The 111,162-nt window shown below is 34.3% G+C and overlaps 6 protein-coding genes across 8 annotated transcripts; 2 read left to right on the top strand and 4 right to left on the bottom strand.

The window, feature by feature from the left end:
• Positions 1–291: 291 nt before the first annotated feature.
• On the top strand, positions 292–3,551 carry LOC130935559 (S-formylglutathione hydrolase). The gene is made up of 7 exons (XM_057865356.1): positions 292–502; positions 600–717; positions 1,154–1,201; positions 1,621–1,817; positions 2,731–2,829; positions 2,917–2,982; positions 3,110–3,551. The coding sequence occupies exons 1-7, from the start codon at positions 353–355 to the stop codon at positions 3,290–3,292; spliced, it is 861 nt and encodes a 286-aa protein (XP_057721339.1). The 5' UTR covers positions 292–352; the 3' UTR covers positions 3,293–3,551.
• A 100-nt stretch (positions 3,552–3,651) lies between these two features.
• On the bottom strand, positions 3,652–14,275 carry LOC130935558 (chromatin-remodeling ATPase INO80-like). Of its 2 annotated transcripts, none has more exons than XM_057865353.1 (23): positions 13,976–14,275; positions 13,614–13,701; positions 13,006–13,402; positions 12,479–12,905; positions 12,184–12,384; positions 11,958–12,068; positions 10,963–11,381; positions 10,707–10,815; positions 10,539–10,619; positions 10,287–10,459; positions 9,845–9,970; positions 9,454–9,615; positions 9,306–9,363; positions 8,447–8,677; positions 8,129–8,275; positions 7,097–7,645; positions 6,757–7,011; positions 6,544–6,651; positions 6,025–6,119; positions 5,760–5,916; positions 4,953–5,150; positions 4,656–4,814; positions 3,652–4,214 (listed from the first exon to the last, which is right to left on the bottom strand). In XM_057865353.1, the coding sequence occupies exons 1-23, from the start codon at positions 14,033–14,035 to the stop codon at positions 3,936–3,938; spliced, it is 4,590 nt and encodes a 1,529-aa protein (XP_057721336.1). In that variant the 5' UTR covers positions 14,036–14,275; the 3' UTR covers positions 3,652–3,935. The 2 variants fall into 2 exon arrangements, with proteins under 2 accessions (XP_057721336.1, XP_057721337.1); XM_057865354.1 differs by having other exon boundaries at positions 13,006–13,399.
• A 1,847-nt stretch (positions 14,276–16,122) lies between these two features.
• Positions 16,123–23,127, bottom strand: LOC130935357 (uncharacterized). The gene is made up of 12 exons (XM_057865062.1): positions 20,633–23,127; positions 20,287–20,523; positions 20,060–20,189; positions 19,739–19,891; positions 19,347–19,585; positions 19,172–19,241; positions 18,420–18,626; positions 18,026–18,258; positions 17,425–17,503; positions 17,161–17,301; positions 16,566–16,881; positions 16,123–16,480 (listed from the first exon to the last, which is right to left on the bottom strand). The coding sequence occupies exons 1-11, from the start codon at positions 23,032–23,034 to the stop codon at positions 16,681–16,683; spliced, it is 4,092 nt and encodes a 1,363-aa protein (XP_057721045.1). The 5' UTR covers positions 23,035–23,127; the 3' UTR covers positions 16,123–16,480; positions 16,566–16,680.
• A 19,272-nt stretch (positions 23,128–42,399) lies between these two features.
• On the bottom strand, positions 42,400–47,262 carry LOC130933717 (uncharacterized). Its single transcript, XM_057863336.1, has 2 exons — positions 44,848–47,262; positions 42,400–44,748 (listed from the first exon to the last, which is right to left on the bottom strand). Exons 1-2 carry the CDS (start codon positions 47,260–47,262, stop codon positions 42,400–42,402), a joined length of 4,764 nt encoding a protein of 1,587 aa, XP_057719319.1.
• Positions 47,263–49,285: 2,023 nt separating this feature from the next.
• LOC130932450 (uncharacterized) lies at positions 49,286–52,156 on the top strand. 2 transcript variants are annotated; one of them, XM_057861775.1, is made up of 3 exons: positions 49,286–49,468; positions 49,687–49,817; positions 51,463–52,156. In XM_057861775.1, exons 2-3 carry the CDS (start codon positions 49,787–49,789, stop codon positions 51,867–51,869), a joined length of 438 nt encoding a protein of 145 aa, XP_057717758.1. In that variant the 5' UTR covers positions 49,286–49,468; positions 49,687–49,786; the 3' UTR covers positions 51,870–52,156. The 2 variants fall into 2 exon arrangements, with proteins under 2 accessions (XP_057717758.1, XP_057717759.1); XM_057861776.1 differs by lacking the exon at positions 49,286–49,468 and having other exon boundaries at positions 49,478–49,817.
• An 8,026-nt stretch (positions 52,157–60,182) lies between these two features.
• On the bottom strand, positions 60,183–62,792 carry LOC130933715 (cytokinin dehydrogenase 1). Its single transcript, XM_057863335.1, has 4 exons — positions 62,114–62,792; positions 61,179–61,567; positions 60,783–61,045; positions 60,183–60,544 (listed from the first exon to the last, which is right to left on the bottom strand). The coding sequence occupies exons 1-4, from the start codon at positions 62,790–62,792 to the stop codon at positions 60,220–60,222; spliced, it is 1,656 nt and encodes a 551-aa protein (XP_057719318.1). The 3' UTR covers positions 60,183–60,219.
• Between the last annotated feature and the right edge of the window lie 48,370 nt (positions 62,793–111,162).

Below are 111,162 nucleotides of genomic sequence, written 5' to 3'. Positions count from 1 at the left end.
AATCATTCGTACACTAATAAAATAAACATCCAATATATTTATTGTTTACATTTTTTAATATTTTCATCGTTACTTATATTTTTCCTTATAAAATTGACTTGTATTGTAACACCATATGTTTTTAGTTTTTTTTTTCCTTCATTATTGGGCTTCCCAAACCTTTTTATATAAATTGTAAGATACTGGATCTTATTTTCCTTTGGGCTGTTTTGTAGGCCCAATGCGGCCCAGAAAATAGAAGGTACGGAAAACGACAACGTTTTGCAGATATTTGAGGAGAGAAGAAAGCAAGTTCAATTATTAACGCTTACAGAGAGTAGAGAGTGAGGTGAAGAGAAAGAGTGAATCGGAAATGGAAACGGCACCAAGCGAAATCAGCAGCTCGAAGATGTTCGGCGGTTACAACAAGAGGTACAAGCACTTCAGTCCAACACTTGGATGCTCCATGACCTTCCACGTGTACTTCCCTCCTTCTTCTTCTTCTTCCTCCGCCAAATTCCCTGTAAGTCTTACTATTCTTCTTTCGATTTCACTTCGGAATTGGAATAGCGATTGCGATTGCGATTGCATGATTTATTGATCGTTATGGTTTCGAGAAGGTTCTGTACTGGTTGTCGGGGCTGACATGCACTGACGAGAACTTCATCGCTAAATCGGGCGCTCAGCGTGCTGCTTCCGCTCACGGCCTCGCTCTCGTTGCTCCAGATACTTCTCCTAGTAATGCTTCTTTTCGATCAACTCTCAAATGCACTTCTGTGTGTCTTCTTCGATCAATATTGTTGACTTACATTCACTGCATTTGCGGAATCCATCCTTGCGTTTATGTATTTATTTTTTGTATATGTGATCTTAAAAATTGTAGTAGATGGTTTGAGTAAGATTGCTAAGAAAAAGAAAAAAGAAAGTTGAATCTGAAAACTGTTTGTTATTTATTATTATTATTATTTTTGTAACATCAGCTGAGTATTGTCTTTGAAGTTCTTTTTGAAAACTTATTTAAATGCAGCACTAGCTTAGGGTTCTTTTCTGCGCATTTTTATTTCCGGTATATGATGATGATATGATTGTTTCTTGTGGAGATGAGAGCTGTGTTCTGTGTTCCGAGTTATTTAAGTTGTTGTTGTTGTTGATGATGATCATGATGATGATGCAGGAGGCTTAAATGTAGAAGGAGAAGCAGATAGCTGGGACTTTGGTGTAGGTATGTTCATATGTTTCCCCTAGAGACTCTTTATTTTCGGTTATTCAGCATAAGCTTCAAGCCGAGTCTATTTAAAAAAGTTGCAGCTGTGCCTGCCTTTAAGATTCTTCTTGGTATGAGGTTATTAAATTTCATAAAAACTATTATTTCTATCTTTTTTTAATGCCCTTGGAGGAGTACAATACCGGTGATTGTTCAGATTTACTGATTTACACGTTATATTTATTGTATTGGGCAATGTATATTCTTCTTCTTATGTTTTTTAAGGAAAAATTGAAGGATAACTCATTTTTATTGTACGACTGTAGTGTTATGTGGAAAATTTCTGATATAGTCTATAGATAGGAACTACCTTTAGTTGTGCAGCACCTACATTTCTTTATAGCAGTTCTCCTAGTTTGGTTTGCATTCCATACTAGGTGCTGGGTTTTATCTCAATGCTACACAAGAGAAGTGGAAGAATTGGCGGATGTATGACTATGTTGTCAAAGAATTGCCGAAGCTTCTGAGTGATCATTTTCCGCAGCTTGAAACATCAAATGCTTCTATATCTGGTCACTCTATGGGTGGACATGGTGCTTTAACAATCTACCTGAAGAATCTGGATAAATATAAGGTATTGCATCTATATGACAATAAACTTGTAATTATAATGTAGTAGTAGGAGATACTTCTAACTTTCTCAGAAATCTCCATGATAATTGTGGATCATCTTACTGTTGAAAGTTTTGATGTGCTCTAGATTCTTCTTCTTCTTCTTTTCTGGCCTGTCATTGTATTCAGTTGTAATTTAATTGCTAATTTAGAGGCTGGGCGTTATTCTCTTATGTATTGCACAATCAAGTTCTTATCATATTTCTTCTTCTTCTTTTCTGGCCTGTCATTGTATTCAGTTGTAATTTAATTGCTAATTTAGAGGCTGGGCGTTATTCTCTTATGTATTGCACAATCAAGTTCTTATCATATTTCACAATTGAAGTAATCATTGTCATGTCGAATAAGTGCCAAGGAGCTTAAAACACCATAGTAGTGTAAAATATTATCACTCTATCGGTTGTGTGAGAATATGAATTTCCTCCAAGGCTACTGGACATGAACTTCCGTACCTTTTCATTAGGGTATTTATTTTGTTGGATTTATTTGTACATACATAATTTTATGTTGCCTAGCTATTATTGTATTGTAAATTTGTAACTAGTGTATCATTTTCAAAGTCAATGCACTTTATGGTGCAATGCCATACTGTTCAATTTGGAGGCTTGCTAATTATGCTTAGTGTAGGAGTTCATGTATAGTCGTATCAAATTGGTTCATATAGAGAGAGACAAGGATTCTACATTTGATAATACTAGTTAAAAACGTTTAAATGTGTATATTTGCTGGGTTTTGGTACTTTTAAGTTTGTAGATCCCCGTAGTTCATCCATTTGGGCAAAGACAAGATTTATCTTGTCATTTCTAGCATCACATCAATTACTATGATTCTTAATTCCTTCTCTTCTGTGTTTATTTCTTTCATGCTTGTTCCAGTCAGTCTCTGCTTTTGCACCAATTGTAAATCCTATAAATTGCCCTTGGGGGCAGAAGGCATTCACAAATTATCTCGGAGACAATAAATCTGATTGGGAGGTATGTTAAGAGTGGAAATTGACTTTTGTTTAATTGACATATTGGTCTTGATTTTTCATTAGAATAACGCTGAGTGGAAAACTGCAGGAGTATGATGCCACCTGTCTGATAAAGAAATTTAATGCTGTACCCGGCCACATTTTGATTGATCAGGTAAAGAGACTTCCTTCCGGAATGAAGCGTTGCCAAGGGGCAGGGTTTTTTCCTTGCATAAATTATCTGCATTATTTTGTTGAATTCATTTTGGTTTTTTCTCACTTCTAGTTGCTGCACTTTCCAGGGGGAAGATGACAAATTTTTGAAGGATCAACTGCTACCTGGCAAGTTTGAGGAGGCATGCAAGAATGCTAATGTTCAACTCAAGTTGCGGCTTCAAGCTGGCTATGATCACTCATATTTTTTCATTTCGACCTTCATAGATGATCACATCCAGCATCATGCCAAAGCTCTTAGTGCACTGTAATGATCAAGAACTATTTCTGCTGTACTGGATTTACTTTATTTGCTTGTGATCCCTTTTATTAAAATGTGGATCGAGATTCATTTCTCTCGAGTTCAAAACTAGTTCTACGGTCGTCAATGTAATATATAGTCTTCGGCTTTGTTGTTCTACTGTTATCAAGATTTGATAGTATTGAGGATCTTCTATCCCACTATCCCGTAGAGTTGCAACTTGCAAGAATAATAATCCAATGTGAAATTTATAAGCGGTGTTATTCAAAGCTGTAGTCAGTGTTACATTTGCATCTTTCTTGCAAAAAATTCTAGCGAATTTGACGTCTTTCCTTCCATCAAATACCAAAGCAAGCTGACTATATTACATGAAATGAACTACCGTATATATTCATTATAATTGAAGTAAATATTGGCCGTGGCTCAAAAATTTGGTTAATATTACAATCTGTACAAAGCCCTGTGAGTGATAAAATAGGGGCATATCTATTACCAACAAATATTTAACACTAGCGTATACAAACCTAGGTTATAAAACTTCCTCAACTTGGTTGCAACTGCTTGCAGTCGCATAAGAGCCAGTGTCCCCTGAATATATCAATCCACGAGGGCAATAGAATAGTAACTCCCAGCTTTTGGTCAAGACCACATATTTAGGGGTCTAGGCTCGTTTCTGCTCTAGGAACGATGGATGTGAAATCCTGTGGAGGTGGATATTGGGTCTGCTCTGTGACGGCAGTGGCCGTGCCAATAGAAGCCTCTTCGAACCTCTCATTAACACTCTTCTTTAACCTTTTTGGTCTCTTGGGCTTCTGGCCAACTGGATCAGTGTTCAGGTCATCCAATTCGTCGTCCATGGCTGTAATACCGACATCACTTATCTTCTGAGAACTCTTCAGCCTTGAAGTCTGCTTATCCGAGGCAGCTTTTCTCTGCACATGGGCATTATTGTTAACTTAATTCAAACTAGAAAAGTTGCCATGTTGTTTAGTTTTATTAAATGATTTCCCTCAATTTTGTGGGGAAAGGACAGAAATTCTCTTCAACGTGAAGTAAATACGAGTACAACCTAATTGAAATTTCACAAGATCTTTCTCCTCTTCACATTCTGGAAGCAACAGTGCAGATATACTTAATCGATGGAATTATCCACAGAACAGAGTATCGCAGAGGACATTTGAATATCCTTGTCTGGAGAAACAGTTAATTAAAATGTATGCAGATGTGCATTCAACCACATTCAGATACATTGTGCAACAGATTGTTCCATTGCCAAAAACACACACTTGAAACATACACTAAACATTTATGCAGCTTTTAATGATGCAACCAGTTGAAACGAGATTCATGCACTTGCAGAAGTATCACGATACCTTTTTATTAGCAGACTTTGAACCCTCTGTGTCCACAGTAAGATCATTATCCACAGTACCCTGGGGTACAGCGTTGGTTAAATCTTGAAGAGATGCATCACCTTCTTCATTTAAGAAAATGCCCCTTGCAGGTTGTTTTTTCTTTTGCTTATCCTTTGCCTGGCAGGAAAAGAAAAAGGTTTATATGCTTTCGGGAACTAGTTTTTTTCCTTATTGTTCAACACAGTTACCTAGAGGATATTCAGTATTCAAAATATCATAAATACATGAATTTCGTTTAGCAGATTCACAACCAACCTGGAGGGGAATTTCCTTTAATTTCTGCTCCAACTGGGGATCATCTAGAAGCAAAGAAACAACATCCTCAGGAGCTAAAAGATCACCACCAACAGAACCCCCAGTCATTACAAGGTTTTGTACAGTACTTTTCTGGCTTGCTCTATGAAGAATTTTTTCTTCAACTGTCTCTTTGCATATAAGTCGGTAAACAGTAACCTACAAATTTTAAAAGTACATCTGAAGTTATTTTTGTACAAAATAATTTAAATACTGAGAAAAGAAGGGGCAATCTTTTGTCTGTCAAAGCAAGAAATGTGCAGGATTTAGGCGCTAACACTTAAATTCCAAAAGTTTAAGCTGTTACATGAGGGAATATTAATAACATTATATCTTGAACGTGCCCCCTAATTCAAGAATACTTTTGGTTGCAGCACGGATATTGCAAAAGCCCATCTTTATCCCATGCGGCGATAAAAAAATTAGCTATTAAAACAGAGGTGAACGCTAATGTTGAATTCAGGATCACTTGATCATAGACAACTTTGATATCATATCTAAACCATTCCTCCCAAAAAAATTAATCTGATAGATAAAAGCATATTGGCTTGTCTCCTCTAAAACAGAGCCTGCTAGGCTTGCAACATTTGCAATACATACTCCATACTACCACATGCTTATATTTAGTTTTTATTTGGATGGATGAAGACAAGTAGGATTAAACATGAGCACTGCTCAGAGGGGGAAAAAGCAGGGAGGAGGAACTACAGTTCTTGATATGCAAGGAAGAATCAGAGAGATATATAAAGGATAGGTGATGGAACTAACATCTCTTGTCTGACCCAAACGATGAGCTCTGTCCATTGCCTGTAGATCTAATGTTGGATTCCAATCACTCTCGTAAAATATGACTGTGTCAGCAGCTGTCAAGTTGATGCCAAGTCCACCAGCTCTTGTACTCAACAAGAACACAAAAATATCAGGCCTACAAAAAAAATCAATTACAAATATCAATGAGATCTCATTAATGAAATATACCTAACATTCAGAAGTCAAACCGAATAGAGATATAAGGCGACAACCATGGTCTTACCTATTCTGGAAGTCTCTGACCATGTCTCTACGATCTTGTATAGTAGATGATCCATCAAGTCTGAAATACCTATATTTTCTGTAGTTCATATAGTCCTGCAAGACGGATATCCGTCAACATTAAAGAAAGAGTCAATACTAAGTTCAATTCCAGAAGCCAGGACAGGTATAACAATTACATGTTCACATTGCTTTGTAAATACATCCTCAATATGGTAGGAAAATTTCATCTTTCAAACATACCACAATAACCCAGTCCCTAGTGAAATGAAAAATCACATCATTATTCCCTCCCTCCCCCCACCCCTCCCTTTTTTTCCCAGAGAGAGAGAGAGAGAGAGAGAGCATCTTCCAATGCACTTTCCAAGATGGCATCATGTAAGCATTACATTGGAGGCAATCACAATTAAAGGGATATCACAACATCCACATTTATCCATGTATTCATATCTTCAAAGATGTTATAAAAATAAATCAACCCAATATCAACAGGTTTAAAATTGTAAAATGTTCTATATACCTCCAAAATATTCAGCATCTTAGTCATCTGGGCAAACAAAAGAACACGATGATTTTCAGCTCTTAAGCGTCTCAATAATATATCAAGCGTTTGAAGCTTCCCAGAGTCCTATATGAAAATAATAAAATTAGAATTTCTTTCCCATATGAACTTAAGGGTAATGGAGGCTACTTAATGAAAGGGAGGGAGGGGGAGGATAAAAATAACACTTACAGTCAACAACTTTGCTGGGTCAAAATTCCACATAGGTGGAGAAGACCCAAAAATACTGTGTGTTAACTGTAGAGCAGGCTGAGAAACAGGTAGTTCAGAATCTATTTCTTCAATTAAATGATGACAATCTGGCATTCTCGGCCCGTTACATTCAGATGTACGTGCAAATCCCACAAACAACCTCTTAATCCAAGGATTGTGGAATTCTTCAATCATTTTATAGTAAAAGTTTCTATCAGAGCAGTGAACACCAACCTATGAAGACAAAAAGCAATGATTTGGTGAAAATATATTGGATGAAAAATAACTTATGACTAAACAATAAACAAACACAACATACTGGGGGAGCTCTACTCCGTGGGATATATGTGTATGCCGAGTGAAGCAGCCTTGCATTTGACAAAAGTCTATCCTGATCTGAGACTACCAAGGCCTCAAAAGGAGCATGGCTGGGCCCAGTTGGAAATCTTCTTTGAAGAAACTGAGTTTCAGATTTTGATGGCACCAATAACATTCGAGTAACAGCTCTCACTTTCCCTTTCTCAAGATTACTACATTCTGGATCATCATCATCTATGGTCTCAACAAGAAAATCTACAACTTCATCGATGAATTTTTTATCCGATCTCATCATAGAAAATAACAATCGCTCCATAAAAGAACCATTAGCCAAAAATGCCACCTCTTGTGGAGACAAATCCATCATATGGGTAAAACCAAAGCCTCCACTGCTAACACACATACCTTCCGGGAAAACAGATCGATAAACATTTTCTGGTCTAAAAATATTAAAATGTTTCAGAAAAGATTCTCTGCAGACACCATGACCAACAGCTGAACCAAGAGTCTCAGAACTCTGCATAATTTCTCGATACACAAGTTTTGGTATCTGAAAAATAACAAAAGCCAAGTAAATAAATAAAGCAAAAAAGAAACTGAGAAGGCATCATTAACATACTGATGTAGAGATACCTAATACCAAGTTTCCATATTGAATTACTTATTTAATCAAGGACTCGGGGATAGTACTCTTATTGCATATTTTAGTGTGGGCTTGTACATCCTAGTAATACTACAACAATGACCTAGTCAGTAGTATTAATAAAATATACAGGAAAAATTGGTATTTGAACATTATGTACGATATCAATTTAAGATAATATTTTCTAGTGTGTCCTTTATCTCTTCTCTTTCTTTTTATCCTTTGCTACCTAAACCCTATAATTTCAACAAACCTCATCACTCTGAATAAAGTGCAATATAAAATTTTACTTTTGGTTCTAACTTAGGAGAACTTAGAACAAAATGACAGATTATCTAATATCATTGAATGATGCGAAACAGTACATCAGTCATGTGGAAGGAATAGTACCTCGTATGAAATGGGATTGTGACCCCCAGAATAGTATACATCCTCCAACTCCCCAAATGGAGGAGGTAGAAGAGAATTTGGAATCTCTCCAAAATGAAGGTATGTGCTTCCCTCACTCCTTTCAAATAATTCTGGATGGTTGCAAACCTACCATATTAAAGGACCAAAATTTATTATGGCCAATCTTGGTGGATGGAAGGAACATCACACAATTGAAACATAATATATTATAGTTCAAAATTAACAAAATAATACAAACTTTAAGATACTTGAATTGAAAACAAAGAGAAGAAAGCTTGACTTGTTTGGATTGTCTACCTTCCTTAGTTGAATAACAATGTTCATTAAATTCAAAATTCTCTTCTCATTGAGCTGTCCACGATTACTATCAAACAGTTCTGCGAGAGATATCTTGTTTTTAATTGCTTGATAGAAAGCCTGTTGTCGAGAACTCAACTTGCAGTGAACTGTAACTTCAGTTTTAGTGGTCAGCTCAGAGATTACATCTTTTTTAACACGGCGCAGCATGAACGGCTTTAGGATTGAATGCTGTTAGAAGAAGAATAAATAAAATATAAGTAAAAAAGGATTTAGAAGATAAAACTCCAAGTTGAAAAAAAAATGCTAATTAGAATGGCAACATTTTGTTTCATTGTTTCTTTGTCATTTTGGGGTGATTAAACGGGGTTCATTTTTTCATTTTGCAGAGTGAACCCAAGCTAATTAAACCCCGTGACTTTTTATAGTTCAATACTGTCCCTAATCTTCACCCTTACATAATTTGAAGCAATAATAAAAATAAGCATCACAATATATACATCCTATTTACTTTAATGGTCATATCTCTTTTAGAACCACAACTAATAAGCTTATGCATACATCGTGAATACAACAAAAGCGAGAAGATGATGAATGCTACAAACAGCTCCTCCAAATGTAAAACCAAAGCATACCGTCCTCATTTCAACACACTAGCTATTGATATGATCATAAAATTTTATGATTAAGTAAACCCACATCACATATGCTATTTATATCATCACAGATATGCCTTGATATTCTATGATTTGTTGAAGATATTATATGATATCTTCTTTATTTCTAACAATATTGTATACATTCAAGCCATCACCTTACAAGGTTACTACAAATATCAAATAGGAAAAACAAAACTCACCAATCTATTCAGTTGGTGCTCATTCAAAGTACCCCCATGTTCAGCATGGTTCTCAATTCTGGCACGGGATAGCCGGATAGGTCATACAAGAAAGTTAGACTAGTTATATTGGCAAAAATGGAAAAGGAATTTATTAAGGAATGCATACCCTTTTGAAAACCACTCATTAAACTGCTCATGGCTGTCAAATAATGTTGGCATAATGAAATGCAAAAGAGACCACAACTCTGCCATATTATTCTGAATAGGTGTACCAGTCAGCAGTAAGCGATTCCGACAATTAAAACTTAGGAGCGTCTTCCATCTTATACTGTCAGATGTATAATGTTTTCAAACAGTAGTGATCAAAGACAGATGTTAGTGCAAATGGAAATATTTCATTAGTACACAATAAACAATTATAAAACATTACAATTGGATCCTAAAAAGGGCACTGTATAAAATAATTAACCAAGTTTCAAAAGGGGAAAAATGGCAGTAATGATGAAAAGTTAAAATATGTAGTTCACCTATGCACCCAGTGTTGGATTATAACATACCTGGCAGAACTTTTAATTGCCTGGGCTTCATCTAAAACCATGTACTGCCATTTTACACGACGAAAAAACTTCTCATCAGTAACTAATAACTGATAGCTTGTGATGAGGACATGAAATTTGGCTTCCCTGAAAAGAGAAGGGATGGTAACCACAGTAATTAGAGGGTTGAATATTTTCCACTTTTCCAGCACCCAAAAAAAAAACAAATCCAACAAAAGAGGCAACACAATAGTTTTATATCTGCTGAGGCTAACAAAAGATAAGTTCATTTTCTTAAACAAGTAGCCCATATATTTAGATATTACTGCCATCTACCCTTCTTAGGGCCTTCCTTTTGCTTTCTTCTTGTGAGGAAACATTATCCTCTCCCCTCGTACTCTTTCCGTTCTCATTAATAATTTTCTTTTCTCAATAAAAGAAAAGCATATGAAATTGACATTACCTGCGATAAAGATCCTTTGGGTTAATACTTTTCCTAAGCACTGACCGCTCTGCAACCCCACCCCAATAAGGAAGTCTTTTCAGTTCAGGGCAAAAGCGCTCAAGTTCCTCATTCCAATTGTTTAATACAGATGCAGGTGCAACAACCAGGAAAGGTCCCCATATGTTTTTCTCCTGCATAGGAGAAACAAGTCAAAAAAAAGCTACAAAATATAAAAAATTAGCTTGTAGTTACAACAGGATGAATAGCTACCTCAGCTAGATGGGCTAAAAAAGCCATAGCCTGAATGGTCTTTCCAAGACCCATCTCATCCGCAAGAATACCATTTAAACCCTGAAAGACAACAAAATTACCAATGTAAAAAAAAAACTTGCAAACAAAAAAGAAAAGAAGACACTTTATTTACAAATGCTCACCAACCTGCTCATAACAATTAACTAGCCATTGAAGACCTTTTAGCTGATACTCTTTGAGAACACCTTTAAACAATTCTGGTGTCCGAACTGTGGAGGCCACTGGCATGGTTGAGCTGCAATATTACAATACATAAAACTCTATTAGAAAAAAAAAAAAAAAAAAAGAATGCAGTGCATTTATGTGTGGTACACAAGAGTTACATGAATTCACGAGAGAGAGAGAGAGAGAGAGAGAGAGAGAGAGAAGACGGGAGACTTACGGGGTTTGTAAATCAATATTACTTGCTCCAGCAACTTCTGGTTGGAGTAAATCAGCTTCATCAGCCTGGCGCAGCCTCAAGCACTCAGTGTCAAAAGCACTTGTCAATCTTCTCTGTTTGGAAACAGCTTCTTGAGCAGCCTTCAGAGCTTCCTTCTTCAACTCAGCCTCTTCATGATCTTCCTCCTCATTACGCCCAAAAGTTGAAGAGTCAATTAGATCTTGGTCATTTGTACTTTCATCACCCATGGGTAAAGCTTCTGATATCAAGCTTGACTTGTTCTGCATAAAGTGACTGTACAGCTCAGTTTGCTGTATAAGAAAATTCAGCCTTTGCTGCTGCCGCTTTGCTTCACGAAGCTCCTGTTCACGCCTCAAAGCTTCAGCGGCTTCTTTCTCCTCTCGTCTCCGTACTTCTGCCTGCAAGGAGTGAAATTTTAAAATCAGTAATTACACCACATTCGAGTCAAATGTACAACTTAGATTTACATTTGCAAGACCATATGCACATTCAATTCCAAGAGCATGTAGATTATCTGATCTGCATGTCTACCAAAACACCACCCCTTTCCAACCATAACCAAAATACTAGTGTGACATCTATTAAACAAATCTCAATTCTTCTCAATTGAATCTCAAAAACTAACGATCCAAAATGCCACCTAGATTAATTGATTACAAATACATGTACAAAAAAGTGCAATACCATTTCAACAATCCAGTTGATACAGGAGAATATAAAACAGCAGATATGTGCACAATAAGCAAGCTAAGAAAAACTTCTACCAAATATCAACTACCATCATGCATGAAACTTGTTTTCAGTTTTCAAGAATAAAGATGGAGCCTAAGAGGTAGCCATTTGGTAACTGTCATATTATTCTAAACTTCACCATAATCACATATGAAGATTGCTTCTTGAAATATAGCATCATTCAGAGTTCAATAACCAGCATAATAGCATCAACAAAATTTGGCAAGGAATTAAAAAATTACCATCTCCTTATCTATTCGCTTCCAGAATAGCAACATGTCTCTAGCAAGTTTTCGGGTGCGTATACCAGCAGTCCGCGTCCATTTAATTGATCTACTCACTTTCAGCCTAACCTGAAAATGAGAGGTGGGAAGTTTCAGATTAGATGGATAAACTAGATTAGACAACACAAAGCAATGCAGAATCTAACTGACACAAAAATCTATTAAGGGGAGGAACAGGGCATGCCTCTCTCTGACAGTTCTCAGCAAACCTCTTGGCATCAACAAGCTGCTTTCGATGCAAAGCAGTGAAGTTCCTCTGATGCTTGGGTATATCTCTTCTAACAATGTTCACCCAAATCTTACCAATTCTTTCCATTTCCTCCTTCTCTATCAAAGCAGGGTCTTTCTTTACCTTTTGCTTCTTGGGTAGGCTTCGTTCAATGATCTGAAGCAGTTAAAAAAGACAAGCTAAATGAAAAACATGTATAGAGAGAGAGAGCAACGAAAAAAAAAACTCCTTGGTATCATTTGGTAGATACCTCATAAGTGTCCCCTTTCTCCAAAACCTTCACATAGTAAATCTGCAATACACCACCCTCGGACAGAATAGATCGCTTGATATTTCCAGCAGCCCCCTCGGGAATGGAGGAGTTCAAGTCTGATACTTTCAGACTGAACTTATGAGGTGAATTAGAAGCTGACATGACCTTCAATCGTGCCTGAAGTGATTCATAGTGGGGTATGGTTTCCCCCATGCCTATCCGGTTTCTGTTCCCAAATCTTTTATCAGCAGCCATCATTTCAGCCAAGGATCCCAAATCCAAGGTACCCTTTAAGTAGAAATCCTGAACATGGATCTCTGAGAAGGTAGGAAGGTTGAGCAATGCAGCTAACTTATCATATCTTGGAGGAATCTTGTAAGTGATACCATCCCCAATATCCAAAAAAGCAGGTTCATATATTGTCCTGAAGAAGTTTACAGAAGGTATGGTGGTTTGTATCATGAGTTAGATCAAAATATCAATACTCCAACATTATGAAAGCAATAAAGTAAAGAAGGCAAAACCTATTGGGGCAATATTGCTTCAAGAGATCGGAATCACGGTAATTTCCCATTTTCTGAGAATTGGAACCATTCATCCACTCAGATGTAGTCTCTGCAGCATGTAGTCCTCTCCTGAGTTCATTCCCTGACTTGTGAGCTTTTGAACCCACGCTACTTTTGAGAAGAGGAGCAGCAACCTGATTTTGAGCAGGACTAGATGAGTTATCATTAAACCTCCTCTTGTATTTCTGAATATGCTCTCCAAGCATCGACCTATATCGCTCTTCCGTCACGTGTGTCCTGTAATAACTGCTCCTTTCCTCATTGTCCCCGTTCTGAGACCACTTCCTCTTCTTCGCCGAACTCACCTCCTTACCACGCATATTCCCATTACTGTAATTTGCAACAGCCCTACCTACTAACAGAAGCACCCCGATGACACAAATTACACTTTAATCCAACGCTCTTAAACCAACAAATCAGTACCAAAAACAGTAATATCAAAATATAACCATAATTCACAATCATATAAATCCAACTAAATAAAGACCCCCTCAAGCTGAAAATAAGCACATATAATAAACAACGAAGTTAAAAGAGGGAATAAAAGGAAATTGAATAACGCTTACCTTGGCTATCTCTGCTCTCATCCTGACTACTATTTTCGTAATAATCGAAATCATCATCTTGTTCTGGAAGTTGAAAGTTCATCAAAGACTACAAAACAATGCAATCAGAAATAGAAAAACAATAAAAAAATTAACAAACAACCATAACAAGGCCTTGAATTTTTTTTTCTCTTTCTACCTAAAAACGTAATTAACAATTCAACCTAAATCACCCGGGGAGAAAAAGCCGGGTAGAATTTCCAGTTTGATAAATCCCATCCCAGACATCAAAGGTCCGAAGAAACACACTGCTTTTGAAGAACAAGCGGAATCAAACGAAAAACGAAGAAAGAAAAAGCTCGGGAGAGCGAAATGCAACGAACCTCGAGATTGAAGAGAGTAGAGTAGTTGAGCGAGTCCTTCGACTTTGTTCTGTGATCCATGTGCTGTGAAGCAACTATGAAGTCTGAAGTGAGAAAACCCTAACTCTCCGACGAAGCATGAAGAAAGAGGAAGAGAAAGAGAAGAAGAAGAACCCTAAGGAGGGGTGCGTAGGATAAGGTGGGGGAGCGAGGAGAAAGAGAAAGGATGGTAGACGGAGGGCGGTGTAGGGAAGCATTGGTGTCGGCTAACGTGCGCTAGGTAGGTGACACTTATGTTAGCGTGCGCTGCAGGGAATAACTCGTTAGTTTTGTTGATAGTCATCAGAAGGTATTTGCAGTGTAGGCGCGGGAAGAGATAGAAAGAGAATCACAAGTTAGTTACAAAAGAGATAATAAGATTAATTAAATTATGATATTTTATAATTTAGTTGAACTATCAAAATTATATTTATTATTATTATTTCAAAAAGTTGTATTTAATTATTTTTAAGTAAAGCAGAATAGCAATAATAGGAACAAATGGTGGAAACTCAGGTACATTTAACTTTATGTGAAGTTGATAACTGAGAATTTTTAAATAATTTAACAAATTTGACTAAATTATCATCAAACGATTCTCATAAATTAATTTCACATAAAATTAATTGTATCTAAGTTTTCACTGATTAATATATTTGATAAAGTAAAGGTGTGAATTATTATTATTTTAATTTAAAAGTGGTTAAACACTTATTTTCTTATTTTATCAACTATCTCATTTGAAGCCAATGAACTATATCTTAAATGACATTAGTCTTCTCATTTTTACCCATAAATTTCGGGTTCGAAACTCACTCCTAATTTTAGAAAAAAAAAAATATCTCATTTGAAAGAAATTTAATTCAAAATAAAATTAGATTAGTCATTTTTTTTATAAAACTCAAATTTGAGTAGTTTACTCAAAATCACAATCTCCGAATAATGGCATTAATAAAATTAAATAAATATAATATTATGATACTATGACATAAATATAATATTATACTTTATAAAGTCTCAAATAATCGTTAAAAGAGTTATAGATTCTACCCAAAAAAAAAAGGAAAAAGATTTTTGTGAATGATTGGATTATTTCAAAAAAATGAAGAACAATACTTTTCCCTCATAAATTTTTCTCTTCCTTGTAGAAGATGCAAATGGGTTTTCATTAATTTGATTAGAAAGTAGTAAAACACTAGTACGTGATTTGTGGCTCAGAAAATTAAAGAATGCTAATTAAGTAATTATAATAACAAATAAAACAGTGATGCTATATAACCAAAAGTAATTTTGATAACTAAATTTAACTAAGTTGACCCAATAATTTATTGTCACAATAAAAATCGACCCAATAGTTTATTGTCACAATAAAAATCAATGGAAGAAAATTGAGAAAATGCAAAAAAAAAATACTTTAATTAAATCTCATTACAAAAATAACTTATTCACAAGTCTTTTTTTTTTCTTCTTTTTATATGACTTCTCCGTCTCTTCAGTTATTTTTCATTATGCCAATAAGCTATTGGATAAACTTAGTTAAAATTAATGATCAAAATGACTTACACGGTTAATTTATGATGTCTATATATAGTATGATTGATTGTAAAATGATTTTCAAACGTTATATTCCTTACTCTGCAAAAATGGTGAACATCAATAACAATTGTATCATCCATACAATTCAAAATCGTTGATCTAGGGTTATAAAGGTGTAAATCTCACGCACTTCTTTAACAAAACTTTAGATTCAACTTAACGGTTTTGTGTGCCATCTAGTTGGTTTGGATTTCTTGTTAGTTAAGACTTTTGATTTGTTGGGCAAATCTATTTGGCATTTGATGGGAGTTCTTGCATTTTTGGACGGTAGAAGTTGCTCCCCGTCTATATGTCCAAAAATGAAAGCAGATTATTAAAATTCAATAAGTCAATAATACTATGAAAACAATCTTATCTTATATACAAAACAACCACACAAAAACAAAAGAGAGCGGTATGATTAGACATATGAATACACATTATATATGCCTTTCCCTTTATTTTTTGATGTTTTGTATACTAGTCTATTCTAGAGGCTAATATAGCATTATTATAAAAAATAAAAAATAAATAATAGGTTATCTGCCAATTAGTATCCAGCAAGGTAATGTGGCTTGGTATAGAGTTTCAACTTTGCCAAGGAGTAGAAACATGTATTGGGTAAAATAATTTTTTGAATTTCTTTTTCGAGGTCAGTCAACTTCCTATTAACAATTTAACATCTTCAAACCTGACCAAACACTAGTACAAAAGTAATCTGTCTATTACACTCCACACATGAAGCGAGCACAGCAGCAATGCTTAACTTCTCTTCACTTTCTTGAACCTTTAGCTGTAGGCCTGTAGCTCGGAGGGTATATAATTGCTATGTCTCAAGCTTGCAAAAATATCTACTATCTTATTTCATTTAATGGCCTGAGTAAGACCCAAAAAATATCATACTGTAATGGCCTAGAACACACCACACAAGACCAAAAAGAAATCAGTAACGGCCAGGATAACTTTCAACTGGACCAAACATAGGAGTAACAGTTACCTGCAAAGGTGGTTCTAAGCCACTATGATGCAGCTTAGGTCCATCAAAAATGAAGCGGAACGTCGCTATCAATAGTATCATCAATGGAACGCCAATGCCTCTGTTGTGCGTCTTCTTACCACCGAGAATACGAGTGCCCGTATGTCCTCCAATGATCCCGTCCATTTCGTCTGTAATAAGATCTGTCAGAGGGAGACCTATAACCATCAGCGGCTCTTCCATACCCATTAGAATCCGTTGATCTCCTGCATGTGCCGCCTCTGTTACTCTGCTTAGAAAGTGTCCTCAGCTCCTCTTCCAGATCATACTCCGAACGCTATAATCAATGAAAACAAGAGCTTATCAGTGTTTAATATTAATAACAAACATAAGAAGCTTAATGAACAATTATTGAACTAAACTAAGTCTAAAGCAGTGAACGATTTTCCGAGAAAAATAATTTATTCTTGTAACAGATAATCCTAAACATCCTATATGCTAAACAAAGGAAGAAGTTTTTTTTGAAGATTTTAAGAATTGAAAATATCTCCTTCTCAAGCTGACGTTAACGATGCAAGCAAATGCATTAACTAGACAAAAAGGTCATGCGTGTAACCTTCTGAGAGTCTGAAAGCACAGTATATGCCTCTCCAATCATTTTAAAAAGCCTATCGGCATCCTTGTGCACCTCCTGTAAAATCTCCTTCCACGCCTGGCCTTCATCTCCAATTTCACTTCTTGCCAGAAACTGGCCAGCCTGGATCACAAACCAAAAACATTCATATATTGAACTTTCCTACATAATTTTAAAAACTAAATGAAAGGTTAAAAAAAGAAGTAATTGAAGAGGAAATAATAATGCAGAAACAAAGAGTGATACCTTGTCTGGATGATGTTTGAGAGCGGCCTTGTGGTATGCCTTCTTGATGTCATTTGCTGTATCAGCTGGTTTGGTTCCTCTGGTTTTGACATTGTAAAGAACATAATTTAGATTTGACGGTTCTAAATAATCAATTATTATCAATAGATGAAAAATCAGCCAAGTTCCCATGAGTTATTGTTTATAAGCTATTTATTAGATTAAAATTAGGGAAAAGTATACTTTATATCCTCAATGTTTGAAGATAGTTTCAATTTTACTCTTAATGAAATAAAATATACTTAAGGGTGAAATTGAAACCATCCTTAAACGTTGAAGGTATAGAGTATACTTTTCCTTAAAATTACTAGCTTTTGATTCTAATATTTTTCTAAACTTTTGCCAAACATCATACATTATTTTAAAACAGCTTTTTTCCCATAATAAAACTAAGTTGTTTTTGAATATTGCTAAACATGCTCTATGTCTAATCATACTACCATCAACTGAGATTCTCAAGTATGTGCACTTTACAGATGGATGACACAAATAGGGGGTAATGGGTCTGTGACACATTTGTGTAACTTTTGCCACCAAAATTGCTATTGAATAAAGAACTTACAGAATGAGGTAAAAGTCTAAAGGTAATCCCCTTTTGGCTTGATCTTCCACTGAACTCAGGCGTTGATGAGCTTGCCTTAATTCTTTCACGGCAGGTGATCCACTTGGTGAATCAGACTGGTTAGCCTTTTGATTAGATTGAGATTCAAGAACAGATATTAGTTTCCTCAGGTCACAAGCTGCGTGCTCATAATCTCGTACCATCTCATGCAAGGTGGCCCTTCTTGAAATTGCCTACAAAAGGAGCAATCAGTACAGCCCTCCCCTTCTTTTTCACAATTAGAGGCCAGCAAGAAGCTATCATACTCCACAAAACTAATCCAGAGCGAAAATTCAAAATTCCAAATACATGTATTCACGAGTTCTCGTAATAGCAGGTATTCAGAAAAGCATACCTTCACATAATTTGTATCAAGGGCTATAGCCATGCTGCAGTCTGCAATGGCATCAGCAATTTGGCCCAATGCCTGATAAGCAGCAGCACGGTTGCCAAAACATATAGCCACAAAAGGCCGTGATTTGATATTGCTAGATATGGCAGAAGTGTAATGCTCCACAGCTTCTGTATACTTTCCCAATTTAAAGTTTTCATTTCCAGCTCTCTGTTGTTAAAATTAATATAGGTCAACACACATACACCAAGAATAACTTTAGTGTTTCAAAGAAATAATAGAAAACTATAAACATAAAATGGTTCAAATGAAGAGTAAGATGCTAACAACCTACTTATTCTCACAGAGTCACATATGAACCTCAGTGAATCCAATCTTAAGTCATATCATAGGTTCAAAAGGAACTTTAAAGAGCCTTTTCCACTTTTCCAGTTGTTCAAATACTTTTCCATCACAAAATTACATAATGATACTTTATTAGGATGTTTTTTCTCATGCAGGCCTTGTTGTAAATTAATGAAATACAACAACAAAGTCTTATCCCACTAGGTGGTTGTAAATTAATGAATAATTGAATAAATGGAATATTTTATTAGCACATGTCATTGACTTTCTAAAATACATAGAAAGGACATAAAATAGTTTGCAGTGTACATGCATGACACAAGACCAGACACAAGGACTACCAAGACATAATAGCATTACCATTCAAGCACTAATTAGAAAAGATGATTATATGAATGCCTTGAAATTACCTTCTGATCTAGAAGTTCTCTTATAGTAGCAGCTAATGACAGTAACTCTCTGATTTCATGAATGACACATCTGCATGGTTGAGGCATAAAACATATCTAGCATTTGAAAAAAGATAAAACATCTAGATTTAAATGGAAAAAGAACACTAGCATTGTTTGAAAATAAATGAATTACTTGTCATTGACAGACCCAACTTGCTGCAATTTCTCAAGAATATTAAGTGATGTCTCAAGCCGTCCCAAGTGAAAGTAACACTTGGATATCAGAGATGACCTCCACAATTTTACAGATGCGTAACTATCAGATGTGGAAATATTTAAATTGTCTGTGCTGCTATTTGCCATGTCAAAATTCTTTTCTGCAAGACACTGACTCTGTTCACAAAGCTGAATTGCTTCACCATATCTTTGCAGCTGCAAGATGTCACCATAAATAAACAGCCCTTATTATAAGCAATAATATATAATATATAAAGCAAATTAATGGAACAACAACGAGGAAGAAAAAGAATCCATAAAGATGAGTTTAAGTGTTGAAAAAAAAAAAAGAATTAGAATAGAACATACCAAAAATAAAGCCTCTGCCTTCAGTGAAAGCAATCTTTCTGAATATGAACTTATTGACAATGCCTTTGTAAGTAGTTCTAAAGCAGTCTCAGCTGCATCAGAAGTCCTTTCCTTCAAATGTTTGGCAGCATTGTTTGAACACTCAACCACTTTCTGCAAAAACCAAATGACACTTGTCAGACATCTTACCGAACCATTTACACCAACAAATTTACCTCAAAAAGAAACAATCAATAACATGCAAATTTAAATATTTCATACAATGCCTCAAGATAAAATGACAAAACTTTGCCACTCTTGTAAAAGAAATCATTGAAATACCTGAGCCTTTTGTAAACCTTCAGCTGCTTCTACTACAACTCTCCGATCTAAACAAATAGCATTACCTGAGTCCATACACTTACTAAAACACTGCATAGCATTTTCTATTTCTCCCAACAAAAGGTGACAGCTGGAGAAGAAAATTACATTCTATTAGTTGAGGTGGGAAACACTAAAGCACAATATTTTGTAATCGAAAATAATGTCACTACAAACAAAATCCTTACTTAGCAGTTCTCATCTGTACTTTCAAAAAGGTTGGGTCCAGAGCAGAAGCCATCTTGCAATCCCCTAGAGCTTCCCTAATCCTTCCAAGACTCATGCGTGTTGCTGCCCGGTTGCTATAACAAAGTAAAAGCGGTTTGATCTGGCATCCTGATTCACTTGTTGGAACAGAATTTATCCCCAGTGTGTAGAATTCCTCAGCTTTAGAAAGATCTCCATCCTTGTAGGATTTGTTCCCCCTAGATAAAAATCATGATTGCACGCTATAAATAAAGAATGCCAATTTCACAACATCTAGCAAAAATAAGCATAATCAAATATCAAAAGACAAATTTTTATGATCAGCACCTGAGCCTCCACTTTTCACAGGCTTCATGGATTGTAACTGACGATGCAAAATCCCCTTCCTTGAACAGATGATTGACTTGAGATCTATCCATCCCATCAAAATGTGATGGCATGTTGGAAGTGGTTAGTGGTGAAAATTGCACAGAAGATCCAAACTTTCCATTTGGTTTAGGAGAGATGACAAATGAATTGCAGCCGATTTTGCTCCTAAATTTTTTCTTCTGTTTACGCTTTAATGGTGAAGAAGTACCCGCTACAGTAGATGATGCAGAAAATGCAAAATCTTTCTCCTTCGAATCACCCAGATCATGAACAGAGCAAAATAGATCATCTTTTTGCCTTTCATTGATTGAGCTATAGTCAACCCCAGAATCAAATGCATTACTACTAAATTGCTGGGTTTTCAAAGTAGGCCAGACTACTTCAGGACCAGAAGAATGAAAATCACCTACAGGAAAACTTCCGAAATGTGATGAGAACTGCTCATTATCAGAACCACCACATCTTTGATCAGTTCTATTTATATCTGTTCCTCTCCCAACACCAGCCAAGTTTTCATCTTTCACATCTTGATCCTCTGCTGCCATTTCCTGATAGGGAGAAAAATCCATAGGTGAGTGGCAACCAGAGGAATCAGGGGTTTCCAATGAACTATTTTCCTTGTACGAAGGATCCAGCCTTGTTTGTTTCTTATTCAACGAATGTGGCTTCAATTTTCTCCTCATATGTTTTGATCCCTTTTCTTTAGATGATCTGACCTTTTGTGTGGATTCTAATTTTTTATCCAACTTTGGAAATAAGTTGTCTTTAAAAGCAGAAGGATCCCACATTGGAGGTTTAAATCCCATAAAAGACTCCTTCAATGCCTCTGGAATACTTGTAAAATAATTATCGCACTTATCATGATTGCCACTCAAGGGATGGCCTGCAGAAGTATAATTATTTGAAATGGAGTCAAGACCAACTGATGAGGAGGAAAATGATGAAGTAGCTCCATTCACTTCTGAATCTTTGGGTGGCTTAGGGGTGCAAGGTACTCTTGTAAAACCACAGGCAATGCCACAACCAGTTCTATCTTGAACATCATTTGGTTTACATGCTTTAAAATATTGCCCACCAATATTCCCAGAAGCAGCACTAGAACAAGACTTGTGACCATTAGCATTAGTTCCTGAACCAGTACTAAAATAGTCATAAACATTCTCACGTCCTCCAAACACAAAGCCAGTGCTATCATTTACATGTGAATTTGTAGAATCTCTAGTGACGTCAGCCTCCTTAGAGTGGTCGATGTTCAGTTTCTCCATCTCATCCGTTAATTTATATGCAGGAGTGGCACCATAAGCCGTAGAAATATTATTACTACTTCCATATCCATGCTTCTTATTATCATTAACATTACTATTACCATCTGTTGCAGCCTTGGTATAATTAAAATTACCCATTCCAGGATCAAAATTTCTTGTCCCATCAAGATTTCCCTGGTTTTCCACCTTAAAACTCGATGCTTCACCGTTGCAGCTACCAAAAACAAAACGAAAACTATCCTGCTTTGCACACTCAGCTCCATCCCTACCTTCTCTATCCCCAGCATCACCAAACACTGAGTTTTCAACAGATTCGCCAGATTTCTCATTTTGTGCATTGGAATTATCGACAAAACCATTCTGATCAGCACAAAAAACAAACCCCTTAGCATTAACCGACCAATCCCTCAGCTCAGAATTCAATCCCCTCTTTCTTTCATCACCAAAACCCACCCCTGCAGCACTTTCACCGGTTTTCCTACCCAAATTCGATTCCCTATCACTCCGCGTAGCACTAAACACAAATTCTACAGGATCACTCTTCCCAACCTCCGTTTCCCTGTCAGCTGCACCCTCCCTTCCATGAACAGAACCTACAGAACTTTCTCTACCCTGCTCGGAACCCAAATCCCTAGCAGAACCAGAGCTGACTGAAGTAGCACCAAATACAAAACTATCGCCCCCAAGCTTGCGATAACAGTTCGAAGAACCACCATCACAAGCTCTAACACCACTTTCCAGTCCAACAGAACCTACCGAAAAACCATTCAAGTCGCTAATATTACCGGTTACCTGATCGGAGGGAACGGAATCGAAGCCAGGGGTAGCATCACGTGGCTTCACGTGCTGAGAAGCCGATTGTTTCTTCCTCTGCTTGACGAGTCTTGCCCTTGTCCTCCCACGGGACATGGAAGCTCCTCCGGCGGGGGCAGCAGTTGCGGTGGCGGAGGAAGGGTTTAAGGCTTCGGCGTTGAAATGAGGAAAAGGAGTGTGATGATGGAACGAAGAATGCGAGGTGGAATCGGGAACGGAATCGGTGGTTTGAAAGGCGGAGGAGGTGATCGGAGATCGGAGATGCACCACCGCCGGGGACATTTGAGGCGGTGAAAATGGGGGAGTAGGGTTTTTTGAAATTGCGTTGTGTAATGTTGTGCGTGGTCGAAAACTCGAACGTTCAATTTCCGACACTCCTTAATCCACCAACCAACCGAATAAAATTTTCGGATTAATATAAAGTATGATATTAATTAAGAGTAAGCAACCGTTTCAATCCATAAAATTTCGAATTTTTTTATTTAAATTAAATAAATATGTAAATTAGAAAATACATAAGATGTAAGGTATTTATAAAAATGTGTATTTTATTCATTTCGAATACTGAGAGAATGGTTAAAAATTGAACATATCTCAACATATGAAATTTTGTGCTATGACCTGACAATGCTGTAACATATCCTAAATGAACTTGAAATATGTGTTGTCATGGTTGCGTTTGTTTATAGAGACAGAACACTGAAACATAGACACAAAGATATAAAATTATGTTTGGCAGAAGAGACATGGATAGAAATAATGTGTCCAGAGATACTGAATTAGTATATTTTGTGTTTTTCCTAACAGAAAGGACACAGGAACACTAACAAAAGACACAACTTATTTTTTATTTTTTTATTATTTTTGTTAATTTTTCATAATTATATTTTTTATTATTATATTTTTCATCTCAAATTTTTTGAATGAAAAAAAAATGAGAATATATTAGATTTTCATAATTTGTTTTAGTTATCACCAAAAAAATATAAGAACACAAAATTTTGTGTCTCTGTTCATCAGTGTCTTGTTCCATCATGTTCTCAATGTCTTGTCCTGTCCTGTTCTAAAAAATAAACGCAAATATGAAAATTGAAGACTGAACACCCAAAATATGTGACAACTTAAAAAAGAGTCTCAGTGTCCAAGATATGTACAATTTGTCTAATTTGAGTCTCAGCATTCGAAATATGCGCGGATGCATATATAAGATTACAGTAGTCAAAATTGTAGTACATTTAAATAATTTTTAAGAATTTCGTTATTCTAAATGCTTAAGTTCAAGTTCTTTAAGTAAATATAGCCTTCTGAGAATATGTCCGCGATGGAAACATCAATAGACTGAATGTTACTTGGCACATGACTAGAGCTTTATATTTCGAGGTAGTTAGTTTTTCCTTGTTTTATTTTCAGCGAGTAATTATTTAGATGTTTAGAATTTAATAACTTAGTTAATGTGGTGGGATTTAGTAACTAGATAAAGTTAGACAATTTATATATATTTAGTCAGTTATAATATGATTTGATATTTTGTATAATTGATTGTAACTAATAATAATTTTAAGTTAAATAAATAAAATAGGTAACTAATTGTAATCTAAGTTAAAGAGTAAAGTAACGTTTTTGTTCTCAACGTTTGGGGTAAGTCTTATTCGTATCTCTAACGTTTAGATCGTCCTATTTGTATCCCTAATGTTTATAAAAGTGATTCAATGTTATCCTGTCATTAATTATACTAATAGATCAAATTGTATTTTTTAATTATTCTCATTTGAATGTATTCATTCTCAATTAGATCTCACTTAGATGTGTTAGATTTTAATACTGTACCTAGAATTTGTGTTCATGTTCAATTATATTCCTAAAAAGGTGAATTATATAAATATTGTGGAGATTAATTTCAACTTTTAATGAGTTATTATTCGGAGTGGATCATGGATTTTGACCTAAACATTTGTATTCTAACTTTAATAAGATATTTTAAGAAGTCCATATAAAGCTCATAATGTATAATTGACGGCAGGATAATATTTAATTACTTTTACAAACGTTAGAGATACAAATAGGACAATTTAAACGTTAGAGATACAGATGAGATAGGACTTACTCTAAACGTTAGGGACAAAAATAATACTTTACTCTAAATTAAATAAATAAAATAGGTAACTATTAATTAATATGTTGGTGAAATTAATAGGTAATTAATTGAAATTATGACTTGACAGTCAAATTAAAATAATTCAACATGAATGTTTTAATTTTTACATATTACTTTATAGTTCTGTCTTTAGTAAGTGGCTAAGTGCTATAAATATTAGCTATACAAATTATATTTGTATTGTATCTGTTGTATTTATTATCGATGTTTATATACTTGGTTTAGAATTTTTAATAATGGTTAAACAAAATTAGAGCTTGTTTGGGTGAGTTTCTAAGAAAATATCTTTTTTCGAGTTATCTTTTTTTAAGAGATATTATGGTATTAGCCGTGCATGTATGTCGAACATTATTCTTACATGCTGATCTCCATCAATCCAAAATAACCTATTCCAAAATAACCTATTGGTAAATCCATTGTTTGAAAGCGTGCGTAGAAATCTATATATGACCCGCCCAACTTCCTTAGTACCTATTCCCCCATATTGCTCAGCATGACCGTCTTTAGCGCATGTAGTGTATCAACTCAGTTGGTGGGCAACATGTCTCGAAAATCACTCTTTCATCATCGTGTTTTACTATCCTATTGGGATAAACCACAACAAAAAAATTGGTTATTCTCCATCAGAACAAAACGAAAAAAAGAGGAAGAAAATATTGATTTGTGAATTGTGAGGATATTGTTGAGGGATGGACTCTATAAATAGAGTTATTCTCCAATATATCTGGGTGCAAAGACACCTAAACTATAATACACATATTTCGAGTGTTGAGACCCAAATTACACCGTCGATTTTATCTCGAAAGCTGATACTCCATCAAAAAACTGTACATATCTCGAATTCTGAGATCTCATTTTAAATTACCACATATCTCGGGTTCTCAGAATCTCATCTCTTTAATAAGTAATAACACATATATCGAGTGCACTCAAGATATGTCTCAGCGTCACCTAATCACAATACGAAATCTCAGACTCGAAATATGTTTAATTTTTTAACTTACTCCTCAATACGTGTACGATTACGCATTTTTATAAATACTTCATATTTTATATAATTCTGTAATTTATATATTTATTTAATTTAAATAAAAAATCCTAAAATTTTGTAATGTTAAACAAATTTATTTGTCAAAAAATGGTCATTTTTATTTATAAAAGTTCGAGATGAACTTTACGTTAGTCTTTAGCATTTTTTGTCCAACATAATTAAATTTTAAAAATAAGTCCTCTAAGTAACGAAGAGCCTTACCAATAATAACTCAACAAATATTATTGAACTGTATTTTATCTTTTAAATTGTCATTAATTAATAATAATTATTAATTACAGTGGTTTAAAGTTAGTTAATTAGGAGTCTATATTTAATATATAATTAAAATTAGTCGTTATATATTTTTATATAAATATATATGATTTAATTTTTTTATATTATATATTTTTTATTAATAATTAATTTTAGTATATATTTAATGAGATTGTTAAACTTTTTATTTACAAAAAAACCAATAACTTATTATTGCAATATTAGCAAGTAACTCTTTTTAATTACAACCATAACTTAATATTAGTCATCTATGATTATATTTTTAATTTTTTATTGTATCATTTAAGTCTATATTAAATATTAATTTAAAAATCAATTAAAATGATAAATCTTTCTAAATTTTTATAATACATAAAGTTTTTCCTTTAAAATAAGAATTCAATAAATAACTTATAAATATTACTATTCGTCTTCTTAATTAAAGAATCAATCAAATTTTTCAAATGATAACTAAATTTATAAAAATGTAGATCTTCAATTCACCTTAAAACTTTATCCGAAATCATCACTTTTTTTTGCAAAACTCATGCTTGTGGTCATTGAAAATCTCATCGAAATATCAACTACAAAATGAGACACGGATATATTGCTCATTCGGCTTCAAACATGGATTATTTTTTAAAGTAATATACTTAGAATGTATATAATTAATTAATATGTTTTTGAAACTTGCAATACTTGACACAATAAGATTAAAAGATCTAATAATAAAATGATCTATCAGCTGAAATGAAAAGTAATATTAAAAAATTAATGTTAGTTTTAAAGGAAGTTCGTATATTAACAAATTGGCGACTAAAATTTGAAATATTAACAAATTTAAGTACGAATAAAATTATTCTTTGCTACTTTTGTCATATAAAAATCGTCTTTCACAAATATAAAATTGATTTTGTTTATTGACAGTGACGGAACTTGAAACAAAATTTTGGAGGGCCACATAGAAGATAATTGTCAAAATGTTTTTGATATAGACCTATTTAAAATAAGCTCGTCTAATTTTATCTCTCTGGTCAGTGTGATATTGCCAAATTTAAAGCCATTTTTAAGGGTCTCGTTTCAAAAAATTAAGGTCAAATTCATCAGATGTAACTTTTTGAACTTTTGAAGGTTGTATCTCACTTTTTTCGTGATTCATTAAAGTAGAAGAACTATCTATAAGTGTTGATATTGTAAAAGTTATATGTTCTCCTTCTTAAATATTAGCATTCCTCTTAAAAAATGTATCAATTTTTTTATTTTTCATTATTATTTTATATAAAAATTTGAATATATATCCTGTAGAATATGTAAAGAAGAAGTTAGAAGGACAAATATTAAAATTTATAATATTTATAGAATTTTTTTATCAATTTATACAATACAATAATATTAATATTTATTGAATATTCTGTTATTTTTTATCATATAAAAAATTAAATTAAATAAATAGTAAAATATAAAATAATATTAAATTAAATAAAAAATATCTAATTTTTTATATTTGAACTTAAAGGTAGAGAGAGTGTTGTTTATTGAACTTATTGGGTACTTTAAATCATAGTAAAGTATTTAAACCAATTGAATTATTTTTTATCTTTTAAAAAATACTACTAATTTTTTTATAAAAAGTTTGGGGGCATAACCCCCTTTGTCTGAACTAAGTTCCGCCACTGTTTATTCATGATTAAATTTATCAATTTTAAAGTTTTATAGTTAAAAATGATAATTACTCCATTAATTAATCAATAGGTTTAGATAATAAAGACACATGTTAATTGTATAATAATTAAAAAAAGTTTTTAACATATTTAATATATTCAAAATGTTCTTGCAACTTACCCATGGTGGCGAGTTAAAAATGTTTTTGACAAAAATCATATATAATTATTTCATTATATTTAGTTTTAATTACATTTTATTATAATTAATTGTGTATGTAAATTTTTTTACATAATATATAAAAATTAAATTATTGTTATAATGCACTATGATAGCATATGCCAAAAATTTCTAATTAGTATTACAAAAAAATAGTCAAAAGAATGTTTAGTAATAAAACTTTTTCCGATTTTGTATACAAACCTTTAAATATTTTTTAAAGATTAGATCAAATACACAACTCATTTACCTCTTATAAACAATAATTTTTTTTCAAATTAAGATAATTTTTTACAACATTTCTTCATTTGAATGATTATTTTATGAAAATTAAAATATTTTTTAGCCAAAATAATAAAATTTTCAATAGAAAGTGAGACCAAACTTTTCTAAAGTTCAATTTTTTTATTATGTAGTGTTCGGTGTCGGTTGCCGGACAAGTCGGGTAGTTATGAGATGGGGGAGGATGCCTTGCTCGCGGTTGTGCCGAGCCCGGATTTGCCACGTAGCCGAGCTCCCGTTCTGGAGGGAAAGGAGGGAGGTGCCACCTGCAAAGACACTCCGACGCTCTAGTCAGCTAATGTGCAGGCAGGAGAAAATGATATGGAAAGGTGACGTACCTCGGGGGAAGAGCCAACCTTCCCTTTATATACATGTCAGTAGTGGGCCCCTCATGAGGACAGGCCCATATTCTCAAGGACGCTGTCCTGTAGCCGTGCGTGAGCCGCACAGGACACGTGTCCGGGTCGTTTGAAGAGCACGGAACCGAGTCGGGTGGAGCTCGGGCCGGGTCGACCCGTCGGTTCCTTGGGCCAGGCCGCAACAGTGCCCCCACGCGCCAATGGTAGTCGTGGGAGCTATCAATGGCGTGTTGTCTCGCCTCTCATTTGGGATCGTCTGGTCGGCCGTTCGTGATAAGGATATGCCCCCAACTCGCGTGTCCTTTGGTTGTACAAGCAACCGTTTCGTCGCATCGTTCCCAGTGCCGAGCATTAAATGCTCATAATGGGGTGGAAAATCCTTGCTGGAAAGACCATTCTGCCCCCAGACGTTTCGCACTTCCTGGGGAGGTAGTTTTTAAACAGGCCAGTTTTGGCACTCTTTTCTTTCTTTCATATCTTCCTTTTTCTGCCTTCTTCTTGCTCCCAAACCTCAACATCTCTTTGTGGTGCTATTGTGCGTCCCTCCCTTCGCATCTTTCTTTATCAACTGCTCCGTCCTTTTTCCACTAATTCAGGTAACTTTCGAACCATTCTCCCTTTTATGCATTATTTTTGCATGCTTGTTGTTTGGTTTTTTGTTGTTGTTGCGTAGCCTTTTAATTGCGGCTAGATGTGTTAGGGGGGAAAGTACCATTCCAGGGTAGGTTTTTTCTTGTTCTTTTCGTGCTTTAGTCTCGTTTGGCCATAGTCAGGGAGTCGTGGGGGGTAGTGTCTGTATTCGGCCTGAGCAACCGATCTCTTAGACTGACTGGATGGTCCCCCCATGTAGGTATGGCTCGCACGGTTTCCCGGGCTTCCCCTAATCCCGTGGCGTACGATCCCTATGCTTGGGTCGTTTCCGACGTGAAGGATTCGCCTAACCAAATGGGCGAGGAGGAGCTCACCGAGTTCCGACAGGCCGAATACTTGTGTGGAGGGACTGACGAGGAAGCCAATTATGACGTTTTCGTCCCGGCTCCCCACGAACGATTGTATGAGATCAACTTCCAACACCCCCGAGTCGCCGACTGGATTTGGTTCTACAAGTCCATGTTCACCCAAGTCGGAGTTCGTATTCCGTTCTCAGCCTTTCAAATGGCGCTTTTAAATCGAATTTCCGTGGCGCCGTCGCAGTTGCATCCGAACAGTTGGGCCTCGATCTGCTGTTTCGAGATGGTTTGTGAGTACCTCGAGCTGCCGGTGTCCGTAGATGTTTTTCTCTTCTTCTTCAACCTTACAAACCCTTCAAAGGAGGGGAAACACAAAAAGGGGTTCATGTCCTTCCGATCTGCCCAGGGTCGGAGGATTTTCGGTTTGTTTGAAGATTCCTACCATGGGTTTAAGGACAAATATTTCAAGGTCCGCCCTGTCAAAGGTCGTCATCCCTTTTGGTTGTCATTGGAGGGGGTACGGCTCATCCCGACCTATTGGAGTTTCGGGGCGGGGTCCAATACCTTCCTCAAGGTAACCCGTAATGGCATGTCGGCGGTGGATAGAAAGATCGCCGACGTGTTGCTGGCGGTCTTCGGGAGGAATCACGTGAATCCTCACCTTCTCATGGGTGATCGGGAGGCCGGTCGTAATTATATTTGTGAGAAACCTCCGCTCGTCTTGTCTTATATTTTCCTGCTTGTTAATAGTTTGTTGTGACTAACCGGCTTCACCTTCTCTCTCCCTCTCTTTTTTACAGTGGGAATGTCTGCCGAGGTAACGGGTCTCCCTGACTTGTTCCAAACTTTCCTATGTGGTAGTGACGAGGAGGAGGGTAACGAGAAATCCGCCGCTGGGGAGCCTGCTGCTCCTCCGAAGGACAAGGCTGCTCCCGATCAGACGGCATCGGTCCCCGAGGCCGGCACCTCGGCTTAAGGCGCCGCGACCGAAGGTGACCAGGCGGTTCACGCTTCTCCATTTCGCGAGGTCATCGGCACTGGGGGTTCCACGCCTAATCCGGATGCTGATGAAGAGGTGGAAGAGGTTCCCAGCTTGAAGAGGAAAAGGAAGGCGTCGTCTAGCCCTGAGGAGGCCCTCACTGTCATGGAAAGGAATTTTGACGCCGGGAACTTCATAGACTCCCAGCTGATTCCCGGTACTGAAGAGTATTTTCATGAGTCATCCCTTGCCGGGCAGGCGAGGTGGATGTATCGCACCCTCCTGCGCGGCGCAGTGATAGCTCGGAAGGCCGAGTTCGAACTGTCTGGAATGGAGTCCCTCCGCAGGAGGTTGGATTCTGCCGGGAAGGCTAATAACGGGCTAAAAAGTGAAGTTGAGACCCATCGGGAGCAATTAACCCAATCTGCGGAAAAACTGGACGCCACCGAGAAGAAAGCCACTGCTGCTGATGAGCAGATAATTTATACGCTTTTTGGCATTGTTTTTAGGTAGTTTTTAGTAAGTTCAAGCTACTTTTAGGGATGTTTTCATTAGTTTTTATGTTAAATTCACATTTCTGGACTTTACTATGAGTTTGTGTGTTTTTCTGTGATTTCAGGTAAATTCTGACTGAAATTGAAGGATTTGAGCAAAACTCTGAAAAAGGCTGACAAAAGGACTGCTGATGCTGTTGGATTCTGACCTCCCTGCACTCGAAATGGATTTTCTGGAGCTACAGAACTTCAATTGGCGCGCTCTCAACGGCGTTGGAAAGTAGACATCCAGGGCTTTCCAGCAATATATAATAGTCCATACTTTATTCGAAGAATGACGACGTAACTTGGCGTTGAACGCCAAGTACATGCTCCTTTCTGAAGTTAAACGCTAGAAAAACGTCATGATTCGGAGTTGAACGCCCAAAACACGTCATAACTTGGAGTTCAACTCCAAGAGAAGCCTCAGCTCGTGGATTGATCAAGCTCAGCCCAAGCATACACCAAGTGGGCCCCGGAAGTGGATTTATGCATCAATTACTTACTCATGTAAACCCTAGGAGCTAGTCTAGTATAAATAGGATATTTAACTATTGTATTAGTCATCTTTTGACCACTTTAAGTCTTTAATCATTCGGTCACTTGATCATGGAGAGGGCTGGCCATTCGGCCATGCCTAAACCTCTTTCACTTATGTATTTTCAACGGTGGAGTTTCTACACACCATAGATTAAGGGTGTGGAGCTCTGCTGTACCTCAAGTATTAATGAAGTTCTATTTTCTTTTATTCAAATCTCTCTTATTCTTATTCCAAGATATTTATTCGCACCCAAGAACATGATGAATGTGATGAGTCAATAACCCTCATTATCATTCTCAATTATGAACGCGCGTGATTGACAACCACTTCCGTTCTACATGCAACAGAGCTTGAATGCATATCTCTTAGATTCCCCAACAGAATCTTCGTGGTATAAGCTAGATAGATGGCGGCATTTATGAGGATCCGGAAAGTCCAACCTTGTCTGTGGTGTTCCGAGTAGGATCCTGGGAATCCGGAAAGTCTAACCTTGTCTGTGGTATTCCGAGTAGGATTCCGGTAATGAATGACTGTGACGTGCTTCAAACTTGCAAGTGCTGGGCGTTAGTGACAGACGCAAAAGAATCAAGGGATTCTATTCCAGTAGGAGCGGGAACCAACCAGTGATTAGCCGTACTGTGACAGAGTGCGTGAGCATTAGTTTTCACTGCGAGGATGGGATGTAGCCATCAACCATGGGTGATGCCTCCAGACGATTAGCCGTGCGATTGACAACCGCATAGGATCATTTTCCCGAGAGGATTGAAAGTAGCCACCGCTGATGGTGAACCCCTATACACAGCTTGCCATGGAAAGGAGTAAGAAGGATTGAGTAGAAGCAGTGGGAGAGCAGGCGTCCGTGAGCCATACAGCATCTCCATATGCTTATCTGAAATTCTCACCAATGAATCTGCATAAGTATTCTATCCCTTTTATTATTTCTTCTTTAAATTTCGAAAACCCATAACCCAATTTTATCTGCCTAACTGAGATTTGTAAGGTGACCATAGCTTGCTTCATACCAACAATCTCTGTGGATTCGACCCTTACTCACGTAAGGTTTATTACTTGGACGACCCAGTACACTTGCTGGTTAGTTGAACGGAGTTGTGAATTCAACCAGTGCCATAATAGTGATTTCATACAAAGACAAACAACTTGAAAAGAATAGTGATCACAATTTCGTCCACCAAGTTTTTGGCGCCGTTGCCGGGGATTGTTCGAGTATGGACAACTGACGGTTCATCTTGTTGCTCAGATTAGGTAATTTTCTTTTCAAAAAGTTTTCAAAAATCTTTCAAAAATATTTTTTTATTTATTATTTTCGTTTTTCTAAAGTATATTTTCGAAAAAAATATAATAAAAATACAAAAAAATTAGAAAATCATAAAAATTAAAAATATTTTGTGTTTCTTGTTTGAATCTTGAGTCAATTTTTAAGTTTGGTGTCAATTGCATGCTTTAAAAATTTTTCTTGCATTTTTTCGAAAATCCATGCATTCATAGTGTTCTTCATGATCTTCAAGTTGTTCTTGACAAGTCTTCTTATTTGATCTTGATGATTTCTTGTTTTGTATTGTTTGTTGTTTTTCATGTGCATTTTTGCATTCATATTTTTCATGCATTAAAGATTTCTAAGTTTGGTGTCTTGCATGTTTTCTTTGCATCAAAAATTTTTCAAAATTATGTTCTTGATGTTCATCATGATCTTCAAAGTGTTCTTGGTGTTCATCTTGACATTCATAGCATTCATGCATGCATTCATGGTTTTGATCTAAAAATTTCATGCATAAAGTATTTTTGTTGTTTTTCTCTTTCATAATTAAAAATTCAAAAATCAAAAAAATATCTTTTCCTTATTTCCCTCTAAATTTTCGAAATTTTGGGTTGACTTGGTCAAAAATTTTCAAAATTAGTTGTTTCTTACAAGTCAAGTCAAAATTTCAATTTAAAAAAAAAAAATCTTATCTTTTCAAAATCTTTTTCAAAAATCATATCCTTTTCAATTTTTTCTATTTTTCAAAAATTTCAAAAATCTTTTTCAAACTATTTTCAAAATCTTTTTCTTATCTTTATATGTAATTTTCGAAAATTCACTAATAATTAATGTGATTGGTTCAAAAATTTGAAGTTTGTTACTTTCTTGTTAAGAAAGGTTCAATCTTTAAGTTCTAGAATCTTATCTTGTAGTTTCTTGTTAGTGAAGTAAGTAATTTCAAAATTTTTGAATTAAATCTTTTTATCTTTTATTTTATATTTTTCAAAAATTTTATATTTTTCAAAATTTGATTTCAAAATATCTTATCTAATTTGCTATCTTCTTATCTTTTTCAATTTTGATTTCAAATCTTTTTCAATCAACTAACTAACTTTTTGTTTGTTTATTATCTTTTTCAAAACCACCTAACTACTTTTCCCTCTTCTAATTTTCGAAAATATCTCATCCCTTTTTCAAAAATTCTTTTTAATTAATTAATTATTTCATGTTTAATTTTAATTACATTTTATCTCTAATTTTCGAAAATCACTAACCCCTTTTCAAAATTATTTTCGAAATCTCTCTTCTCTTTTCTTCTTCTATTTAATTATTTAATTACTAACACTTCTCTCCACCTCTCTTCATCCAAAATCCGAATCCCCTTCTTCACTCTTCTACCCCCTTCTTTTTCTACTAACATAAAGGAATCTCTATACTGTGACATAGATGATTCCTCTTTCTTCTCTTGTTCTCTTCTCTTTCATATGAGCAGGAACAGGGATAAAGGCACTCTTGTTGAAATTGATCCAGAACCTGAAAGGACTCTGAAGAGAAAATTAAGAGAAGCTAAATTACAACAATCCAGAAGAAACCTTCTAGAAATTTTTGAACAAGAGAAAGAGATGGCAGACAAAAATAATAATAATAATGCAAGGAGAATGCTTGGTGACTTCACAAAACCAACATCCAAGTTTGATGGAAGAAGCATCTCCATTCCTGCCATTGGAGCCAATAACTTTGAGCTTAAGCCTCAACTAGTTGCTTTAATGCAACAAAACTGCAAGTTCTATGGACTTCCATCTGAAGATCCTTATCAGTTTTTAACTGAGTTCTCGCAGATCTGTGAGACTGTAAAGACGAATGGAGTAGATCCTGAAGTCTACAGACTCATGCTTTTCCCTTTTGCTGTAAGAGACAGAGCCAGAGTATGGTTGGATTCACAACCCAAGGATAGCCTGGACTCATGGGATAAGCTTGTCACTGCCTTTTTGGATAAATTCTTTCCTCCTCAAAAGCTGAGCAAGCTGAGAGTGGATGTTCAAACCTTCAAACAAAAAGATGGTGAATCCCTCTATGAAGCTTGGGAAAGATACAAGCAGCTGACCAAAAGATGTCCATCTGACATGTTTTCAGAATGGACCATATTAGATATATTCTATTATGGTCTCTCTGAATTTTCGAAAATGTCATTGGATCATTCTGCAGGTGGATCTATTCACCTGAAGAAAACGCCTGAAGAGGCCCAAGAACTCATTGACATGGTTGCAAATAACCAGTTCATGTACACTTCTGAGAGGAATTTCGTGAACAATGGGATATCTCAGAAGAAATGAGTTCTTGAAATTGATACTCTGAATGCCATATTGGCTCAGAACAAAGTGTTGACTCAACAGGTCAACATGATCTCTCAAAATCTGAATGGATTGCAACATGCATCCAACAGTACTAGAGAGGCAGCTTCTGAAGAAGCTTATGATCCTGAGAACCCTGCCATGGCAGAGGTTAATTACATGGGTGAACCTTATGGAAACACCTATAACTCATCATGGAGAAATCATCCAAATTTCTCATGGAAGGATCAACAAAAACCTCAACAAGGTTTTAACAATGGTGGACGCAACAGGCTGAATAATAGCAAGCCATATCCATCATCTTCTCAGCAACAGACAGAGAATTCTGAACAAAATACTTCTAATTTAGCCAATATAGTCTCTGATCTGTCAAAGGCCACTTTTAGTTTCATGAATGAAACAAGATCCTCTATTAGAAATCTGGAGGCACAAGTGGGCCAGCTGAGTAAGAAAGTTATTGAAACTCCTCCCAGTATTCTCCCAAGCAATACAGAAGAGAATCCAAAAGGAGAGTGCAAGGCCATTGACATAGTCAATGTGGCCGAATGCACAAGGGAGGAGGAGGACAAAAATCCTAGTGAGAAAGACCTCCTGGGACGTCCCTCAATCAAGAAGGAGTTTCCTATTAAGGATCCAAAGGAATCTGAGGCCCATATGGAGACCATAGAGATTCCATTAAACCTCCTTCTGCCATTCATGAGCTCTGAGGACTATTCTTCCTCTGAAGAGGATGAAGATGTGACTGGAGAGCAAGTTGCTCAATATTTAGGAGCTATCATGAAGCTGAATGCCAAGTTGTTTGGTAATGAGACTTGGGAAAGTAAACCTCCCTTGCTCATTAGTGAACTAGATACTTGGATTCAGAGAACTTTACCTCAAAAGAAATAAGATCCTGGCAAGTTCTTAATACCTTGCACCATTGGCACCATGAGCTTTGAAAAAGCACTATGTGATCTGGGGTCAGGGATAAACCTTATGCCACTCTCTGTAATGAAAAAACTGGGGATCATTGAGGTACAACCTGCCTTGTTCTCATTACAATTGGCAGACAAGTCATTGAGACAAGCATTATGGATTAGTAGAGGACGTGCTAGTAAAGGTTGAAGGCCTTTACATCCTTGCTGATTTCATAATCCTGGACACTAGGAAGGAAGATGATGAATGCATCATCCTAGGAAGACCTTTCCTAGCCACAGCAGGAGCTGTGATAGATGTCAACAAAGGTGAGTTAGTCCTTCAATTGAATGGGGACTACCTTGTGTTTAAGGCACATGGCCATCCCTCTGTGACAAAAGAGAGTAAGCATGAAGAGCTTCTCTCAGTTCAGAGTCAAGAAAAGCCCACACAGTCAAACTCTAAGTTTGGTGTTGTGAGGCCACAACCAAGCTCTAAGTTTGGTGTTCAAACTCCATATCCAAACTCTAAGTTTGGTGTTGGGACCACACTTAAATTGACCTGATCACCTTGTGGCTCCATGAGAGCCACTGTCAAGCTATTGACATTAAAGAAGCGCTTGTTGGGAGGCAACCCAATTTTATTTATCTAATTTTATTTTATTTTGTTTCTTTGTTATTTTTGTGTTTAATTAGGTACATGATCATGAGGAGTCATGAAAAAAATCAAAAAAATTAAAAACAGAGTCAAAAACAGAAGAAAAAAATTTTCACCCTGGAGGTAGCGCAGACTGGCGTTCAACGCCAGTAAGATGCATCTGTCTGGCGTTCAACGCTAGAACAGAGCACCATTCTGGCGTTGAACGCCCAAAACAAGCAACAACCTGGCGTTAAACGCCAGGATGGTGCACGAAGAGGACAAGCTGGCGCTGAACGCCAGGAACAAGCATGAAACTGGCGTTCAACGCCAGAAACATGCATTACATGGGCGTTGAACGCCCAGAACATGCACCAATGGGCGTTTGAACGCCAGAATGAGGCATGAAGGCATGTTACATGCCTATATGGTGAAGGAATGGTATTTGTTTTCACCTCAGGATCTGTGGACCCCACAGGATCCCCACCTACCATACTCCCACCCTCCCTCTCCCTATAAATAACCTTCCATTCTTTTTCATTTTTCACACAACACAAACCCCTTCTTCACCCATATAGCCGAACCCACTTCTCTCCCTCTCTACCATATTCTCTTCTTCTTCTTCTACTCTTCTTTTCTTTCTTGCTCGAGGACGAGCAAATTTTAAGTTTGGTGTGGTAAAAGCATAAGCTTTTTTTGTTTTTCCATTACCAATGGCACCTAAGACCGGAGTTTCCTCAAGAAAAGGGAAAGGGAAAGCAAAAGCTTCCACCTCCGAGTCATGGGAGATGGAAAGATTCATCTCCAAGAGCCATCAAGACCACTTCTATGATGTTGTGGCAAAGAAGAAGGTGATCCCTGAGGTTCCTTTCAAGCTCAAGAAGAATGAGTTTCCGAAAATCCGACATGAAGTTCAAAGAAGAGGTTGGGAAGTCATAACCAACCCCATGCAACAAGTTGGAATCTTAATGGTTCAAGAGTTCTATGCCAATGCATGGATCACTAGGAACCATGACCAAGGTATGAACCCAAGCCCAAAGAATTATCTCACAATGGTTAGGGGGAAATACTTGGATTTCAGTCCGGAAAATGTAAGGTTGGCATTCCACTTGCCTATGATGCAAGGTGATGAACGCCCCTACACAAGAAGGGTCAACTTTAATCAAAGGTTGGACCAAGTCCTAATGGACATATGTGTGGAAGGCGCCCAATGGAGAATAGACTCCAAAGGCAAGCCAGTCCAACTAAGAAGACTGGACCTCAAGCCTGTAGCTAGAGGATGGTTGGAATTCATCCAAAGATCCATCATCCCTACAAGCAACCGATCTGAAGTTACTGTGGATCGGGCCATCATGGTTCATAGCATCATGATTGGAGAGGAATTGGAAGTTCATGAAGTCATCTCCAATGAACTCTACAAAATAGCTGACAAGCCTTCACACATGGCACGGCTAGCCTTCCCCCACCTTATATGCCATCTATGTTACTCAGCTGGAGTTATCATAGAAGGAGATGTCTCCATTGAAGAAGACAAGCCCATCACCAAGAAAAGGATGGAGCAATCAAGAGAAGTTCCTCACGGCCCTCAAGGAGAACATGAGGAAGTTCATCATCAACAAATGCCTCAAGGAATGCACTTTCCTCCCAACAATTATTGGGAGCAACTCAACACCTCTTTGGAAGATTTGAGCCATAATGTGGAACAATTAAGGGTGGAACATCATGAGCACTCCATCATTCTCCAAGAAATAAGAGAAGATCAAAGAGCAATAAGGGAGGAGCAACAAAGGCAAGGAAGGGACATAGAAGAGTTGAAGAACATCATGGGTCCTTCAAGAAGAAGATGCCACTAAAAGGTGGATTCATTCCTTGTCCTTTATTTCTTTCTGTTTTCGGTTTTTAGTATTATGTTTATCTATGTTCTGTGTCTTTATTTCATGATCATTAGTATGTAACCATGCCTTAAAGCTATGAATAAATTCCATTAAATCCTTCACCTCTCTTAAAAGAAAAATGTTTTAATTCCAAAGAACAAGAAGTACATAGTTTTCAAAATTATTATTGAATTTAGTTTAATTATATTGATGTGGTGACAATGCTTTTGTTTTCTGAATGAATGATTGAACAGTGCATATGTCTTTTGATCTTGTTGTTTATGAGTGTTAAAATTGTTGGTTCTTGAAAGAATGATGAACAAAGAGAAATGTTATTGATGATCTGAAAAAAATTCATGAAATTGATTCTTGAAGCAAGAAAAAGCAGAAAAAAAAGGGGCTAAAAAGAGTATATAGAAAAAGAAGGAGCAATAGAAAAAGCCAATAGCCCTTAAAACCAAAAGGCAAGGGTAAAAAAGGATCCAAGGCTTTGAGCATCAATGGATAGGAGGGCCCAAGGAATTAAATCCAGGCCTAAGTGGCTAAACCAAGCTGTCCCTAACCATGTGCTTGTGTCATGAAGGTCCAAGTGAAAAGCTTGAGACTAAGTGGTTAAAGTCGTGATCCAAGGCAAAAGAGTGTGCTTAAGAGCTCTGGACACCACTAACTGGGGACTCTAGCAAAGCTGAGTCACAATCTGAAAAGGTTCACCCAGTTATGTGTCTGTGGCATTTATGTATCCGGTGGTAATACTGGAAAACAAAGTGCTTAGGGCCACAGCCAAGACTCATAAGTAGCTGTGTTCAAGAATCAACATGCTTAACTAGGAAAGTCAATAACACTATCTGAAATTCTAAGTTCCTAGAGAAGCCAATCATTCTAAACTTCAAAGGAAAAAGTGAGATGCCAAAACTGTTCAGAAGCAAAAAGCTACAAGTCCCGCTCATGTAATTAAATTAATATTCAGTGATATTTTGGACTTTATAGTATATTCTCTTCTTTTTATCCCATTTGATTTTCAGTTGCTTGGGGACAAGCAACAATTTAAGTTTGGTGTTGTGATGAGCAGATAATTTATACGCTTTTTGGCATTGTTTTTAGGTAGTTTTTAGTAAGTTCAAGCTACTTTTAGGGATGTTTTCATTAGTTTTTATGTTAAATTCACATTTCTGGACTTTACTATGAGTTTGTGTGTTTTTCTGTGATTTCAGGTAAATTCTGACTGAAATTGAAGGATTTGAGCAAAACTCTGAAAAAGGCTGACAAAAGGACTGCTGATGCTGTTGGATTCTGACCTCCCTGCACTCGAAATGGATTTTCTGGAGCTACAGAACTTCAATTGGCGCGCTCTCAACGGCGTTGGAAAGTAGACATCCAGGGCTTTCCAGCAATATATAATAGTCCATACTTTATTCGAAGAATGACGACGTAACTTGGCGTTGAACGCCAAGTACATGCTCCTTTCTGAAGTTAAACGCTAGAAAAACGTCATGATTCGGAGTTGAACGCCCAAAACACGTCATAACTTGGAGTTCAACTCCAAGAGAAGCCTCAGCTCGTGGATTGATCAAGCTCAGCCCAAGCATACACCAAGTGGGCCCCGGAAGTGGATTTATGCATCAATTACTTACTCATGTAAACCCTAGGAGCTAGTCTAGTATAAATAGGATATTTAACTATTGTATTAGTCATCTTTTGACCACTTTAAATCTTTAATCATTCGGTCACTTGATCATGGAGAGGGCTGGCCATTCGGCCATGCCTAAACCTCTTTCACTTATGTATTTTCAACGGTGGAGTTTCTACACACCATAGATTAAGGGTGTGGAGCTCTGCTGTACCTCAAGTATTAATGAAGTTCTATTTTCTTTTATTCAAATCTCTCTTATTCTTATTCCAAGATATTCATTCGCACCCAAGAACATGATGAATGTGATGAGTCAATAACCCTCATTATCATTCTCAATTATGAACGCGCGTGATTGACAACCACTTCCGTTCTACATGCAACAGAGCTTGAATGCATATCTCTTAGATTTCCCAACAGAATCTTCGTGGTATAAGCTAGATAGATGGCGGCATTTATGAGGATCCGGAAAGTCCAACCTTGTCTGTGGTGTTCCGAGTAGGATCCTGGGAATCCGAAAAGTCTAACCTTGTCTGTGGTATTCCGAGTAGGATTCCGGTAATGAATGACTGTGACGTGCTTCAAACTTGCAAGTGCTGGGCGTTAGTGACAGACGCAAAAGAATCAAGGGATTCTATTCCAGTAGGAGCGGGAACCAACCAGTGATTAGCCGTACTGTGACAGAGTGCGTGAGCATTAGTTTTCACTGCGAGGATGGGATGTAGCCATCAACCATGGGTGATGCCTCCAGACGATTAGCCGTGCGATTGACAACCGCATAGGATCATTTTCCCGAGAGGATTGAAAGTAGCCACCGCTGATGGTGAACCCCTATACACAGCTTGCCATGGAAAGGAGTAAGAAGGATTGAGTAGAAGCAGTGGGAGAGCAGGCGTCCGTGAGCCATACAGCATCTCCATATGCTTATCTGAAATTCTCACCAATGAATCTGCATAAGTATTCTATCCCTTTTATTATTTCTTCTTTAAATTTCGAAAACCCATAACCCAATTTTATCTGCCTAACTGAGATTTGCAAGGTGACCATAGCTTGCTTCATACCAACAATCTCTGTGGATTCGACCCTTACTCACGTAAGGTTTATTACTTGGACGACCCAGTACACTTGCTGGTTAGTTGAACGGAGTTGTGAATTCAACCAGTGCCATAATAGTGATTTCATACAAAGACAAACAACTTGAAAAGAATAGTGATCACAATTTCGTCCACCAGCTGCCGAGCAGAAGGCTACTACTGCCGAACAGAAGGCCACAACTGCTGAGAAAAAACAGGAAGAGTCGGACGCGACGGTTGCACGTTTGGTCGAGCGCGAAATGGCTTTGGAGAGTCAGGTCGGCGCGGCGCAGAAGCGGGTGGCCGAAGTCGAGAAAGAGAAGCAGGCCGTGGAGGCCGAACTGGCAACATGGAAGGCAAAGTATAAAGACGTCGTCAAACAGGGGAAGGGCGCCATTTTGGCTACCGAGGAGGCCCTCAAAGCTCAAGTTAGAATTGTTGCCCCCGAGTTCGACACGTCGGTTATCAGTGTTTTTAAGGTCATTAAGGACGGCAAGATCGTTGACGTCCCCAAGAAATGAACTTTATGATTAACATTTTGTAGTGTGGCCGTTTTGTTTTGGCTTGTGAACAATTTGACTTCTTAGTCGTTTGTCTGCTTTAATGTAATTAACTTTTTCTTATTCGTCTGGTCGTGTTACCGTCTCTATTAACCGTTATTGGTTTATAGCCGTCGCTTATATTAGCAGGTCGTGGCCTTTTGCGTGGCCGTTTTTTACCGTGATAGTTGACGGGCTCCCGGGGTGATCAGTCCCGGGGCCGCGCATTGTTGTCGGGTTGTGATGGGGTGATTTGCCTGGGAAAAAGGGAAGGGAACAATACACGAGAGAAAATTTGCACAAGTATATCTTATTCGGTAATCGCATAAAAGACTCATAGGTTATATTGGAAATTTCAAATCCGCAATTTAACCACTTAGCTTAGTTGGTCGGCACGCCGCTCCATATGTCAGGAGTAGAACCTTCTCAAGTTGTTCGCGTTCCATGTCCTTGGGATTTCCTTACCATCGAGCCTTTCCAACTTGAACGCGCCCCTACCCATCTCTTTTTTGATTCTATAGGGGCCTTCCCAGTTTGCCGCCAGCTTGCCCTCTCCAGGGGTCGGTGGGCCGATGTCGTTTCGCCTCAGGACGAGGTCGTTTGGTCTGAACTCCCTTTTGAGCACTTTGGTGTTGTAGCGTAGGGCCATTCTTTGTTTCAGTGCGGTTTCTGTCAAATGGGCCATTTCTCTGACTTCATCTATCAAGTCCTTTTCCACGGCTTTCTCTACTCCCTTCAAAAGTAGCCGGGGGCTCGGCTCCCCGATCTCTACGGGTATTACCGCATCCAACCCGTATGTTAGCCGGAAGGGGGTCTCTTTAGTGGAAGATTGTTCGGTTGTTCGGTAAGACCAAAGTACCGAGGCTAGCTCGTCGGCCCAAGCCCCCTTTTTGTTTTCTAAACGCTTTTTTAGCCCTAAAAGGATGATCTTGTTCGCGGACTCCACCTGCCCATTTGTCTGGGGGTGTTCCACGGAGGAGAATCTCTGTCTTATACCCAGGCCGGCGAGAAATTCCGTGAACTTTTTGTCGGTAAATTGCGTGCCATTGTCCGAGATGACGACTTCCGGGACCCCGAATCGCGTTATTACCTGCCTCCACAAGAACTTTCTGCAATTAGATGAGGATATGCTAGCTAGCGGTTCAGCTTCTATCCATTTGGTGTAGTAATCAATGGCAACTATGAGGTACTTGACTTGCCCGGGACCAACAGGGAAGGGTCCCAAGAGGTCGATTCCCCATTGAGAGAATGGCCGGGAGGACGTTAACAAGCTTAACTCGGAGGCCGGTGCCCTGTGAAAATTGGCATTTTCTTGGCACTTGACGCATTTTTTGACGAACTCTTTGGAGTCTGCCATCATTGACGGCCAATAATATCCGGCTCGAACTAATTTTCTTGCTAGGGCCTTGCCTCCTATGTGGTGTCCGCAGCAGCCTTCATGGACTTCCCTGAGGACGTAGTCCGTTTGGTCGGGGTGTAAGCACTTTAATAGGGGTTGGTTGAGCCCTTTCCTAAACAGCTGTCCTTGGATGACGGCGTATTTGGCTGCTTCCCTTCTCAGTTTCGCCGCGTCCTTCTCGTCGTCAGGGAGTTTACCGTTTTCCAGGAAACTAGTGATGGGGTCTAGCCATGAAGGGCTCAGTTTTGTCACGTGCAGGGTGACTGCCGGCTCTCTCGCCATACCTTGGATAAGAGATCGGTTCCCTTCTCCCGGTTTAGTGCTGGCCAACTTTGATAGGAGGTCTGCCCGTGTGTTCCTTTCTCTAGGCACGTGGTGGACCGTGACCTCCTCAAACTTTTGGCTTAAGCTTTTGACCTTCTCCAAGTACTTTTGTAATAGCGGGTCTTTGGCTTGGTAGCTCCCGTTTACCTGGGAGGTGATGACCTGAGAATCGCTGCATATTTCTAGCCTTGTTGTCCCGACTTCTGCTGCTAGGGTCAAACCCCCTATAAGAGCTTCGTATTCTGCCTGGTTGTTCGAAACGGGAAATTCGAACCTGATCGACTGTTCGTATACGACTCCAACCGGGCTTTCTAGGATGATCCCGGCGCCTCCAAACGTCTGGTTGGAAGCTCCGTCCACATGGAGTTTCCACCGTGTGCTCGCTTTTTCGGTTGGGTCCCCAGTTACTTCCACCAGAAAATCTGCCATCGCCTGCGCCTTGATGGCTTGCCGGGGTTCGTACCGTATGTCGTATTGGGAGAGTTCAATGGACCAAGTCATCATTCTCCCCGCTAAGTCGGGTTTTTGAAGTACTTGTCGGATCCCTTGGTCCGTTCTCACGACAACCTGGTGACTTTGGAAGTATTGCTTCAACCTTCGTGAGGAGGTCAAGAGCGCCAAAGCTAGCTTTTCTAGCTTGCTATACCTTAACTCTGCCCCTTGCAGGGCTCTACTTATGAAATAGACCGGTTGTTGAGCCCTCCCTTCTTCCCGCACCAAAACTGCGGCCAGGGCTTCTCCTGTTATGGCGAGGTACAGGTATAGCGGCTCTCCGTCCTTTGGCTTCCCCAGCACAGGTGGTGCCGCCAGGATTTCCTTGAAGTGTTGAAAAGCTTCCTCACATGCAGGTGTCCACTCGAACGCCATCCCCTTTTTCATGAGGTTAAAGAATGGCAAGGCTTTTGCTGCCGACGCTCCGAGAAACCGGGATAACGAGGTCAGCCGCCCCGCCAATCTCTGGACGTCCTTAATGCAACCTGGGCTCTTCATCTGGAGTACCGCCTGGCATTTCTCTGGGTTGGCCTCTACCCCTCTCTGAGTTATCATAAATCCTAAGAACTTGCCAGCTTCCATGGCGAAGGCACATTTGAGGGGGTTCAACCTCATGCCGTTTTGCCGGAGAGATGCGAATACGTTCTCCAGATCCTCCAGGAGGTCGTCTGATCGCGTTGTTTTCGCGAGGACATCGTCGACGTAGACTTCCACCGTTTTGCCTATAAGATCCCGGAATATCTTGCTCATCAGCCTTTGGTATGTCGCTCCTGCGTTTTTTAGGCCGAACGGCATCACCTTGTAGCAGAAGGTTCCCCCTGGCGTTATAAACGCCGTTTTATCCTCGTCTGGTCGGTGCATCGGTATCTGGTTATACCCGGAGTATGCGTCCATGAAGCTCAGGTAACGGTAGCCCGCCGCAGCGTCGACCAGCGCGTCTATGTTGGGGAGGGGGAAACAATCCTTTGGGCATGCCTTGTTAAGGTCAGAGTAGTCCACGCACATTCTCCATTTGCCGTTGTGCTTTTTCACTAGGATAACATTTGAGAGCCACGTCGAGTAGTCAACTTCTCGTATGAAACCTGCTTCTAGGAGGCTGGCCGTTTGCTTGGCCACTTCCTCCGCCCTTTCTGTCGACATCTTTCTTCTGCGTTGCGTCACCGGGCGTGCTCCCGGCCTGACGGTCAGATGATGTGACATGATTTCCGGGTCTATACCCGGCATGTCGGCAGGTGTCCAGGCAAACAAATCCCTATTGGCCCTTATCATCTCGATCAAGGGCTCCTTTAACTCTTGTGGGAGGTTCTTGTTAATGAACGTAAATTTCTCCTCCGTGTCGCCGATTCTGAATTTCTCCAGGTCCCCTTCTGGTTCCGGTCTAGGTTTGTCGTCTACCCTGGCGTCCAGGTCAGCCAGGAACACACCAGACGCCTCCTTTGATTTCTTTCTCAGGGAGAGGCTGGCATTGTCGCAGGCGACCGCCGTCTCGAGATCCCCTCTTATGGACCCTATTGATCCTTCATCAGTAACGAACTTCATGATCAGCAGCTTCGTGCTGATTACCGCTTCCACATCGTTTATCGTTTTCCTTCCCAAGATGATGTTATAGGCAGTGGAATCTCGGAGGATCACGAACTCGGCCATTGTCGACCTTCGACCTTGGTTCTGTCCTACCGAGATCGGTAGGGATATTACTCCGTCAGGTTTAATGAAGTTGTCGCCTAATCCAATGACCCCGTGTTGATGGGTCGTCAGATCGGCGTCCCTAAGCCCCAGTGCGTCGAATACGTTGCGGAACATGATGTTTGAATCAGCCCCTGTGTCGACAAGGATGCGTTTAACGAGGCCGGTTCCCACTCTGGCCGTGATGACCATGGGGGGGCTTTCCGGGGCATCGTCAAACCATTTGTCTTCCGGGCCGAAAGAAATGGACGGAAACTTCTTAGGGTTTCGCGCCAACGAGGAGGAGACCGCTAAGACCTTAGCATCCTTCTTGTACGCTGATCGGGACTTTGGCGCGGTGTTTTTGGCTGTCACTACGTTTATCACAGTGAGGCCGTGGTCTCTATCTTCTGGCTCTTGTCGCCGCTTTGCCGAACGGGTTTTGGCTTCTTCGTCTTGGTCGCGATAGCGTCTCCTCGGCTCTCTGATAAGATGGGAGAATTCTGCTAGCTTGCCTTCCCTTATCGCTTGTTCCAGTGCATCTTTCAGGTCAAAGCAGTCCTGCGTTTGGTGGCCGTAGCCCTTGTGATAGTCGCAATAGAGGTTCTTGTTTCCTCCCGTCCGGTCCTTAAGTGGTCGGGGCTTCGGTAGGATCCCCTTCTCAGCTATTTGCTGATAAACCTCCATGATGGGAAGAGTGAGTGGTGTGTAGTTGGCGAATTTCCCGACCCGGGGGAACGACCTGGGAGCCTTGTTCGGCGCCTCCACCCTGGTTTGTTCTTTCGGTCTTTCTCCGTTACCAGGCTGTCGAGATTGGGGGTAGCCGGACTGCCGTTTATTGGCAGCCACGACTCGGCTGACTTCCTCATCGTTTATGTATTCTTTAGCAACCGTCTGGATCTCGTGCATCGTCCAAACCGGTTTCGTGGTGAGGTGTTTGCGAAAGTTTTCGTTGAGGAGGCCGTTCGTCAGACAAAGGCTAGCTACCGAATCGGTTAGGCCGTCGATTTCCAAGCACTCGTCGTTGAACCGATCCAGGTATTTTCTGGTCGACTCTCCCTGCCTCTGGGTTACCCCCAGAAGGTTTATCGGATGCTTTGCCTTTGCTATTCGCGTTGTAAACTGGGCGAGGAATGCACGACTGATGTCCGTGAAACCGTGGATGGATCCCTGAGGTAAGCCGTTGAACCATCTGATCGCGGGTCCCGCGAGGGTTACCGGGAAAGCTCGGCACCTCACCTCGTCCCCTACTCCCTCTAGATTCATCCTCGCTTCAAAGGCAGTGACGTGTTCTAGGGGGTCTTGAGTCCCGTCGTACCTCATGTCCGTCGGCTTGTCGAAGTGCTTCGGCAGCCGGACCTCGAGGATGGAATGGTGGAACGGGGTGGTGCCCATTATTACGGGTTGTCGCGTCCTGTTGGACCTCCTGTCTTCGCGACCTCGCGATGTGCGGCACGTCTCCTTGCCTCGGGAGTAAATTATCGTGTCATTCCGTCTCCTCGGGATTGGGGATTCTTCCCGGGTGCTCTCCGCTTCCGTTCGGGATGCGGAGGCATGTCGCGGACGGCTTCGGTAAGAGTCTCTTTCCTGGCTTCCGGAGGATGGGGCGTAGCTAGGATCGGTAGCTCGTTCGTCATGCTCCTGGTTGGCCAATTGCCGCTCCAAGTTTTGGACCCTGTGACGTAGCTCTTGCATTATTATGGCGCTGTCGCCGCCCGTTCCTCCGAACGGTCGGGTTCTCGCGTGTTCGGTGTGCTGTTGGGGGGGACCTTCGTCGTCCTCTTAGTGAGGCGACGGAGGCCGCCCCTTCTGCTCCGGCTCCCCGGCCTTGGTCTCCGGGACCCAGCACAACATCCATTGAGGCGTCCCCACAGACGGCGCCAATGTTCGGTGTCGGTTGCCGGACAAGTCGGGTAGTTATGAGATGGGGGAGGATGCCTTGCTCGCGGTTGTGCCGAGCCCGGATTTGCCACGTAGCCGAGCTCCCGTTCTGGAGGGAAAGGAGGGAGGTGCCACCTGCAAAGACACTCCGACGCTCTAGTCAGCTAATGTGCAGGCGGGAGAAAATGATATGGAAAGGTGACGTACCTCGGGGGAAGAGCCAACCTTCCCTCTATATACATGTCAGTAGTGGGCCCCTCATGAGGACAGGCCCATATTCTCAAGGACGCTGTCCTGTAGCCGTGCGTGAGCCGCACAGGACACGTGTCCGGGTCGTTTGAAGAGCACGGAACCGGGTCGGGTGGAGCTCGGGCCGGGTCGACCCGTCGGTTCCTTGGGCCAGGCCGCAACATGTAGTTTTTTTATACCAAAAATAGAAGACTCAAACCCGCAATCTCTTAATTGAGTATGGAGAGACTATGTCATTTGAGTTATAACTCATTTTATCATGTAGTTTTACACTAATATATTATTACGAATTAATAAAATCTATAAACTATACTTGTATTATGAATGTGTCTAAAATAATCTAAAATTCACTTTAGTAGTAGACTTATTTTATTTAGCTAATAAATACACATACTAAAATTACTAATTTATTTTTTTAAATCTATAAAATTAAAATTTGTAATATATTTATTAAAATAGAATATTTAGAAACTTATAATAATCATCATCTTAGCTAAACTTTTTTTATTATATAAGGCAAATAACTTTAAACTTCCTCAGTTAAACTCTTTTTTATTTTGATATTCTTCAATTTTCATAAAATACGACTTCTCCAATTTAAAAAAAATTAATTTCATAGTATTTTTTATTTGATGTTTAATTTTTATTTAATTTATTTTTTATAATAAATTTTAAATATTTAAAATTTTTTAATTTTTATATTTTTAAATTTAAAATTAATTATTTAATTTTTTATAATTAAAAAATAACTTTTAAACATCGTAACAAACCTATAAAAAATGGATTTTTTTAAATAAAAAATTCATATTTTCCTAAAAATCATTTTTAAACTTTAACTTTTTAAATATAATTTTTTTTTTGTTTAGAGTAAATTCGCCGCACCCGGTAAACTCTATAAAAATTATAGAGTTCGCCTAATCTCGACGAACTTCCTTTAATTTTTTTTAATCCGGAATTTTTAATCTATTACCATCATCTTTAAATAGTATATAAATCTATAAATAATATATAGGAGTACACAAAAATATACAGACAAATATAACTTTTTTAAGGATTTGGAGATAATAATAATAGATTAAAAATGCGAGATTGAAAAAAGTTAAAAGGAATTCGCAAGGATTAGACGAACTCTATATGCAACGAACTTGCTCTAAACAAAAAAATCGTATTTGGAGAATTAAAATAAAAAAATAGTGCATGGGGAAATATGAATTTTTTTTTATGAAAAAAATCCTAAAAGAAATGGATAAACGTGAGACTTTGGGAAACACCGAGACAGTGGTTGCCACGTTGCAGAGGCAGAATACAGATGTAACACTAGCAATGAGTCAAGCCAAACTCCTCTCTCTCAAGCCAAGGCCCAAGCCCAAGCCCAAGGCCCAAGCGTTCTCTAAACGCAGATCTACAACCTTACCGTCTAGCACAGTAACACGACGAAACGTTCAGAATCAGCTTCCGCTTCCACTTCCAGGTTCTATTTTGATTGAATATCAGATTGCTAATTCATCACCTTTTACTCGTTTCGACGTTCTTCAACTTAGAGTTCTAGTTTTACATGGATATATGGTTCAATTTGGATCTGTATAGCGTAGCCGACTAACATGGCAAATGAGTTCTTTAGAAGAGTTATAGTGGAATAACTTATCTTTTCCTGTGTTTGATATAGTTTCAATCTATTATTTCTTGCAGATTAGGGTTTTCAGAAGTTTTTGTGGTGGATTCAGCACTACTGATACGGTGAATGGACCTAAACAGGAGCTCAATGTGGAGATGCAAGTTTTAATCAATAATGGATTGCAAATCAGATAAAATTATGCATGGTGAGTGTTATTCATCAATTATTTCCGTTCATCTGAAGCTCACTTAAAGCATCTGTTCACCATGTTAAGTTGATAGGAGATTCGAGAACGTGAATTGAATTATGTCATTCAATTGAGTTTTGATAGAATTATGAACAATGGATAGTTGATTTTAGTGAAGCCATACAAATTTGTTCATTGCAAATGAAGGAGAGTTATTGTCAACTCTATTCAGTGAGTGAAGTATAACATTGATGTGCAAACATAGAGTTAATCCCCATGATAGTCCTGAGATTTCCAATGTGGTCCTCGATATTCTAATTTCACTATAATGGTCTGGTCTTCCAGATTGAGCTTCGGACACCATAGTGGTTTCTAGGTTCGTTCCGGTGATGACTAAACTGAAAAACAGGTTCTTCAATTCCCAAACCTTGCAACCTTGCAATTCATCAACGCAACCTTGCAATTCATAAAAAAACCAGGTTCTTCTTCACCTTCCCCCAATTCAGTTCCTTCTCCAACCACAATTTCGTCCACAACCACCGCTACTGCCGGAGACCTTCACCTCGTCGCCTCTGGCTTTGCGTCCTTTCTCGTCATCGTCATGGGAGAAAATCGCAGCGGCGGATTTCAGGCAGAAAATTTGAGGCCTGCGTCTTCGAGGCGTGGGGTAGGATCTGGTGCAGTAATCCGTTTTGTTCTTTGGCGGACTCCACTGGGAAAATCAGGTTAGGATTCCGAAATTTTTTTTGTGATCTTTTGGTTTTGGGAAATAAAACCCTAACTCCTCGTGCTTGCAATGGAGGAGTCGAACGACTAACTCAATCCTAAGTCGGATGTTTTCTTGTCTTAACTTTTGACTCCACCCATAGAACCCTACAACAGCACCATTGATGAAGAGAAGAAGGAGAGGGAGTTTGGAAGTGGAGAAGACGAGTGGAGTAATAATCCAAACTGCCTCGTTTTCTCTATATCTGGGCTCCAAACCAAAACGACAACGTTTTGGCACCTCTAGCGTGGCAAAGTGATGCCAGGTCAGCACAGCGATAGCTGATTCATCACTGAAAAGATGCCTAGGGACCTATGTTGCCCAAAGCTGTATCTAGGGGACTACAATGGTGAAATTAGAATCTCGAGGACCACATTGGGTAATCGCGGGAATCTCAAAGACTATTATGGGAATTTACTCGCAAACATATCAAAATTTATCATTGTTTGGACCATTTGAACTTTGTAAATTATAGTCTGGGTTGCTTTCTTGATATGTACAAGTAGCCTTTGCTTTCTAGGCAGTGTAGTGTTTGGTTAATTAATCCGTAGCTCCTAATTTTCAATTGAATCACTGTATTCTAAATTTCTGACTAAATACCATAGTATCACACTAAGTTGCTAATAGAAGGCAAAGTTGTAAAACATCTAACTTTTTTCTTTATACAAGACTTTAGGGAACCAAAGTTTATAATTGGGACCATACATAGAGTTTATGTGCTATCTTTGTAATTGAGCTGCATGATCCATTTGTTTGAAGTTCAAACAACTAGTTTCAGAGGTAATGTAGATTTAAATTTTTAGTTTACATGACAGTACCACATGTTTTACTTTCACCGTTTGCACTGGTCATGTCACATGATCCCTTGCTAAATCGATTTTGTTTTGAGTTGAGCAGATAATAATCAGAGCACTGCTGGAGAGGATATATTAGCTAAGACAAGTGGTTCTGAGATTACTAACAAAGACTTAAAAAGTTCTAAAAGAGATTTGAGTGATGGTGCCCAGGCACAAATCAAGATAGCTGGTAGCGAAGGTGAAGAGAATCATCCAAAGGGTACGTCTCTTGAAGAAATTGATGCATCTGCGGAGGTTAACATGGAGGCATTCATAACAACTGATGATGTTATCCGGGCAGGAGGATTCGGTGCTCGGGATGATATCAGCAGCTTTCTTCCTGTTGCAATTGATTCAACTGATTTTGAAGCTTCAATCCGTGATGCAAGAGATTATGAAGAACTAGAACCACAGGGTGAAGTAAGCCGCCCAGGCCTCGGCTGGACCGGAGCTACAAAAGGGGAGTAAACAGTTATTATGACAGCTATGTCCTCAAGTTTTTGCTGTTGCCTTTCTTTGTGTTTTAGTGTTGGACAGTTTTTGGCTAGTCCTTATGAAGTATGATGTTAGATTCTGTTCTTTTTGTTTTTTGGGATGAATATAAGAACTTGTTCCCCGGATTCTCGCTGCGGTGGTCAAAGTTAAATTTGGAAATAAGTATCAATCCTTCACCTGTGTGAAAGAAGGAAAGTAAACGTGAAAAGGGAGAGCTATTGTTTTTTGAAAAAAAAGTATAGGAAACATTCGGTAGAGTATTCTTCGTATCTCTAACATCAAATTTCATTTAATTTTGTTTCTAATATTTTTGATTTATTTAATTTTATTTTTAAACATTTTAGATGAAATTAATGTTTGGGTAATTTTGATGCAAATCGAGAATGTTAGAGACAAAATCGAATAAAATTAGATAAAATTGAGTAAAATTAAACTTCAGGAGTATTTAAAAATATTTTTAAAAATATCATAAATTTTAGGAATATCTTTGGTTACCATAAATATGTAATCTTTTGTAGCGTTTTTATTTAATGGATGATGAGAGGAGACTAGGAAGATATTTTATTAACTTTTATGTACAATGTGGATTGAAATAAAATGAGGCGAAACAGAAACTTTAAATGACAAGACAACTGAATTTTGTCCTAGGTCAGTGAAAATAGTTTATAAATTACCTCCCTGCATTTACTTTGTATTTTATTTGTAGAAAATCATTAAAATAATTAGGAAGTAAGTGGGCATAGGATTTTATGATCTCAAAATGTTTGGACTATTAAATGGTTTAATAATAAAATATATTTTTTTATTTTTTAATAATTATTAAATAATTTTTATTTAATTTTAATTATATATTATTTAATTATTTAATTTATTTTTTATTTTTTAAATTATAATTTTATTATTTATTTATTATGTTTATTAACAATTAGAAACAAAAAACAATAAAATAGATCTCCCATTAATCAATATTTTAGCAATGCGAATTAACAATTTTTTTTGGAAATCGTATTTTATGGTAATTCAATAGATTTGATGTGATTGGAATTGTTACACAATCGATTAAATTGTGTTATAGAATATAAGTTTTTTCTTATTCAATCGATTGGTAGTATTACCAATCGATTGATTACCAATCAATTGAATTTTGCAAAAAAATAAGGGCATTTTCTTTTTCAATTCGATGTAGAATGAGTTTTTTCAAAATTCAATCGATGGAATTTTGTATGTGATTAAGGATATTTTTGTATTTAATCGATTGGTGTGGTAATATAATCGATTGAAATTTGTACATGATTAAAGTTATATATATATATATATATATATATATATATATATATATATATATATATTAGTTTATAAAACTCATATTTTTATGATGAAGTAATGTCATTTTTATTTATTATTTCAACAACTATGACATACAAAATATTATGTCTTATCAATTATATTTTATTTTGTACAATTAATTTGTTTATAAAAAAGTTTTTTTTTTGCATTCTATTTATATGTTTATATATATTAATGTTATTTCTATTTTTTATATATTTGTGACATAAATTGATATTTTTTAATCTCTACATGGAATTTTTTTTAATTCCTACTATTCTTTAGAGTAATATGTTTTACATTGATTAATCCTTGGAATATAATTTTCTAGAGAATTAGAATTTTATTTCATGTTTTGGTATAAAAAATAGCACTAATTTCAATTCTAATGAGATTTTACTTCTTATGTTAAGGCTATATACAAATAAGACTAAAATAGGTTTGATTTCTAATTCCATTTGATTTGTTCCTCTTTATATTCCATTTTGAATAAGTATAACTGCTCAGACACCCACACTTTATCAAAATAAAAAAAATAAAAAAAATTCCTAAAAAAATTGAAAAAAAAAACTAGAGAACAAAAATGATGGAGTACAAAGTGTGAATGCAAATAATTGAAGAAGAAAAACATAGAAAAATTCACAGCAAAGTGAATCATGAGCCAACAAGAAACTTCTTAAAATGAAAATTTTTTATTTTTGTTTCGAAAATTTATAACTTTTACTATTATTTAATCGTAGCTCATTGAACAGTTTTAATATTAAAAATTATACTTTAAATAATATCTATATACTTTTAATATATAAATTGGATACATCATTTTTTGCAAGATTATAACAAATTAGATACAAACTTAGATTATCCTAAACCTTAAAAAATGGTAGAAAATCTTAAAAAATCCTAAAAAATTTAGAAAATTTTGAAAAATTCTAAAAAATCATGAAAAACTAAAAAAAATCCATTGTATTATCATACTAATCGATTGAATATGAAAATACATTGATCACGTACAAAATTCAATCAATTATGTTACAAAACTAATCGATTGAATTTTAAGAAAACTCATCCTACAGCATAGTTCAATCGCATTGTGTTACCATGCAAATCGATTGAATAAACAAATATCCTTATTACTTTACGAAATTCAATCGATTGGGCAACACTACCAATTGATTAAATACAAAAAAATTTATATTCTACAGCGCAATTCAATCAATTGTGTAACAAATTCAAACGATTGAATTTTAAAGAACCGTACTATATTGAATCGATTGTGTTGTACGTTCAATCCATTGAATTACCAAGGAACACGATTTCCTAGCTTTTATAGGAAAAACTCGTTGATTCGTATTACCAAAATATTTATGAAGGTCACGATTAATGAAAGATCTATTTTATTGTTGTTTTTTTCTCATCTGTGAGAATAAAAAAATGGCAAAGAGAAAATAAAGGGAGGCATACAAAGGATGGAAGAGAGAAAATGGTGGATAGTTAAGGAGCTTTTATAGAAACTATTTTATAAGGAGTTTTTATAGGAAACTATTTTATAGTATGCTCTCTTGTTATTTAGAGAAGTTAGGAAACCATATAAATGAGTGAAATCAAAATGTATTCAATTCAATTAAAATTAAAGGAATTCACATCCATAGCAATTATTCATTTTCTTTCTTTTTTCTCTTTAATAATTATATAGCGAGTGTATTATTGTGAGTAATGTTCAATTTCATATTACTTTCTATCTATTAGAAGTCAAAATTTCGCTGCAGACTCAACAATTGGTATCAGAGCCAACGTTATATTATTCATTATTTGAGTGGTAAAATTCAATTTTGAACATAATGGCTTCTACTAGTAGTAATGTCAAAGTAGGCAAATATGAAATCGAGAAGTTCAATGGAAAAAATGATTTTTCTTATTAGAGGATGCAGATGAAAAATCTGCTTATATCACAAAAGTTACACAAGGCACTAGTGGAAAAAGAGAAAAAGCCGAAAGGAATGAAAGATGAGGAATGAGAAGAATTAGATCTTGAGGCACGGGCTGCAATAATCTTATGCCTTGAGAGGGATGTTGCTTTCTTGGTGAACGAAGAAACAATTACAGCAGGCGTCTGGATAAAGTTAGAGAGTAACTTCATGATGAAGACTCTAACTAACATGTTCTACTTAAAATTCAAATTGTATACATGCAAGATGGAGGAAGGCACCTCAATCCGAGAATACATCAATAAGTTTGATAGGATCATATCAAACTTAAAGGATATAGATGTGAAGGTTGATGAAGAAGACCAAGCACTCATATTGTTACTTTCATTATCGAAGTCCTATGAAAATCTGGTGCAGACATTGATGCTGGTGGGTGACACTCTGACCATGGATGAGACGAGGGTATCACTTTTAGCGGATGATATACGTAAGGTTGCTACAAGTGTAATGTCATCTTCAAATGGAAGAGAGTATAATGATCAAGTACAAGGATTGTTCGCGGCTAAAGGAAAGACTAATGAAAGAGGAAAATGTAATAAGCGTGGAAAGTCTAGGCCAAAATCTAGACCTCACGCAGAGAGAACATGCTTTGAATGTGGTGAGGCTGGACATTTCAAAGCAAATTGTCCAAACAAGAAAATAACTTTCAAGAAATAGAACAACGACAACCCAAAAGAAAAGCAAGAAGCAAGCTACGTCTCAAATGATGAGGAGGATTGTTACTTTGTAACAGAACAATCTTATGAAATCTCCGGAAATTGGATTCTTGATTCAGGAGCCTCTCACCATATGTGTCCAAATAGGAAGTGGTTTACTACCTATGAAAGCATAAATGGTGGCACAATTTTAATGGGTAATGATCATGCTTGTAAAACTGTGGGGTTGGGTACTATAAGAATCAAGATGCATGATGGAGGAGTAAGAACCTTAAAGAATGTGAGGCATATTCCAGACTTGTGAAAAAATCTTATCTCCATAGGTTTGTTGGAGAAAAATGGCTGCAAAATAGTTGCAAAAAATGGGGCACTAAAAGTTGTTCGTGGTTCTTTGGTAGTGATGAAGGGAGTTCGTCACGGTAATCTTTATTCTCTTTTGGGGACAACAGTCACAGGTGAGTTAGCAGTTGGAATCAATGGAAGTAGAGATCAAACAAATTGCTTGGACATATGTCAGAGAAAGGTCTATCATTGCTTTGTGGACAAGGTTTGCTAAAAAATATGAAGAAATCACAAATGAAATTTTGTGAGCATTGTGTGTATAGAAAGACACAAAGGATGAAGTTTTCTACAAGCAAGCATAAAAGCAGAGGGTTGTTAGACTACGTGCATACTGATGTTTGGGGCCCGACTAAAGTTACTTCCAAGGGTAGTTCTAGGTATTTTGTTACTTTTGTTGATAATTATTCTAGGTATGTTTGGATTTACTTCCTCAAACATAAGAATGAGGTATTCGATACTTTTAAACGGTGGAGAGCAATGGTTGAAAACCAAACAGGTAGGAAGTTGAAAACTCTACGATCTGATAATGGCACAGAGTACACGGATGGGGCTTTTAAGGAGTTTTGTGACCGAGAAGGCATTGCAAGACACCAGACAGTTAGAGAAACACCATAACAGAATGGAGTCGCTGAACGACTGAATTGTACGCTACTTGAGAAGGCAAGGTGTATGCGCTCTAATTCCGGGTTAGGCAGAGAATGGTGGGCAGAATCGGTTGCTATAACTTGCTACATAGTAAATCGATCCCCACATTCTTCTCTAGATGGAGACACACCTTATAAGGTGTGGTCAGGGGAACATGCAGATTACGAAAAACTTAGATTCTTTGGATGCACAGCCATTATCATGTCAAAGATAATAAGCTTGATGATAGAGCTAAGAAGGCAATCTTTTTGGGGTATCGAAGAGGGGTTCAAGGCTATTGCCTTTGGAGTGTAAATGATTCTAAGTTTGTAATTAGTAGGGATGTTACCTTTGATGAACGATCTATGGTAGCTTTGTCTAAAGATATAGTGCCAGATGATGGTGATGTTGGAAAAACTTCAAATACTCAAGTGGTAGAGATAGAGTCTAATATTCAGGTGGAGCATCCTAATGCTACTCGAGACGATGCAGAGGATGAACTTGATCATGAGAAAATTCAGCGAGAAAATGCACATGCATTACAACAACAGTAGCAGGATTCTTTGGCATCTACTAGGCCAAAGAGAAATTATAAATTTGTTCAGAAGTTCGGGTCAGACAAGCCTTTGAGACATTATGGGCAGGTAAACTTGGTAGATTATGCATTCTCAGTGGAGGATGATGAGCCGGTCACCTTCAAACATGCTATCAAAGACAAAGATAGCAAGAGTTGGTTGGTCGCTATGGAGGAAGAGATGAAATCTCTTCATAAGAACAAGACATGGGATGTGGTCCCATTGCCCGTGAGAAAGACTGCAATTGGTTGTAAGTGGGTGTATAAAAGAAAAGAAGATCCTAATAAGTCAGATGGTACAAGATTCAAAGCTAGGTTAGTAGCAAAGGGATTTGCATAGAAAGAAGGTGTTGATTACAATGAGATGTTTTCTCCTGTGGTGAAACACACTTCCATACGAGTGCTTTTAAGTCTTGTCGCTCATGGTGATCTTGAGTTGGAACAACTAGAAGTGAAGACTGCATTCTTGCACGGTGACTTAGAGGAAGAAATCTGCATGTATCAACCTGAGGGTTTCAAGGTTGAGGGTAAAGAAAGTCAGGTACGTCGCTTGAGGAAATCGCTATATGGATCGAAACAATCTCCTAGGCAATGGTATAAGCGATTTGACTCCTTTATGTTAAAACAAGGTTTTTCCAGAAGTAATTATGATTGTTGTGTATACATTCGTAAGCTTCCTGGAGGTGATTATATCTATCTTCTATTGTACGTGGATGACATGCTTATTGCCTCTAAGAGCAAGGTAGAGATAGATATGTTAAACGTTCAACTTGGTAAAGAATTTGAAACAAAAGACTTGGATGCTGCACGGAAAATATTAGGCATGAAAATTAAAAGAGAGAGATCAAGCCAAAAATTGTTCTTGAGCCAAAGAGGATACATTGAGCGCGTCATTGAAAGGTTTGAAATGAAAAATGCTAAATCGGTGGTAACGCCGTTGGCTCCACATTTTAGGCTCTCTAGTAAACAATCTCCCACAACAGTAGAGAATAAGGCTTACATGGAAAATGTACCTTATGCTAGTGCAGTCGGTAGCCTAATGTATGTTATGGTGTGTACACGCCCAGATATTTCATAGGCAGTTAGTGTTGTTAGCAAGTTCATGGCAAACCCGGGTAAGGCACAGTGGGAAGCAGTCAAGTGGATATTAAGATCCTTGAAGGGTACCATTGACACATGTTTATGCTTTAGTGAAAAATCATGTCAAATAAGCGGCTTTGTTGATTCTGATTATGCTGGTGATCTTGATAGAAGATGTTCTATGACTGGTTATGTATATAAAATACAAGGTGCTCCAGTTAGTTGGCGATCGATGTTACAAGCTACAATGGCACTATCTACTACAGATGCTGAGTACATGACAATAGCAGAAGGGGTGAAAGAAGTATTGTGGCTAAGGGGTCTTCTAGATGATTTGGGGTTAAAGCAAGATTGCGTGAATCTGAGTTGTGATAGTCAAAGTGTAATTCATTTGGCTAAAAATCAAGTTCATCATGCTCGTACCAAGCATATTGATGTAAGATATCACTTCGTGCGCAATGTTATAAAGAAAGGTAACATTTCTCTTATAAAAGTATACACAGATAAAAACCCTACTGATATGTTGGCTAAAGTAGTGTCAGGAAACAAGCTCCAACACTGTTTGAAATTGCTCAATATTGCTTCATGTTAAGCATTACATGGAGAAATAGAGGAACTACAATTGGTTTAATCCTTAACAAGGGTACGTAGGCTATCATTGTAAAAATGATGCAAATGGATATGAATACCACACTTTGATCGTCCAAAATTTGAGTAGATTTCAAATTGTGAACGAGGTGGAGAATTGTGAGAATAAAAAAAAGGCAGAGAAAAAACAAAGGAAGGCAGACAAAGGATGGAAGAGAGAAAGTAGTGGATAGTTAAGGAAATTTTATAGAAAACTATTTTATAAGGAGCTTTTATAGGAAACTATTTTATAGTATGTTCTCTTATTATTTATAGAAGTTAGGAAACTATATAAATGTGTGAAATCAAAATGTATTTAATTCAATTAAAATTAAAAGAATTCACATCCATAGCAATTATTCATTTTTTTTCTCTTTAATAATTATGTAGCAAGTGTATTATTGTGAGTAATGTTTAATTTCATATTATTTTCTATCTATTAGAAGTTAAAATTCAACTACAGACTCAACATCGTCGTTAATAAAAATAATAGATAAATAATAAAATAATAATTTATAAAATAGAAAATAGATAAAATGATAGATAAAATATATTTTGTTGTTAGACCATTTAAAAATATATTTTGTTATTGGAAATGTGTGCTTATATAATGTCAATTTACATATTTCTCTTCTCTAATTAAATGAAGTGTGTGTAAATGACTAAATTCAATTTCAGCGAGGTTTATATCTCATTAAACCAGAATTGGAACATAAACGAACACCATATTTAACATACACCTCTTTATGTACACATAATCATTGCTGTCCTTGATTATTTTTGTTCTAGGATGAAATTTTTATAATCTTTTTAACTACATGAAGAAAAAAGGGAAGGGAAAAAAGAAAAGAAAAGAAAAACCAGCGCCACTAACTCAGTACTCATTGTTGCCTTGTTGGTATCTTTTCCTTATACCGTTTTCTACATTCTAATCATGACCTACAAAAGCAAAAACCTACCCTTTTGAAGAGAAAATGCAAAGGCCAAAGCTGAAAATTATTGGAAGCAAGGAATAAATAAAAAAACATATATGATTAATTATCATTATCAATAGTTTACAACCTTACAAATTACTCACTAAAAAAAGAAAAAAAGAAAAAAAAAGGGGACTAACAAGAGGTAGACAATGCCTTTTGAAAGATTCTCTGGCCAGGGGCAAGCAGTGCTAGTGGGTCATATGCTGTTTTTCTTTGCACAAATGCTTCCCATTTTGATCCAAAGTGTGCTTTCCACTCTTCCTGTGTGGTGTAATGTGGGAGATACTGCTTCACTCCAAGCTTGGCATTTGTGCAAAATTCTAGGATCCTTTTGTTTTGTGTTAGGATGTGTTCTAAGCTCTCTGAGCCTCTTGCTAATGGCATTGCTGAAGATAAAAATGCCACTAGGTAAAATATATCCTCCTCTGGCGTTACCAAAGATGTTTTCCTGTTCCACCTGCACCAAACTTAACATCACAAAGTGTAACCATTGAAAGTCCTAATTGTTCTGCTAGTACATAATATTACATTTCATTACATAATATTAAAAGGGGAGTATATAATTAAGGTATTTGCTATATAATTAATTTTAAATTTAAAAGTATAAAAGTTAAAAAATTTTAAATATTTCAAAATTACTATAAAAAATAAGTTAGAAAAAAATTAGACACCAAATAAAAGACACCATTTGGTACCGTGTTTGGTTGACAGGGTAGATGAGTATGGGGCCATTGCTTGTGTCTTTGAGGATATTGCCAAAGACCTCTTGAGCAAAGTGATGAATGTGAGTCCTTGGAATTAGAAGGTTTAGCCAAGGGTGTGGAACTTCCCATAATCCCTTTGATCTTAACTGTTTCTCAGAAACATGCACTCTATCTAGGAATTGCACGTAAGAAACTTCTGATTGGAAGAGTGTCCATGGAATGTAACTCAGCTCTGACAACAAATTCTCAACTATCTGCATGAAATTCGTAATAATTATAAAAATTATTTAAAAACTTAATAGGTGTCACATCACTTATGAAATCCATATATTTATTAAAACAATTAATAATAAATAAACTGTAATAATAATATGCATAATAATGTACCTGATTCATGAATTGAGATTCATCTGGGTTGAAATATTTTGCCACCTCAAGACAATAGAAGGTTCTTCCATCTGAAATGAATTGGCTGGCCTGAAGTGGGTCTCTGGGGTTGAAAGAAGATCTCCAATTATTAAGGATCCCAGTTCTATTTATGATCACAAATCCTTCAATATAATCAAATGTGTTCTCAAGAGATATCAAATGCTCTTGGTCCCTTGCAAACATTGAAAACTCTGAGTACAGCATCCTAATCCATTTCACCATCTTAGGTGCTGCTTCAAGAGAAATCCTTGCCCTAGTGATGATTCCAAATTGGCCAAGCCCTCCAAGAACACTGTAATAGAGCTCTGTGTTTCTTGTCTCTGAGCATGTAACCACCTCTCCTTTCCCTTGCAAATTCAAGTTAGTTCAAATCATTTCACACTTAATTATACATTTCTCTCATAATATAAGTCAAAAGCAATATATATATATATAACTAATAGACAAATAATAATGATAGTGAATTCGAGTCAAATTAGTTAAAATTCAGAAAATTCTAAATACTAAATTTTTATTTGTTATTTGTTTATAAAAGTAAAAAAAAAAAAAACTAATAAGATCATATTATAGAAAAAGTAAAATTTTGTCTTTACTATCTCTATTTTTTTAAATAAATAAAAAATATAAAATTAAAATTTAATTTCGTATAAAACAGTTTTACACATACATTTTTATATCAATAATTTAAACTACAGTTCATACAAAAATATAAATATAATTTGACTGTATAATATTTTATATTATTAAATAATACGTCAAAACTAAACTTTAAAAATAAAATCATTAATAGTGTCTCCAACTGTTATTTTTTTCTAAACAAATTTATATCTCATAACATTTGTATTTCTATTGTATTATAATTTTTATTTGCATAATAATATATAAATAATTACCTGTAACAACTTCAAGCTGAAAGACGTTATTGATCTGGGGTCCATGCCTGAAAGCTTGACCACTTATTCCAGCATTTGATAGAGTTCCACCAACAGTGAGATGAAGATAATCCGTCCAAGATTTCGGTGCTAAACCATGCTTAAGAGTCTCATGCAGAATGTTAATCCATAACTCACCCGCTGAAACATCCACATATGGAACAAATTCTCCATTGTTAACTACCACTACTGCTGCTGTTTTTTCAGCCAGTGACTCCATGTTGATCACTATGCCTCCTTCTGCTTGTGACTGCCCTTGGAGGGAATGTCCGTGTCCTCTAGCAGCGACCTTTAGACCCGGTTCAGATAATTCCATCACGTGCTTTATGGCACGTGATATGTCGGATACTGATACCGGGTTAAGGACTGCTAGAGGAGGGAAATGGTATATGTTTCCAAAGTCACTGGCGACCGCGTCGTTGTTACTTAAGCTTAAGGAGCCTTCTAGAGGGAGTTTCTGCAACGAAGATACAATCTGATCATAATGATAAGGTCGTTGGAATATTGATGTTCCAATAGAATTGTTGTTGTAGCCGGAATCTGCTTTGTGGAGTATGAAACTAATAAGGAGTAAGAAAGTTTTTAAGAATTTTGTAAATAGATGACTAATAATAACAATAATAACATGTTTTGAAGACATGGTTTGGTTCTTTGAATTCTCAAAATTTTTTTTTTTGAGAAATTGTTTAAGGGGATTATATAGGAAGAATGGAAGGAGGAGGAAGGTTTAGAGGAGAATGGAAGGTTATGGGAAGATATATTTGAGAGGTGACTCTTTTTATAGACAAGATGATACCTTGTCGCGGGTATCTTTATTTATATATTTAAAAAAAAAATTGTGGGAAGTTATTGTGTTTGAGACTTTTGGGTTTTTTTAGTGGGTTTAATAAAGTAGAGGATAAAATGTCTCAACTTTAAGGTTCTAGTCTTCTAGAATAATTATTTTAATTGATTAATTTTATTATTCATGATAATGTTAATTTAGTTTAACATTTTTTTCTTGAAAAACTTTATTAGGTGACGCGGTTAATTTGTAAGCACTTATAATAGTAGAGAGAATTTATAAACCTATAATTTTGTAGGAGATATTTTAAAATCTTATCACTTAGTTTCTAGCATTTGTAAACTATAAATAAAAGTCATGAATTTGAATGTTGTTTGTAAAAAATAAAAGAACTATTGTTGGAAGAATTCTATTATATCAATTCCACAAGAAGATTGACTATTCATCTTTAGAAAGGAAAAAATAAATTAATCTAAAATGTGCTTGGTCTAACTTTAAAGTAATTTAATTGTAATATATTTTTAATATAAAATAATTTAATATATTTATTTAATTACATAATATTATATTAATAAAAATAATTAATTTTTATATTAATAATATAAATAATTATTTAAAAAATAATTAAATAATTATATAAAATAATTTTTTACTGTTAATATATTAAAATTAAACTCTTATCTTAATTATAAATTCTAGATAATATTGTGAAGGACAAATGGATATTAGAGCCCGTTTGGGAAGTAGCAGAAGCTACTTTTTTTTAACTTTTGGATTATGAAAAGTCACAATCTATGTGTTTGGCACTATTTTAAAAAAAGCTTCTAACTTCTCGAAAAGTTAATTTGCAGCTTTTTGAAGGAGTAGAAATATATGACTTCTTGCTTCTCGAGAAGTTATTCTACCACTTACTTAAAAAAAATTAATTTTAAAACAAAAAATCTACTTTTTTTTGACTCTATGAAAAATATTGACCCATCATCACTATTTTCACACAAGGTCTGCTAGAAGCACTGGCCTTCCATTATCATTTTCACGCAATGTTCCAAGTCTCACCATTTTTACTTAATGAAACATCTGATGAAGTATTGATCCTCCACCACATTTTTATACAATATTACATCTGAACAACTTATTGCATATATTCCTTCTAAGTATTTTTTTTATCATTTTATCACTATTTTTTATTATTAAATTTGTATTCAAGTGTGGTATGAAATTTCAGTTTTAATTTTATTTTTTTCATATGTAATTTTATAGCTTATTATTATTTTCATAGTTAATTATAACAAGTTCTTGACCTCAATAAAGGAGAAGAGAGTTCTAATAGGAGTAAAAATAAAAAATAAAAAACAGCAATAAAATATACATTGACACATATTTTATATTTATTTTTTATTTTCACCTACCATATCATACACAATATTAGTGATTAGGTTATGTAAAATCAACATTTAATATTGGAAAGTATTTGTTATCATCGTTATTTTAATATTCATTCTATTTTGTAAAAAAAATTTATCTTTTGAGTTATTTATCCAAACACTACAACTTTAAAATAAATACTTTTATAACTAAAAATCCAAATACAAAATAACTTATTTATAAGTTGCTATTAATAAAAATCCTTATATTTTAAACTCCTTTTCAAAAGAACTTATTTAAGTTATTTACCCAAACTAGACCTAAATGTAGTTAGGATCAGCCTAAAGTTTCATATACTATTATTTTAAAAGACAGAAGACAGAGGATAAGATATTATTGGCAGAATCGGAGAAAATTCCACATAATATTCTTACAGGTATCAATTTATATATATATATATATATATATATATATATATTAAATAATAAAAAATTATATACATTCTTTAATACGCATAAATAATCAAAATCAAAATTGCACTAATGCAAAAGTGGTTGAGGATTAATCTAGCGCACAAAACTTTTAATCTAAAATATTTTGCTCCTAATCATGAATTACACAAGTCACTTAAGTGGATATAAACCTTTTTTTATTCTTATACATATAACAAAAGTAGTTGTGTGCACAAAAGGTGGTCTCTTTTATCTTGTAAAAGCTTTTTTCCCGTAATAATCTGATTTGGTTCACTATATATATTAGCCTACTTTTATGCAAGCCTACAACAAACAACACCACTTTTCTTTTTCATTCTTTTCTTTTTTAATTTTCATTAAAATAAAAAAGTAGTGTAACGGCAGAAAATAATTAGTTCACTGTCCTTAATAACTCGATGGATAAAATAATTTCGACTTTCTTTTCAACTAGCATCTTCTCAGTAATATTAGAGAAATAATAATTTAAAATTATTTTATTTTATTTTATTTAATATATATATGAGAAATCTTGGTACATAAATTTTTACATAAAATATTTTTCATTATATAATCTCCATAAAAAATATTTATTATTTCTAAAATTTAAATTTGAGATTTCCTAATTAAGTTATAAATCATTATTATCTCAATTATTTTTTTTAATTATTTTGTGATATTTTTAATAAATAAAAAAATGAATTAATAAGCAAAGTTAGTGTCTCTTTGTACATTAGATGATAAAAGCAATACAAGAGGTACTTTTATCAAATCTTTCCTAACTCCCAAGTATAGTAAAGTAATAATTCTTTCTTTTTGTTTGATAGAAAGATTATCTCTTCACTTATCTGATCTCTATATAAAAGTGTCGGGAGTACCGTGCAGTGCAGATGGAAAGCATGCGCAAATAAACTTCCCAACATACTATACCTCATTAAGTAATGGATGTTTGATCATCTATCAATATCCTAATATCCCACATGCATAGTAAGGATTCATCAAAAAATTATTCTTATATATATTTAATAATATTTTAAAAATAATCATATTTAGTTATACAGATATTTTTATATAAAATTAATAATTCAAATTGGTTAAATAATTTAATAAAATTATTATTTAATAATTTTTAATTATAAATTTTATAGAAAGATAATTGCATGTGCATGAATGTTTATCTTCTTTTAAAGTACACATTAAATATGAAACTGAATGAAACAGGCTTCTTAAGAGGGGACCATTTGACAAATGAAGAGATGAATGTGACTGTGTACTTATGAATGAAGGCACTATTGCCAGGTTTGGAAATAGTACAAATTCATCAGTTGCATCTTTTTGGTTTTGCATTTGGAGAGTGATTGCCGGGTCCGGCCCCTACTACTATACCTCATCTCTATTTTTGAGTGCATAGGGTTAGTCAAATTTGGCTCAGCTATTGGGTCCCCTTTAACCTACAAATACAGAAATCTACACTTCCTCCTCTCCTTTCAAGTTTCATGAATACAAGTACTCATCACATTCCATCTATAATAAAAAAGAACAAGATTAAAAAAATAGTTCACTTTGATAATTATATCAGTAATTATTTATCATATAAAAATAATTCAACTATTCTTTTAAAATTAATAAGAGTACCAAGTACTTCTATTAACAACGTTAGTATATATAACAAGTACTTCTATTAACATTGGCTATAATTTTATATAAGCAGTGAAAATATTTTATTTGACAATATATTTTATTATTGTATTTAAACTTAAAAATATTTTTGAAATAGTAAAAAAATTAGTGTATTAATTTTAATAATATTTTTTTAAATATTATCAAAATTGTATAGTCACTTTAATTGCCGTAATGATAACCATCATGACATCTAATTGTGTAACATCATCTTATAGATATATTTGTTCATTTTATATTTTGGTGAACATTTTACTCAATTTTTTTTTCTTAATAAGTATTATAATTAAGTACAGTGTATCTCTATCTCAATTGTAAAAGCTAATTTATTAGATAAATAATATTTAAATAGTAATGTTTAAAGAAATATTTACTTTAGACATATACACATTTAGACAAACAAACTAAAAATAAGATGTATAATATACGTCTTGAGAAATTTTGTCAAATATTTAATTAATTAGTGAAGTAGGAGTAGTAGAAGCGATACATGCATATAATGAGAAGTTATAGTAACCAAACCCTTTATTATTATTATTAGCTGGAGAGAAATTTGTTTGCATTATCAACTAACATGTATGCATGTCATTCATTAAATAATCCATTATATCAAATAATAAACAATCGTAACCAAAACTAAATGACCTTATAAACCCTAAAACATTGTGCTCTTCCTAAAAACCAAATACATGGTCAAATCATATATATATGGTAAACTCATCGAGGTTATATTCAAGAGTTAGTTTGGAATTGTCCTAGAAAATGATATTTATATATATTGGTGCCTAGTTGATTATCTTGTGTGATGCTGACACATGTATACACGATTTTTTTTTTTTTGTGGAAATCACTTTGGAAAATTAAAGCTTTATAGACCTTGTTAAGAGGGAATCATGTAGGGTCAAATACATGTGATGTTCATGAGGGAGATCATTATTTGAGTGGAAGAACTACTAAGCACCTTGAGTCCTAAATACTTTGTCCCTCAGACCCCCACCCTAACCCTCTTTCTACCATATCATGACTGTGGACCTAACTACTATAATACTATATAGAGCTTCTTCAACTTACTCTTCTTACCCAAAATTAATCAATTATTTCGGTTGTACAAAAAATATAAATATATAGGTAAGATAAAAATAAAATGACAAAGTTTAAATTTTATTGCATTGTTATACTATGAAATTACGGGGGAGAGAGTGATAAAACAAATATTGAGAAAAAAAAAAACACGATTTTAAATAGCCGATTTAGTTTTATGGTATGAAATTTCATTCAATAGTATAGAATTATTCATTTTTTTCTAATTATATACTGGTCATCAGAATTTAATAAAGTTACTGATTCTCTAGATCTTTCCTTACTTAAATTGTATATTTGGTGCGGAAAATAATGAAGAGATATTAAAGAAACAAAAAGAATCTCCATGTAGTATTTAACAATTACAATTATATATATATATATATATATATATATATATAAAATAGGATACTAAAAAAAGGATTTATAGAAAGTTTTCGAAAAAAAATAAAAATTACATACATTCGTGTATAATTTATTGACATTTTTTTATATTGATTTTGAAAGTGTTCAATCTATATATATATATATATATATATATATATATATATATATATATATATATATATGTCTATAATATCATTTTTATAGAAAAATTAAGAAAAAATTTAGTCAGAAATTAGATTTATTAGGAAAAAAATTTAGAAATATATGATTTATGCATAAATTACAAAATATATGAAATATAAGTTTAATGAATAATGCTACATCATCAAAAATATTTATTTTCTTTTTTGCTAAAAAAAAAATAAGAATGACATTAGAAAATAAATTAATTTAAATACAAAATTAGATACCCTGTATGACTATATCTATATGATTCTGCATCTATGGAGAGGATGTGACATAGGTGTGTACCTACACATACATACAAACAATAAGATAGAAACACCTAACATTGAAGATAGTATAGTATGTATATATTAATGAGAATTTCCTAAATACCATATATATATATATATATATATAACTATGGCTGGAAGTGAGTCAAGCCAGCTCATAAGATTCGAGTTTGACTTGTTAATAGCTCGATAAACTAAACTCGCTAATGAGCCAAATTTAAACTTGAAATTGAACTCATAAATTCAATAAGTCGAGCTTAAACTTGAATAAACTTAGCTCAATAGCTCGTGAACTAACTCGATTATATATATAATTATTAATACCCATATCCTATATGCATTTAATCTATATTTTTAATATTATATATATACATATAAAATAGTACTATATAATTATATATATTAATAATCTTAATTATTTAAAATTTTATATTTATTTTTTACATATAATTTTGATGTAGGATATAAATAAAAAATTTATAATTTATTGATAGATAACAATATATAAAATCGATCTTTTTAAATATTTTTTAAAATATATAAGTGAATTTATTGATATAGAATTATAGATTATGTATTTATGTTTCTATTATTTGAGCCAGCTCGTGAGTTCGAGTAAGCTCATGAGCTTTCAGTGAGCCGAACTTAGAGCTTAAAAAATAGGCTCGATTGTTAATGAGTCGAGTCGTGAGGCAAACTCAATTTTTGTGAGCTGAGCTTGAACTTAGTCTAACTCGACTCAACTGGACTCACTTCTAACCCTATATATAGCTAGTATGATAATAAAAAGAAAAAAATATGTATGAAAACAATGTCATAATAATAATTAAAGAATTTGAATTTAGAAATATATTATAATTTTTTTTATTATACATATAACTCAAAACTTAGGAATATCTTTAAAAATAATTCTCTAGTATTCGAAATAATAATTAAAAATAAAGGTGATTTTAATATTTTAAATTTCTAAACTTTTATCTGGATGTATGAGAATTCAAGAAAAAATTCAAAGAAGTTTAAAGACAACATTTACAAAAGGCCCTGAAGAGAAAACACTAGAGTACACCTATTTATGTTTTTATTTGTGTTCATTCTTATTAGCTTCTTTCTCGTCATCTTCCCATACCTACCTCATTGTCATATTCCCAAGAATGGGTTGAGGACTGGTCAAAATTAAAATTTAAAAGTTAAAATTTAAATATTTATTAATAGTAGTTTGTATACATGTGTATCAAAAAATAGTGTGAATACATTACAAAATTTATTATTATGTATTTAGATATAAATATATAATATATTTAATTTATTTTTAATATATATTTTATATAAATAATTAAAAATTTTCTTTACACATAACTTAATTGTGTATGTATGTGTATTATTAATTTATTCAAAATAAAATTTAAATTATGCTACTTATTTTTTTTATTGCAAAAACAATTAAATATAATGGAAAAGTTTTACATCCAAGTCATTATCTAATTAAATCTTATCAAATTGTTATGATGTGTTTCTTCTTCTTCTCTTCTTCATCCTCCTCCTCATACAATGCTACTTATTTTCTTTTTTATCTTTCTCTTTTATTATCGTCGTCGTCACCACTACCTCCTCATCTTCCTTCTCCTTCTTTTCTCATTCGAACTTATTCTTCTCCTTTTTTTTCTCCTCCTCTATCATTATCATCATTGTCATCACTACGGTTACTGCCTCTTCTTATTCTCCTCTCTTTTCCTCACCTTTCTCTTTTGTTGTCGTCGTCACCACGACCATCACCTCCTACTTCCTTTCTCATTTGAATTTATCATCATCGTCGTCGTCGTCGTCGCTACTATTAGTGCCTCTTTTGTGTTTTTGTAGTAGTAGCATTAAATAAGAGATTTCTGTGTTATTTATAGGAAAAATTAAAAAATTTTAGTGTCAAAATTAAGAAATATCGATGTTTTTATTTCTAGCAAGAATTCAATCCAATAAGTGTGAACTTACATTCATTCAATTAAATAAGATTCTAATATGGTACAAACATATTCGTTCAAGTAATTTTGGTATTATCTTGTTATCTTTTAGTATGTAATTTACTTATTACATTCATTCAATTAAATAAGATTGTAATACATGTTTATTCAAGTCTAATACGAGAAGTAATACTCCTAAAAAAGTAAGAATAATAATTCAAAATCCCTCCTCCTCCTCCTCTTATTTTTTGTTTTCTTGATCATTGATAAAACTATGAAAGAATAAGAAAAGAAAAGATGAAAAATATACTTTGTATTTCTTGATTTATTGTTGATTGATTGAATTGTAAATTATGAAGGTAAAACTAAATATATATAATATAAAGTATTGACCTACGAAAGATAAAAACAAATAAAGATAAGATAAGATAAAATAATAAGGCTAAAATTGTAACTAAATTTATGTATTCTGTTGGGATGAATTTATAGGCTGCAAGTCCTCTTTATTATTGTCATAGTCTAAGATGGAAGAGTGGTTTAATACGCTCCCGTAAGCTGGAGGATGAAAGATGTCAAGAACACCAAGTTTATTGAAATTAAGGTGGAAGGGTTGAGAACACAAAAGTTTGGTAAAGATGTCAGCTAGTTGTCCAGAAGAAGAAATTGGGAGAAGTTTCATCACTCCAGTTTGAACATTTTGTCAAACCAAGTGACAATCAACCTCTAAATATTTGGTCCATTCATGAAAAACTGGGTTAGCAACAATATGAAGAGCACTCAGATGATCACAATATAAAATTGGTGGGCGGATAGGAGATATGCGTAAAAATTGTAACACATTTAGTATCCATTGAAGTTCACAAGTTGTGTTGGCAAATACACGATATTCTGCTTCAGTAGATGAGCGGGTAACGATAGTTTGTTTCTTGGCCTTCCAAGCGACTAAAGACCTACCTAAGAAGAAATATTAGCTTGTTAAAGATTGCCGAGTGTCCGGACATCCGGCGCAATCAGAGTCACTGAAGTCGAGAAGCTGAATTTATGATTTTCTTGGAAAGAAAAGTCCTTCACCGGGGCTAGTTTTCAGATATCGTAACATATGTCTGGTAGTTTGAAGATGAGATTCAGTAGGAGATGTCATAAATTGACTTAATTTTTGAGTGGCATACATAATGTCTGGTCGAATAGTGGTGAAATAGATAAGACGCCCAACCGAACAGTGATATACAAAAGGGTCAGATAGCAGAGACTTTGTCTTAATATAGTCTTATGGTACTATCCATTGGAACAAAGGCAGATTTAGCACCTAATAAACTAGAATCCTCCAAAAGATTAAGATAATATTTTCTCTAAGATAAGTAAATTTTCTTTGCTGATTGAGCAACCACAATACCCAAAAAATATTTTAATGGACCTAAATCTTTAATTTGAAAGTGTTGGTGTAAAATAAACTTAATGGCAGCGAGTTCATAAATGAAATTACCTGCCATCAATATAGACTAGAAGGATAGTAATTGAGTACCAGTGAATTTAACAAATAGATTATAATCAGATAAGGTCTGCTGATATCCATGAGATAGCAAAAGATGAGAAAGTTTGTCATATCACATACGATTAGATTGTCGTAAACCATACAGTGATTTCAGTAGCTTGCAGTATTGATTCGGTCGAGGATATGTAAACTCGGGTGGCAGAGTCATATAAACATCCTCAGAAAGATCCCTATGTAAGAAAGCATTATTGACATCGAGCTGATGTATAGGCCAATGCTTCATAGAGGCCAATGCCAAAACTAATCTGATGGTGGCAGACTTGACATCAGGGGAGAAAGTTTCCAAGAAATCAATGCCTTCACTCTGAATGAATCCTTTAGTCACAAGGCGTGCTTTATATCGATCAACTGAACCATCAGGCTTCCGTTTAATGCGATAGACACATTTACAATCAACCGGCTTAACGCCTGCAGGGCAACCAATAAGACGTCAATTTTTGTTCAACTCAAGAGCATCCATCTCATCTTTCATAGCAGTACGCCAATTAGAATGTTGATTGGCATCTTTAAAAGACTTTTCCTCAACATGAGAATATAGATTTAAAAGAAACTTATGATGAGAAGATGAAAGAGAAGAAAAAGACATAACTGAAGATAAAGGATAACGACATTTTCAGGGAGAGAGATTTGTGGAGGCGAGAGAAGAATTACATAAGTAATCAGAGAGATATACTGGAGGTCGGTGAAGTTGGTCGGAATGATGCGGACGGGGTTGCTCAGGTGGCGAGGAAGGTGACGTGGGATGAAGAAGTGATGGTGGGTTAGTGTCTATTGCAGAAAGATGGGAGGTTGTATGACTTGAAATAGATTCAGGGTCATAGGTTCAAGTTCCTTAGGACATGGCAGTGAGGAAGAAAGAGAGGTTGTTGGAGTAAAGAAAGAATTGGATGGAAGTGGGTCAATGGGTTAGGGTGAGGGTCCAACTCAAATACTAACTGAATCTTGTTTTTAAGAAAGCGTGTTTGGCAATGTTGGGCCGAGTGTATGAAATTGGACATTTTTGCTGGTTAAGGGCAAGATTATTTCTTAAAAAATCACATTTCTAGAAATCTCAATTCTTTTATCTTCTAAATCATAAACAATATATCATTTAAAACCATGTTGAAAGCTAATAAACACAGTCTTTTTGGCTCTTGGATCAAATTTTGATATGTTTGCCATTAGGGTAAAAACAAAATATAAGCATCCAAAAACTTTAAGGTCATGATAATTTGGTGGATGATTAAATAAAATCTCAAATGGTGTTTTAAAATTAATTGCGGATGATGGAACTCTATTAAGTAAATAAACAGCATAAGACAAAAAGATGATGATAAATTAGATTGAAACATAAGAGTACGAACTATATTCAAAATATGTTGATTCTTGTGTTCTACCCTTCCATTTTTTTAGGAGTTTCAATACAACTACGTTGATGAATAATGCCCTTTGAAGCATAAAAATCATGTAAAATGAATTCTGATCCATTATCGGAACAAATAGCTTTGACTTTAGAGTTGAATTGTGTTTCAACTAAAGAAATAATTTTTTTTACATGATTTTGTACTTCTCCTTTTGATTTTAATAAAATAACCCATGTAAAGCGACTAAAATCATCAATAATAGTAAAAAAAAATATTTATGATTATGAATAGAATTTTGTCCAAATGGACCCCAAATATTAAAATGTAATAAATCAAAACTTGCATTGACTTTGTTAAAACTTTGAGAAAATGAAAGATTTCTTTTGGTTAGAAAGATGACAAACGTCACAATCTTCATCATGATGCATAAAAATAAAAGAAAAATATTTATGTAAATGATTAAATCTTTGTCCAGAAAGGTGTCCTAAACAAAAATGCCATATATTTGAAGGTGTAATGGGTGGGGATTGGATGAAATTTATGAAATGTGTAGTGGATAAATTTTTACCGAAATTGGATTCAAGGACATATAATCGCTTTCTCATTCTGTCCAAATCAATTGTCTCCAAATTGTTGCTCTTTAGAGTGGAAGAAGAAGATGAAAAGTGAGTACACATTTGAGTGTTGAAGTAATTTTTGAGATAGAGATAATATTAAAGTTGAAATAAGATAAATAAAAAACATCATGAAGAACTAAAGATGGTGAAAATTGAACAATACTTTTGTAAGAAACAGTAATTTGAGAACTATTTGATAAATGAACAATAATAGGAGAAATTTGTGTGTAAGAAGTGAACCAAGACAAATTTGATGCAATGTGATCTGTGACACCAGAATCAATGATCCAAGTATTCAAGAATGAATCTCAATTTAAAAATTTGTTAACAATAGAAAAATTATTGAAAGAATAAAGATAATGAGTAATTGGACTTAACAAAAACCCAAGTTGGTTTGAAGGAGAGTGTCTTTATTGGAAGAAAATGTCATGAAAGAAAAATGTTTGGCTGACGACAGGTCCAAAAGAGGCTCCTGATAAAGTTGTTGGTATCTCCTTTCTCCTTGGCCTAAGACAGAGTAGGGAGGCAGCTCGGCAATTTGAAGAAGATCGCTTTGAGCTAAATTAGAAGGTTGATTATTCATAGTGAGAGGGGAGGTTGAAGGGGTTTTAGGATCTTAATTGGTTGGTTTATCCATGGATGTCAGCAGAGCGTATGAGAAGCTTTAATACCATGATAAAATTATGAAAGAATAAGAAAAGAAAAGATGAAAAATGTACTTTGTATTTTTTGATTGATTGAATTGTAAATTATGAAGGTAAAACTAAATATATATAGAGTATTAACCTATAAAAGATAAAAGCAAATAAAAACAAGATAAGAACAAATAAAGATAAGATAAAGATAAGATAAGATAAAATAATAAAGGCTAAAATTGTAACTGAATTTATGTATTCTGTTGAGTTGAATTTCTGGGTCACAAGACTTCCTTATTGTTATCATGGGCTAAGGTGAAGGAGCAGTTTAATAATCATCATGATTACTTAGCAAGATTAGAATATCAAATTAAAATATCCTTCTCATTATCGTTAGTTAGTTAGTAAGTAGTGGAAGAAAAGAAGTTCTCATTGAAGCATAAGAAAACATTAAAAAGACATTTTTGTTTTTATAGTAAAATTTTGGTGTCAAAATTAAAAAATGTTTGTATTTTTTAGAAATATTTCGGTGTCAAAATTTCTTAAATTTTAGTGTCAAAATCAAGAAATTTCGATATATTTTTTTTTGTTTCTGGCAAGTATTCAATCCAATAAACATGAACTTACACTTATTCAACTAAATAAAATTGTAATATAGTACAAACATGTTCATTCAAGTAATCTCGATGCTATCTTGTGATCTTTTAGTATACAATTTACTTTTTACGTATTCAAGTCTAATATGAGAAGTAATACTCCTAAAAAAAAGTAAAACAATTCAAAACTCCTCCTCCTCCTCCTCAAACAAAAATACAGTAAGAATCTGTGTTTTGTATTTAAATTTTCGTGTCAAAACTAAGTTTTGGTGTTATTTTTTAACAAATTTTGTATACTTCAAAATTATTCTCATCTTTTTTTTTCTTCTTATTTGTTATCATCTTTTTTTCTTCTTTTCTTGTCTTACATTCTCATAACTATTCTTATTTTACCTTTTTAATAAGAATAAAAACACAAAAAAAAGAGAAAAAAAAAAGACATACATAATGCTGCAAAAAATCACTAAGATAAAAAGGAAAAGAAAAAAAAATCATATCACATTAACTGCATGCAGAAAAGAAAAGGGAATAAGAAGAAAGAATGTAAAAAAGAAAGAAAAAAAAGAAAAAAAAGAAGGTGTGATGCCGTTGGAAGTTAGAATGTGTTTATACGTTAATTTTTGTTAGATTTAAACTAATTTAATTAGACTTAATTGTCAAAAAAATTTGGATATATAACAAGACTGTTAATGTAATTAGGGTTTATACATAAAAATATTTTTATCCATTGTTTAAGAATCTAAACTTCATTAATTGTATAAATATCGAAAACTTTAAGATCTAACTAGATATTCCCAAATCAAATTGCAAAATACATAAACACAAACAATGCAAATGAAAAGGATCTATTTAGACAAAAATATAGGAAAAAATCTGTTTCAAAGGTCACGATTAGTAATATATGATGAATTGTCTTTTTCTAAAGATAATAGTGTTATAGGACTAACATATTTTATCATTTTAGACCATTAGTTAGTATTAATGTTTTTGTACATAAATCCAAATAAAATTTAAATACAATATAATATTAAAAAGTAAATAATACTTCCTAAATACTGACTAAAATTTATTGAAATCTATTGGTTCTTTAGACTTTTTCTTTTCGAAAGAGGGTACATGTTAACCTCATTAAGCTAAGGAGAACCCTTTTTATTTGTGTGAAGGCTAACTTATTCCCCCAATTATACCTTTGGAGTTTCTCTTTGTATATATGCTCTCAAATTTTAGAGATCATTATTACTAAAAGACAAATATATTGAAATTGAATCATACACTACCTATAGTTCATATCTCATTTAATTTGTTTTTTGAAAGATATAAATGTGTGCAATATTTTTTTCTAAGTTTAGCAAATATTAAAATATATATTAAGCTTATTATTAGAAAAAAGTGTTAACTTTTCACACTAATAAATATAAAATAAATGTATCAAAACTTAATTAAATTTTATCATTTTTTATATTTTTAATCTATAATCTAAGGCACATATTAGCTAAAACTATTTTTTTTCTTAATTCATTGTTATATAAAGCTAATAGTTTGCGACGGTACAGTTTTGTCACAAGATACAGTGCCCCTAGCTAGCAAATTTGATAGCTGCATGTTACCTAACAAAACACCGACTACAAGTATAGCACTTGCATTGACAATTTTTTTTTTTTTTATAAAAGAAGTAGTATTGAGAATAACAATAACAAGCATTTAGTTAAAAAATATTTTTAAGCCCTTGTTAAGATGTTAGATATAAAATTCTTTTTATTGAAAATATAAAAATCTAAAGCTTTCAATGCCATTCTTTTAGTACATTGTTTGGGATTAAATTATTCTATTAATTTTTATAATTTTATCTAATTTATATTTAAATTTTTATATATATTTTTTTAATTGAATTTCTAAATCATTTTATTATTAAGTTTTTATTGACAATAAACGTTATAAAAATATTTATGAAGTGTGAATTTGTTATTATACCCATTCCTTGTTAGGGGTGCACAAACCCGACCTGGCCCAAAGGCCCGAACACTTTAGGGACTAATTTGGTGTGATTTCATCGGGTTTAGGATTGGGTAAGGGTCTCAAAAATAGACCCGGTCATTATTTCGGGTCGGGTCTGGGCCATGGCTCGGGTCACCCGAAGTCGGCCCGGTGGCCCGGTCATCATACACAATTAATATTTTGTGTTATTAGTGATGGATCATGACTATTCTTATCTGGAATTTAAGTATTGTAAACCTTAATATTTTGTGTTATTAGTCATTATAAGACTATAAGTTAATGTTTTATGTTTAGAATGCATAAGACTTTAGACTAATGCATAATATTGTGTTATTTGTATTGATTTAAATATTTGATATTATTAGACAATATTAGTATTGATTGTAGTTTTGCTTTAGTATTGATTGTGGTTATGTTTTAATTTTAAAGAAGGATTGGTTCTTATTATATTTTTCTAAGTGAATTTTACCATGTTAAATAATGGTTGGAGTCTTGAAAATTTGGATATTTTTACATGCTAGCTTACAAGAAGGTATCAACGTACTGTAATGTTAATGGTCCGGTTTTCACCCGGTTTTCACCCGATATAATTGTGGTCCGAAAATGTATTGGTTTGATCGGGTTTAGGGTCGGGTTCGGGTCTAATAAATAGACCCGGTGTATATTTCGGGTCGGGTCTGGATCCCATCAAACCCGGCTTCACCCGGCCCATGTGCACCCCTATTCCTTGTACTTTATGATGGAGAAGCGAGAGCGTGAAATGCAGAGTGAGTTATAGAGTTGAGTTTTTTTTTTCTATGACACAGGGTGAAACGGAAAAGGGAGGAAGAAAAGGATTTTTGGCCGAAACGTGAGAAAACAGAAGAAGACTATTTTGTTATTCTTAAAAAAAGTTCACGATTAAAGATTTAACAATTAGTGATGGTATTTTTGTGTGGGTGACTGACTCCAAGGTATAGCTCGTTTTCCTAATGTTTGAATTTACTTTTTTCTTGGACAAGAAAGATGATACGTCGATTTTCTTTAAGAACAGCGGCGGTGGGCACTTGCAAAGGCACTTCAACACTCAAATTAGTAAAAGTAGAAGATAAATATCAAACTACTCAAAATAAACAATGTACCTCCTTCATGTTAGGAGTGAATGTATTTATAGAATTGTTGTGCTATAGGCAGTTACTTAATGGGTCTAATACTGTGAAACTGTTACTTAGTGGATCTAATATTGTGGAGTTGTTACCTAGTGATGTTTGACTTTTTAAGATAAATCCATTAGGAGAACAGAACACGTACTTTACGTACTTCTAAGGTAACACGTGTTTATTTAGTTTTAAGCAGATTCCGATTTATAATTTTACCTGAACCAGTTATAACCAACGGATCATAGCTCCCAAGCTTGACCTGTGAAAATTTTTAATTAAACAGGTTGAGCTTCCGACTTATAAATTGGAATTATAATTATAACAGCCCCAAACTCAACTTGTTGGATTGGAAAAGAAAGAAAAAAGAAAAATATTGGTAATAAAAAAAGTTATATTGAAAGATTGTAAACGATCGAACAGATGAAATAGACAAACAAACAAATAAATAAAGATGGAGTAAAAAGTATTAGAAAGTGCTATAGTTATGTCTATCTATAAATGGTAAGAGTTGCTCGATCAATATAATTATGTGGGGATACTTTTCTGTTTGAGAACAATTTTTCATGGATGGCATATAGTATTTGATTGGCGCGAACTGAAAAGTTCGAAAATATGTATTCGTTGACCGAATCCATTATATGATCCGAAGATGTAATGATTAATAGTCTTGAGAATTTTTTCAACCCAATTGACAAATTTCTTACCCAAAGCAATTAAGTATTGAATATTGAGTGAATAATAAAGATTTGTAACATAAATAAAATGGATTGAAAGTAAACATGCATAAATTATTATAAAATAGAAAAATAAATTGAGATGATTGCTAATTGAGTTTGTTTTTTGATTGGTAAAAAGTTATTTTTTCGGATTGATTAATAACCAATTTTATTTTCGGATGAATTGATTTATTTTAATATATGAAATGATAAGATACATGAAACAATTCAAATATATAGAGTAGTAGACACCTAGTAAGAAATTATGATGTATTGAAAGTTGAAATAAAAGATTTATATGAGCTAATTAGATTATATATATATACATGATTTTAGCGAAGTAGAAATGTCAACCTCAACTTATAGGTCGGTCTAAGTTGGTGGAGGAAGAGGTGAAATTTGCTCATAAACTATGATCGAGGTCCATTGTAAGTTGCTTAAAATTTTTATTGTTGACAACATGAGAAGAAAAAAAGGAATAAAGCAAATACTCATTTATGAGTAATATGTGAATTTAAAATAAACATATAAATATTCACTATTACTAAAAGGATAGAATAAATGATAAATTTTTAAAAAATTATTAAAAAATATTGTAAAAGATTGTTAAATTTAGTTAAAAAACTCGAATATAATTCCAATTTTATGAACTTCGGTGGAACAGAAATGATTTTATTTGACCCATTTCTTGTTTTTCTCGTTTTTGCTCCCGTTGGTTCTATCAGTCAGAAGATCGGCCATTTTCTTTCCCCCAACTTGGAGAGTGATATTCATTGCCACCAGTTCATCATGAGTAGGTGGGGGAACAACATCATCAGCCATGGCCTGCAAAAATAATAACAAAAGGTTGTCGTATGGTTATTTAATTTCGACCCCAGGATGGTGGCCAAATGTTCTTGTGTGGGTAGCCGACTCCAAGGTATAGCTGATTTTCCTAATACTCGGACTCGCTTTTCCTTGGACAAGAAAGATGATACGTCGGCTTTCTCCAAAAACGGCGGCGTTGGGCACCTGCAAAGGCACTCTAACGCCCAAATTAGTAAGAGTAAAAAATAAATATCAAATTACTGAATAACGTACCTTCTTCATGTGTGGATGTATTCATGTCAAAATGAATATTAGTAGGTCTAATATTGTGGAGCTGTTATTTAGTGGATCTAATATTGTGGAGTTGTGACTTAGTGATGTTTGACTTTTTAAGATAAGGCCGTTAGGAGAACAAAATACTACTTCACCTAATCCCAGGGGCGAGCCAAGTGGTAGGAAGGGGGGGCGATGACTCCCCCTAATTTTAATTTTTTACATGTAAATTATATGTAAATTTCAGTTTATCCCCCTTAAAATTTTATTTTAATATTAGTTTATTGTATAAATATTTTTGGTCTTCTCTAATATTTTATCTAGCTCCACCCCTGCCTACTCCTAAGGTAGCACATGTTTATTTAGTTTTAAGCAGATTTCGTTTTATAGTTTTACCTGAGTCAGGTTATAGTCAACGGATCAGATAGTATCTTTAATTTGAGAATGAAATATTTCGCTAACTTAAACGTTTTTGTCATGAAGACCTAATTATAAAATTTAAAATGATTTAGGAGATACTTAATTAAAAGAAAAAATATAAAAATTTAATTAAAAATTTGGTAAAACTATAAGTACTACTGTAATTAAACCTTTTAAATTGAAGAGAAAATTAAATTTATAAAATATCTACTTTAAGTAACTAATTTTAAGTAACAAAATCTAATAATTATTAATACTAATAAATTAATTATAACAAATGCAGTTAGACTAGTTAATAATAATAATAATAAGGGTTAAGTATGATTTTGGTCCCAAAGGTTTTCAACCAGAATCGAAACTGTCCCTCATCTAATTTTTTATTTAGAATCATCCTTAACATTTTTTTCGTATTAAAATCGTCATTTTAAATAAAATTTTTAATTTAATTCCTAAACTACCCCTATTTTAATAAAAAAATAAAATTAAAAAAATGCGTTTTGGGAGAGGGGGGCAAAGGAAACGCGTTGGGGTGGGGGTGAAGGGAAAGGAAACGCGGGAGGGAGGGGAAGAGTCCATAGCCGCTGCCACCATCGCCGGTCCGCCCACGAGCTGTCGCCGGAACCACGACTAGAGGAAGACGTCGCCGCCTTCCCTTCATGTATCTTTCTGCCGCCACCGTGGAACGCGCCGGGAAGGAGAGCTCGAGCTGCCGATCTACCCAGCTGTGGAGTGTGTCGCTGCCGTTCATGCATGCTCCTGCCACCGCCGATCTACCCAGCCGCCGTCACTCTTCGCCTTCTACATCTGCTTCTTTGTGCTTTGAATTTCTGATTTGGCTTTGTGTTGGATTTGTTGATTTGTTGCTTTCTATTTCTGCTTGTGTTAAATTTGTGTTGGATTTGTTGATTTTCTGCTTTCTGTTTCTGCTTCTCTGGTGGAGGTGGAGGTGAGGGGTGGAGGGAAGGGGAGACGAGGAGGGGGAGGGGACGTGGGGTGGGGGTGGAGGTGGGGGAGGGGACGCGGGGTGGGGGGAGGGGGAGGGGGAGGCAGGGAGGGGGATGGCGTGGGCGTTGGTGGAGGTTGTGGCGGTGGTGTTGGTGTTAGTGTTAGTGTTGGTGGTGGTGGTGGTGGAGGAGGAGGTAATTGTGTTGGTAGTGGTGAGGGTATTTTTGTCAAAAAATAAAAAAGACGATTTTAATACGAAAAAAAGCGTTAAGGATGATTCTAAATCGAAAATTAGATGAGGGACAATTTCGATTCTGGCTGAAAACCTTTGGGACCAAAACCATACTTAACTCTAATAATAATATTTGAAAGATAATAAAAAGCAGGCTAATAAAGTTATTTTATTTTATATTTTTTAATTATTGCTTATCTTATTTTTATTAGAATTGAAATTGAATAAATTTAACTTAAAAGCTAATTAAAAGGTGAAGAATGCCTCAAATTTATAAATTTCTCTAAAAATTTTATCTATAAAAGATATGGAACTTATAATAAGATCCTGCTAGGGAGACAATGGACTATTTATACAATATGTACAATGGATTATTGAGTTATAAAATGAACATCTCTTATATTATCTAGAATAACCATCCGAGTACTAAGAATACTAAACATCTTTCCAAAAGCTTAAATTGATTTTGGGATTCACCAAGAATCGAACTCTTGACGAAACTAATGAGAAAAAGTAACATTAATGATTATATCTCTAATACTCCATAAATCTCTATTGTACATATTGTACAAATATTTCATTAACTCCTCATACTTTCCCCTTATAATAATATACTCTCTTCATCAAAGGGTGAGGGATGTCTCACAAGTTTACTCAAATGGTGAATGATGTCTCATATTTATAAATAAACTTTTAACTTAAAGATTTAATTCTTGATAAATGTAAGATTTATAATAATTTTATATTCATTAATTACTGTTTGAATAATTAAATAATATTAAATATAATAAATATATGATTATAGATATTATATAAGTAAAACTATAAATATTAAGTTAAATTAATTATCGATAGTTAATTTATTCAGACTTATAAAGATACATATCTAGATATCTCAATGATTCGATCTCCTCTTATATTGCGACAAATAAGCTAAGATGCATGTGTGGTCTGGGTTTAGTGCATAAATTATATACCCAATTATTGGGGGTTGTCATTGTCGTCAATATATAATGCCATAGAAACAAACATAAGTATATTACACCCTTTTAATTTTTCTAAATTTCCTTCATTAAAAGTGTTTTAGTGACAATGTGATAGTGCCCCAAAATTATAAAGGCCAGTGGACGACAGATTATTAATTATATGATGCTTTATATTTAAGTCTCAATATATAATCTCATATGTTTTTGCATTGTGCAATGCAACCATTAACACAGTGAGTAGAGATTCCAATTCCCTAATAATGCTTTTGTGTGTCTGCAAGGGGGGATTAAACGGTGCAAATGGCGCCAGATATGTACATTTTCACTGTTATATGTAGCTACAAAAATTTGGTGCTGATGACTAGTGATGACAACTTGACTTTGTTGTTGACCATTGATGTTCTTCAATTTATTTTGTTTGTTGAATCTCATTCCGAAAAATTTGAAAATGGGTACTCAATTACTCTTCTTTTTATTAGTTTGTTGTCACTTCATATATACATATACGGAGAGAAATGTAGGTGATTACTTTTTATCAATATTAAACAAGATTTTAGGCTAATATATATTTTATTTTTCAATCCCGCTATGTTACCAATAATATTTCTGCCAACTTCTACCAATTCTTATTTATAATTATGTTTAATGAAAGTGTCTTTGTAGATGTGTCTAATAAAAATATATTTTTTATGGCTGTGTTTAATAGAAGTATTTTTATAAATATATTTTTTGAATGTATTTCTTTATATATGTGTTTAAAATATAATAATTAATTATTGTTAGCAATAAATTGACAAATAATATATTAGTATTCTATATTTTTTCTTTATTTTTATATTATTAAAATTTATAATTTAATCTTTAATTTTTAAAAATTAACCAAATATTAACTTAATTTTATTAGTCACATTCATAATGAGATCGTAGAGGGTTACTTATTACCACTTAGCTTATATAGTGAGTTGTCTACTTGTCTTGCATGGTTATTATCTAAACGTAAGTTTGTGAATATTATTATTCTTTTTTAAAAAAATATTCGATAAATACAAAAAATAATCAAAGTTTATACAGTATAATTAGAGATAACTACTAAATTGGTACCTAAAAGATTTTGACATTGATAAAATGGTACTTATTAACTTTTATTATTGATAATTAGTCCCTAAAAGATTTTAAAATTTGGCAAAATCACCCAACCATAAAAAAATAATGTCACAATAAATAAAAAACACTGATGTAGCTATCGAAAGAGAGCTCCAATGATGACAGAGAGCTTCGGCGACATTTTCAGATTTCTCTTTCTTTGCCATGGCGGAAGGGGACGAGCGATGAGGTGTTGCCATGGCGGAGGGGACTTCTTCTTCTTTGCCACGGCAGAAGGGGACGCAGAAGGGACGCAATGACGTGTTAAAGAAGAAGAAGCAGTGAACACGAGAGTGCGACGAGGTACTGCCATGGTGGAAGAGGACGCAGCGGCGTGCCATGGCGGTCTGGCGGAAGGAGACGCGAAAAGAGATATAGTGGCGTGTTGAAGAAGAAGAAGTGGCGAACACTAAGAAAGAAGCGGCGAACACAAGAACACAGTGAGATACTGCCATGGCGGAAAAGGGATGCAGCGGTGTGCTATGGCGGTCTGGCGAAAGGGGATGCGAAAAGAGATGCAGCGGTGTATTGAAGAAGAAGCGGCGAACACGAAGAGCACGGCGAGGTGCAGCGGCGTACCATGGTGGTCTTCTTCTTTAGCTGCGTGCCATGGCAGAAGGGAATGTAGCGATGTGTTGAAGAAGAAAAAGTTGGCCGGAAACGTCGTTGGAGCTCTCTGCCATCATCGGGAATCTCTTCTAATGGCCACATCAGCATTTTCTATTCACTGTGATGTCATTCTTTACGGTTGGGTAGTGATTTGTCAAATTTTAAAATCTTTCAAAAATTATTTTGTTAATAACAAAAGTCAGATATCATTTTGTGAGTGTCAAAATCTTTTAAATACTGATTTGCTATTTACATCGATATAATTCTTTATGTATTTTTTATTGGTTTATTTTTTTTAATTATTGTTTCATGATATAGTATTAGAATTTTTTTTTCTAAAATTTGATCTTTATTAAACCTAAAAGAAAAATTTAGTATAGAACAAATAAAAAAAAATATATTAGAGATATAATCATTCCTATATTTTTTCTATCGATTTAAATTAAAAAAAAATGTGATTTCATGAGATAATTATACTTGCATAGCAAAATGTTTTTTTTTAATAATAACATAACTTTTTTTTCTTAAACTCCAAATATGTATCTCTATAAAATAATTTATTGATAACTGATTTTTTATATTTATATGGATGGTTGTCTTTTATTATATAGGTTGATCTTCAAAAGGATATAATCAAATGCAAGCTCCTAAATTACTTTGGTAATTAAAGCTATATATCTCACCGTTGAAATGGGAGCCTTTTGCCCGATATATATAGTGACATGAGGATGAACTAGGGTTAGCTAGTTTTGGTATATAAAGGTTCTATAACTTTATGTGGTTGGTAGGGTATGATGGAGTGTAATGCTGATGCAAAAAGAAACATGTATGTATGCAGTTTAGTTAGGTTGTTGTTTAATTTTTGGTGGTGGGCACATACATATACGGCATCAAATAATATACGACAAAGTTTTTGGTAAATCAAGTTTTGGTGATTAATCCATGTAACCGACATATATAAATCAAAATCTGCTAAAGAATTTTTTTTCAGGGGTTAATTTTCATGTGTACGTACACTATTATTGTGTCAAATATAATTCACGACTGTTATGAAATTAATTTTGTATATTTTTTTCACAATAATTTATTCTTGATAAATCATATATTTATTCTCTCTCTCTCTCTCTCTATATATATATATATAATATTTAAGAATATTATATATTATATATATAATATATAATATTATATATATATAATATTAACACAACAAGTTTGTTACTTTGTTTTACTATGTCATATGTCAATAATATTAAAAATATAATAAAAAAATAGTCCGAACAATCTAAAAATAATATTTTATTTAATATTTATTAATTATTATTAAAATAATTATATAATTTTAAATATAATAAATATGTAATTACAGATATTATATGTGAAAAACAATAAATGTTATGTTATATAAAATAATTTTAAATATTATCTCTTTAGTATTATTAGTTATATATATATATATATATATATATATATATATATTCATGTGCTTCTTATTATTAATTTAAATTTTTGGAAGAAATAATTTTATGATATGGTATTAAATTTTCTATGACCGAAAGGTTTAGAGTTCGATTCAATCTTTGTAAAAATTTAAACAAACGAACTCAAAAGATCAGAGAATCTTGTTTGAGGAGATTTATTAGAGATATAGTCATTTATATGTTTACTCCTATCAGATTAAATTTTTAAAAAAATAGTTTCATAACATATATATAACAAAATTTACTTTTTCAATGGTGTTAAAAATATAATTATTTGTGTATTTTTTAATTAATTTGAGTTTTTAATACAAATAGTTTTTGATATAATATTAGAGCTTTTATTATTTATATCAAATGAAATAAAAAAGAAGGTATATATAAAATTCACGTAAATTTAAAATGTAACTTTTGTGCGAGAAAAATTTTAGAGATATACCTAAATAATTAATTAATTATGTCGAATATATAATAAAATTAATTATTAATATAAAATAATATATTAAAATATAAAATATATAATAAAAATAAATTAAATTATATATATTTATTTATAAATATATAATAACTTATTTAAATAACTGATTTTAGTATGCACCTAATATGTTTTTAATTAATAGTGGAAACTCCTTTATTATTTCCAAGTATTTTTAGTATTTTCAAGTTATATATATCATGATCATGGTTTAAAAGATATCTTGCCGCCAGAAACATTGAACCCTTACAAATTACATGTACGTGGATTATACCTAAATAGTAAAATTGACTGATAATCTACATGAAAAATCAAAGAATAATATAATTAAGCAAATATACTAGCTTTTAAGAACAAAGAATACACCATAATTAGTAGCTAGGTCTAGTTTGATTCCTTATAACCCGACATGACGTAGGGGGAGACAACAAATGTAATTTTCTCGTATGTATATATATAATTTATTGGATTCGTAATTGTTCTTCTAACCGAAAATAATAAATTATTCATTTTGAGATTACATTGTTGCCACGATATATATGCTTTATGGTTGAGTACATAAAGAGCACTAATTTGAATATATGAGTACCACTAATATAGGGTTTAATTTGGAGCTTTCTCAATTGTTTTTTAATCATATGATATATGTTTGTCGCGACTTTATTTAACATCCATAAGCTGTGTTATTGATAGAAATGATGGCTTCTTTTTTCGTGGAAATATGATTCAATTCATTTTTGTCTTTTTATGGATGTTCTTCGCCACTAACTGTGGTATGCATTTGTTTGCATATTCTTGATAAATAAGCAAAGTGTCCGAAAATCTATGGTCCATAGAGAACAATATAATATTAATAAAAGATTCGATCTTTGCGATTTTTAATGAAGTTTCGTAAGCACAGATATGATGATGCTCGTATAACATGACTTCAGCATTAAGGAGGCTTCTATAATAAAATCAGTTTAATAATAAACTTTGGTAATTCATATGCACTGTGCTTAAATGTATAAATAATAAATATTTAAAATAAAAAGTAATCTAAAAACATAATTTTTAACGGTAGTCTTGCATATACAAGTATTTTTGTGATTAAGTTGGCTAAAATTCAGTAAAAATTACTTATATAATATAAAAATAAATCAAATACTTTTTTTATATTTTTTTATGTATTTTCTCTTCTTTTCTCTTTATTCTCTTTATATTATTTTGATTAGTGCTATTATTTTTTTTAATTTTTTTGTTGTTTGATTTTTTTCATATTTTTAAGTAAGTAAAACAAAAAAAAATTATAAAAAAAATATGACAAAAAAAAAAACAAATAATAAAAAAGAAGAAGCACATAATATTTTGTACTACATAACTCAAAAATAAAAATAAAGAAAACTAAATCCCAATATTTCATACTTAATAATTAGAGTGATAAAAAAATAATTCAAATTTCTTTTTAAAAAATTCAAAAATTAATAAAGCTTAGTAGTATTTTACACTAACCATTCGATTCAGAATATTAAATGATTTATAAAATTTTAATTTAAAATAAGATAGGATTCAATTTTAAAATAAAACAATATTTAAATTTAAAATTTATAACAACTTTATATTATATATACCCATGACAAGAGTAAACAAATATGACAGTTTTATTTTCTTACCTCTCCATAATAAATATTAAATATACACGATTCTAATTTTTGAAAAAAAATTATAATATGCAAAGAATTACAAAAAAAATCTCTCAATTTAAATAAAAAAATCCATTAACCAAGAAATTAACTGCAAAAACTAGTTTCGGTGTATATTTCATTTGCAATGGAAAAATGTTTGATAACAAAAAAAAATAACTAAAAACAATCATAATTTGTTTTAATTAATTCATTAATTATTATGATAATTAAATTAATGAATATTAAATAAGACAAATTCTCCTTATTTATTTTTTTCTCTCTAACATTACCGATATTTCCTTTAAATCTTTAATAATGCATGCATCCTGAGGAGTTATACAAGGACAAAAAGAAAATAAATACATATATATATATATATATATATATATATATATATATATATATAAAATAGAGTAAACATACATAAAATCAGATAATCTTAATTGATGTTTGTAAATTTTGTTGGCATTATATATTTGATTTGATCGTGAGTTTTTATATGTACACAATATCACGCTTCCCCACTAGCGTTGGTGATGATTGTCACTGGACACTGGATGGAGAGTCAAATGAAACGTCCTTAAAAAGAATGGTGTGAACGTGTGGCCACGTGACGGTGCCTGTGATGACAAGACATCGGCGCGGCGGTGGGGGAGGGTGGTCATGTATCAACCACCATACATACATACCATGAGCAGAAAATTCCACATTCTCTGATCAGAAAATTTTACAAGATACAGAACATCCAACACTGCCATGTAGTGCTTCAAACAAGCTAAGCCTCAAGTATATAGTATTAGCAATCAATCATAAAATAAAGGGACAAAAATAGAAGCAAACAAATTAATGTATAGTTTTATAAATTAAAAATGTCATATCACACTAAAAATAAAGTTATTATTACATATTTATATAAATTTAATTTGATTTAATTATTTCGTCGCCCTTAATAGTTTGATTTAATTTTTAATTAGATTTGTATATTTTTTTTAATTGGATCTCGATACCATATCAGATTTTGTAATTAAAGTTTTGCAGTGACAAAACCGTTAGAATAATTAATAAAATATTGTGTTAAACAAAATGAATATGTCTAACACTTGTCTGAATATTTTGTATAGTTTAACAGAATATTTTTTTAATTTTAATATTTTTATCATAGTAGGGACTTAGTTACAAAATTTGATATAGTATAGGAATCCAATTAAAAAGAAAAAAAACATATATAAAAATCTAATTAAAAATTCGGTAAAACTATAGAAATTGACGGAGTAATTAAACCATTTAATTAATTTGATATACTATCAGTGTAAAACAGTTTTACATGTGCATCAAATTACACATCGTCCAATCAACAAAAATAATAACCTCACGATTAATTGTTTAAAAGAACAAATGTGATTGATTGAACAACTGTATAAAATATTTAACACTATTAGTACATTAAAATTAAACTCTACCGATATATTAGTTTTGTTAGAAATATAATTATTCATGTGCTTTCTCCTATTAATTTAAATTTTTTAAAATAAATAATTTTTCAAAATAATTCAAATTACTATAGCTAATAACATAATCGAACATATAATAATGCAAATAATAAAAAAATTTATTATGATAATAAAAAATTTATGAATCACCAAATAAATATGTATTTTTCATACAATCTATAAATATAGCATGATTGTAATTTTATTAACCTTTAAATTTTAAAACTTCAAAAATCATATCAATTAAAATTTGTTAATACTTTGTGAAAGGTATTAGATCTTGAATCTGATGCAGAGCTTCAGAGAGAGAAGGGAAGAATCAGAAAGAGAGAGAAGAGTGTGGAAGGTTATTGAATCAAGCTAATGTGTGCAGTTACAATTAGGGTATATATACAGTAGTTATGCATAACCAATAATTGTTAATTGGGGATAACTGCTTAATAACTATTTCTCTAATTTGTATAGTCTACATGCTCATCTATGTTGGCTATTATGAACTCACATACACTATCATGCTCCCTCAAACATAAGGTTGGTGAGACGACAATCTTGAGTTTGTCACGGCAATCAAGGAATAGCGAGAAAGGAACTGCTTTGGTTAGGACATCTACAAGCTGAGCAGAGCCTGAAATATGATTGACCCGAATGGTGTCTTTGTCTACATAATTCCGAACAAAGTGGAGGTATAACTCAAAATGCTTAGATTTAGAGTGAAGGATTGGATTAGCAGCCAGTATACAACACCTTGATTGTCACAAAAGAGCTGAGGAGTAGTAGTTAAAGGATATTGCAGCTCAGTTAGCAGGTTTCTGACCCAGACTACATCAGCCACATCAACTGCCATGGACTGGTATTCTGCCTCAGTGCTAGAGCGTGCCACAACAGTTTGCTTCTTGGATGACCACGAGACTGGATTAGGACCAAGAAAGACATAAGTCCCACTAGTAGACTTGCGATCATCAGGGTCACTGTCCCAATCTGAGTCACAATAAGCCAGGATTGGCAGATTCCTCCCTTTCTTCAAATGCAAGCCATGAGGAAGGGTTATCAAAGGGAACACCCCTGGTGGCATAAATTGGCATACTCGATTTACTGAGTATGCAATTTCAGGCCTAGTTATGGTCAAATACTGTAAGATACCAACTACATTTCTGTATAAGGAAGTGTTATCAAAGGGAACACCCTCGGTGGCAGTGATTTTCAGTGTGAAAGGCAGTGGTATGGAGCAAGATTTGCAACCTTCTAGCTCTGCTTTCTTCAGTATGTCCTAAATGTATTTTGTTTGTAAGAGGGAGAGATCTCCACCTGCTGTCTTGATAACCTGCACGCCAAGAAAATAATGCGAGTCCCCAAGGTCTTTGAGAGAAAAGTTGAGATTCAGCTGATGAATGACTTGACTAATGGCAGAGGCAGAGTCACCTATGAGAATTATGTCATCAACATAGACAAGTGCATACAGCCTGGACTGAGGGGTGATTCGTGTAAAGAGGGAAGTATCTGATTTGGTGGGGATAAAGCCCAGGCGCTTGAAGGCACCCAAAAGTTTCACATACCAGGCCCGAGGGGCCTGCTTCAGACCATAGAAAGCCTTGGTCAGTTTACAGACCAGGGTTCCATCTCCCTGCTCATAGCTCTTTGGTTGGGACATATACACATCTTCAGATAAGTCACCGTGCAAGAATTTGTTGTTGACATCTAACTGCTTGATAGGCCAGGAGTGTGCAAGAGCAAGAGATAACATAATGTGAATCGAAGCAGGTTTCACTGCGGGACTGAATGTTTCCTTGTAATCCAACCTTGGTCTCTGATGAAAGCCCTGGGCAACCAGCCTGGCTTTATATTTGTCAATAGATCTATTAGCATTGTACTTGATCCGAAACACTCATTTGTTGCCAATGGACTCCCGATTTGGTGGCAGTTTCACCAAATTCCAGTTGTGGTTCTGCATGAGAGCGGAGTACTCAGCATCCATGGCAGTCCGCCATTTTGAATCAGAGAGAGCCTGTTTCACTGAGGTAGACTCGAGTTTAGCATGAAGGGTCTGAGGCTTAAAAATGCCCAATTTGCCTCTAGTAATCATGGGATGACTGTTCTGAGTCACAGGGTTGGTCGATGGAGGTAAGACATTTTCAAGAAACTGAATGGGAATGGGGACAGCCTGGACAGCCGGTGCATCTAAGAGTGTAGTTGCTGGGGGTCGGATCCACACAATGAGGTATTTGAGGGTGAGAGTATTTGGAGAGATGAGGAAATAGTAGGAGGTTGATGAGTGGTGTTAGTGGATAGACTTGGTGTTATGGTGGAGGGTTGATGTTGTGAAAAGGGATGAGCAAAAGTGGGGAGATGGGGAATGGTGGGGAATGAGGGATTGTCATCAGAGACTCTGGTGATTTTGGGTGTAGGCTAAAAGGGGGGAGTTGAGTCTTTGAAAGGAAAGTGAGTCTCATTAAAAATTACATTTCTAGTGATCACAACCTTTCCGGTTGACAGTAGGCACTTGTATCCTTTGTGCAAATTTCTATAGCCAAGGAACATTGCTGGTTCAGATCGAAACTGAAGTTTGTTGTCGTTATACGGCCTCAAGTGAGGATAGCACACACAGCCAAAGACTCTTAAGGCATCATAGGAAGGCTTCTTGCCAAACAAAACCTCAATTGGTGTTTGGTTTTGCAGTGTGGGTGTTGGTAGTGCATTAATCAAGTAGACAGCAGTTTGGAAGGCTTCACTCCAAAACTTTGTTGGCATTCCAGCTTCAGCCAAGAGTGTGAGTCCCATATCAACCACGTGGCAATGCTTACGTTCAACATTTCCATTCTGTTGAGGGGTACGAGGACAGGAAAACCTGTGAATTACTCCACGAGAATGTAAAGACTTTGACAAATTAACATATTCAGGTGCATTGTCACTTTGAAAAATTTTAAGCTTAGTATCTATTGCAGTTCTACCATTTGCTGAAAATGATTAAACACTGATTTTAGTTGAGACCTAGATGTTAATAGGTATAGCCAAGTGTATTTAGAGAATCCATCAATGAAGTTTACAAAATAGACATTTCCATTAGAGTCAGGGGAGGGAGCTGGTCTCCAAATATCCGAATAGACTAGTTGTAATGGAGCTGTGTACACTGTCTTAGAATCAATAAAGGGTAATTGATGTGATTTTCCTAAACAACAAGAAGAACAATCAGACTTAGGAAGTGAAATTGACTTGTTACAATTTTGAAGGACTGTAGAGAGAACTTTATTTGAAGGGTGGCCTAAACGAGCATGCCACAGCAAGAAATCACTAGCTGGTTCAATATTTGTAAAGAATGCAGCAGCTGCTTCAGCACTACTTTGAGTATTTGCAAGGTTGAAATTGAGAAAGCGGTAAAGACTGTTATCAACAACTCCCTTGAGAACAACTTCTCTAGTTTCTTGTGATTTAACACAACAACTATCATGATGAAATTCAAAATAAATATTCTTATCATAGCAGAACTTATAGACACTCATGAGATTTTTGGTGATATCTGGAACATGTAACAGTTTCTGCAATAATAGTTTCTTGCAACTCAAATCAGTTTTAATAAATACATTTCCAACAAGATTGATATGCAAACCTATACCATCCCAATTACGACTCGCTCATGACCTGCATAATCTGCTTGATCAGTCAAATTTCTTGCATCATATGTCATGTGATGAATGGCTCCAGAATTAGGATACTAGTCTTGATCTTGAATAGGTGGTGAATTGGCCAGAACATTGCTTAAGTTGGCTCTTGGAGCTATGTTTTCTTGAGAAGCAGATTTGACATTGTCTGCCCCATCATATCTATACCAGCAATGAACTACAATGTGGCCTGGTTTGCTGCAGAGCTAACACTGAGGTCTTGAGGACTGGCCTCTATTTCCTTCATATCCTCTTCCTTGCCTTGCGTCATGATTTCTGGATTCAGCATACTGACCTCTATTTCATTCATATCCACTTCCTTGCCTTGTATCATAACTTCTGATTTCACCATAGTTTCTATCATAATTTCTGTTTTTCACCATAGCCTCGACCGTAGCCTCCTCGCATTGTTCTGCCACCATACTTTTCTCTTAAACCTCTAAACGCACCTCTGAAATGCCCTTTAGTGCCTCCTCTGCCATTGTGATAGGCCAAATTTGCTTATATAAATTGCCCAGGCTTTCTGTATCTCTCTAACATGCTTTCATGAGATAACAATACTGCTTCTAGCTCAGGAACCGTGATTCCTCTAGGTCTTGTTACAATTGATGTGATTAAAGGCACAAATTCTTTAGATAAACCGTGCAAAATAGCATTCACATGATCATCATCTTTTACCTGTTCACCAACTGAGATTAGCGCATCAACTGTGCTTTTTATCTCTAGCAAGTATTCACTCACTGAACCAGAGATTTTGATTGAGCTGAGTCTGTTCTTAAATTGCATCACTTTTGCCTTAATGTGAGAAGAAAAATGAGCTTCTAGTCGCTTCCAGATTTGATGCGTGAACACACACCCAACCATTCTTGTTGTAAATAGTTTGGTCATGAATGCAAGCAACTAGGACTTCAATAGTGCATCCTGTCTCTTCCATCGCGTATACTCAGGATTGATAGATTCAGAACCAGCAAGGTACATCATTGGAATGTTCTCACCAGTGAGATGATCAAGGAGCTCATTTTCTTCAATTATTAATTCGGCTTGATCCTTCCATTGCAAGAAGTTGTTTTCATTGAGCTTCATTAAAATTGGTACTCATGTGAAAGTGTTCGATTGTGCAGCAGAAGTCAAGATTTTCAGATCGAAACTCTGATATTATGAAAGGTATCAAATCTTGAATCTGATGCAGAGTTTCAGAAAGAGAGAAGGAAAGAATCAGAAAGAGAGAGAGAGAGAGAGAGAGAAGAGTGTAAAATATTATTAAATCAAGCCAATGTGTGCAGTTACAATTATGGATATATATACAGTAGTTAAGCATAACCAATAATTATTAATTGGGTATAACTGCCTAACAACTATTCCTCTAATTTGTATAGTCTACATGCTCATCTATATTGACTATTGTAGACTCACATATACTCTCACTTTGCACCTAAAGAAGTAGAGAACCTTCGTATAATAGCAAATTAAGTTACAAAGTTTTATGTTAGTGTGGTCACAATTAGCAGCATATTTCGTCATTGCACATTTATATATAAATAAATAAATAAGTGAAATTGCTTTCATGCAAACTATCATTGATTGCGGACCATATATGGATGTCTATCATCATATGTGATTACCTTTGGTTTTCACTACTAAATAAGTACTAATATGAACATGATTGTTTCAAAATAAAGAAAATATACATTATGGTGACCTAAATCCGACCAAAGATTATGTTATAGTGTAGTGCATTTTGTTTGCTGAGCGAATAGGGAGTAATAATGAAAATAATAATAATAAATAAAAACTTTCCATAGGACATGATTTGGTGGTCTCAATTTTTCACCATAAAACCTAAACAAGAAAATATGAAGCTAACCATTTCAGTATTTATTTAATCAAGCACTAATCCTTTGTGCTCTCCCAGGAGACCAACGGCTGTAGAAAAGCAAAAAAATCATTAAGGCTAAGGAAAATATGAAATATATGCTCTTTGATATGTATCCTCAGTTTATTGGTTACATCTTTAACCCCTATAGTTACATACATTATTGTACATTAATTAACAAGAACTACCTATTATTACCCTGTTTATTTGTCTTTCTGCTGTAAAATTAAATAATCTAAATCTTATTTGAGAGTAATATTATACTTTTATATTTGGATTTTTTAAATTTTGAATTTTACTTTAGAAGATAAAGTGTGATCTTTTAAATAAATGGGACAAAAAAAAAATATGAGAGAGAAATCATTCAAGAATAGGAGATCACACTTTATCTTCTAAAGTAAAAATTCAAAATTTAAAAAATCTAAATTCTATACTTTTAGCTATAAGCTTTTCTTTCACAAAAAAAAAAAAAAGAAAAAAGCTATAAGTTTTTCAAAAACGATATCATTATATTCTAATTAATGATTGTTAATAAATTATAAATAATTATCTAAATTAGTCTTTTAAAATCTTTAAAATTAGATATTTTAAGTTTCAAAATATATAAAATAGTCCTCAATATTTATTTTTTTTAGACAATACAGTCCCACTTCGTTAGCCACTAATAATAGTGACTACTAACGTAAAATATCAACTTACATACGTAATCGTTAAGTACTCATGTGTGCGAGCTAGACAAATCAGTCTCCAAAATAACATATAAAATAATTTTTGAAGAGTTTAAAATATCTCAAAATAGTCCTAAAAATTTTAAAAATTTCAAAACAGTCCCTTCGAATTATTTATATATAATTATTTATAAATTAATAACTTTTAATTTATAACTTTTTTAGTGTATTTATCCCAAATTTAATTATTTATATATACAAAATTTTTTTATGTATTTTCAAAATAAATTATAAATTAATTTTAAAAATACACAATTTTAAAAAAATCAAAATAAATGAACCCATATTTATTTTTGACCATGCAAGATATTAATTTAATTTAATTTAATTTATACGTACCATATTCTATGATTATTCTTTAATAACGAAGAGAATGAGCTAATGTACCTTATGAAAGAAACATTTTGGGATTTGTATGCAATGCGAACCAGGTCATTTCTAAAGTCAAATTTGCATATTTTTGTCAACCACAAGCTAAGGTCAATATGAATCATTTACATTTTACAAAATTCCAATATGAACACTACAAAAAAAATGGTAAGTATCGTCGGATTTACCATCAGAAAACTAAATACAATCTGACGGTAACTAAAATACCATCAGATTTACCGTCGAAAATAATCGGACGATATGAACCTCGCCGGTAACTCCTTACCGTCGAATTTTTTTTGTTCGACGATAATTACCGTTGGATTCTACGACAGATTACCAACTCAAAAAGCTATCTGGTTACTGGTAGATTTGTCTGATGGTAATGTTAGTGTTACAATATGTTGTTTTCCGCATTATTATCGTTGGATGATCGGTAAATCCAACGGTAATGTCAATTTTTTTTAAAAAATGTGAAATAAATGGTCAATTTTAATTTTTATTTAAATTTATTTTTGCACACAACTAATGATCAATTTATAAATAATATAAACCTATCATTTAAAATAAATCATCAAATGTTCAAATAAATTAAAAGTCAAATAAATCAAATAAACACAATGAAACAATATACTAATGACTAATATCCAGGTAGTAGTCGTCGTCGTCGTTCCCATGGTCTGGATGAAACGGTGATGTCTGTGTGCCACCAGTAGCGGTACTGCCAACAGTAGGAATGATGCCAGCAGTGCACATCTGAGACTGGTACACCTTCATATGGGCCTCCATCCGCTGAAGCCGCTCCAGCTGATCCCTCCACTCCATCCTGAAGTTGTCCATGTCCACACGTGTGTGAGGATCTCCTGATACCTCTTCCGATAATCGTTCAGTTCCTGAATCTGCTGGTGAAGGTTGTGGGTGAGCTTCTACACCTGCAAGCTCAAATCAACGCTCTCCTCGGGGTCGACGGCCTAGCTGGTGGTAGAGGTGGATGATGGCCTCAACGTGGAGGTGTAGAGGCTGCTGGCGAAGAACGATCCCAGCCTATATCCACGATTCTTGTACGGCGCTGAGGCGGTCTCGTGCCAAACCGCATCGGGATCGACGACTGAGGCAACAGAGTTGTTGGTGTCCTCTCCACTTTGCTGAGATTGTTGAGTCGCGACCTCTAGTATCTGCGTGTATGACTCCTGTGTAACGCATGTTACAATGATTAGTTAGACAGCTATACAGTTAATCTCTACTTTTATATATCAGAAGATCAAATGTTTACTCACATAATGATCGTGAGACCGCTGATCAGCAAAACTCTCTTTATTCTCCTTCAAGGTATAAGTGTATTTGAACGTCTCTGCAACTGTCGCCTCGCAATCCAATGACTTCAACTACACATGTTGCATTGAAACAATATGATTAGAATTACTGATAATGATATATATGTAAAAGAATATAACTAACATAATGACAAAATTAAAGAAACTACACATTGATGCGTGAGCATCTTTTCTATCTTTTCCTAGTGAATTTGCACTTAAATTGATGAATTTAATAAAAAATTAATTATCTTTTAGTCAATATGGATGCTACTTTGAGTCTTTTACAATTTTGTTTATTTTAGGTAGCATTCGGTGGAATTTGACGGAGTTTCTGCAGCACAAGAATCAAAGGAGATGGCTGCGATGAGCAACGCGCACGCGTGTCTGACGCGTGCGCGTGAATTGGAGGTATCCATGGCGACGCGTGCGCGTGACTGACGCGCACGCGTGAATTGAAGATTTGCTCAGCAACGCGTCCGCGTGACTCGCAGAAAATACCATCGACGCGTTCGCATGACTGACGCGTACACGTGACATGCGCCACGTGCAGAAAAACGTAGAAAAAATGCTGGGAGCGATTTCTGGGCTGTTTTGACCCAGTTTTCAGCCCAGAAAACATAGATTAGAAGCTGCAGAATGGACAAATCAAGTGGTCCACACCTATCAGCTGAAGACTTGTTAATTAATTCGAATTTAAATTCAAATTTTATTTTTAAGAAATGATATTATTTTTTATTTTAGATAATTATATTTTAAATTTATTAGGATTAGTTATAAATAGGAATTTAGATGCCATCAGATAAAAACGGTACATTTTACCAGAATCCTTATTTTCTCTCTGAACCATGAGCAACTAATCCTCCATTGTTAAGGTTAGGAGCTCTGTCTATTTGTATGGATTGATTCGTTTGATATTTCTAATTTAATCCATGTTTTGATTTATATTTCAATAATTATTTTTGCTCTTTATTTTATGAATTTGGGTGGAACGGAAGTATGACCCATGTTCTAATTGAGTTCTTGTAAAACTTAGAAAAGCTCTTTACTTGAACAACAGCTTGAAAACATATTATCTTGAATTTCTAATTGTTTGTATTTAACGGGATACGTGACATATAATATAATCCCCTTATTTTTTTGATAATTAGGATTCTTGTAGCATATAAACTGAAATTTGATCATCACCTTCTAATTGGAATTAATTGACCAAGGAATTTGCAGTTAATGAATTTTAGAGGAGACTAGGAAGGTCTAAGGAATTAGGGTCTAGTCACATATAGTTTGCCATGAATTAAATCTTGCATGATCTTTCTAATTTAATCCATGTTTTGATATATATTTCAATAATTGTTTTCGCTCTTTATTTTATGAATTTGGGTGGAACGTGATGATTAGATTTTTGATGGTATAGAATTTCACTATTGAAGTCTCGTTGCAAGTATAGTTTCTAAACCAACAATAATCCTTTCATACAAAAGATTGTTTGTCACAAGTAACAAACCCCTAAAATTAATAATTGAAGTATTCAAACCTCGGGTCGTTCTCCCTAGGAATTACAGTAAAGTGTTTTGTTATTGGTTGAGTTATATTTGAGGTTTTTAGGATTTTTAGACAAGAATTATAAATGGCAAGAAAAGTAAACTAACAACTATAAAAGGCTCTTGGTAAGGTGTGAGAACTAGAAGTCCTATCCTAGTTATCCTTCTCAATTGTGATGAGAATTGTTCATTGCTACCACTTAGTTAACCCTTACTAAATAAAGGAAAGTCAAGTGGATGAATTGACTTGAGCTACAAGTTCTAGCCAACTCCCAAGGAAAGACTAGCTTTAGTGCATTCCAAACCAATTAGCAATCTCTCCAATTATCAATCAACAAACGAATTAGATAACTCAAGTGTCACTAATTACTCTACCTAGGCCAAGAGGAACAAAATCTACACTAAAACTAAAAGAGACATTTCATCAAACACATAAAGTGCAATAGAAGTAAACATTATTAAATGCAAGAATTAAAGGAATCTACAACTACAAAAACAAGAGATCAACAATAGAAAAGCAAAGAAGACACATTTATTATGAATTACCTCTTATTGAATTGGAAGAATGTAGAAGGAACAATACTAGATCTACAACAAAATATAAGAACAACACAAAGGAAATTACAACAAAAGAGTAGAAGAAGATGAATGTAGCAACAAGGAATTGAAAGGTAGAAGTAGAAGAAAGCAAAGATTAAAATCTAGATCTAAGAACTAAACCTAATCCTAATCCTAATCCTAGAGAGAAGTGAGAGCTTCTCTCTCTAGAAACTACTTCTAAAACTAAACTATGACTAATGGTAACTAACATAATGGTAAAAGTATTTTGATTTCCCTTCAATCCTTAGCTTAAATAGCATCAGAAATGAGTTGGATTGGGCCCACAAGGCTTCTAAAATCGCTGGCCAAATTGTGCTTTAAGTGAACCAGGTGGCAGCAACGGTGCGTGCGCGTACTATGTGCGTGCGCGTACTATGTGCGTGCGCGCCACCATACGTGTAGCAACTATGGCAAATCTTATATCGTTTCGAAGCCCCGGATGTTAGCTTTCTAACCCAACTGGAACCCCATCATTTGGACCTTTGTAGCTCAAGTTATGGTCATTTAAGTGCGAAGAGGTCGGCTTGACAGCTTTCCGGTTCTTTCATTTCTTCATGAGTTCTCCAACTTTTCATGCTTTCTTTCTTCATTCCCTTGATCCAATCTTTGCCTCCTAAACTTTAAATCACTTAACAAACATATCAAGGCATCTAATGGAATCAAGGTGAATTAAATTTATTTATTTTAAGACCTAAAAAGCATGTTTTCACTCTTAAGCACAATTAAAGGAGAAGTTATAATACCATGCTATTTCATTGAATAAATGTGGGCAAAAGGTGATAAAATCCCCAAAAATCAATACAATATAAACCCTACAAATGGGGATTATCAGAACGGAGGTATGACCCATGTTCTAATTGAGTTCTTGTAAAACTTAAAAAAGCTCTTTACTTGAACAACAGCTTGAAAACATATTATCCTGAATTTCTAATTGTTTGTATTTAACGGGATACGTGACATATAATCCCCTTATTTTTGGATAATTAGGATTCTTGTAGTATATAAACTGAAATTTGATCATCACCTTCTAATTGGAATTAATTGACCAAGGAATTGGCAGTTAATGAATTTTAGAGGAGACTAGGAAGGTCTAAGGAATTAGGGTCTAGTCACATATAGTTTGCCATGAATTAAATCTTGCATGATTAAAATAGTTAGTAAGAAAAATTAATCCGGAAAAATAGATAACTTATTGCTGCTTGCTTTCTGAAATTCTTAATTTATTGTTTAACGTTCTTTGAATACCAAAACACTCTTTTCTGTTTGTCTAACTAAACCAATCACTTAACCATTGTTGCTTAGTCCATCAATCCTCGTGGGATCGACCCTTACTCACGTAAGGTATTACTTGGTACGACCCGGTGCACTTGTCGATTAGTCTGTGTGGGTTAGAAAACACCGCACCACACATACCAGCCTAGTCTTAGTCTTCATAAAGGTCGCTGAGCCGCCGATATACTTAGACGACCTGATTGATTCCTTGTTAGTTTTGTTTGTGAAACGTCGATGACTGAACCCTTTAATGGTCTCCCAATGAACTAACAGGGCCTTCTTGATTTCCAGGCAGAGCCAAGTTGTGAGGTGATCTCGCCCTTCACGAACATCCTCCAATATTTGCTGCAGTCAGCGACCCATTCGATGGTCATATATCTTCCTAATGGTAATATCATGCACAGGGATCCATATAAAGTGCAACTGCACAAAGAAACATTAAAATTAGTTAATCAACATAAAAGATATAAATAAATTAGCTAAGAAGGCTAGAAATTTAAAAAAAAATAATTACTGCCCACAGCTGAAACCATCGCTCTCTAATTTTAGCAAGGATCTTCTTGTAGCTAGGGCACGGATGATTGTACATCAGTTTGATGACGTTGATCATCTCCTGAATACATGCATTATTGTATAGCGCAAACCTAGCAACAATACACAAACAAACCAATATCACAATATAAATTAAAACTTCAGAAGCTAGTAATGGAAATTTTTAAAAATTTTGGCAGAATTTCATCTATAATTGGAATGCGCTACAAACTCTAACCATCAACAATTAACTTAAACAACACCTTTCAGACACTTTCAAAAATTCAAGAAACTATAAATATGAAATAGTTTCAGCAATTCAAACCTACAACCCTAAATTCATTAAACTAGAATCAATAATCAGGCACTTTCAACAATTCAATAATTAGAAAATATAAAACACTTTCAACAATTCAAACTTACAACCTTAAATCCACTCATCTAGAATCAATAATAAGACAATTTCAACAATTTAATAAACTACAAATATGAAATAATTTCAACCATTCAAACCCACAGCCCTAAATTCACTAAACTATAATTAATAATCAGACACATTCAACAATTCAATAATTAGCAAATATCAAACACTTTCATAATATAGAAAACTTAAAGTGATACTTACCCCGTGTCACCATCAGACCAAAAGGTCAACCGTACGATGGGAGGTGATAGAGGGGCATCGGTATGCTCACTCTCGTGAGAGGATTCCAGGGCCGCAGTGTCCTATGTCCATCACTGGAGGCGGCGTCACTGTAGATGGAAGAACGTAGTTGGGGTTAAGAATCATGATGAACTTCTGGTCCGCTAAACCCGCAACCTGTGATATTACAGGGGTAGTTGGAGTAGATGGGGAGGACCTAGAATTCATGGGAGTACCAGAAGAAATCCTCTCTCTACCACGACTACGACCAGCAGCCGGATCTGCAATACCTCTACTTGTCATCATGTCTGCAAAGATAAAAACTAACCATAATACAGTGAATTAACATAACATATATACTCAAAATAATATTTCTTCCTAAAATATCACATTTTAAAAATAAAAAAAATAATTTAACAATCAACAGAACCTCAACATATTCATATTCATAAACAAATTCATAAACTTATCATCCCAAGATATAAAAGCAGTCTACAATGAAATTAAGGAAAATATAATGAAAATTGTAATACTGAAATTAAGTCAAATATTAAAACCTCTCAGAACCATAGTAACTATACAATTTTCAGATTTCTTCGTTAATTCAAATTCAGTCATCTTCAATCACATACAAAAACACAGTCTCCATACTCATCCTATACATCATCTAACTAGGTGTTTGGTTTTCATAGGAAAAAAGAAAAAATAATTAAATAAAAAACAAATATTTTTTTACTCTAGAAACAAAATCTGTTAGGATAATATTTCATTCAATATATAGTTTACATACATGTGGATATAATCTATTAAAAAAAATAGTTAGATATAAACAACCAAACATAAACACTCATCTCCATTTTCATCAAACAGAAAAAAAGATTAAACTAGTTTTCTTTTTTAAATATGCATCCTTAATAAGCAACATATACTTCAATATAACTTAATTTCTCAACGATTTTTTAGAATGTAAGTAGCACTAAAGTTGGGAATTATTTTATTTTTTTGTTTATAAATATAAAAATTTTGATGATCCATTTCGCTCTTTCTTTCAAAAAATTTATAAACAATTTTGTTCTTGCATTTAAAATTCCGAGAACCTAAAAAAAAATTATTTTGCCATTTTTTTTAGTTTTTAGTTTCATTAAAATGGAATGAAAAAAGGCAAATGGATTTCGGGTAATGCGAGAAAAGGGCAATTTCACTTCCGTTCCGACCACGGAGAACATGCCATTCGACAGGGAGATTCCAAAATTGCTGAGGCTTAGTTTGATAAAGTCGTTGAATATTGGAAACAAGCTATAGCCCTTACCCTCGGTAATTATATTGAAGCAAAAAATTAGTTGAAGATCACAGGGTGTTCTTAATTTAATAAAAACATTTTTTTTAGTTCTATTTATATTATTCTATATACTCTTATATCTTAATATATATTATTTCTATATTTATTTTTATATTTCATATTTATCTTACTATATTTATCTTACTAAATAATCTTATTACTAAAAAAAAAATTATTTTGACTTTTTCAAAAAATAATCCAAGATTTTTCTTGTTTCTATATAATTTTTATGTATGTGAACACGAATCTATCTTCCTTTTTTTACGTAAAAAATCCTCTTTTTATGATTAAACTCTTTTAGCGTTCTTTTTGAGCGAGAGCGAATCTATTTCTATACAAAAATAGAGCATTTTGTAAAAATCTTTTCGAATAATTTTTCGTCTATTTTATCATTCTTCAAAGATCCTTTGATTTATTATGTTAGATATCAAAAAAAATCCATTCTGCCTTAAAAAAATGCGCCTTTTTTAATGAATAAATGGAGTAGATACTAATTTAAATAATTACTCGTAAATTATTTTTATTATACACAAGAACATAAGAATTGAAAATTTTTTTATATGAAGATCTTCTAGTAAATAATTGTAAAATAATTTTTAATTAATTAATATTAGTCAACTTTTTTAATATTAAATTAATTCTTCGCTCTTATTTTTCAGAAAATTTAAAATAAAAAATTTAAGATATTTAAAAAAATGAACTAATATTAACGGAAAAATTTCACTTTCTATCTGGTTAAGCTCTCTATTTTCAACACAACCATATATATGTATGCTAATGGTTTGTACTAGAAAACTAAAGCTCACACCTAATGGTTAATTTAAGCATATGCAACAGTAATTACATTATCTCATATATGTCTTTATTTATTTGATCGAGTGCAATACTCTCTGCATGAAAGAGAAAACAGCGAGGATTTTATCACTAATAATTTATGGTCATCTCTATACAAATAAAGGGATCAGTTGGGCTGCGTTTTTTTACAAGGATAGAATACTGAGATAAGGACACTGAAATATAAAATTGTATTTAGTAGAGGAGATATGAATAGAGATAATATGTTTAGAGATACTAAATTAGTATATTTTGTATTCATTCTGACAGAAAAATTAATTTTTATTGTTATATTTTTCATCTCAAATTTTTTGAATGAAAAAAATAAAAATAAATTAAATTTTTATAATTTATTCTAATTTATCACCAAATAGAATATAAGAACACATGTTTAATTTTTCTTAAGTGATTTCGTTATAGGCGGTAAATATTAATTAATGGAGTAAATATCAATAAATTTGAGTAATTATCCAAATTAGTCTCTAAAAATTTTAAAATTGGATATTTTAATCCCCATGAAAAATTAATACACAGATCAATCCCCAAGGTTTTACTCCGACAGACAAATCAGTTCCTAGTTCATTTTTCAGCAAAGTAATTACCAGATCAATCCCTAAAAGTTTTAAAAATAGACATTTCAGTTTTTCAAAAAAATTAATGTACAAATCAATTCCCAACGTTTCTCTCCGTTAGACATAACAGTCATCCGTCTAAAAATAAAATTATTATTATTATTAATTGTGTTGTGATAAGATAGCCTTGGTGGATGACCATTTTCCCACAAGGCTCAGGTTTTCAAGGAGAATATTATTTAATGAAGTTTGAAAACCTACTACCATATATGCTTATAAATAGAGGCTATTTGTCTCTGAAAAGTACGAGCAATAAACAAATCACTTCTTTCTCTTTCTTTACTTTGCTAATACTTTCTCTCTCTTTATATTAAACTTTTCTCCTCCCTTTTTCATACGCTACTAATATATAATAGCAATAAATATATAAGTTTCTTCTATTATTATTATTATGATAATTATATTAGTGAATATCAAAATTAGAGTCTTCTATTTATACTTATTTACTTTATATATTATATCTTCATTAGTTATTTATTTATTTTACAACACGTTATCAGCACGAAGCTCTAACGAAATTATTAGAAGACTTCAGGTAACAAATTTTTATTATGTTGAATCTCTTTCATCTTGAATATAATGCTTTTGATATATCTGGAAATAATTATTTACCATGGATATTAGATGCTGAAATCCATCTTGATTCAATGGATCTTGAAGATACCATTGAGGCTGAAAATAATACATCCCAGAAGGATAAAGATAAAGCCATATTTTTCTTTCGTCATCATCTTGAAGTATGATTGAAAAATGAATACCCCACATTAAAAGATCCTGCAGATCTATGGAAAGACCTTGAAAAATATATAATCATGAAAAAACGGTGATACTTCCTCAAGCCCGATATGTTAGAGAAAATTTTCTCGACCTTTCATGCCTCTCGAATGTGCTCCTGCAGCAGTAGTATCGAGAAAAAGAATTTAAAAATATTCTGAGTTAATTTCTTGCCTTCTTGTTGCTGAACGTAACAATGAATTACTTTTAAAGAATCATGAAGCGCGCCCAGCTGGCGCCGCCCCATTTCCTGAAGCAAATGCGGCAAATTATAACTCAAGAAGAGGTAAATAGCAAGATTTTGGTAGCAAGAAAAATTATGGAAGGAAATAAATTATGTTCACAAAGGATCTCACCAAGAAGTGGGATAAAGAAAGAAATAATGGGTAAAGTAAATCAATTGAGGATAAATATTTCCGTTGTGGTGGAAAGGGCCATTGGTCACGTACCTGTCGTACCCCAAGGCACCTAGTTGATCTTGATCAAGTATCCTTGAAAAGGGATGACAAAGGAAAGGAAACATTTTTTGTTTCAAATAATGAAAATTCCACCACTCATTATGATGTATCTAATTTCTTTAAGGATTCTGAAAGAAATATTGACTATTTGATCAATGATGGAATAGTTTGATATGTGTATGTGTTTGTTAAGTATTCATGTGAATAATTTTACTGTGCATGTATTTCTACTCATTTTATTATTATTATCATTTGTCTTTGAAGAAAAATGGCAAGGACATATCTTGAAGATATTTGCCTTGCGGATAGTGCAAGTTCGCACACTATTCTTAAAAGTACTATATATTTTACCTATCTTGTGCCAAAAGAGGAATATGTTAATACTATTATTGGCTCAGGCAATGTGATAGAAGGCTCCGGAAGAGCTATAATTTTGTTTCCTGGAGGAACAAAATTTATAATAAATAATGCACTATTGTCTACCAAGTCTCTGAGGAACTTGTTGAGTTTCAAAGATATTCGCCGAAATGGATATCATGTTGAGACAATGAATGAGGGAAATCATGAGTATTTATGTATCACAACTCATGATTCAAATAAGAAAGTTATATTAGAAAAGTTGCCCTCACTTTCATCTGGGTTATATTATACCAAGATTAGTGCAATTGAATCACATGCTACTGTAAACCAGAAGTTTACTAGCCCAAATGAATTCATAATTTGGCACAACCGATTGGGTCATCCGGGAACAACCATGATGAGGAGAATTATTGAAAACTCTCATGGACATTCACTAAAGAACCAGAAGATTCTTAAAACTAGTGAATTTTGTTGTGTTGCATGTTCTCAGGGAAAGTTAATTTTAAAGCCATCACCAGTAAAGATTGGATTTGAGTCCCCTGAATTCCTAGAAAGGATTCAAGGTGATATATGTGGACCTATTCATCCACCATGTGGATCTTTTAGATATTTTATGGTCCTGATAGACGCATCTTCGAAATGGTCACATGTGTGCTTATTATCTTCTCGCAACCTGGTGTTTGCGAGATTACTGGCTCAAATTATTCGATTAAAAGCACAATTTCCAGAAAATCCAATCAAAGCAATTCGTCTTGATAATGCTGGTGAATTTACTTCCCAAGCTTTTGATGCTTATTGTATGGCTAATGGAATAAGTGTTGAACATCCAGTAGCTTATGTTCACACACAAAATGGGTTAGTAGAATCACTTATTAAACGCCTCCAATTAATTGCTAGACCCTTACTTATGAGAACAAATCTCCCAACCTCGGTTTGGGGGCATGCTGTTTTACATGCCGCAGCACTTATTCGTTTGAGGCCAACGAGTTATCATCAGTTCTCTCCTATGCAATTAGCTTTTGGCCAGCAGCCAAATGTTTCCCATTTAAGAATATTTGGGTGTGCGATATATGTTCCCATTGCACCACCTAATCGCACCAAAATGGGACCCAAAAAAAATTGGGAATATATGTTGGATATGATTCTCCCTCTATAGTGAGGTATCTTGAGATACAAACTAGAGATGTATTTAAAGTCCGGTTTGCGGATTGTCATTTTGATGAATCAAAATTTCCAACATTAGGGGGAGAGAATAAGCTTCCTGAAAAGGAACTTAATTGGAATGCATCATCGTTGATGCATTTAGATCCTCGATCAAGGCAATGTGAACTAGAAGTTCAAAATATTATACATTTACAAAGAATAGTAAATGAGTTGCCTGATGCATTTTTCGATACAAAGAGGATAACCAAATCTTATATACTAGCGGAAAATGCTCCAATTTGAATTGATGTCCCAGTAGGACAAGTAGCCACTGAAGCAAATTCACGCCAGAAGCGTGGCAGGCCTGTCGGTTCCAAAGACAAAAATCCTCGAAAGAGAAAAGAGGTAAATACTATTCCTGTTGAAAAAGACATAGTAGAGACACCTGCAGTTGTCCAAAATTCTGATTTAATGCCAGAAGACGTTCAGGTACCTGAAAATTGTGAAAATGACGAGATCTCGATAAATTATGTCTTTACAGGAAAGAAATGGAACCAAAATAAGACAATTGTCAATAAAATATTTGCATATAATGTGGCATTAAGTATCATGCATGAAAGTAAGGATCTTGAGCCAAGATCAGTCGAAAAATGTCGACAAAGGAATGATTGGCCAAAATGGAAAGAAGCCATGAAGGCTGAATTAGACTCACTTGCAAAACGTGAAGTCTTTGGACCTGTAGTCCGTACACCAGAAGATGTAAAATCTGTTGGATACCGGTGGGTATTCGCGAGAAAACGAAATGAGAAAAATGAAGTTGTGTGCTATAAAGCCCGACTTGTGGCACAAGGTTTTTCACAAAGGCCCAGTATAGATTATGAAGAAACGTATTCTCCTGTAGTTGATGCGATAACATTGCGTTATTTGGTTAGTTTATCTGCATATCATAAACTGCATATGCATTTAATGGATGTGGTAACAGCCTATTTATACGGCTCATTAGATCGGGATATCTATATGAAAGTTCCTGAAGGACTAAAGATATCTAAACCATCCAATGAATATTCGCAAGGGTTATACTCAGTCAAATTGCAAAAATCTTTATATGGTCTAAAGCAATCTGGACGAATATGGTATAATCGTCTTACTGAGTATCTGGAAAAAAAATGGATTCAAGAATGATGATATATGCCCATGTGTTTTCATAAAGAAAACTACATCTGGGTTCATTATAATTGCTGTGTACGTTGATGATTTAAATATCATTGGGATTCCTGAAGAGATTCCAACAATTATAAAAACTCTAAAAGAAGAGTTTGAGATGAAAGATCTTGGAAAGACTAAGTTTTGCTTCGACCTGCAGATCGAGCATATAAAAAGTGGGATCTTTATTCATCAAACAACATACACAGAAAAGATCTTGAAGAGATTTTATATGGATAAGTCACATCCCTTGAGTACCCCAATGATCGTAAGATCTTTGGATGTGGAGAAGGATCAATTCCATCCTAAAGAAGAAAATGAAGATATCCTTGGTCCTGAAGTACCATATCTTAGTGTCATTGGAGCGCTAATGTATCTTGCTAATAATACACGACTCGATATATCATTTGCTGTGAATTTACTAGCAAGATATAGTTCCTCTCCAACCAGAAGACATTGGAGTGGAATCAAACAAATCTTTCGATATCTTCATGGGACGGTTGATATGGGATTGTTTTATCCCTATGGATCCAAGTCACAACTAGTTGGCTATGCAGATGCCGGATACTTGTCTGATCCACATAAAGGGAGATCTCAAACAGGATAGTTGTTTACATATGGTGGAACAGCTATATCATGGAGGTCCACAAAACAGACGATTGCTGCAACCTCCTCTAATCATGCTGAAATACTTGCGATACATGAAGCTAGTCGCGAGTGTTTTTGGCTCAGGAGTTTGATCCAATATATTCTATCATCATGTGGACTGATTGATCATATGATTGCTCCAACTGTCCTGTTTGAAGATAATACAGCATGCATTGCTCAACTTAAGGGTGGATACATCAAAGGTGATAGAACAAAGCATATTTCTCCCAAATTCTTCTTCACTCATGATCTTCAAAATCAAGGGACAATTGATGTCCAACAGATCCGCTCAAATGACAATCTGGCAGATTTATTTACAAAGTCACTCCCAAAATCCTCTTTTGAAAGATTAGTACATGAGATTGGGATGCGCCGATTTCGAGACATTAAATGATGTCGGCATGAGGGGGAGACTGTACTCTTTTTTCCTTAGACAGGTTTTTTTCCTATTGGGTTTTTCTTGACAAGGTTTTTAATGAGGCAGTCCTCATCACAAAGGATATTGTACTCTTTTTCCTTCACTAAGGTTTTTTCCACAGGGTTTTCCTTTAGTAAGGTTTTAACGAGGCATAATCCTAAATGGTCATCCAAGGGGGAGTGTTGTGATAAGATAGCTTTGGTGGATGACCATTTTCCCACAAGGCTCAGGTTTTCAAGGAGAATATTATTTAATGAAGTTTGAAAACCTACTACCATATATGCTTATAAATAGAGGCTATTTGTCTCTGAAAAGTACGAGCAATAAACAAATCACTTCTTTCTCTTTCTTTACTTTGCTAATACTTTCTCTCTCTTTATATTAAACTTTTCTCCTCCCTTTTTCATACGCTACTAATATATAATAGCAATAAATATATAAGTTTCTTCTATTATTATTATTATTATGATAATTATATTAGTGAATATCAAAATTAGAGTCTTCTATTTATACTTATTTACTTTATATATTATATCTTCATTAGTTATTTATTTATTTTACAACAAATTGTACAATAATACTGTACTATATTTTTTGTATTTTTTAGACAAAAATAATGATAAATTTATTCATTAGATTCTTATATATATATGTAGTTACTCAATAATAATAATAATAAAATTATTAGAGATTATTCTAAAAAAATTCAAAGTGAAAACTATTTTATATTTTTATATTTAATATAATTAAAAGATGTGCTATGTAAAAAAAAATATGTTTGTATTAAAAAATATGTATTAAAAAAATATTTTAATTTGAATTTATATTAAATACATGTTTTTTTTAATACAAATATATTTTTAAAATAGTACATCTTTTGATTATATTAAATACAAAAATATCGATTGCTCGTCTGATAAAGTCCTGTGTGTCTGTTGATTTAGTACGTTCCTATCCCCTCTTCTCAGCGAGTTTGATCAATCTTCCTCACCCCTAATGGTTTAGATTGAACTGCCAGGTGGGGGAGAGAACGGCCGTTGCACTAATAGGAGATTGAATTTATATATATTTTCTGTCTTTGAGAAACAGATTAAAGAGCTTAGACAAGACTTGGCCCTATTTAAAGTAGACCTAACTCGCTCTTTGGCTCGCTCCTCGCTTTTGTTCAATTATAAATAAGAAAAAGAAATTAGATATTCAAATATCTAATAGCGTGATAGAGACGGCGAGAATGATTTTGTAAAATAATTTTTAATAATTTTATTTATTATTATTATTATTATTATTATTATTATTATTGAGTGACTATATATATATAAGAATCTAATAGATAAATTTATTATTATTTTTATTTAGAAAATACAAAAAATTATGGTACAATATTATTATG

Source organism: Arachis stenosperma, chromosome 6, assembly GCF_014773155.1.
Source record: "Arachis stenosperma cultivar V10309 chromosome 6, arast.V10309.gnm1.PFL2, whole genome shotgun sequence".
NCBI lineage: Eukaryota > Viridiplantae > Streptophyta > Magnoliopsida > Fabales > Fabaceae > Arachis > Arachis stenosperma.
Note: the sequence above shows the minus strand (reverse complement) of the source record. Positions and strands in the feature narration are given on the sequence as shown.

Excerpts from the sequence above, each read along its gene's own strand:
- LOC130935559 (XM_057865356.1), top strand. The coding sequence starts at position 353 with ATGGAAACGGCACCAAGCGAAATCAGCAGCTCGAAGATGTTCGGCGGT. Across the intron at positions 718-1,153 it reads TGCTCCAGATACTTCTCCTA|GAGGCTTAAATGTAGAAGGA; the intron begins GTAATGCTTCTT and ends ATGATGATGCAG. Across the intron at positions 2,830-2,916 it reads ACAATAAATCTGATTGGGAG|GAGTATGATGCCACCTGTCT; the intron begins GTATGTTAAGAG and ends GGAAAACTGCAG.
- LOC130935558 (XM_057865353.1), bottom strand. The coding sequence starts at position 14,035 with ATGGATCACAGAACAAAGTCGAAGGACTCGCTCAACTACTCTACTCTC. Across the intron at positions 12,385-12,478 it reads AGAAAGGGGACACTTATGAG|ATCATTGAACGAAGCCTACC; the intron begins GTATCTACCAAA and ends TAACTGCTTCAG. Across the intron at positions 6,652-6,756 it reads ACCCAGCAAAGTTGTTGACT|GACTCTGGGAAGCTTCAAAC; the intron begins GTAAGTGTTATT and ends ATTTTCATATAG.
- LOC130935357 (XM_057865062.1), bottom strand. The coding sequence starts at position 23,034 with ATGTCCCCGGCGGTGGTGCATCTCCGATCTCCGATCACCTCCTCCGCC. Across the intron at positions 17,504-18,025 it reads TTAGACTTTTACCTCATTCT|AGGAACCAAACCAGCTGATA; the intron begins GTAAGTTCTTTA and ends TGTCAAAACCAG. Across the intron at positions 17,302-17,424 it reads TCAAACATCATCCAGACAAG|GCTGGCCAGTTTCTGGCAAG; the intron begins GTATCACTCTTT and ends TTTGTGATCCAG.
- LOC130933717 (XM_057863336.1), bottom strand. The coding sequence starts at position 47,262 with ATGGGCACCACCCCGTTCCACCATTCCATCCTCGAGGTCCGGCTGCCG. Across the intron at positions 44,749-44,847 it reads TCCTGGAGGATCTGGAGAAC|AGAGGGGTAGAGGCCAACCC; the intron begins GTATTCGCATCT and ends ATGATAACTCAG.
- LOC130932450 (XM_057861775.1), top strand. The coding sequence starts at position 49,787 with ATGGATTGCAAATCAGATAAAATTATGCATG. Across the intron at positions 49,818-51,462 it reads ATCAGATAAAATTATGCATG|ATAATAATCAGAGCACTGCT; the intron begins GTGAGTGTTATT and ends TGAGTTGAGCAG.
- LOC130933715 (XM_057863335.1), bottom strand. The coding sequence starts at position 62,792 with ATGTCTTCAAAACATGTTATTATTGTTATTATTAGTCATCTATTTACA. Across the intron at positions 61,568-62,113 it reads TCAGCTTGAAGTTGTTACAG|GGAAAGGAGAGGTGGTTACA; the intron begins GTAATTATTTAT and ends TGAATTTGCAAG. Across the intron at positions 60,545-60,782 it reads TACCCTGTCAACCAAACACG|GTGGAACAGGAAAACATCTT; the intron begins GTACCAAATGGT and ends AGTTTGGTGCAG.